At 41.2% G+C, this 144,179-nt stretch overlaps 7 protein-coding genes and 1 long non-coding RNA gene across 10 annotated transcripts; 5 read left to right on the top strand and 3 right to left on the bottom strand.

The window, feature by feature from the left end:
• Nucleotides 1-25,814: 25,814 nt before the first annotated feature.
• LOC126381525 (uncharacterized) lies at nucleotides 25,815-139,239 on the bottom strand. 3 transcript variants are annotated; one of them, XM_050031011.1, is made up of 4 exons: nucleotides 138,922-139,239; nucleotides 28,613-28,822; nucleotides 28,345-28,467; nucleotides 25,815-26,184 (listed from the first exon to the last, which is right to left on the bottom strand). In XM_050031011.1, coding segments are annotated over exons 2-4 (474 nt in total). In that variant the 5' UTR covers nucleotides 28,615-28,822; nucleotides 138,922-139,239; the 3' UTR covers nucleotides 25,815-25,835. The 3 variants fall into 3 exon arrangements, with proteins under 3 accessions (XP_049886968.1, XP_049886967.1, XP_049886966.1); XM_050031010.1 differs by lacking the exon at nucleotides 138,922-139,239 and adding an exon at nucleotides 138,432-138,717; XM_050031009.1 differs by lacking the exon at nucleotides 138,922-139,239 and adding an exon at nucleotides 29,296-29,913 and having other exon boundaries at nucleotides 28,613-28,943.
• Nucleotides 43,551-45,891, top strand: LOC126381526 (uncharacterized). Its single transcript, XM_050031012.1, has 2 exons — nucleotides 43,551-44,313; nucleotides 45,588-45,891. The coding sequence occupies exons 1-2, from the start codon at nucleotides 43,598-43,600 to the stop codon at nucleotides 45,652-45,654; spliced, it is 783 nt and encodes a 260-aa protein (XP_049886969.1). The 5' UTR covers nucleotides 43,551-43,597; the 3' UTR covers nucleotides 45,655-45,891.
• On the top strand, nucleotides 72,089-83,123 carry LOC126381527 (TRIO and F-actin-binding protein-like). Its single transcript, XM_050031013.1, has 2 exons — nucleotides 72,089-72,530; nucleotides 82,279-83,123. Exons 1-2 carry the CDS (start codon nucleotides 72,271-72,273, stop codon nucleotides 82,487-82,489), a joined length of 471 nt encoding a protein of 156 aa, XP_049886970.1. The 5' UTR covers nucleotides 72,089-72,270; the 3' UTR covers nucleotides 82,490-83,123.
• Nucleotides 76,080-78,961, top strand: LOC126381522 (piggyBac transposable element-derived protein 3-like). The gene is made up of 2 exons (XM_050031006.1): nucleotides 76,080-76,280; nucleotides 76,544-78,961. Exons 1-2 carry the CDS (start codon nucleotides 76,247-76,249, stop codon nucleotides 78,595-78,597), a joined length of 2,088 nt encoding a protein of 695 aa, XP_049886963.1. The 5' UTR covers nucleotides 76,080-76,246; the 3' UTR covers nucleotides 78,598-78,961.
• LOC126381520 (uncharacterized) lies at nucleotides 105,025-105,761 on the bottom strand. The gene is made up of 2 exons (XM_050031004.1): nucleotides 105,276-105,761; nucleotides 105,025-105,093 (listed from the first exon to the last, which is right to left on the bottom strand). The coding sequence occupies exons 1-2, from the start codon at nucleotides 105,759-105,761 to the stop codon at nucleotides 105,025-105,027; spliced, it is 555 nt and encodes a 184-aa protein (XP_049886961.1).
• LOC126381519 (uncharacterized) lies at nucleotides 124,215-126,597 on the top strand. Its single transcript, XM_050031003.1, has 3 exons — nucleotides 124,215-124,320; nucleotides 125,101-126,251; nucleotides 126,571-126,597. Exons 1-3 carry the CDS (start codon nucleotides 124,215-124,217, stop codon nucleotides 126,595-126,597), a joined length of 1,284 nt encoding a protein of 427 aa, XP_049886960.1.
• Nucleotides 127,616-137,094, bottom strand: LOC126381518 (uncharacterized). Its single transcript, XM_050031002.1, has 3 exons — nucleotides 136,514-137,094; nucleotides 136,247-136,369; nucleotides 127,616-127,964 (listed from the first exon to the last, which is right to left on the bottom strand). Coding segments are annotated over exons 1-3 (474 nt in total). The 5' UTR covers nucleotides 136,516-137,094.
• Nucleotides 137,427-138,001, top strand: LOC126381529 (uncharacterized). Its single transcript, XR_007568856.1, has 3 exons — nucleotides 137,427-137,498; nucleotides 137,590-137,672; nucleotides 137,764-138,001. It is a non-coding gene; the product is annotated as an uncharacterized LOC126381529 (long non-coding RNA).
• Nucleotides 139,240-144,179: the final 4,940 nt, after the last annotated feature.

Genomic DNA, 144,179 nt, shown 5'->3' with positions numbered 1-144,179 from the left:
AAAATAATACAAGAGCCACCGTGACAGTTGAAAATCCCGCCGATCTCTATTTTTTTCTTTTTGAGTATTTTTTTATTGGCAACTAGTGCTGCCAATGTCACAACCAAAATGCTAACAGCTCGGCCGTTCTGTCTATCACGAGTCCTCTCGTGGGTCAATAACAAAGTGATACAATGCTCAAATTTACATTAATAAAAAGTAACTTATATATAATTAACACATTTCAATTATTCTCATTAATAATTAATTAGCATAAAATTTGGCTTAAAACATATAGTTGCTATACAAATTCAACAGACAATTATTATTGTATTGAATATCAAAAAAAAAAAAAGAACTGTAACATTATAAAATAAAATATTACACATAAAATTTTAGAGAAGGTATATCTTATACTTCCCTCAAGAGAAAACAGTAATCTTGAAAAATAAAATAATAATTGTTGAAGGGATTCCAAGTGTAGTCGAAATAAAATACGAAGTTGTCACGAACTTGCAGTTTATATCGTTGGTAGAACAAAAACAGAATGAGCGCGAATAACCAAATGTCATGCCTTTTATAAACTTGATATAACCCAATTTAAGTGTTACCAGAGCAAAAGAAATAAATTACCCATCAATACAATTCGCATATTAGAAAATCAAATAAACAACTGAAATATAAAATAACTAAGTAACTAAATAGTATTCGTACATTAATTTATACTTAATTAGATTGAATTTAAATGTAATAACTATGGAAAATCAAAGATAAGTGGCGGTAGATGACGATGGCGCTAACACTCGGCCATCCTGCAACGGGCGCGGCCCACCGCGGCGCTCAGGGACTGTCGAGTAGCCCGCGTTGTTGGTGGACATTTTGGCAGCCGTCGTGTTCTGAAATAAGAAAAGACAGCACAGTATTTGTTTCATTTGTACCCACCCTGCCTGACCTATATTCTTATGTGATTCCTTGTGGGTGACTTTGTGCGCTCCAATACTACGACGTGACATTGTGTATTATGTATTAAGTTCACACAGGAAATGTTAAACTCTTCACACAGTGACTTTCTTTATGTTTATCACACAGTTCAGCTACCAATTTTGGCATTCCATCACACAGTTCACACAGTCATGTATTAATTTATCACACAGCAGATATGTCACACAGTATTTGCATCACACAGTATTTGCATCACACAGTATTTGCATCACACAGTATTTGCATCACACAGTATTAAAAATATCTAGCCTGTAATTCACGTAGTTAGATTGTTGTCACACAGTTATTGTTTGTAACACCTACAAGTTTGCAACTCAATAATAATAATTATGACACATAGTGTAGCTCACACAGTATGCACCAATTCAATAGGTATCTATTTTGTAGGCAGTGTAAAATCATATCACACCGTTACAATGTTCACACAGCTAATATTTTGTCAATTCGTTTTTATAATATATTATTATTATATAAATAAATATATATAGTGTAGTACTTCTGAGTGTTCGTTTGTAGGAAACATTTTCTTTATTTCCTCATTGTTATTATACACGTATTTATACGTAGATAGTTATAGAAAACACAGATCCAATTATTTGTTTAGCTATGTACGTTTTTTAGTTTAGACAAAATAATTAAGACGCAATTTGATATATACACAATTTGATTATAATTAGTGTTAATAATTTTACCTTGGACATTAATATTATCTAAGACATAATCCATAACAATACTTTATATAAATAGAACTTGTTTATAAACTTAACGAAATGAAATATTTAAGTATCCTCATGTCAAATGAAATAGTTAACTACTTTACTATAATCGCATAATCAAGAAATCGAAACCTAATACTAGATAGTTTGAAGACGATTGATTATTTACATATATTAGATACCTACATCCACGAATGTGTTGTACGAGTTTGTTTTTTCCTTTTTGAAGAGAACACAAAGTTTAAAACTGGTGTACTTAAACCTACAATTTTAACTTTCTAAAAGGTCTATAAGGTCATCCCTGTCTACTTCGCGGTCACTGCCGGAGCTACTATCATCAGTCAAAGTAGTTTTATATGGTCGAAGCACTTCGCTTTTAACTATCGCATGGAATCGTTTGTATCCTTTCATGCCCTTTATGCTAGATATTGTATATCGGTCTAAACAGTGTTCAGCTTTGACCACTCGGTATGGTCCTGTGTATATACCATCAAGTTTCCGTGTAACTTTAGCCCGAGGGTCTCTCGCAGAACCACCCTTCCAGAGAACAAGCTGACCAACAGAGTATTTCTTACAACGTTTATGTATCCGATCAAACCTGCTTTTCATCTCAGTCATATTTCGGTCTATTCGTATTTTTGCAGTTGTCCTACGCGAATCTAATTGTTGTCGCTGAAAAGGGGCATCCATAGCTGCCGGAGATGGATAGCCCGGAAGCCGTGAGTTATCGTGACCAAACATAAGACTGAATGGTGTATAACCTGTCGTGGAATTAGTCGTATTATTAATGCCCCATACAACGTCTGGTACTTTGAGGTCCCACGTACACTCACTTTCAGACATTGTATTAAGCCCATTAATTAGAGTGCGGTTGACTCGTTCTACCTGGCCGTTAGACCGTGGGCTAGCTATGGCATTTAATACGTGTTTAAATTGTCTTTCTTGAGCAAATTGTTTAAAATATCGGCTTGTGAAAGCCTTGCCACGATCGGTTATCACCTTTTGAGGATTTCCAAATTGATCAACAACTTCTTTGAAAAGCCTGATAGTCTCAATTGAGCTTGCGTTCTTTGCAGGCTTCGCGAAAACGAATTTCGTAAATGAATCTATAATTACAAGCAGGTAAGAATTACCACGCCGTGTCTTAACAAATGGGCCTAAATGGTCGGTGTGCAGCGTGTGCATAGGTACAGCTGGTTTTTCGATTGGGTGTAGTTCGCCTTCAACCCTGCCAAAATTACCTTTACCGTACGCGCACTGCAAACACGAACTCGTATATTTTCTAATAAATCGTGTCATGCCCTTGAACCAGAACTGAGCCTTGATGGCTTTCTCACACTTATCGAAACCGGGATGACCTATTTGGTCATGATACCTTTGCATTAATCCATACTCAGCATGTTTAGGAATAACGAATCGATCTCCTAAGAGTGTTTTTCTGTACAAACTACCTTCTTTTATTACATAGTTTGACGTAGTATCAGGGTTGTCGGTTCCACCACGCAACTGTGTTATAATATTTTGAAGGGTTTCGTCTTGCATTTGCAGGGTCAACAACCAGTCTGACCCCTCTATTATTTGCACTTCAGCCACGATGGGGTTCCTACTGAGTGCATCTACGTGCTTCATGTGATCTCCCGGACGATATTCTATAAAAATATCGAAGTCTTGAATAGTCAACCACCATCTGGCAATACGAGGAATCAGATCTTTTTTTTTCAAGGGTAGTGCGCAACGCATTACAATCGGTGACAACTTTAACTGGTAACCCGGTCAAGTAAACCCGAAACCGCTTCAAGGATTCTACCACCGCTAGCGTTTCGAGTTCATAACTGTGATAAAACCGTTCCTCTTTGCTAGTGACTCTGCTAAAATATGCAATAGGTTTAAGAGTACCGTCATGTTGATGTTGAAGTAGTATTCCGCCTAACCCTTTACTACTTGCGTCGGTATGAAGTTCTGTGTTAGCGTTCCTATCATAGATACCTAATACCGGTCGTTCGGTTAGTTTTCGCTTCAATGTTTGGAATGCTTTTCCTGCTCTGATCCCCAATACCATTCGACACCCTTTTTAGTCAGTTCTGTTAAGGGTCTAGCAATTTCAGCAAAGCTGTGGATAAATTTTCTAAAATACGACGTTAGGCCGATAAATTGTCGTATTTCGTGCACGTTACTTGGTCTTTTGTACTCGCTTACACAAGCCACTTTAGCCTGTCCCGGTTGTATGGTGCCTTCAGTAATTTCGTGACCTAAATAACTAACGCTGGATTTTAGAAATGAGCATTTTTGTAGGTTAAGTTTTAGGTTCGCATTCTTTAATGATTGTAAAACGCGTTCCAATAGATTTAGACCCTCTTCTACTTCATGGTCGGCAGCATGACGTCATCCAAATACAAAGCAATTTCGTTACCAATACCATGTAGTGCCATTTTAATCAATCGAGAAAACACTGCGGGTGCATTTGCCAAGCCAAACGGCATTTTCAGGAATTCGTACTGGCCGCATGGAGTAACGAAAGCAGTCTTATGAACTGACTCTTTATCTATGGGAACTTGCATGTAACCCTGTGCCAGATCTAAAGCAGTAAAATATGCTTTACCAGACAAACGAGTAAGTTGGTCTTCAATATTTGGCAAGGGAAATCTGTCTTTAACTGTGCGTGAGTTTAAAGCACGATAGTCCACGCATAACCTATAGTCTCCGTTCTTCTTTTTTACTAGGACCACAGGACTCGAATAGTCTGACACAGACTCCCTGACGATTCCGGCGTCTATCAACTCCTGAACCTTTGCGTTTACAATCTCATTCTCTTTGTGAGATAATCTATACGGTTTACGAAACACCGGCTCATCGTTATTAGTTTTGATTTGCATACTTATCAAATCAGTACAGCCTAAATCGTTAGTACCTCTCGAAAAACAAGACCTAAAACGGTTTAACAACCCTAGTAATTTATCTAAGTGTTCCTCATCGAGATCGCCGACATTTAAATCGCTTTGCTTTATATTGCATTCAGTTTGTTCGTCAATTTGTAAAATTGTAGAATTTTCACATTCATACACATTTATTAATTCTGCACGGGCCACTAGTTTATTTGCATGCCACAGAAGATCCTCGCCGACATTTATTACTTTTATGAAACAATTATATGAAGATAACACTGATTGCGGTATAAAATAACACAAACCTCCTAATTCAAAGTACACGGGGCGCATCAGAAATGTGTGTTCTATTTCGTTCGCATTACAGTCGATATATACTTTAACGAAACTGCAGCTTTGTTTCGGAACAACGGTATCATAGCTCAAAATATAGGGTACTTCGAAATAAAATCAGCTGGATGCAACTGTACGTCACTGAGAGTGTTACATAAGTCAGACGTAGGGTAGAATGTCACAGAGTTTGTTGTTGTTACCAAACTAACGTTTTCTTGATTAATCATCTTCTGTCCGATAATTAAGTCTATTGTAGACAAGTTGTAGTCGGTTAATTCCACACAGCCGCATAATATTACATTATCTACGTAAACTTTAACTTCTGCAGTGCCTAGTGAATGTGAATGTGCACCACCAAACCCTTTCATTACAATAGAAGAAGGTAAGACTGTCAATTCTAGATTTTTAGCTTGTTCGATTGTGAGGATATTTAGTTTACTACCGGTGTCAATGTAGGCTTTCATCGTATGCCCATTCACATGCACTTGTTTTACGTATAAATCTAAATAAATGTCATATGTGATATGTAGAACGCCACTGACCTGTGATGTTTGTTGTGGTTGTTGTCGCGAGCTCCCGGCCGCATACCAGCATGTGGCTGCTTGGTGACCGCTGCGCTGGCAGACATCGCAGTGCAGTGATGCTCGGCAATCCCGCGCTTCGTGACCAGGTCTTCGGCACGAGTAACAGATCTTCGGCAGCTGCTGAGTAGATGTTCCACGCCGCCACGTTGTCGTCATGGTCTTCTTCGCGGTGGCTACTGCTTCTACCCGTCGATAATTCTCCAGTGAAGATAAATACCCGTAGTATAGTTGTTCGGGTGTGTCGCATTGATAGGCTTTAGCATTTGCCCGTATCTCTAAAGGTAGTCCTTTGATTATGCATGAAATAGCATCTCCGTCGTAGATTTTGCACTTTTTCAATAAAGACAATTTTTCGTGGAAATATTTCGTCATCGTTTCAGCATCAGTTTTCGTTCTGGAAAGCATTTCTTCAAATTTGTCGACGAAATCCGTTGAACGAGGAAAAGCGTTCTGCAAAGCTTCCTTCCACTGGCTCCATGTAAGTTTATAATCGTCTAAATCGTCGTACCAATCACGTGCTGAGCCTCGAAGACGGATTTGCATGATAAATTGACGATCATGATTATTCCAGCCGTACACGTCCCCTAGCTGATCTATTTTGTGCAGCCAGCCTTTCACATTGCTATTTCTGTCTTCTGGTTGAAATTTTGGTATTACTTCTGCTTCTGTAGACGTAATACGACGTTGTTTTTCCGTTGAAGGTGCATCACAATCTTGATCCGAAGAAAAAAAATCCACGTTTTCATCGTCGTCAGAACAGCGTACCTCTCTAGTTTTCTTCCGCTTTCGACCTAATCCGTCGATGTAGGGGCCGGACATTTTGGATAATCCCACTTCTGAAGTGTTGAAGGGATTCCAAGTGTAGTCGAAATAAAATACGAAGTTGTCACGAACTTGCAGTTTATATCGTTGGTAGAACAAAAACAGAATGAGCGCGAATAACCAAATGTCATGCCTTTTATAAACTTGATATAACCCAATTTAAGTGTTACCAGAGCAAAAGAAATAAATTACCCATCAATACAATTCGCATATTAGAAAATCAAATAAACAACTGAAATATAAAATAACTAAGTAACTAAATAGTATTCGTACATTAATTTATACTTAATTAGATTGAATTTAAATGTAATAACTATGGAAAATCAAAGATAAGTGGCGGTAGATGACGATGGCGCTAACATAATATAAGTAAATACTTGAAACTGTGCAATAGTAAAAAAAAAACATTATCAATCATTACTGTATTTCATTTTGGACATCAATATAAAAAAATTAAATTTGAAATTAGAAGGAATACACGGAATTGTATTCAGTTAATCGATAAATATAATTAAAATTTCTAATTACTTAAACCATTAAACTTCCTCGGCCATCTACATGAAATTAGTCCTCTAATTGTTGTGAATGGATAGAAAATAACATAAACACATCTAATAGAAAATACATTAATTTAACTAAATCCATATCCTTTCATTTTCCCAAATAATGATCAGACAAATGTACTCCTGCATTTTGGCTTATTGGCCTCCTGTACATAGTCTGATTTTAAGCATAAACACACTCCAGTTCCATGTGGCTTATCGGCCTCCTGTGTGTTTATTATCTAAATTACAAGAAATCATAAAAAACTGACAATCATAAATCCAATTCGAGGTGTAACACACTCCCCATTTAGCTTATAGGCCTCCTGTGTGTGTCAACCTTGACATCTAGGTATCAAATAGAACAGAAAAAATCAACACATCCTCATTTGGCTTATCGGCCTCCTTTGTGTTGATTATTATATTCCATCCAACACCCTAAACTAAAATCATATTTTGTTTTTCATTCCTTTTTTGTATCTATATCTAAAACCACATCTTCATTACCATTTCTATCACATACTTCAGTATCACAATCCAAATCCGCATGTTCAAAATCACATGTATCGGTAATATTAAGTTCATCATCACTAGACGTTTCCTCATTCGAATCAGCCAAATAATCTTGTGTGTAAGTCAACCAGGGATGTATCTTATCTACCGCGATTACTGCCTCATATTTTCTATTCTGTTTCCGCGTCAAAGGTGTATCCTCTACAACATATCTATCTTTATCAAGAATTTTTGTAATCCTGTAAGGTCCCTGTACCTTGGGCAACAATTTTTTTGATTTGCCGTTATTATGCGAAATTTCTCTTTCAATCCTAACTAAGTCACCAACTTTATAATTTCTTGGCAGTTTCCTAGTTTTGTCAAATCTTTTCTTTTGTAGTAACTGCTCCGCTTCCATTTTTTCTGAAACTTGTTCTCTTATTTCTTGAAGTGTTTGACTACTTTCATGGTTGTCATTTTGGTCCAACAACGACGCTACTAAACCATCACCCTTTGTACGAACTCTCAAGCCGAATAATATCTCCGACGGAGATTTTCCAGTCCCTTTATTTATCGTTGTATTCAGGCCTAACTGTATATCTTCAAGATGATTGTCCCATTGATTTTCCTGAAAGTTGTGATTTTTAACGGCCAACGAAGCCAGTATTGTGCGGTTGTACCGCTCCACCTGTCCATTAGCCCGAGGAGTCGCAACTGCATTCAAAACATGGCGTATACCCAATTTACTAACAAAATCCTTAAAATTCTTGCTGGTAAAAGAAGTACCGCGGTCACTTATAATTCTACATGGCACCCCAAAAAGACTAAAGTAATTGTTAAGCACTTTAATCGTTGTTTTTGTTTTAGTATTTCTAACGCCATATAAATTTATATATTTGGAATAAGAATCAATCAAAATCAATATATATGTGTTCTTGGATTTACTTTTGACAAATGGTCCCAAGTGGTCCATATGCACTGTGTGAAACGGTTGGTCTACTTTATGAATTGGGTGAAGTAATCCTTGTCTTTTACCAGCAGGAGTTTTGTGGTAAGAACACTCCAAACATGACTGTACATATTTTGACACAAACTTCCTCATCTTGGGAAACCAATACATCGTTTTCAATTTATCCAAAGTCTTATCTACTCCGAAGTGTCCTAGATCATCATGATTTTTCCGTAAGAGTTGCCATCTAACACCTTTTGGCACTACCCACTTCAATTGAGAATCAACAACTCTGTACACTTTGCCATTTTTCAGTCGATAGTTTTTATGAATATCGACGATAGACGCAGTTTCAGGGTCTTCCAATACTTGCTTTATTTTTAAAATTTCGTCATCAACCTTTTGCATTGTAGACAACCAATCCTCAGATTCCACAGCAAGTACATCAAAAATAGGCTCAGGTTCATTATCCACTGGTATCGCATTTCTGCTAAGTGCATACACGTGATTCATACGGGAACCAGGCCTGTATTCAATATTGCAGTGATACTCTTGAAGCTGTAACCACCATCTACCAATTCTGGGAATCATATCACGTTTTGATAAAGTGGTCCTGAGCGCGTTACAATCAGTAACAATCGTAAAATCCAAACCCAACACATAAACTCGAAATCTATTCAATGATGCGATTACCGCCAAAGTTTCCAACTCAAAGGAATGATATTTCTGTTCTTCGGCTGTAGTCTGACGACTATAATAAGCTACGGCTCGCCATCTACCTAACTCATCCTCTTGCATCAATATCCCCGCAATACCCATTTTGCATGCATCAGTATGGATTTGAGTCTTAGCTTTGGGGTTGTATAAGGCCAGTATAGGCCTCTTGATTAATTCTGTCTTCAAACTCATAAATGACTGAATTTGCTCGTTTCCCCATTCCCACTTTTTATCTTTCTTAAGCAATTTGGTCAATGGATTAGCTATGATAGCAAAGTTTTTCACAAATTTTCTAAAAAAACTTGCCAAACCTATAAACTGACGTACTTCATGTTGATTACAAGGAACTTTGAATTTTTCCACAGCTTCAGTTTTTTTTACACCCGGCCTTACTCCATCTATAGATACTTCAAATCCTAAATAATCAATAGTAGTTAAGAAAAACTTACACTTGGAGACTTTTAATGTCAAACCTGCATCCTGAATTAATTTCAACACTGATTCCAATCGCTCCATCCCTTCCTCGATAGAATTTGCAGGAATGATTATGTCATCCATAAATGCAATTGCCTTATTTTTAGCGGTTTTCAACATTGTATTAATAGTCTTTTGAAATACCGAAGGAGCATTTGCTAAGCCAAAAGGCATTCTTGTAAACTGATACTGCCCGTCGGGCGTAACAAATGCCGTTTTGTCTTGGCAAGATGGTGCAATTGGTATCTGGTAATATCCAGATGCCAGATCTAACGTTATGAAGTACTTATGACCCCTTAACGCATCAATTTGATCATCTACTCGTGGTAGCGGGTAATGTTCTTTAACAGTTTTTGCATTCAATGCCCTGTAATCAACACTAAGACGCTGGTCTCCTGTTTTCTTTTGAACTAATAAAATTGGACTAGCATATGCCGATGTTGACTCTGTTATAATGCCACAATCTAACATGTCTTGTATCATCTCCTTAACTTTCTCTCTTTCTGAGTGTGCTAAACGATAAGGCCTGTATACAACAGGGGTACTATCTTTTAAGGTTATAGTCATTTCCGATAAATTTGTCAATCCTAAATCCGACAAACTAAACGAGAAGCAAGTATGATACTTGCTTAAAAGGTGTTCTAATTTTGATTTGTTTTCTGCGCTTAATTTGTCTTCTACATTTATCTGATCAACCCATGGTACAGTTTCTTCTACTTCTAACTTATTAACCTCTAGAGAACCCGCCTCTTCAAATATGTGTGCCCTAGTAACAAGTTGTCCTTCCATAAATTTAACACCACCAGATCCTAGATTAACTATCATCAAACAACCTTTCCCTTTTGTAATAGTGTACACACCAGGTAGTATATAGTATTTACTATCTTTTAAATTCCTTATGGAACCTCGTACGTAGATATTACAATTTATCTCATTTTCTATTGAAATCGGTATTGCTGACATTGAATCAACAATCGTGTCTGCAGTCGCTATTAAATTTATTTTGCTTACATTATCAATCGCAACCTCAGGATGTTTATGTAAAATCACACGTTCATCAGTTTTTATAATGATAATTCCGGCTTGTTCCGTAAAGGTATGACCCAAGAGTATAGGGTATTTTAACAATTCGTCAGGAACAACTAGTACCTCAACTCTCGCGGAGATACCTTGTACTTCTATGTCAACTTCTACCTTGCCTAATGGTTCTGTCATCGAATTACCAAATCCTTTCAATGAAGTACGAGTTACCCCACATTCAATTCCTAGTTCCCTAAAGTCACTGTATCTCATTAAAGTGCACTGACTTCCAAGATCAATGTAGCACGTCTTTGTCTGACCATTCACAATAATTGGTAAAATATATTTACTGTCTAAAGATCCTACCAAATTAACATCTGCCACTGACTTGTTCGTAGCATTTCTTTGTAGTCGCCTACAATTATCTGACTGGTGACCTAATCTTTTACAAATATTGCATGACACTAACGGCTTTGTGCATTTAAAACTAGAATGCCCAACTTCTCTGCAATTAAAACATGTTATTGTAGTATTACTTGACCCTGTTCGCGTATTGTCAGTTTGCCCCTCGTTACGCCTCTTAAAACCTATAGGTCGCCTATCTTTAACGTCTTCCGATTTTATAGTCTTAAAATATGTTAATAAATCTTCAGGCTGTGAATAGTTTGCAGCTTGTGCACCAAGACGCATCCCACGATCGTCTAGACCATTAATAAGACAATCTACCGCTTTTTTTTCAAATACCTCACATTGATTAAGTAAATTCATTTTATGATAATAGTACGTCTCTAGTGTCTCGTTAGGCTTTACTTTTCTATCCAACATTTCATGTATTAACTCAGCGTAATTCTGAATAGTAGGAAATGTTTTTATCAGCTTTTCTTTCCATTCCGGCCATGTAAAATTGACAGAGGGCAAACCTTGATACCAAACCTTTGCTACACCCGATAATTTAGGTAAAACATAGTGCAAAAGTTGAGTTTCCGTCCATTTATATAACGCAGAACATTCCTCTATTTTCTTTATCCATATGTCAACCGTTTGTTCTTTATTGGCTGGATCGAAATCAGGAACTGCATTTGTATTCATCGAAAAATGATTCTGGTTCTGTGGTACTGAAGTAGGCAATGATTTAATTATTTCAATTATATCATTAGCTGAAAATGTCACATCACTATTATTCGTACTTAATTTACGACTGCGTTTTACCTGATGTTCCATAGACGAGGTACTTGAGCTCGACTGTTGTCGCTTACTTCCTCTCAATCGCGAACTACGCTGCCTTGCTGCTGACCTATCTTCCTTATGACGCCAACCTTCATGCTCCCTTCTACTACGGCGCCTGCGATGCGATCGAAATCTACTTGATTTCTGTCTACGTTCGCCACTCAGGTCACCCGACTCGCTTGAACTCCGACGACGACGTGATAACTTTATTAAACGCGAACGCTCGGACAAGGATCGTGAGCGTCTCGAACTTCGATGAGATGATGAATGTTTATCGGAATATTTTCGAATTGACTCACGAGAACGACGCGCGGCCGGCGACTTAGTAGTGCGACGCCGCTTCCGCACGGAACTCCTTGTCGAACTTCTGTCTCTTGTCCTGGATTTCCTACCATCGCTATAGTCGGAATCATCACCACCACCTTCACTTGGCATTTTATAAATTCACGTTGACCACAACTCACAGTTTATTTTTATTTGATAACAACACTTTGTTGGTAGTACAGTTAGTAGGCGTAGGCTTTTCTTTTCGAATCCCACTTCTGAACTAAAAGTCTAGAAGGGGCGTTTAGAATAATAGAAGTATCTGTTTACTATTTTTAAACATGTATTTAGAGCTCTAAAAGCATTACACAATGTCAAACAAGATAGAAAATAATACAAGAGCCACCGTGACAGTTGAAAATCCCGCCGATCTCTATTTTTTTCTTTTTGAGTATTTTTTTATTGGCAACTAGTGCTGCCAATGTCACAACCAAAATGCTAACAATACAGTATTCCAACTCCATACAAACGGGCGAAACGCGAGTTATACCTACGAGTACGTGCTCGGATCTCAGCATGCGCTCGGCATGCAACCAGTCGCGAATGTCGCACAGTGACGAACGGACGGTGTGTTGTATTTTAAAAGATAACCGCGCGATTTTTTATTAAACTTAAAGTTAAAATAAGTACAAGTGCATATTTAATATGACGAGTAGGACATATTGTGCTGTATTTGGTTGCATGAACTCATCTATAACGCACCCAGAGATAACTTTTTTTAGATTACCTGGAAACTCCGAAAGGTACTTCTACTTACTAGTAGTAGTATGTAATTTACCTTTTTCTACTCCTCTACTTTAATCTGGCATTTAAATAACCAAAAAGTCTAATATAAGTACATACATAATTAAACTCTTTGAAAAAGTGTACGCTCTATGGCCTATAAAAGCATTGTTTACAAAGTGTAACTGTACTATAATGTCGCCAAAAAAGCATTGTTGTTTTTTTTTTTTTTGACCTGGAAACTGGCACCTTTACTTTGTTTGGTGCCATAGATATACTATAAAAAAAAGTATACATTTGCCGCCATTTTCCCGCGCGTTGGAAAATAAATTGGAAAATTTTTGTGTTTCGTTTCAAAACACTAAAAAGTATAAAATATAATATCAACACTGCAGTAAAACCTACCAATGTACCCAATATTACCATATCACACAATACCATTCAAAATTTACATCTTCATTTTTATAAATAAAATTTTTCTTTGTATAATTTTTGTTTCATTTAAAATTACGTCGTCGTAGAAAAAGTATTGTATGCAACGTTGTATAACTAGGTCAAAAAATGCTCGTGGCGTCTCTTATTGCGATGTTCGCCAAGGCTCACATCGCAACTCACGCCACTCGCATTTTTTGACCCTTCTTATACAACTGTTGCATAAAATACTATTTTAATAGATTAGTGTTTCTTTTTTTCTTCAAAAAAAAAAAAAATGCCTGGATTAATAAATAAAGTGAATAGAGTAAAGGAAAGGGATTGACACGATTGAACTAGGTATTAGGCGGTTGAATATGGTAGGTACGCTTGTGTTAAAACTTCGTATCGGGGCATGTGCATTCGACAGATGGCGCTGTCATGATAAAGTCTAGTCCGTATAAAAATAATTACAAAAATAGTAAATACTTTTAAAAAAGTCTAAAAAATGGCTTTAAAGTAATGAACATATTCCAATTACAAAGTGACAATGTTTGTGACTGTTTTCGTGTAGTGAAATAGAAGCTGTGAAAGTTTAAGGCTATTCATAGAAAAATGACTAAATAAACTGCGAATAATCTACGAAGTGCAATTCACCAGGTGTGTCAGTGGATGCGTGATAATTTTATGACTTCAAACTTAAATTTATAAACCAAAGTGTTGAATTATTGTACAAAATGTTGAACGTTAAATAATTCAAATTCCATAGATCATTGTGTTATTGACCTGTTTTATCGACATTATACAAACGCTCCAAAAGGTTATATGAGGCAGAAGAAATCAACACCTAGCGGCGAAAAGCGGAACCATTATCATCACTGCAGATAAGTGATCTGTTTTATCGACACCTAAATTTATCACAGTACACACTATCATTTTATAGAACTGTGCCATCTAACGGCGATATGCCTAAACTATACTGATAGTATTTCTACACCACAATAGAGGGCGCTAGAGACTAAAGTAGTCGGAGTAATCCTGCCTGTTTTACCGACGATTTTTAAGAAGTTATCACTACAAGCAAAGACATATTTCATCACTCGAAATAGACGCTGGCTGATCAAGGGGTCTAATTATCCGACTGCAAAGTGGAAAGTCTTGAGTTCGAGTCTCAGTTGAAGAAATTATTTTTAGTTCTTGTTTTTATTTTATTTTTTCATTTTGCTTTAATACACTATTTAAAAATGAATACAGTTTCTGACATAACGTGTGCTGTATGTAAAAAGAAAATAACACACCGAGAATATCTGAAGTGCACTAAGTGTAATAAATTTTACGAAATATCGTGTGCTAGAAATGTCAGTATTCAGCAGTTTAGACTATTGACAGCAAAAACAAAAGATACTTGGAAATGCACACCATGCACAAAAACAGCGCCAACCACTAAAGTTAAAGCTAAGAAGCAAAGTCATATAAAATCTACAGTATCTAGAGCATCAACTTCTGCTTGCCCCACGCTGTCAAAGAAAAATGCTGAAGCTGCAATTAGCATAAACTCAAGCGTCGTCGCGTCCCCTGCCGAAGAGAACAGGAGTTTATCTAATCAACAAAATATAAACTCACCTATACCGGATGAAAATACCCATACAGACTATCTAGAGTCAACGCCTAAAGATTTTTCTCCATCCGAGAACATTACGCAACGGCAAAAAATTATAATAAATGTATTGACGGAGAACAGTTTTTCTTCACTATCCACTGAAAGTGAAGAATTGGAAGCAGATACAGATTTTGTCCAGGAATCCAGCTTTGAAGCATTGTATAGACAGAGCGTAAATAGAAGCTACCCAGGTCAAACCTGCAAACAGGATCTAAATATGAGCTGTCCAGAGAAAATGGTCGAAGGGCATCTCTATGTCGAACATCTCAAAAAAACAATCAGAACTTTAGAAAGAAAAAATCAGTCCGCTGACCAACAGATAGAACTTCTTCTTGCTGAAAATTTTGCACTAAAAAAGAAGTTAGAATTGTATAAATCGAAAATGAGTAATTTGACAAATAAACGTAGTTTCGTGCATTCTCCGTCAAAAAATGCTACCCTCTCCAGCCCGTTGACAAACTCTAACAAAAAGCCTAGAGAAAATATGTTAACACCTGAGTCTGTATACTACTCACCTAGAACAACAGAATCCCAAGAAAAAATATCTAGCTCAGAACGACGAAATGACAAACACACGACACTTTCTAGTACACAAAAAGTGGAGCATTTACCACAACGGCAGGATAAAGATTACAACAGCTATAACCATGACGTAGTGAAAGTACCTTCATCAACGAAAATATGTCTGATAAGTAGTAATACTAACAAGTTGTTGCAGATTGCGGAAAATAAGTTTGGAAATACCGAGATGTGTCACTACCTTATTCCTCATGGTGGGATTCAACAATTATTGTTATATGGACTTGAGAACAAACTAAACAATTTTACACACAAAGACTTCTGCATAATATTTATGGGAGAAGGTGACTTTGAAGTTACTACGGATTACCAAAAATTAGTCCTACTTATACGACAAGAAATTCAAAAAGTGCAACACACAAATGTAATCATATGTTTGCCAACGTATATACTATCTAAAACATTATTTAATCGTAGAATTGAGCTCTTTACCAAATATTTATGTGCAGACAATAACTGTTACAAATATATGTATATAATGGATTCTAACTTACATTTGTCTTATAATTATGACATGTTCTCTTATAAATCAGGTAAAATAAATAAAAATGGACTTAGAATAATTTTTGACGATCTAAAAAAGTTTATTGACACTTTTTTTCGTAAATTATGACAGTTTTTGTAATGATTCCAATGTTAAACTTTTTCGACATCTAAATATATTATGCCAAAATGTATGTGGTATTACTAGAAAAAAAGATCAATACGAATTATACTTAGATAACTTCATAAATAAAATCCAAATTGTATGTTTATGTGAACACTTCCTTACTATTGAATCTGCACCTAATTTATTTTTTGAAAATTATGAAGTTGCCACTTTTTATGCTAGGAAGAATAAAGTATGGGGTGGATCGTTGATTTTGGTAGAAAAAGAAAGACGTGTAGAAAAAGTAGAATGTACATACGATTCAGTAATATGGAAAATTTTGAAGTTTGTGGAATTAAGGACCTAGAGACAGATGTTTATATTTTTAGTTGTTATCAGAATAATAGGAGGTTTAACATATTTTTGGAAAGATTAGAATTACTGTTGCAACACTTCTTCAAAAAGAAATGTATATTGTGAGGAGATTTTAACGTTGATATGCTTAGGGACTATGACAATAGAGCTGCCTTTTTAAGTGTCTTAAACAGCTATAACTTTACTCATCACGTAAACTCAAAAACTTTTGTGAGAAATGATGTAGAGTCATGTCTTGACAATTTTATAACTAACTTGCCGCATGATAGCCTACACGAAGTAACTGTAGATCACAACGGCTTGTCAGATGGTCATGCTGCAATCATTGCTAATATGAAACTGGAAACCAAATATAAGTCACATCATGAAAATTTTGTGTCTATTAACATACGTAAATTTAATAAAAAAAATAAAGACGTATTTAGAACAAGATTCCAGAGTGTCAAATGGGAGAGGCTAGGTATTAATGGCTTTATCAAACAATTTAATAAAACTTTTAAGATATCATTTAAAAAGGTCAAAATTAAAATAAATATCAAAAAGACCAATAACATCAAATGGGTTACGAGAGGTGTAAAAGTGTCCAGCAAAATGAAACGTATGCTGTGCACAGTCAATAAACAAAGCTGTCATAACTCTATCATTAAGTACAGAGACTCGTATATTGGTCTGTATAGAAAGGTACTAAGACGTGCAAGAGCGCTCACAGTGCAATCAGACATCAAAAACGTAGCCAACTCTTCTAAGGGTGTTTGGAAAGTTGTTAATAAGTTTACCAGTAAAACGGCTATGTCAATAAAAGATAGACTTACATTGAAAATAAATAACAGAGTCATGCAAAATCCCAAAGAAATCGCTGAAACTTTTAATGAAATTTTTGATTTTGGTAAAAATTTGTTGAAGTGTTTCTTGCAGTCAGGCTTGGCTACTCTGACGAAAAATACCAATCGAGTGCAGTCTAATCTCGCTTTTCGACCTACAAATCCGGTAGAGATAAAAAAGATTGTTAAAAATATGACCTCCAAAAAGTCATGCGGCTATGATGACATACCAATAACCATTATCAGAGACAATATTGACATTGTGGCTGACCCCTTAGCGCATCTGTATAATGAATGTCTTAGATTAGGTATATTCCCCGATCAATTTAAAATATCGAAAATTATTCCCATATACAAGAAGAATTCTAAATTCGATCCTAAAAATTACCGACCCATATCGCTTTTACCGGTACTGTCTAAAATATTGGAAAAAATTCTAAAAGACAGACTCATGTCACACCTGAACCGCAACTTAGTTCTGCATACGCGGCAATTCGGTTTTCAAGCAGGTATAGGAACTAGTGAAGCAATGCATGCTTTGATTGGTGACATAATGACTGAGATCAACGATAAAAAGAGAGTTGCTGGCTTATTCTTAGATTTAAGCTCCGCATTTGATATGGTGGATCACGAACTACTTTTAGCGAAATTAGAACATTATGGTGTGAGGAATCAATGTCTTGATATGTTTAGATCATATCTTACCAATCGCAAGCAATTTGTAGAGTTGAAAGATATTGACGAAGGTGTAGAGCATATAGCCACGTCAACGCTAACTAATATAACTCGAGGTGTCCCACAAGGATTTGTTTTGGGTCCAATATTTTTCATCATATACATTAACGACTTGCTATACTATATGCAAAACCATGTTCCTCAGATACACCTTATAAATTTTGCTGATGATACAAACGCTGTTCTCTCAGGAAATAATACTGCTGAATTAAATGTTCTGCTGCAGAAAACTATAAACGTATTTAAGTCATGGTTCACCTCTAATGGCATGATCATTAATAACACCAAAACTAACATTATGTTGTTCAAAACTACATCTAAAAATAATGACTCATTGACTGTAAATATAGATGGACATTCATTGGCTATGGTAAACGATGTAAAATTTCTGGGTATTAAAATTGATTCATTCTTAAATTGGAAACCAGAATTAAATGCTATCGAAAATGTACTTAGTTCCGCGTGCTATGCACTATGCTGTATAAGAGATGTTTTAACCACAAATCATCTAAAAATGGTCTATTACGCCCTGATCGAGTCAAAGTTTCGGTACAGTATCGCCTTCTGGGGACAAAGCTACAATTACAATTTTGAAAAGGCTTTTAAATTACAAAAAAGAGCAATACGCACTATTGTACGTATTCCTCCATGGGAATCTTGTAAGCAACATTTTATGACACTAGGAATTCTTACTCTCCCATGCCTATATATTCTTGTAACATTAACGGCTTTAGTAAAAAATAGGAGGCATTTTGAGACAGAAACAGAGATGGAAGCACGCTTGAAAACCCGGAGGAAAGACCTTCCATACATATTTAATCCACGTTTAACTATAGTTAAGCATTGTCCTCAGTATCAAGCAGTAAAGCTATACAATAAACTTCCTATATATCTAAAAAGCATAACTGATCTTAGAAAATTTAAAGTAGAACTTAAGTCATATCTTTTGAAGAAGTGTTATTACACAGTTGATGAATTTTATAATGACAATGAAAATTGATTATGAAATTAACATGACACTATTGTATTATTTTTTTTTTATATATATTTCTTTTTTATTAAACTTGACATCCTTAAATCTAAATACCTTTGAAATTTTGACATTATTGCTTAATTCAATTCAATTCATTGACATTGTTACTTTGTTTTTGCTATTTAAATTATTATTAATTGCTATAAATTTTATGTTATTAATTATTTTTGTATATGTAAAATTGTTATGTTCTTGTCATGAAATGTTTAAATATGTTAAATGGATTATTATTATTATATATAATGTCGAACACAATGTAAAAATTGTTAACGATTACATAAATAAATAAATGTGTGCGTGAGCTCTGGCCGCTCGTCGCGTACGCGGCAGGGCTTGCAACCGGTACGAAAAATACCCGGTAAAATAAAGGTTATTTTTTTGTTTTGGGCCGATTGCTTTCAAAATCGATATGTTATAGTACAAGTGATTTGCAACATAGAAGATTGTCAGATTGCAAAAAAGTAGCCGCCATCTTGAATATTTTTGTTTTTGGACCGATTGCTTTTAAAATTAAATATTTAAAATAAAAATGTGGTATTTTATTATTAATAACAGTTGTACTCTATGTATAAATAATACTAGAAAAAAATAATAATTTGACCGTCAGTCGATAACGATAGCTAGATAGTTGAAATTTTCTCAGATTATGTATTTCTGTTGCCGCTATAACAAAAATACTTCTAAAAACCGTGTTTTTCTCGGTATTCATAGTAATAAAGGATTTTTTTTCAGACGTCTTGAATGGTTGCAACTGATCCGTCGAGATGATTTGGAAAACAAAACTAACTTTACTTCCTACCGTGTTTGTGAAAAACATTTTAAAGTGGAAGATGTACTACAATCGTCAAATAGAAAACTTTTAAAAACGAGTGCCCTACCATTGTTGATGCTGCAAAGCTCAGCCAGTACCGTTCCAGGAGTCTCTCGAAAAGAAGACAAACAAACTCAAATTTTTCCGTTGGTAGGAAATGAAAATTGTACACAGACTGAAAATGCAACGAATGAAATCTTTGCTCAAACCACAACAAGTCTCTCTAGCAACACTCCAAGGAAAATAAAATTGAAAGCTGAACTCCTCCAATGCAGAAAAAAAATAAGATTACACGAAACTGAAAATGAAACTCAAAAAGCTGAAGAGAATACTTTCCATCGACTTTGCGATAAATTTTTGACCGACAAACTAGTTCTCCTGATAAAATCCCACAGTAAACTAAAACAACATGGAAAAGGAAATCGATACGATAAAGACTACATCATTTACTGCTTAAATTTATACTACATCAGCCCACAAGCATACCGGTTTTTGCAAAGTGCGTTATGTTTACCCTGTCCTTCAACATTGTACAATCATTCTTTCCCAATTACAACTGAAATCAATGAAAGAGCTATGTCTGTTCTTAAATTAAAAGTTGAACAAATGACAGAAGTAGAAAATTATTGTTCAGTTATGATTGATGCTATGTCATTAAAAGCAAATCTATTCTATGATATTAAGGAAGACAAAATTACAGGATTCCACGAAATTGAAGGATTGCAGTCTCCTGAACCCGCTAAAAATGCGTTAGTAATAATGGTTCGTGGTATATTAGTGAAGTGGAAACAGCCTATATCATACACATTAATATTAGAATGTCGAAACTATGATGAAGTAAATAAATGGATTGATAATGTACTACAAAAGTTATTCGAGATTGGTCTTTACGTCCGTGTTTTTGTGTCCGATCAAGGGTCTGATTTATGGAAGCTGCCAAACATAGATCAGTTTCAACTGAAAGACCTTATTTTTTTATAAATAATAGAAAAAATTATTATATTTTTGATGCTCCGCATCTAATAAAAAACGTACGAAATAACCTGATGCAATATGATTTTCACTTCGAAAATATTGTAAAGTTTTATAATCAGGATATAAAAAAAAGTTTAAGACTTGCACCTAAACTTAATAACAGCCATATCAAACCAACAAACTTCGAAAAAATGAAGGTTTGCTATGCGACACAACTTCTTAGCAAGTCCGTTGCAAATGGCATTCGTACGTATATAGATAACAATGAAATTGAAGAATCCGGCAGAGACACGGCTAACTTTTTAATGATGATGAATAATTTGTTCGATTCTTTGAATACATCTAATCTGAGAAATTGTTATGAATATAAAAGAGCGTATGAAGGCAATGAGTCACAAAAGGCATTTTTCATACAGATGATAAGCTTTTTCAAAGATTTAAAATTAAAAAATCCAAAGAATGGCCGTGACGTCACATCAAGTGTTAGATTTATTGACGGTTTCCAAATAACTATTACATCCATAATGCTCTTGTTCGATGACTTGCGGGTGGAAGGATATAATTTTCTCATGACACGAAGATGCAATCAAGACGCTCTTGAAAATTTTTTCGGACAAATACGAACGAAAAATGGCACGGCTCTAAATCCAACATGTAAACAGTTTGCTTCGGAGTTCAAAAACTTATTTTCCTGCAACATCATAAAACCTCCGAAAGGAGGAAATTGTGCAGATGATTTCGGAACTCTTCTTGTTCAAACGTCGAACGAAAAAGTTACTAGCGATGCATTACCAGTATCAACCAGCGGGATATCAAATACAGATCATGAAGAATTTTCCAGCATCCAAATTACTAGTTCTGATTATAATCAACTAGATATGCCAGAAAAAAATGCGCTATTTTATATTTGTGGGTATCTTCTTAAGCGTTGTTTGGAAAAACATGATGATTGTCAAGCTTTCAAATCGTATGTGAAGCCCGCTCAAAGAAGCCACAATTTCAGCTCAGATAGTCGGTATTTAAGGTACCTTTTTTTTTTTTTTTTTTTTTTTTTAACGTGAGTTATTGTAGATTTGCCGCAGATGGCATTAACTACTTGGCCGGACAAATGGGGAGCGCTGAAGGCTCTCACCCGGTTTTATTTAAGGTACCGGGACTGCAGTCAGAGTACTTCGCAATCTTTTTTAATTGTACCCAGCGATGATTTCGTGGAATGTATAGAAAAAATAGAAGATATATTCCGAACCTCATTTAAAACCCGACATATAAATTGTAAAGTAGCTGCAGGTATCTATAATCAAGTAAAAGATATTCCGTTGTCTCCTCCTTGTCCATGTTTCCCAAAACAATTTTTAATTAAGCTTTATATTCGAATGCGGATTTTTTATACTTTAAAATTTAATAATAAGGCATTTCGTACGTCTCAATCGAGGCGCAAATATTTTTCGGTCGCAAATTTATAAGACAAACATATATTTTTTAAATTAAACCTAAGAATAAAAATAACATGCATTTTTATTAAACACTTCCTATTCCAATTACAAAGTATTTTATTTGTTTAAATAAAAAATCATAATTTACAATCACAAAACTAGATAGAAACTCAAAGTAGGCAGATGTAATTAAAATTCTGTAGGTGGGCAGCCCTATCGCATGTTTACGTACCGCGCGGGTGTAGGCATTTATTTCAAGGACACGGCCGAGTTACAATACTGTATGATAGTATTACCGTGGCGTGACTTAATAGATATTATTAATTTATTCAAATCGACGGAGCCGGACGTAATTCCCGTCTTTGTTGCAAGACAGTTAGATAAGTTACCGCCGATATTATGGGATCACTTGGACTGTTCGAAGGTATTAAAAGACATTCTAATAATGAAGGATGAAATTGAAAATATAAAGTCGAAATATGCAATGCTCACAAACTTGAATGTGTTAAAAGACGAAGTTCTGTGGATAAAATGTGACCCACGACCACCGGCATCGGCTTTCACAGTTACCACGAAGCGAGGGGCCTGGACAGATAGTGGACCCATAGGGCTTTCACATACGAGAGAGGATTACATGAATATCTCGAACAATGTGTCAATTGCTGATAACATTAGTGAATCATCGCGTACGAATTCTCCGTTGATGCAATTCAGAGATCTGAGGGTAGCAGAAAGTAAACAAGCGGACTGCGTTCTCGATCGGCGGCAACGGTCGGTGGAACGTGAACAGGATAACGCGGGCGACGGAGGCGACGCGGGAGGAGTGCGGCAGTCCATGAGTCAGCCGGAGGCGAGTGCGCGGACCTGTTCTGCGGTGACGTCATACGCACCGAGCGCATATGCACAGGTGGCGCATCAGCTGACCGTCTCGACTGCCAATAGCGAGCGTAGTTACACAACAGACACAGCAAGACAGAACAAAACAAACGAAAATACTGGTCGTGGCGGATCAGATGTTATTAACCAGCCAGAGCGAGATTTACGAGTATCCGTGGTTGAAAATAATGACCGAGTTGGATGGCAAACTATTGTTAATCGTAAAAAGCAAACAAAGTATCGATTTCAAGGAAAAGCGGGCGTAGCCAGGGATATGGAGTGTAGTTTTCGCGCTGCAGATAAGAAAGTCCCTATGTTTATAACAAATGTTCACGTGTCTACGACTGAGAATGATATCATAAAATATATCTACAGCAAAACGCAGGAGAAGGTTATATTGGAGAAAATTAATATGAAATACGAAAGAGGTCATAAAGTATACAAATGACAATGGGCACTTTTGTATGAAACTTGGTCCAAGAACCTCCACTGATGAGACTTATATGTAATGAAAGCTTATGCTTTTCCTATGATTCTGGCAAAGTTCTATCAGATTCTGTCCCGGGGTTCTTTTTTACGGCCATGTTTGTCCTGGCTAAAAATGTGATAAAATGCAGTGGGAGCTAAAATCGACTCAAGATTTGTTGCTGGATAACTAAGTCTACATAAATAATTATGTATCATATTGTATATCATTTTAAAGAGGATCTTTTCCAGAATCCGAAACATAAAAAAAAAACAAAAAAAGTCTTTATGTAAGCGAATTATAGTCAATTTGCATCTGCAGCGCCATTGTTTCTCGGTAGCTAAGTTCAAGTTTCATGCCTTTTACCCCTTCCAAAAGTATCTTACCGATTTTTTTATATTGCTTCCGGAATTTGATCTGAGTGATAATAACAAGAAAAATAAATAGACACCTCTCCGATAGAGACCGCCTAAGCTATTGCCTATTGCAAGAAATCGTCATCATTAGCAAGTCATTACGGTATTGCATATTATAAGCTTATCAGCAACTTGGAACTTGGTCCAAGAACCTCCACTGGTGAGACTTGCATGTAATGATAGCTCATACTTGTCCTATGATTCTGGCAAAGTTCTATCAAACTCTGTCCTAGGGTTTTTTTACGGCCATGTTTGTCCTGAGTGTACAGTAGTGGACTGCAAAATCACCTCAGGATTTGTTGTCGAAAAACTATTTAACTAAGTCTATATACATAATTATATATCATAATGTATATCAATTTTAAAGGGGAAGGTTATCAGAATCAGAAACACAAATAAAAAAAATGCATTATGTAAACGACTTTTAGCCAACTCACGTCCGTAGCACCATTTTTCTCAGCAGCTACGTACGAGTTTCGCGCCTTCCAACCTTTCCAAAGGAGCCCATTCTTTTTTTCATTCTTCTGATATTGCATTCTTAACCTAACAAGTGACAACAAAGAAAAAAAAAAATAAGAAGAAATAAAATAGATACCATTCCGATAGAGGCCGCGTAAGCTATGGACCTATTGCAAGATAACGTACTCAAAGGCTAGTCATTATAATCCAACAGACGTAACATGATTAATATGCGGCGGGACGGAAATGTAGTACATCGCCTTATGCGAAAGAGACGAAATATGTGTCTCTTTAACACTAACAGTATACAGCTTAGTACGAGAGAAACAAGAAATAAGTCATTCTAATCAAGATGCAATACAATGACTCTATTGTATACAAAAGAAACACATTTATTAAACAAGTTCAGGCAATAACTGGTGCAAAAGGCGGCTTTATTGCCAAGGTAGCAATTACTACCAGGCAACCTTACGTTTACGATACGTTTGTTGTACCATTCGGCATTGTTTATAAGACAAGATATAAGCCTGGATTAATAAAACAAGATTGTGGTGAAAGAAAACATACTACATTTGCGTCCTCCCGCATTCTAATTATGTTACGTCTGTTGGATTATAATGAATAGCCTTTGAGTACGTCATCTTGCAATAGGTCCATAGCTTACGCGGCCTCTATCGGAATGGTATCTATTTTATTTCTTGTTGTTGTCACTTGTCAGGTTAAGAATGCAATATCAGAAGAAGGAAAAAATGATTGGGCTTCTTTGGAAAGGTTGGAAGGCGCGAAACTCGTACGTAGCTGCTGAGAAAAATGGTGCTACGGACAGTAGTATATTATTGGGCATTCTGCCCCACCTATCGTTCGCTCTGCTCACGACCGTTCGCTGCGCTCACTTAGGTGGGTGGAATGCCCAATAATATAAAATAACACATTAATTACCCATCACAAGACAACACCAAGAACAAAATCAAGAATAACAACAAAAATAAAATGTGAAAGAAGTAAGTTATTGAAAAATGTTTTAACAAGTTGAAACAAGGTTCAAGTCTCAACAAGTTTAAACAAGGTTCATGCTTTAATAATTCTATTTTGTATGTACTTACAATAGATGTTGTGAATACTGCCCACTGCAAGATGATGTTTAACACAATGTAAACATGATAAAAGTGTAAGTAATCGTGATAAACAGAATTTTAACTTCGCTAAATCTTTGAATAAGAATCGAATCTGCGTTTGTAATCAAAGTGATCAAAGTAACTAATCAAAGTGATTCAATGTTAATTTGAAGTAAGTATCAGAAAATTTTTATTTACGAGTTTTGGTAGGTACGAGTGTGTAAGTATTGATGTTAGGCGTAATTAAAGAAAATAAGGTAGGTAAGGAGTAATGCTTTTATTTGTTCAATCGTGTTCAATCTACATGTTTGTCAGAGTAAAATCGTGGTTCATCTTCAAAGTTTTTGTCAATTCGTGTAACTAGCTTCTGTAACAACTTCCACTCATCGCTGTCATCCGGAGTCTGCAGCTTGATTCGTAGAAGAGCCTTGCGCCAGACTTCTCTTGAATCAGTGTTGTTCACGTCGTTGGCATGGTATATCTTCAAGTCCACCACGTATTCGCCATCCAAGCTAGTTGTACGCCGCTCTGACCCGTTCGCCACCTTGTTCACGAAGTACGATACGATCCTCTTGTCGCTTCCTTCATTGCCGACCGTGCGCCCGTGACTTAGCCCGAAGATGTCGTGTGTCTTTGCTTTCTTCCTGTAATAAAAAGAAAATATATTTTAGAGTTACAAAGTAATAAAAACCAACTTGCTGTCATATCTATACTTATAATAAATCTGTAGAGAGGTCAATTCTGTACATTAAATATTTTTTCAAAATAACTATCAGGGGATGATAAGTGGTCGATACTGATGCCAAAAATGCAATCAGTAAAATTTTTGTCTGTCTGTCTGTCTGTCTGTCTGTCTGTCTGTCTGTCTGTCTGTATGTTCCTTATAGAAACAAAAACTACTGGACGGATTTTAATGAAACTTGGTACAATTATTCTTCACACTCTTGGACAGGTTATAGTATACTTTTCATCACGCTACAATCAATAGGAGCAGAGTAGTGAAGGGAAATCCTTTTGTATGAAAAATCTAAACCACTCAAGTTAGACGTTTGAAATTTGGCATGCAGGTACCTTAGATACCGTAGAGGTACACTAAGAAAGGAATTCCCGAAATTCCCACGGGAACGGGAATTAGCGGGAAAATACTTTTGTATGAAAAATGTAAACCACTCAAGTTAGACGTTTGAAATTTGTCATGCAGGTACCTTAGGTACCGAGGAGGTGCATTAAGACAGGAATTCCCGAAATTCCCACGAGAACGGGAATTAGCGGGAAAATCCTTTTGTATGAAAAATCTAAGCCACTCAAGTTAGACGTTTGAAATTTGTCATGCAGGTACCTTAGGTACCGTGGAGGTGCACTAAGAAAGGCATTCCCGAAATTCCCACGGGAACGGGAATTAACGGGAAAATCCTTTTGTATGAAAAATCTAAACCATTCAAGTTACATGTTTGAAATTTGGCTCGCAGGTACCTTAGATACCGTAGAGGTGCACTAAGAAAGGAATTCCCGAAATTCTCATGGGAACGGGAATTAGCGGGAAAATCCTTTTGTATGAAAAATCTAAACCACTCAAGTTAGACGTTTGAAATTTGGCATGCAGGTACTTTAGTAAACTTAAAGCTTAGTTGCAACAGGATATTACAAAATTCCCACGGGAACGGTAGTTAGCGGGAAAAAACATTTGTATGAAAAAAATCAAATCTAAATAAAAGGAGAAACTGACTGACTCAGTGACTGACATATCAACGCACAGCCTGAACGGCTAAACGTAGGCATTTGAAATTTGGAAGGGACATAGCTTAGGTACCGTAGAGGTACACTAAGAAAGGAATTCCCGGAATTCCCACGGGAACGGAAATTAGCGGGAAAATCCTTTTGTATGAAAAATCTAAACCGCTTAAGTTAGACGCTTGAAATTTGGCATGCAGGTACCTTAGTTAACTTAAAGCTTAGTTGCAACAGGTTATTGCAAAATTCCCACGGAAACGGGAGTTAACGGGAAAAAAACATTTGTATGAAAAAATCGAAACCGCGTAAGATAGATGTTTTCAATTCAATTAAATTATTTATTGCATTCCATGTAGTACAATGGGGTGTTACATAGGCATAGGAACTAAAACATGGACCCTGTAGGGCACAGCATAGTTGAAGGGAAGAGAGGAAGTGTGTATTAAAATTAAAACTCAATGAACAATCAATTAAAAAAAAAATCAATTCAATCAATTAATTCAATCTAGCATGCATGCATACCTTAGTAAATATAAAGTTTATTTTTGGCTGTAATATTTTGAAAAATGGGAGTTATTAGGAAAAAAATTGTATGAAAAAATCTAAACTGCATAAGTATGCACTCCCACACACACAAAGATCTCTCTCTTATATAACACGCCACGCGGACGAAGTCGCGGGCAAAAGCTAGTTTGATAATAAATATAAATAGTTAAAACATTGGTGAATGTATGGAATGTAGGGAATGTATACTTGTTCGAGAGATAACGATAACATAAATAAAAACAAAGTGATTCTTGTGATACGTCCCCACAGGGATTCGAACCTGGGGCCTCCGGATCGTGAGCCCAACGCTCAACCACTGGACCACGGAGGCCATAAACAGCAGGAACAGCAGGAGCCTTTAAACTGAGGGATACGGACCGTTCTCGAACGTAAAGTAATGAACCGGATCGTAAATTGACTCGACAGGGAATCGAACCCGTGACTTCTGTTGAAGAAATCAAGGTATCAAGCCAATGCACCACCTGCTGAAAAAAATATTAACATGTCACATGGTTAATTATACTCACTTTGTATTCTCCTGGTCAATCGACGAAATCGACGGAGGGGCTCGCGAACGCTTCATTTGGCGTGCAGCAGGAGTCTTCTTTGTAGATCCCTGCTTCGGAATAACTTCAAATTCTGAATCGGACCTGAAACAAAATAAATCAAATCAAATCAATGTAATGTACTGCACTGTAACTGTAGAAATTCTTTGGGTGATGTGTACTCCCCACACTAATAGGTGAAGCAGAACTTCTAAGTTAAACCTCCAAAATTATGTGATGGAGAACTTACATAGTGCTCAGAAGTGGAACTTGTTTTAGCTTGAAGTGTTCACTTGCACAGCGCCGGGGTCGACTCAGGGCTGGTAAGCGGTGGCTGGTGTCGCTCAGGGCTCAACTCTCTTCACTGAGGAGCGGGGTTACTCAACTCTTTTCGGCGAGGAGGTTCTTGATCTGCTTCTGATAATTTTTACCAAAGACTTCGCTGTTTTATACCCCAAAACTAAAATTAAGCAAAAATGTTACATCGTAATTTAAAAAGCCTTAAAGCCTATTTAATTCGTTGACATACGTCCTTTTCGAAAATATTTCATTTGGGATACCATGTTACAGCTCACGAAAACCTGCAACGTAAATTGAATAAAGCACTGAAAACCATTTAACATGAACTCTACCTATTATAAAAACTGCAAGCAAAAGCAACCTAATTCAATTACTGGTCGACCCACACGAGCGTTCGTGCTATACGTTAGCGTCGCGCCGCGTTTGCGTCAAATGTACGTTCGCGGAGTGCAAACGTTCACGAAACGCCCGTGTGAGGTTGACGTAATGATGAGCATTGACAAAAAATATTTAAAGTCATCTTTTTTCGATGAACAAATAGCTCACGGAATATTGCAACATCAATTCAAAAAAGCAATACCAGCATACCTACTTAATACGTAATACTTTTAATTACACGTGTCTAATACTTACTCAGAATTAGGTACCATACATATTTCGTCCGTTGAAGCCCTCGTACGTTTGAACCTCAAGATATATTTCAGAATTACTGTGATTTACCAAAAAGGTGAGTTTGAATTAAAATAAGTTTACCTAAGTACTGTAATTCAGTTATTTTTTTCATAAATCAATAATTATAAACTTATGAGCTAATAACTTTAAATTTCTTACAGCCTACTTATTAAAAATTAAGTAGAAGATCCACGATCTGCACCGATACACAGAGGAAGTTATTTCAACAACTTACAACAAAAAGTGAGTAAGAACAAAATTATACTTAAGTAAATACTTATTTAAACTATAAAAAAATGGTTAGTGAACTAATAAAATTACGAAATATTTACAGGTCAAAAAGGGAATCGCTCTCTTGCTGCGATTCATGAGTGAAAATTCAAGAAAGTACTATTAAAGTCAACGATCACTCTCGAGGTAAGAGTGCACAATATTTATTTTCATACGCACCTAATCTAGCTCAAAAAACCGGTAAACGATGAAGATATTGATTTAATTCTAACTTTCAGATACGAGGTGACTACCATTCTTTATCGACTTGAAGCTAGCCAGATGACGAGTTGATGTAGACCCTTAAATGGTAAGTCTGAATAGTTTCATAATTAAAGTTAGTTTAGGTTATCGACATTTGCCTATTTATTAATATATAAATGCATGTTTCACAGATTATACTCGGGTTGAACTTATAATCATCTTTAAGGACTCTCCACATCGACGCTACTCGCGCAGTCGAAGAGCTCCTGATTTCCTGCTTCAAATAATTGTATGTAACTACTTTTAATTTATCTCTCTCTCTGTCTGATTAAGAGAAAGCCTGTGCCCAGCAGTTTATGTTAAGTTATAATATTAATTAGTATTTAGATCGCCTTATAGTCTATAGGTTTTACTCAATTCGTCTCATAATTAAAACAATATCACAAAAGTGTCTTTATAGATTTTGGTAGGAAGGTTCTTTTTTTTTGAACCATTTTCGATTTTATTTAAAATGGGTTACTGCTCTGTGTGTAATGTTAATGTTAATGGAAGACAGTGGACTGGACATTTCCGTAGCAGTAAGCACAAAAATAATTGTACTGCTCCGCATCGCTCCGCTTGGGTAGACTTTTTTGTTATATTGTTTTCATCCTTCCACCTATTAACTAATTGGACATTCACTCTATTTTCGGTATTTTCTAACGTTTTTCCAAATGTACTATTATTAAATAATTTAAATAGGTCCTGCTCAAATACGCTTGTTGCTTTTTTGCGTAACTCGGTATTTAAATCAATATATTGTTTTAAGTATGCGCTCTGTCTAAAGGTAATAACTCGATGGATTTTACGTAATATTAAACCATGCTCTATACACTTTTTTAGGTGTACGTAATGAATCACATATTTGTATTTATTATATAAGTTTGGAACGAGTTTTTTAGTTTTACCACCAGGAGGAATGCACTTTTCTGCACAAAATGGAAGATCGTTGTGGTATTGATGTAAATGGTCAGGATATAACAGATCTACTTCAAGTATGTAACCCCAGGCATTGTTGTCGGGTATACTTGAAACGTTAAAATCATTTAATTCGCTTTCAAGCAAAAACCTGAAATTCGCGTATGGTAAATATTGACACATACTGAAACCATAAAGATTATTACAATCCACATAAACGATATAAGACTCGGGTTGTGATTCATCGTATGCATTAATATATTTATTGTTAGCTTTAGCATAGCGATGCGAACACATACATAATCCACCTCGAATTCCGTCTTGAATCATTCGGGTAATTTCTATGTCAGATATAAGTTCAAGTTTGATTCCTGTTATTAATAACATAGCGTCAAACGATAGGCTTGGCGCTGAGATGTAAAAGGCAGGGTCGAGAGTGTAATGTCGCTTACAGGTCTTACGGAAATTCTGAAATATATCAGTTAACAGAAGAACATCCGATTTGAGATACAAGTCAGTATACTCTCCTAAACTAGTCAAACTAAATCGCGACCATACAGACATCGCGTGATTGTAATCATCATCGGAAATTGGATCATTATTTAATGAATTAAAAAAACAAGACTTCGATGGCAGTGCGGTTTCTTCGTAATTATCCCAACTTGACATATAATCATACGGATACACTCCCTTACGAGTCAATAATTTGAATTTTTCCTCTTCAGGAAAATGACGCCGAAGATAAACAAAATCCTCAGTTTTCATTGTTTTGGTTAGTTTGTCTAAACTCGTTCCTAAGAAATTAAAAGAATCTACGAAACGTAAATGTATGTACTCTTTTTCGTTGATAGGAACAAATTTAGAAAACGAGGTGTACTTTTCCTTCGTTTTAGGTATTATTGTTATTTTTCCAGGAACCTCTCCTAACTGCTTAATAAATAAATGGCAATCGTAGCCAGATAAATTATGGAAAAAGATCGGGATACATTTAGGAACTTTAAATTGTAAATTACAATGACGATGGGCTGCTCCGCGATACTTTCCAGTAATATGACAATGATCTCTAACTTTTTTCCCCCATAAAAAATTATTACAAATGTGGCAATATAAAGATTTTTCGAAATCACGAGCATCACTTTCAGTAAATTTCATTCCTCGATTCGTATTCAATAAAGTATTAATTTCCTTAGCATCATCCAAAAGCATATTTATGAATTTATTAACACAATCTCTACCACGATAAATTCTAAATTGGTTAAAATTAGGATCAATGGAAGACACAATATTATACGCAAACGCCGCGGGCACGTGACATTGCAATTTTGTTGTGTTAGCAGTATCACCGTCATTGTCTTGAATAGGTCGCAGAATTGTTTCGAAATCGGCATAGATAACAAACGGAATGTCTTGTTTTCTGTTGTAATTTTTAAATGTAATAAATGAACCCTCTTCTGGTAAAACAGTAACAGTTCCTTCGCATAAATGACTATTGATGCGTTCAACTGAGTGGAAAAATAACAAACAGTTTTCACAGTAATAAACTTTTTCGTGATGTTTAGTAATTTGGTTTCTAACAAGACGAGTCAAGTCTTTGATTAGACAAAAATGAGACGATGTATCGTTTTCTAGGAACAAAAGATGTACAACTTTACGTTTATCGTTCTTTATGGTCGACTCTGATTTGTATAACGGACCTGTTATTTCTTTACCATTTTTTAATCCATAAACAAAAATACTCAAACTAGGGTTATTTTTTTCAAATATAGAAATATCTGAGAAAGTGATCGGAAAATTTAAGTCTTTAATGTTTAGTACTTGTTGAAAATGGGGATACGATGATACCCGCTCTGGGTGCTTTTTTGAAGGATACAGAGCAGCGGTTACACACCATAAGAAACAAAAGTCATCCTTGTTTTGTATATTGAGGCATGCTTTTTTGTTTCTTATATATTTAGGCAATGAGATAAAGCTGGAACCGCTTAAAGGCTGATATTTATTTATATTTATTTCAAGGTGTGAATTGCTTAAAAATGTCCAACCACTGTCTCTTTCTTCAAATTCCCCTACTTTATTCAACAGAAAAGAAACAACTTCGTTATAAAGATTATCAAAGTCAAAATTTAAGTGAATTGTAAAGTTCTTTGTAGCAAACGACTTTACTTCTTGTACGTCAGTTTTAGGCAAAAGAAAAGATAAAAAAAATTCGAAGTTAATTTTAACAGAAGTGTGGACTTGTAAGGCGTGATTTACAAGAGATCTAATTTGTTTACGAATGTTGTTTAAAAATAAAGAAGGTAAGTTTTTTGCTTCTTCATTAGATGCAATAATTCGATAACTTACTATACGTCCTTTAAAAGCGGATGTTATGATCTCTACGTTATCATAAAGCGGAGCAGTACAATTATTTTTGTGCTTACTGCTACGGAAATGTCCAGTCCACTGTCTTCCATTAACATTAACATTACACACAGAGCAGTAACCCATTTTAAATAAAATCGAAAATGGTTAAAAAAAAAAGAACCTTCCTACCAAAATCTATAAAGACACTTTTGTGATATTGTTTTAATTATGAGACGAATTGAGTAAAACCTATAGACTATAAGGCGATCTAAATACTAATTAATATTATAACTTAACATAAACTGCTGGGCACAGGCTTTCTCTTAATCAGACAGAGAGAGAGATAAATTAAAAGTAGTTACATACAATTATTTGAAGCAGGAAATCAGGAGCTCTTCGACTGCGCGAGTAGCGTCGATGTGGAGAGTCCTTAAAGATGATTATAAGTTCAACCCGAGTATAATCTGTGAAACATGCATTTATATATTAATAAATAGGCAAATGTCGATAACCTAAACTAACTTTAATTATGACACTATTCAGACTTACCATTTAAGGGTCTACATCAACTCGTCATCTGGCTAGCTTCAAGTCGATAAAGAATGGTAGTCACCTCGTATCTGAAAGTTAGAATTAAATCAATATCTTCATCGTTTACCGGTTTTTTGAGCTAGATTAGGTGCGTATGAAAATAAATATTGTGCACTCTTACCTCGAGAGTGATCGTTGACTTTAATAGTACTTTCTTGAATTTTCACTCATGAATCGCAGCAAGAGAGCGATTCCCTTTTTGACCTGTAAATATTTCGTAATTTTATTAGTTCACTAACCATTTTTTTATAGTTTAAATAAGTATTTACTTAAGTATAATTTTGTTCTTACTCACTTTTTGTTGTAAGTTGTTGAAATAACTTCCTCTGTGTATCGGTGCAGATCGTGGATCTTCTACTTAATTTTTAATAAGTAGGCTGTAAGAAATTTAAAGTTATTAGCTCATAAGTTTATAATTATTGATTTATGAAAAAAATAACTGAATTACAGTACTTAGGTAAACTTATTTTAATTCAAACTCACCTTTTTGGTAAATCACAGTAATTCTGAAATATATCTTGAGGTTCAAACGTACGAGGGCTTCAACGGACGAAATATGTATGGTACCTAATTCTGAGTAAGTATTAGACACGTGTAATTAAAAGTATTACGTATTAAGTAGGTATGCTGGTATTGCTTTTTTGAATTGATGTTGCAATATTCCGTGAGCTATTTGTTCATCGAAAAAAGATGACTTTAAATATTTTTTGTCAATGCTCATCATTACGTCAACCTCACACGGGCGTTTCGTGAACGTTTGCACTCCGCGAACGTACATTTGACGCAAACGCGGCGCGACGCTAACGTATAGCACGAACGCTCGTGTGGGTCGACCAGTAATTGAATTAGGTTGCTTTTGCTTGCAGTTTTTATAATAGGTAGAGTTCATGTTAAATGGTTTTCAGTGCTTTATTCAATTTACGTTGCAGGTTTTCGTGAGCTGTAACATGGTATCCCAAATGAAATATTTTCGAAAAGGACGTATGTCAACGAATTAAATAGGCTTTAAGGCTTTTTAAATTACGATGTAACATTTTTGCTTAATTTTAGTTTTGGGGTATAAAACAGCGAAGTCTTTGGTAAAAATTATCAGAAGCAGATCAAGAACCTCCTCGCCGAAAAGAGTTGAGTAACCCCGCTCCTCAGTGAAGAGAGTTGAGCCCTGAGCGACACCAGCCACCGCTTACCAGCCCTGAGTCGACCCCGGCGCTGTGCAAGTGAACACTTCAAGCTAAAACAAGTTCCACTTCTGAGCACTATGTAAGTTCTCCATCACATAATTTTGGAGGTTTAACTTAGAAGTTCTGCTTCACCTATTAGTGTGGGGAGTACACATCACCCAAAGAATTTCTACAGTTACAGTGCAGTACATTACATTGATTTGATTTGATTTATTTTGTTTCAGGTCCGATTCAGAATTTGAAGTTATTCCGAAGCAGGGATCTACAAAGAAGACTCCTGCTGCACGCCAAATGAAGCGTTCGCGAGCCCCTCCGTCGATTTCGTCGATTGACCAGGAGAATACAAAGTGAGTATAATTAACCATGTGACATGTTAATATTTTTTTCAGCAGGTGGTGCATTGGCTTGATACCTTGATTTCTTCAACAGAAGTCACGGGTTCGATTCCCTGTCGAGTCAATTTACGATCCGGTTCATTACTTTACGTTCGAGAACGGTCCGTATCCCTCAGTTTAAAGGCTCCTGCTGTTCCTGCTGTTTATGGCCTCCGTGGTCCAGTGGTTGAGCGTTGGGCTCACGATCCGGAGGCCCCGGGTTCGAATCCCTGTGGGGACGTATCACAAGAATCACTTTGTTTTTATTTATGTTATCGTTATCTCTCGAACAAGTATACATTCCCTACATTCCATACATTCACCAATGTTTTAACTATTTATATTTATTATCAAATATGACAGCAAGTTGGTTTTTATTACTTTGTAACTCTAAAATATATTTTCTTTTTATTACAGGAAGAAAGCAAAGACACACGACATCTTCGGGCTAAGTCACGGGCGCACGGTCGGCAATGAAGGAAGCGACAAGAGGATCGTATCCGTACTTCGTGAACAAGGTGGCGAACGGGTCAGAGCGGCGTACAACTAGCTTGGATGGCGAATACGTGGTGGACTTGAAGATATACCATGCCAACGACGTGAACAACACTGATTCAAGAGAAGTCTGGCGCAAGGCTCTTCTACGAATCAAGCTGCAGACTCCGGATGACAGCGATGAGTGGAAGTTGTTACAGAAGCTAGTTACACGAATTGACAAAAACTTTGAAGATGAACCACGATTTTACTCTGACAAACATGTAGATTGAACACGATTGAACAAATAAAAGCATTACTCCTTACCTACCTTATTTTCTTTAATTACGCCTAACATCAATACTTACACACTCGTACCTACCAAAACTCGTAAATAAAAATTTTCTGATACTTACTTCAAATTAACATTGAATCACTTTGATTAGTTACTTTGATCACTTTGATTACAAACGCAGATTCGATTCTTATTCAAAGATTTAGCGAAGTTAAAATTCTGTTTATCACGATTACTTACACTTTTATCATGTTTACATTGTGTTAAACATCATCTTGCAGTGGGCAGTATTCACAACATCTATTGTAAGTACATACAAAATAGAATTATTAAAGCATGAACCTTGTTTAAACTTGTTGAGACTTGAACCTTGTTTCAACTTGTTAAAACATTTTTCAATAACTTACTTCTTTCACATTTTATTTTTGTTGTTATTCTTGATTTTGTTCTTGGTGTTGTCTTGTGATGGGTAATTAATGTGTTATTTTATATTATTGGGCATTCCACCCACCTAAGTGAGCGCAGCGAACGGTCGTGAGCAGAGCGAACGATAGGTGGGGCAGAATGCCCAATAATATACTACTACGGACGTAAGTTGGCTAAAAGTCGTTTACATACTTAATGCATTTTTTTATTTGTGTTTCTGATTCTGATAACCTTCCCCTTTAAAATTGATATACATTATGATATATAATTATGTATATAGACTTAGTTAAATAGTTTTTCGACAACAAATCCTGAGGTGATTTTGCAGTCCACTACTGTACACTCAGGACAAACATGGCCGTAAAAAAACCCTAGGACAGAGTTTGATAGAACTTTGCCAGAATCATAGGACAAGTATGAGCTATCATTACATGCAAGTCTCACCAGTGGAGGTTCTTGGACCAAGTTCCAAGTTGCTGATAAGCTTATAATATGCAATACCGTAATGACTTGCTAATGATGACGATTTCTTGCAATAGGCAATAGCTTAGGCGGTCTCTATCGGAGAGGTGTCTATTTATTTTTCTTGTTATTATCACTCAGATCAAATTCCGGAAGCAATATAAAAAAATCGGTAAGATACTTTTGGAAGGGGTAAAAGGCATGAAACTTGAACTTAGCTACCGAGAAACAATGGCGCTGCAGATGCAAATTGACTATAATTCGCTTACATAAAGACTTTTTTTGTTTTTTTTTTATGTTTCGGATTCTGGAAAAGATCCTCTTTAAAATGATATACAATATGATACATAATTATTTATGTAGACTTAGTTATCCAGCAACAAATCTTGAGCCGATTTTAGCTCCCACTGTATTTTATCACATTTTTAGCCAGGACAAACATGGCCGTAAAAAAAGAACCCCGGGACAGAATCTGATAGAACTTTGCCAGATTCATAGAGAAAGCATAAGCTTTCATTACATATAAGTCTCATCAGTGGAGGTTCTTGGACCAGATTCGCCCATTCTCCTTTATGATATCAGGGGCCAACTTACACAAATATCTGGATGAGAAACTATGGCCAGCGGGTGTGATATTTCGCCGCTTTGTGCATTATAAAGAGAGGAATGTGAGCAGTTCAGCTACTGCAGGTGGCTCTAATCATCTCGGTAATGTGTAGTCGCGCATACTGCTTTGCAACCTTTAATTGTAAGGGCGTAAAACGGTCGATTGAGGATGTACGACGATTGTGTAATGAATGTGACATAGTGTGCCTGCAGGAGACTTGGCTTATGCCGTACGATATCCCAATTGTTGGTACGATTGACAGTAAGTTCGGCTATACGGCGACGTCAGCGGTGGACACTAGTGTAGGTATATTAAACGGCCGCCCGTACGGCGTGGTAGCGTTGCTATGGAGATATAGTGCGTTCGAACAGGTTACAGTAATACAGTGTGGTAATCCTCGCATCTGTGGAGTTAAAATTGCAGCTAGTGATAAATGTATTATTGTGTTATGCGTGTATTTACCGACGGACTGTCCTAAAAATTTAGAGGAGTTTGTTAATTGTCTGAGTGCAGTAAGTGCAATTATCGATGAGTACGAGAACGAGTCGGTGTTTGTATTGGGAGATCTGAACGCAAACCCGGGTGAGTCGTTTTACGGTGAACTTGTTAAAATTTGTAAAGAGCAACAATGGTCATGTGTGGACGTGGATATGCTAGGAATTAATTCTGGTACAATTACGTTTACACATGAGGTATTTGGAACGAACAGTTGGCTTGATCACTGTGTGGCGACTCGCTCGGCTAGTCAATCAGTGACTAATGTTTATGTAAAACATGACACTCGCTGGTCGGACCACTACCCGCTCTTTATTGAATGTAATTTGGCAGTGCTTGCACGTAAGATATCGCCTGATGTTATTATAAAGATGTTATATGGGGTGAAAGGAGTGATAAGCAGGTTTCTGTTTTCATCAGGGAGTGTCATAGCCGTTTAAAACTGATTGACTTTCCTTCAGATTGTTTAATGTGTGCAGATAAATATTGTAATGACCGTGGTCACAGGCGTGTTTTGGATCGGCTGTACGCCGATATTGTCGCTGCCCTTAGGGACGCGGCGCGGGTGAGTCGGGGGTCTGTAACTGGCGGCAGGAAGGGGTCTCGTGTCATGGGTTGGAATAAACACGTTCGTGACGCTCACAGGGTAGCCAGGGTTAAGTTCGCTGAGTGGTTGATGTGTGGAAGGCCAAGATTTGGTCTTGTTTATCGAGATATGTGCGATAGCCGCAGAGTGTTTAAGAGCAAACTAAAGTGGTGCCAAAATAATCAAGATCGTTTAAAAATGGACGCTCTTGCGGAAAAACATGGCAAGGGTGATTTTCGCGGGTTCTGGCGTGACACCGCTAAAATACATGTACGTCCTGGCTTACCTGCGAGTATTTCGGGTGTGAACGAACCGAGGGGCATAGCAAATATTTTCAAAGACCAGTTTACCGTGAAGTCACCGTTAGGACCTGCGTTGGGGGTACTCGACGCTAGCGTTGAGGGGCAAGTAGTAGGGACTATGTTCCGTGCTAAAGATGTAGCTAAATCCATTCGGAAGATTGCGAAAAGGAAGTCCCCTGGACACAACGGACTCAGCGTGGAGCATCTTCAACATGCGGGGCCGCATATTAGTAGGGTTCTGGCTATGTTCTACTCGCTATGCGTGAGCCATTCTTATCTACCAGCTGAATGTATGAGAACGGTAGTAGTGCCTGTGGTTAAGAACAAAACAGGTGATCATACTGATAAATATAACTACAGACCTATATCTTTAGCTACTGTAATAGCGAAGGTGTTCGACGGCTTGCTTGATGCGCAGTTAAATAAGTATGTCACGCTGCACGATAATCAGTTCGGGTTCCGTCCCCAACTGTCCACCGAAGGTGCTATACTGTCCCTTAAGCACACTGTCAGATACTATACTGATCGTAACACTCCCATCTATGCCTGTTTCTTGGACTTGACCAAGACTTTTGACCTGGTGTCATATGACCTGCTGTGGACTAAGTTGAAGGAAATTAATTTGCCCGAAGAACTCATTAGGATTTTCCAGTACTGGTATACGCACCAGGTCAACAGTGTCAGGTGGACGGGAGCCATGTCGGGTCCCTATCGGTTGGAATGCGGTGTCAGACAGGGTGGGATCACTTCTACAACCCTGTTTAACCTGTACATCAACGGGCTGATCGGTGCGCTCAGCAGTCAGCATGTTGGCTGCCACGTTGACGGAGTTTGTGTTAATAATTTAAGTTATGCTGATGACATGGTGCTGCTGAGTGCCTCGGTCTGTGGCTTGAGAAGGTTGATCAAACTTTGTGAGGATACGCGTGTGGCCATGGTCTGCAGTATTATTATTATTATTAGCCTATATGATCCCACTGCTGAGCAAAGGCCTCCCCCATATTCTTCCAAGTATCCCGGTTCTGTGCGAGCTCCATCCAGTCTTTTCGATAACCGTCGAGATCATCGCGCCATCGTTTCCGGGTCTGCAGTATAATGTAAGGAAAAGCCAATGGATGGTTTTTGGTGCGGGTGGAAAGTGAAACATTAGATTTTTTGCTACCTATAGGAAAGGCAGGTAAATGGAAAAGGTGTCATGAAAATACAGATATGTTTCAGAAATTTATAAAGTGGTTTTTACCTGAAGGGCACAGCTAGATGTTATAGACCGGTGAGCATGAGACAAAGAAAACTCCCTTTGAATTCGTACCATGTATAATTTAAAATATACAGATTTTATTATCCATAGATAGATAAAAACCCTATGGAGGGAGACAGGTCGCGCTTTGGTCCGTCAGGTTAATTGTCACTCCGTAACAACCATGGGATATCACTATGTTTAAAAACACTGTCCGTACACCTGTAGGCACCTCACTTACTTGAGGACCTCCGACTATCAGGCCTACCTGAGGCGTTCCGGTATACCGTACAGGTGATGCGTTGAGGCCGGCTCAGGCCAGGGCGTGCTGGACGATGGCGGCGCAGCGGGCCAACTGTTACGCAGCTGGCGGGCTGCACGTCCACCGGTCAACCTCGCAGTCCTTCACCGGGCCTTATCCGGAGTGTTGACAAAAGGAGAGGCGCGGCACATCCACATGCGCGCCGCACAAAGAAAAGCTTCGACGTGCAAACAACCAAGGCAAGCTCCGCCGTAAAGAAGCTTGAAATAACTTGCAAACGCAGAAGAAAACAGTAGCAATCTTCATTCACAAAATTTGTTGAAATAGTCTGATCCAATCATAAACTTCTTCTTAGACAATAGCATGTCACGACCATTGAAACTTCTTCATTCTTAAAATAGAACTTAAAAACGTTAGAAAATTAAACAAAAACTTTAAAAACGTTAAAATAATTAAACCCCATCTGCAACAAGGAATGGCAATGATTAGCATGTGGTTCAGCTGACAGCGTGGCAAGGCAACTCACGAGTGTAAAACAAAGAAAATAACTTACAGGTTCATCCGGGATAGTAGGGCATCGCTCGGATGAAACCTAAACCCACCCACTGGACCTTCGGCGATGGGATTTCAGTGATGTTGCTGAAAACAAGGACCTCGAGGTTATCACAAAGTTGGTGCAAAAATATGCACGAAGAATTGCGAGGACTCACCATCACGGTTAAGTTGTTTATTAAACTACTTGACCGTAATTCAAAGCTTTATATTGAGATAGCATTTCCGTTTCCCGTTCATATTTTACCAGTTTTCGTACTTTTTTCCCCTTCTTCTAGTTCCGGTTAGTGGCGTCACCTAGCGGTAGGGCTCAAAGTTTACGTAAAATCGGAGCCGCCATTTCCAACTCATTGGCGTTTAGTTTCCCGTCGTAACAACACGTGTCTGGTTTACGTGCCTGCACGTGGTTACAATTCGTTATTTTTACAAGTACCTACTGTTGTTTACGTGAAATTAAAAGTGGAAAAAACCGTAAGTACTAGTGTTTTCACATTGGAATACGGATTATATAACGATTTCAATATCTTTTTAAACGGTTTGTCCGTTCGATTACCATATTACCCTTTCGATTGAAACTTTGATACTGTGTTGATAATAATTTTAAATTGAAAGAGGTTTTCGTAGTTTTGCCAGTATCGTACTGTATGTAAGTATAATATTTTATCCCGTTTTAAACTTAGTTTTTACTTGTTATTGCTGAAATAGAAATAACTTAGTTCGTTTTTCAGTAAATAATGGATTCTGAAGGGAATGCTATGACCGCTGAAGGCCCGCAGGCAGGTCCAAGTGGACTTTCCCGTAAAAGAGCCCGAAGTAGAGCGAGTAGTACCAGCTCTTCGAGTAGTTCCAGTTCAAGTTCGTCATCCTCTTCTGGTTCAAAACGGAAGCGTTCGCGGCGCTACCGCCGCAAGAAAAGCAGGCGTTCGCACCGATACCGCCGCCTGGACAAATTATTCGAGGAAGTGGGTGAGCTCCGCAAACAAATTTCTAATAATAATGATTGTGTCCATAACACCGGCCAAGACGATGTGTCGATTTGTTCAGAGGTTAGTGGACGTCTGTATCATAGCCACAATGTAATTGAATGTGATGAAAATCAAGATTTGAATCCAAATTTCACTTTCGATATAGAAACAAAGCTTAAGGAACCATCTGTTCCTAAAACCCCTGACAATTATTTGAAGATGCTGACTGATGTGCAACGTTTAGGTAACGAGTCATGGTCGGAGGTTAGATATTCGGACACACAAAAACTTTATAATCGTGCGCCAGGTTTCATAGACCTGAATACAAACGATGAGGTAATAAATTATGACACCTTACGTCACCTCACCCACGCTGAAAGGTCATATGCAGCTTTGACTTACTGTGTCTTGAAGCAAAAGGAATCCCTACAAGAGGGTATACGTGACCTTCTTACCTGGGCTAGGAGTTCAAATATTGACTGTGACAGCTTAAGTGTCAAAATTGATGAATTATTCTTGAAGGGAGATTTTCACAAAATTTCCACAGATCTTTTACAGCTGATTTGCGGTCACAGAGCTGAGACTCTCGAGATGCGTAGAGAATCTATTACTAGTCAAGTGAAAGACCCACTAGTTAAAGCATGACTGAATAGAATACCTCCGTCGTTAAATCATATTTTTGACTCTGAGCTTTTTACGTCGACTCTAGAAAAAGCAGGGGGAGTTCGTAAGGCATTTTGGCCACCAAAAAGTGATAAATCCAGGTTTAACCCTTCTAATAGCCGCCCCTCGCGGGGGCAAGGCGCACGGAAAGCAGTTCCATCGCGTGGAGCTCAGTGCACTTTTCATGAACATGGTTTGCCATCACACGCACGCATGTGTACCAATCCACCACCCTCGCGGGGTGGTTACCACCAACATTCGCATAACTCCTCAAAGGGAAGATATTCAAGCACTCAGCTTGAAGGATACGATAATTACAACCCCAACGGACGTGGTTCCTTTCACAATCGAGGCTCGCGGCCTGAACGCGGCCACACTCGAGGTCGCACAAGTACATCGAAGTCCGCCAGAGGGAATCCTAAAAAATATAGACAATGACTCGAGGCTGTTCCAAGCAGGTCAACTGTCACATTATTACAAACGATGGAGGGAAATGGGTGCACCCAAAATTTTCCAAAAACTAATTCAAGGCTACCGCATACCCTTTTGTCAAAAGCCCCCCCTTGTATATCCTTGTAATTTAAAGAAAGGTCAGCTTCAAACACCCGTTTCGGAGGAGATGTCAGTCGTAATAGGCAAAATGAAAAAACAGGGAGTATTAACAATTGCCCAGCAGTCTCCAAGTTTTATCTCCCCATTATTTCTGGTACCGAAATCAGACGGGTCACCTCGTCCGATCTTCAATTTAAAGGCATTAAATGCCTATATTGTAGCCGAACCATTCCATTTAATAAACATGCATCGCACCCCCGATTTCCTTCAACCACTGGACTGGATGTGCACGGTCGATTTAACTCAGGCTTATTTCCACCTGAAGATAGTGGAGTCCCAAAGGCGGTTCCTTCGCCTCATTTACGATCAACAGCTATTAGAAATTACCTGCCTCCCATTTGGTCTGAGCACAGCTCCCAAAACCTTCTCGATCCTTACAAACTGGATAGCTCAATACCTTCGCGAGAAATGGAACATAAGAATTGTCGTTTACTTGGACGACTATTTAATTGTCCATCAAAATGCGGACACGTTACACGAACATGTTCAAAAGACAATTCAAACCCTACAATATCTAGGCTGGACAGTCAATCTAGGAAAATCTGTGCTTGTGCCACAGAAAAGCATTACTTACCTGGGAATACTGTGGAAAACCTGGAGCAGTCAGAAGTCTCTACCAGAAGAAAAGTCCAATTCGATCATAGAAAAGGTAAAGAAGTTTATTGTGGAAGGGAGGGCAACCTTAAAGGATACACAGAGGCTAGTAGGACTTCTGAATTTTGCGAGTTTTGTTGTTCCACGAGGGCGTCTCAACCATCGTCAGCTACTGATGTTTCTAAACTCGCTGCCAGATCCGTCAATAAAAGCTTATCCATTACCTCCAGAGGTTTACAACGAGCTCAAATGGTGGGCTCAAAATTGCCATCTGTCAACACCGCTGCATTATCCCCCACCAAAGTACTTCCTCGCAACAGATGCCTCAGACCAGGCCTGGGGAGCACAACTGAACAGCATAGCCCTTTCCGGAGCCTGGAAAATAGACGAACAAGGGTTACACAGCAACCAAAAAGAGATGCTGGCTATATTGCACGCTCTTCAGAATCACGCTCATCGCATGAGACGCAGTTCGCTACTAATACAGTGCGACAACAGGACAGCGGTCGCTCACCTACGAAAAGAAGGAGGTACGAAGTCATTAGCTCTAATGGAAATAACTTACCAAATCTTGAACTTGTTAGACCAATATCAAATCCACTTCAGCATACATCACCTCCCCGGCAAATACAACAACCAAGCCGACCACTTGTCACGCCATTGTCGGCCCCCAGAGTGGCACCTGTTACCTGTCTGTGTGGAGATGGTGTTTGCGAAGTGGGGCACACCAATAACAGATCTGTTTGCTTCGGAGAAAGCCCACGTGGTTCACAACTATGTCACTCGAGATTTGAGGGACTCTCAAGCCCTATTTCACGACGCGTTCAGTGTTCCATGGAACTACCCGCTAGCATGGGTGTTTCCACCCCCATTCCTTGTGCCCAAAGTCTTGAGACACCTAAACCAATCGACAGGAATATTTTTATTAGTAGTTCCCCGCTGGGACAAAGTGTTTTGGCGAGCAGACCTCAAAGCCCGGGCTCTCGCAGCCCCAATGACCTTGTGGAACCTTCGGAAACACCTGGTCGACACATGGACGGGTTACCCCCCGCCGAAAGTGGAAGACATTGTTCTAGAAGTATGGAGGTGTGGGGGTGGTCCACGGCGGTAGTGCAATGGAATACTGAACAATTAGCGTTACTAAAAAGCTCATGGCGAAAGTCTACTATTAAAACCTACGAAACAGCTTGGAAACGCTGGGTCTCTTGGGCTCGCAGTAAGAAGATAGATCCGAATAATCCAACAGGTGCAGAACTAGCTCAATTTTAAGCAGATTTATATTTAATATTTAAGTTATCATACAATACAATACTATTACACAAATCTGTCGTATCAACGTTATGTAACGCAGATAATTCTAGCTATCTCAGTTCGCATGCCCTTGTTAAACACGTTTTAAAATCAATCAGTTTAAAAAATCCGAAAATTTCCAAACCTCCCGTGTGGGACGTTAGTAAATTAATTTCATTTCTTACCAAATATACAGTAGATAGTACAAATATATTCCAAACGTCACGTCATACTGCAGTATTGTTACTCTTGTGCTCGGGTCGCCGAATACACGACCTTACGCTACTCAGAATAGACTCGGCACACTGTAAAAGGTCTGATGAACCCTCTAGTATAACACTTTGGCCTCAGTTTGGTTCAAAAACTGACAGTGATAACTATAGGCAGTCAGGTTGGAAATTATTAGCGAACACAAGTAATAACAAACTGGATCCTGTTTTTTGGATAGAAAAAACGATTAATCTATTAAATGACAGGCGTAATTCATCAAAATCTTCTAATTTATTTATTACAGTCAGAGGAGCTGCCAAACCTGCTTCACGTACGGTGATAGCTGGCTGGATAAAAACCCTATTCAATGAGTCTGGTATCGCCGACACTCCTGGAAGTGTTCGGTCAGCTGTGGCTTCGAAAAGCTGGCTTGACAATCATCCCCTCGACGAAATCTTAGCACGCGGAAATTGGCGATCGGCGGAAACATTTCAGCGTTTTTATAGACGAGAAGTGATATCATCTAATAATTCCGAAAATGTTACACAGTTCTTTAATCCGGTTGATTAAGATAATAATGTTAATGAATCTATATATTTTAAATTCATCGTAACTACTTGCCTTTATTTATTAGATCTGAGAATCAAGAAAATAATTGTATTATTTCATGTACTTAGCTTGTTAAATATAATTGTATACTTAATAACTATAATCGTATACTATTAATATTAGCTTCATGTACCAACTTAATAAAACATTAAGATAAATTCTTTCTTTTTAATTAATACAAGTCACATTGGCGTTTTACAAATTCTCTGTCACTTACTACACACATATCACAATACTTCACAAAGTGATAATATTTTTTCTTGTTCGTAACGTTCAGCTTTTACAATAGCCCTGTGTCTAATCCAAATATTAAAAAAGTTACTTCGGCGATTTATATTTTGAGTATGTGCGTGTGTGGGTGTACCCGAATTATAACATTATATGTTGTGGCATCACCAGGCGAAAACAAACATTTCTCAATATAAAGCTTTGAATTACGGTCAAGTAGTTTAATAGCAGCGTTTTACCTGAAATAAAACGCATATTAAAATACTTACCTAATTCAAAGCTTTCAGTTTAACTCTGCCTGGTATATTGAGCCAATGAGTTGGAAATGGCGGCTCCGATTTTACGTAAACTTTGAGCCCTACCGCTAGGTGACGCCACTAACCGGAACTAGAAGAAGGGGAAAAAAGTACGAAAACTGGTAAAATATGAACGGGAAACGGAAATGCTATCTCAATATAAAGCTTTGAATTAGGTAAGTATTTTAATATGCGTTTTATTTCAGGTAAAACGCTGCTATTTAAATTGAGACATCGGCTCTTGATGTCGCCGATAAATCGTGGCTTTTAATTTGCCCACATTATAGTTACGGCAGTGGAGTCTCCGGCGCTCTCGCGACGTCCCCACTTTCTAAAACCTGTCTCTCAGCTCAGCCAGCTGTCAGTCTGACACACGAACCAACAATGTTGCTGTAGCGGACGCCGCCGCTAGAGCGAGACGGCGCCGCTAAAAAGGGACAGCGAAGGAAGCGCCGCCCCTAGAACGAGACGGCGATACTGTTAGAGTAAGATAGCTATACGATCGACACGTGAACACCCACTAGTTGTGATATTGAGATTAGTACCTAAGGTGGTTGTTTATACGAAATAAATGAGTTAGTTTGAGTTCGAGTTCGAGTTTTACTTCGAAACCCAAGAAGATCCTGAACATACAGTCCACAACAGTTCCTGGTCCTTCGAGCCGGATTCAGATCGCCGAAGCACTTCATCGTGGGAACATCTGGTGCCATCGCGGAACGCGCTCAGTACCTCCCTGCCATTTCTACCGATCCGAAATGGTAGTGACCCGGAGTCAGAGCGACGCTGTGGAGCTGGAGGAACAACGCCGCGAGGAAGAGCAACGGCGCGAGACCGAACGTCTCGCCCTCCAACGAATCGAAGAGGAACGTCAGAGGCGGTTATCTCAAGCACCCCCCGCCTCACCGACCGTCGCGACGCGCTCAGTCCGCGAACAACCGACGACTAGCGCGACGATCGAACCCGCGCCCCTCACCGCGGGCGCCCCGCACCTCACCGCCGGTACCGCGCCCCTCACCGCCGGTACCGCGCCCCTCACCGCCGGCACCGCGCCCCTCACCGTCGGCACCGCGCCCCGCACCGCTGCCCCCGCTGCGGCACGACGCGATGCAGAAACACTGCGCGGATCGCTCGCGCCCTCCATACGTTCGACGAATGCTACTGCGAGACTGCGCTTGGCTGAATTAGAAGCCGCGGAACAACTAGCGAAGCTTGAACGACGCAAGATGGAATTAGAAGCCGATTTGATTCGGAAGCGTCTCGCCGTCGAACAAGAGAACATCCAAGAGGAAGAGAGCGCTCGTCTGCAGGAAGAGGACGTATGCCTGGGACCCAATGACCGGGTCGATGACTGGTTCATGCGCATGGACAAGACACGGGACGAAGAACAGAAGCAGACCTAGGGATGTGACTTGGTGCTTGAAAAATCGATTTTTAAATAATCGATTTTTTATTGCTGGCAAATAATCGATTTAAAATAAATCGATGTTTTTACTAAAAATAATCGATTATTTCATAAAAATCGATTTTTTAAGGGATAAAATTAAACAGCTTAAAAGTACGAAAAATCAACTTTATTTACAATAATAATAATAATGAATAACAATTCAGTTCAGTACCTACTGCTGCCACAAATCTGTGGGCAAACACTGAAGGAATAATAGTTTGGGCAATCTTTTCCCCAAGATGCGGTTTCTTGTTTTTCGGACAATATTTCCAGCCTTCGAAAAAAGGCGCTCTGCCGGAGCTGAAGAAGCACTTACCATAAGGTGCTTGCAAGCTAACTTTGCAAGCTTGGGATAGGCTCCTTCATAATTTTTCCACGTAGCCAGTGGGTCACTTTTTAAGTCAGACAAGGGGGCAGCAATATATAAATCCAATTCTGATGTCCCTGCTCTTTCGCTGCGCGAAGAATTTTCAGTCATTAGCTTTTGACGATGAGCTTGCCATATGTCATCTGGATCAACTTCATCAGACGCTGAAGCTTGGCTTACAACAGGAGCAGCACCCAAATCGTTGTCGTTGGTATCATTCAAATATCGCTTTATAAAGTTTATTGTTTTAGCCAAGGCTGTCCCATCGTGCAAATGAATCTTTTTAAAGCGAGGGTCTAAGAAAGTTGCCATCGAAAACAAATGGACCTTTTGTATATTGTCAAATCTCTTCTTTATTTCGTTTAAAAGCGTATTTCTCAACTGGACAGTCAGATCATTTGTTGGAGTAATGGTCTCTAAATATTCTCTTAAGCATTTTATCATTGGCTATGGCTCATTGGTTTGGTTTTTATTGGGTATGGCTTTACTCCCACTTACGTACTTCTCGCTACTCATTTCTTCAGTGACTTTTAGGAATGGCTTTAAGATTTTTACAATTTCCTTTAGTAAATCAGAAAGCAGAGAGCTACTTCAGAATGCAGACAGCTACATCAGAAAGCAGAGAGCTACTTCAGAATACTGATAGCCATTTCAGAATACAGATGGCCTTCACACAATGCCCATGACGAGGCCCTCACTCTTGGCTCCGGCAATAAAAAAATATAAAAAAAGCATTATAGCAGCGGTTTTATTTTTATATTTTATTGGCTGGCAAGTAATACGGACAGGAAGGTTGTCACTAGGTAAACACCAACCAGTCTTACAGGAAACAGAACTGGGATGGCTAATCTCAGGCTGTTTACCTATAGATGGTATCAGTCAACCAAACAAAAACAACACATGTTTTTTTGTTAGTCAGATTTCAGATCAGTTAACTCGCTTCTGGGAGTTAGAAAACATCACAGACACTTCAGAAACCTCATCACCAGATATTCAGACATGTGAAGACATATTCTCCACAACCACAACACGTGATGAGACAGGCAGGTTCACAGTGAACATTCCTTTTAAGCAGTCACCAGATTGCCTAGGGAATTCATATTATCAGGCCAAGCAGCGTTTTCTTAACATAGAAAAACGATTCAGCTCAGACCCACTATACAGACAGGAATATGTAGACTTCATGCAGGAGTACATTGATACAGGGCAAATGACTAAAAACATACAGACAGACAGACAAAAACCCTCCTATTACTTACCACATCATGGTGTAATACGTGAGGAAAGCACAACTACAAAATTCAGAGTAGTGTTTGATGGTTCCGCACGAACATCAAACAAAATATCACTTAATGATATTCAAATGATAGGTCCCGTAGTGCAAGATGATCTCACATCAATACTAATCAGGTTTAGACAACATAAATATATAGTATCAGCTGACATCGAAAAAATGTATCGACAGATACAAGTCAGACAGATACAACGGCCTTTACAACAAATTGTTTTTCGTTTTGACCCATCCCATCCACTTGACACGTATACACTAAACACGGTCACTTATGGTACAGCATCAGCACCTTTTCTCGCCACACGTTGCTTGAAACAGGTGGGGCTGGACTGTCAACAGGACAAGGAAATCTCAGAGGTGATAATGCGTGATTTCTACTGTGATGACCTACTCACTGGGTCTGATAATGAGACACGCCTTACACACATAATTCAAGAAGTAAATAATGCATTAAGTCAGCACAATTTCCTCTTCGAAAATGGCAGTCCAACCACCCTGACATATTACAAAAGGCACAGTTATCATCAGACTCTCCACATCACACAGTCAATTTAGGTAACAAGGAGGCATCTAAAACATTAGGTATTTATTGGAATCTTAAACATGACACTATAACGTACACTACGCAAATAAAAAACACAGACCATGATAAAATCACCAAACGTAAAATTCTCTCCACCATAGGACAGATATTCGACCCATTAGGTCTCATAAGTCCTTCAGTTTTAGAAGCTAAACTATTAATGCAAAATATGTGGTTACAGAATATTCAGTGGGATTCATACATCCCACATGACATTCAGAAACAGTGGAAGGCGTTCGTAGACTCCTTAGCAGCTTTAAAACAGCTTATAATACCAAGATATGTTTTTAGTTCACAGAACAATGCAAAACTACACATATTCTGTGATGCTTCACGGAGCGCTTACGGAGCATGCGTGTATGTGCGCACGCAGGACCCTAACGGCGCTGCGTGTGCACGACTATTCATAGCCAAGTGCAGAGTAGCTCCCTTAAAGAGCTTAACTATCCCACGCCTGGAGCTCTGTGCAGCACTCACAGCTGTTAGATTATACAAGAAGGTCATTGACTCTATTCGTAATCCACAGATTATTTCAAATTGCTATTTTTGGAGTGATTCAATGATCACCCTATCATGTATAAAGTCATCACCTCACAAGTTAAATGCATTTGTAAGTCATAGAGTCAATGAAATTCAAACCACAACAGGCCATCACACATGGCGATATGTACCCACGAAACAGAACCCCGCAGATCTCATATCTCGTGGTCTCACAGCGACTCAACTCATACATTCAGACATGTGGTTTTCAGGTCCCGAGTTTCTTAGGTATGATGAAAACAGCTGGCCCACATCACCCGGGCACCTCAGCGAGTCTGACCTACCAGAAACAAAAAACCACACAAACACAGAACATTGTTGCATGCAAGTAGATAAAAATTCATTTATTTACAACTATTCAGACTTCTCAAAATTAACACGCATTACAGCGTACATATTAAGATTCATTAACAATTGTAAACAAAAACTTCACAACAAACGCAACTATACAACATTAACAACATCAGAACTTAATCAGGCAAAATTTCAATTAGTGAAAGTTTCACAATTGCATTCTTTTCCAGATGAATATCAGTCTCTTCTGCATAATAAACTTCCAGTTAAACATAACTTTCACTCATTGCATCCTTTCATGGATGGTCGCGGTGTCATTCGCGTGGGCGGCAGACTCGCGAACTCGCGATTTTCATACGACAAAAAGTTTCCAATGTTATTACAATCTAATCATTACATTTGCAAACTAATTTTTAATTCTTATCACAGAGCACTTCTTCATGCAGGCCCTCAGCTTCTACTCGCCACCATACGCGAGACATACTGGCCTCTCGGTGGCCGCAATTTAGCTAGAAAAACAGTACATACATGTGTCACATGTAAAAGATATCAAGCAAAACCAGTTACACCTATCATGGGTAACTTACCAGAACCACGCATGCATTCAGACTTCGCATTCACACACGTCGGGGTAGACTACGCCGGGCCAATCATGATCAGTAACCGTAAGGGTCGCGGTAGTCAATTAATAAAATCATACATATGTGTATTTGTATGTTTTGCAGTGAAAGCCGTACATTTGGAGTTGGTTACCGACTTGACTAAGGAAGCCTATTTAGCTGCATTGAATAGGTTCATTAGTCGTCGTGGCAGGCCTTCTCACATTTATTCAGATAATGGTACCAACTTTGTAGGTGCTTCAAATGTCGTTGCAAAGTTCTTTACAGATAATCAGAATGCAATACACAGCAGTGCAGCAGAGCAAGGCATTACTTTTCATTTCATCCCTCCATACACTCCCCACTTCGGTGGACTGTGGGAGAGTACTGTGAAGTCCACAAAGCATCATTTAAAACGTGTCCTAGGCTTAGCCCATCTTACGTATGAAGAGATGTACACAGTACTAGTTCAGATTGAAGGCATTCTCAACTCTAGGCCCATGACGCCTCTCTCTTCCGATCCGTCAGATCTTACAGCCCTCACACCTTTTCATTTCTTAATTGGACGATCTCTAACTGTGATTCCTCACCCGCAGATCACTGGCTGCAACCAGTGATCTGCGTCACAAAGTCAATCTGACTGGTTGTTCTTCTGATGTCGCCGGTGATGCTTCATTTTGACGACGGCACTGGATGTTTCAACGCTGCTTGCTGGTCACGATGTTTCGCGATGTCGCGGGCGTTGAAACTGAATTCCAGTGGACTTCTCGACTGCCGCTTGCTTGATCTTCGCTGCGCTGTGTAGATGGTCTCGTCTTGATTTTCGTCTGGATTAGCGCCGTAATCCCGCGTCTCTTCAAAATGGCGGTTACGATGGGCGTCGTCGCCGTTGCCGGGTGAATTTAACGCGAAGCTCGAAGGACCAAAATGTTAAGTAGACTGTGTGTTGAAGTTAAATTAAACGACGCTAAATACAAGTATAAAAATGTATTTAATTACTTTAGATTTAGATTACAGCGAAATAATTATGTGACGAATTAAACAAGCGCGCGTGCGGCGGCGGCGGAGTCGGTCGAGAAGTGGGCGGGTCCCGCGCAGCGCGGCGCTCCTGTCATCTGGCTCTTTGTATCGCGCATGCGCGCGCGTGTTGGTGTTGCCAACATTCTGCCGGGGCCAAGAGTGAGGGCCTCGTCATGGGCATTGTGTGAAGGCCATCTGTATTCTGAAATGGCTATCAGTATTCTGAAGTAGCTCTCTGCTTTCTGATGTAGCTGTCTGCATTCTGAAGTAGCTCTCTGCTTTCTGATGTAGCTGTCTGCATTCTGAAGTAGCTCTCTGCTTTCTGATTTAGCTGTCTGCAAGTCATCTGTGTTATGAGCCGGGTCATTTGTGCCGGGGGCCAAGTGTGAGAGCCTCGGTCATGTAAGAGGGCATATTCGATTGAAGGCCCTTCTTATGGTGCCTGCTTGGGTTTTGATATCTGCAACTCTCGCGACGTCGTCTGCTCCAGGGTGAAGGTGTATTATTCTGCCCAGGGTCCAGCGGGCTGGCGGGGCGTCCTCCTCCTTGACGACGACCAGCATGCCCTCCTCCAGTTGTCCACGAGATTGCTGCCATTTGGACCGCGTTTGGAGCTGTGAAATGTATTCTTTGTAGTAGCGGTTCCAAAAGTGTTGACGTAGCTGTTCAACTCGCTGGTATCTCGGCAGACGCAGCGGGTTGCAGCCAGTGATCTGCGGGTGAGGAATCACAGTTAGAGATCGTCCAATTAAGAAATGAAAAGGTGTGAGGGCTGTAAGATCTGACGGATCGGAAGAGAGAGGCGTCATGGGCCTAGAGTTGAGAATGCCTTCAATCTGAACTAGTACTGTGTACATCTCTTCATACGTAAGATGGGCTAAGCCTAGGACACGTTTTAAATGATGCTTTGTGGACTTCACAGTACTCTCCCACAGTCCACCGAAGTGGGGAGTGTATGGAGGGATGAAATGAAAAGTAATGCCTTGCTCTGCTGCACTGCTGTGTATTGCATTCTGATTATCTGTAAAGAACTTTGCAACGACATTTGAAGCACCTACAAAGTTGGTACCATTATCTGAATAAATGTGAGAAGGCCTGCCACGACGACTAATGAACCTATTCAATGCAGCTAAATAGGCTTCCTTAGTCAAGTCGGTAACCAACTCCAAATGTACGGCTTTCACTGCAAAACATACAAATACACATATGTATGATTTTATTAATTGACTACCGCGACCCTTACGGTTACTGATCATGATTGGCCCGGCGTAGTCTACCCCGACGTGTGTGAATGCGAAGTCTGAATGCATGCGTGGTTCTGGTAAGTTACCCATGATAGGTGTAACTGGTTTTGCTTGATATCTTTTACATGTGACACATGTATGTACTGTTTTTCTAGCTAAATTGCGGCCACCGAGAGGCCAGTATGTCTCGCGTATGGTGGCGAGTAGAAGCTGAGGGCCTGCATGAAGAAGTGCTCTGTGATAAGAATTAAAAATTAGTTTGCAAATGTAATGATTAGATTGTAATAACATTGGAAACTTTTTGTCGTATGAAAATCGCGAGTTCGCGAGTCTGCCGCCCACGCGAATGACACCGCGACCATCCATGAAAGGATGCAATGAGTGAAAGTTATGTTTAACTGGAAGTTTATTATGCAGAAGAGACTGATATTCATCTGGAAAAGAATGCAATTGTGAAACTTTCACTAATTGAAATTTTGCCTGATTAAGTTCTGATGTTGTTAATGTTGTATAGTTGCGTTTGTTGTGAAGTTTTTGTTTACAATTGTTAATGAATCTTAATATGTACGCTGTAATGCGTGTTAATTTTGAGAAGTCTGAATAGTTGTAAATAAATGAATTTTTATCTACTTGCATGCAACAATGTTCTGTGTTTGTGTGGTTTTTTGTTTCTGGTAGGTCAGACTCGCTGAGGTGCCCGGGTGATGTGGGCCAGCTGTTTTCATCATACCTAAGAAACTCGGGACCTGAAAACCACATGTCTGAATGTATGAGTTGAGTCGCTGTGAGACCACGAGATATGAGATCTGCGGGGTTCTGTTTCGTGGGTACATATCGCCATGTGTGATGGCCTGTTGTGGTTTGAATTTCATTGACTCTATGACTTACAAATGCATTTAACTTGTGAGGTGATGACTTTATACATGATAGGGTGATCATTGAATCACTCCAAAAATAGCAATTTGAAATAATCTGTGGATTACGAATAGAGTCAATGACCTTCTTGTATAATCTAACAGCTGTGAGTGCTGCACAGAGCTCCAGGCGTGGGATAGTTAAGCTCTTTAAGGGAGCTACTCTGCACTTGGCTATGAATAGTCGTGCACACGCAGCGCCGTTAGGGTCCTGCGTGCGCACATACACGCATGCTCCGTAAGCGCTCCGTGAAGCATCACAGAATATGTGTAGTTTTGCATTGTTCTGTGAACTAAAAACATATCTTGGTATTATAAGCTGTTTTAAAGCTGCTAAGGAGTCTACGAACGCCTTCCACTGTTTCTGAATGTCATGTGGGATGTATGAATCCCACTGAATATTCTGTAACCACATATTTTGCATTAATAGTTTAGCTTCTAAAACTGAAGGACTTATGAGACCTAATGGGTCGAATATCTGTCCTATGGTGGAGAGAATTTTACGTTTGGTGATTTTATCATGGTCTGTGTTTTTTATTTGCGTAGTGTACGTTATAGTGTCATGTTTAAGATTCCAATAAATACCTAATGTTTTAGATGCCTCCTTGTTACCTAAATTGACTGTGTGATGTGGAGAGTCTGATGATAACTGTGCCTTTTGTAATATGTCAGGGTGGTTGGACTGCCATTTTCGAAGAGGAAATTGTGCTGACTTAATGCATTATTTACTTCTTGAATTATGTGTGTAAGGCGTGTCTCATTATCAGACCCAGTGAGTAGGTCATCACAGTAGAAATCACGCATTATCACCTCTGAGATTTCCTTGTCCTGTTGACAGTCCAGCCCCACCTGTTTCAAGCAACGTGTGGCGAGAAAAGGTGCTGATGCTGTACCATAAGTGACCGTGTTTAGTGTATACGTGTCAAGTGGATGGGATGGGTCAAAACGAAAAACAATTTGTTGTAAAGGCCGTTGTATCTGTCTGACTTGTATCTGTCGATACATTTTTTCGATGTCAGCTGATACTATATATTTATGTTGTCTAAACCTGATTAGTATTGATGTGAGATCATCTTGCACTACGGGACCTATCATTTGAATATCATTAAGTGATATTTTGTTTGATGTTCGTGCGGAACCATCAAACACTACTCTGAATTTTGTAGTTGTGCTTTCCTCACGTATTACACCATGATGTGGTAAGTAATAGGAGGGTTTTTGTCTGTCTGTCTGTATGTTTTTAGTCATTTGCCCTGTATCAATGTACTCCTGCATGAAGTCTACATATTCCTGTCTGTATAGTGGGTCTGAGCTGAATCGTTTTTCTATGTTAAGAAAACGCTGCTTGGCCTGATAATATGAATTCCCTAGGCAATCTGGTGACTGCTTAAAAGGAATGTTCACTGTGAACCTGCCTGTCTCATCACGTGTTGTGGTTGTGGAGAATATGTCTTCACATGTCTGAATATCTGGTGATGAGGTTTCTGAAGTGTCTGTGATGTTTTCTAACTCCCAGAAGCGAGTTAACTGATCTGAAATCTGACTAACAAAAAAACATGTGTTGTTTTTGTTTGGTTGACTGATACCATCTATAGGTAAACAGCCTGAGATTAGCCATCCCAGTTCTGTTTCCTGTAAGACTGGTTGGTGTTTACCTAGTGACAACCTTCCTGTCCGTATTACTTGCCAGCCAATAAAATATAAAAATAAAACCGCTGCTATAATGCTTTTTTTATATTTTTTTATTGCCGGAGCCAAGAGTGAGGGCCTCGTCATGGGCATTGTGTGAAGGCCATCTGTATTCTGAAATGGCTATCAGTATTCTGAAGTAGCTCTCTGCTTTCTGATGTAGCTGTCTGCATTCTGAAGTAGCTCTCTGCTTTCTGATTTACTAAAGGAAATTGTAAAAATCTTAAAGCCATTCCTAAAAGTCACTGAAGAAATGAGTAGCGAGAAGTACGTAAGTGGGAGTAAAGCCATACCCAATAAAAACCAAACCAATGAGCCATAGCCAATGATAAAATGCTTAAGAGAATATTTAGAGACCATTACTCCAACAAATGATCTGACTGTCCAGTTGAGAAATACGCTTTTAAACGAAATAAAGAAGAGATTTGACAATATACAAAAGGTCCATTTGTTTTCGATGGCAACTTTCTTAGACCCTCGCTTTAAAAAGATTCATTTGCACGATGGGACAGCCTTGGCTAAAACAATAAACTTTATAAAGCGATATTTGAATGATACCAACGACAACGATTTGGGTGCTGCTCCTGTTGTAAGCCAAGCTTCAGCGTCTGATGAAGTTGATCCAGATGACATATGGCAAGCTCATCGTCAAAAGCTAATGACTGAAAATTCTTCGCGCAGCGAAAGAGCAGGGACATCAGAATTGGATTTATATATTGCTGCCCCCTTGTCTGACTTAAAAAGTGACCCACTGGCTACGTGGAAAAATTATGAAGGAGCCTATCCCAAGCTTGCAAAGTTAGCTTGCAAGCACCTTATGGTAAGTGCTTCTTCAGCTCCGGCAGAGCGCCTTTTTTCGAAGGCTGGAAATATTGTCCGAAAAACAAGAAACCGCATCTTGGGGAAAAGATTGCCCAAACTATTATTCCTTCAGGCGTGACCTGTGACAGGGGTGATGATATTAGTGAATTATTTTCCTCTTACTTTTATACAACGTTCCTAAATAACGACTCTAATATAGATTCTTCAATGGTCACGTACCCGTCTGGTGTGCTTCCTGTATCTTCGTCTCATATAACTAAAGTAGAGATGCAATACGACTTGGTACTTACAATGTTGAAATCTATAGATCTTAACAAATCAGCGGGCCCGGATACCATTCCAGCACTATTTATTGTTTCTTGTGCTTCCGAACTTGCTCTCCCTGTGACCATTTTATTCAATAGGTCGCTTAATGAGGGTATTGTTCCTAACAAATGGAAGGAAGCATTTATCTCTCCTATACACAAGAAGGGACCCAAGGAACAAGTAGATAACTACAGACCGATATCTAAGTTGTGTCTGTTTGCAAAAATACTGGAAAAAATTGTATTTGACCAGGTTTATGGTGCCCTTCATCCGTACTTCAATCCTAATCAGCATGGTTTTCTTAAGGCGCGTTCTACTGTTTCAAACCTATTAGTGTTCAACGATTACCTCTCAGACCAAATGTGTAAAGGTAATCAAATTGATGTAATTTATACTGACTATACAAAAGCTTTCGATCGAATTGACCATACCATCCTATTGCATAAGTTAATGTCAGTAGGAATCGAAGGGATACTGTGGAATTGGTTTAGGTCCTATCTTTCCAACAGACATCAGGCTGTGGTCCTCAATGGCTATTGTTCTTCCTGGAAAGCTGTATCCTCCGGGGTCCCCCAGGGCTCTCTGTTGGGGCCCCTTTTATTTACAATCTTTATTAATGATATTGACAAGTGTTTTCTGAATTCGGAGTATCTCTTATTCGCTGACGACATGAAAATCTTCGCTGTTGCTAATAGTCTCTCTGACGCATTGCTCATTCAAGCTGATTTAAATAGACTAGATGGTTATTGCTCCATTAATAAACTCGATCTAAATGTAGCTAAGTGTTTTTATGTACATTTTACAAAAAAGAAAAATGTACTCAACTATTCTTATACGCTTAAAAGCCAACCTTTATGTACAGAAACCATCGCTAAAGATTTAGGCATTCTTCATGATAGCGAACTTAGCTTCATCCCACATATCGATCATATATCGAACAAGGCATCAAGGGCTCTTGGTTTTGTTGTTCGGTCGGCACATGCCTTTAATTCCATGAAAACAGTAAAAATCCTTTATTGCACATTTGTCCGAAGTCTACTAGAATATGGATCACAAATTTGGAACCCATATTATAATGAACATATTGACCGATTGGAGAGGATTCAAAGGAAGTTTACGAGATACCTTGGTTTTAAATTCAAAATTCCAAGGGTTGCCTATCCGGACCGTTGTGCACGATTTCATCTTCTTCCTTTAAAAAGTCGTCGTGACATCGCAGATGTAATCCTCTTGGTCAAGATTGTGAGAGGTCTCGCTGACTCCCCACTTCTCCTATCTAAAGTCGGGCTCAGCGCTCCGGGCAGACTACTTAAACCACGTCCAATTTTTACGATCCCCAGTGCTAGGACTGTTTACAGGAAAAATTCCTTCCTTGTGAGAGCAACTACTACATTCAATCGACTCTGCAGTGATGACAGCATTGATGTATTTAATTCTAGTTTATATACCATCAAAAAACATCTTATATCGAAATTTACCAAAAGCAACTAATTTTATATTGATAAACTCAGCAGCGAGTATTTAAATTCATTATTTAATTTTGTAAGTAGACCTAACTCTCTTTTGATTTAATTAAGTTCTATATGTGGAAGCTTATAATTGGCCTCATTCTGGCTTATGTTTGTACGTATTTATTTAAGATTCCGTGCTGTTAGCTTTCCTTAAGAAATAAATAAAAAAAAAAAAAAAAATAAAAGATTGTTCTAAGGGTTTGGTGCAGCAGTCGTGAGTCGTTCCAATTAATTACTCCCTGACACAAACTCATTTTCAGAAACTCAGTGTGTGTGTTCTTGTTTAGGTATCTCAATACCTACACAATATTTTTCAGACCTATTCAGACATTTTTCAGACCCATTTCAGATATTTTTCAGACCCATTTCAGACATTTTGCAGACCTTTTTTCAGACTTATTCAGACCTCAGATTGCTAAATAAATTTCATACTTCATACGTATAACCTATGTGCAACCCCATTAACACCTACTCAGCTTGGCTCTAATTTTTATTAAATTAACTCGCACCCAACATTCCACAGCACTGTGTTCGCTTTTGCTGTGGTGCTACTGCACGGCCCTGCCACGTCACCAGCCTGTCCCGGGCAGACACCCGCGCACCCACGCCACGCGCCCACGCCACGCGCCTGCGCCCCTGCGCCACGCGACCGCGCCCACGCCGCGCGCCAACAGCCCGCCATCTTGTTGCACTGCACTGCATTCGCCGCTCTCACCTTCATTTGTTAAGTATTGCATTTTTTTTTTGGTTATTCTGCTCAGAACATTTTGCAACAACATTTTCATGCACAAAACCTTAACCTTTTTTTTAATTTTATTATAGACTAGCTTTTGCCCGCGACTTCGTCCGCGTGGCGTGTTATATAAGAGAGAGATCTTTGTGTGTGTGGGAGTGCATACTTATGCAGTTTAGATTTTTTCATACAATTTTTTTCCTAATAACTCCCATTTTTCAAAATATTACAGCCAAAAATAAACTTTATATTTACTAAGGTATGCATGCATGCTAGATTGAATTAATTGATTGAATTGATTTTTTTTTTTAATTGATTGTTCATTGAGTTTTAATTTTAATACACACTTCCTCTCTTCCCTTCAACTATGCTGTGCCCTACAGGGTCCATGTTTTAGTTCCTATGCCTATGTAACACCCCATTGTACTACATGGAATGCAATAAATAATTTAATTGAATTGAAAACATCTATCTTACGCGGTTTCGATTTTTTCATACAAATGTTTTTTTCCCGTTAACTCCCGTTTCCGTGGGAATTTTGCAATAACCTGTTGCAACTAAGCTTTAAGTTAACTAAGGTACCTGCATGCCAAATTTCAAGCGTCTAACTTAAGCGGTTTAGATTTTTCATACAAAAGGATTTTCCCGCTAATTTCCGTTCCCGTGGGAATTCCGGGAATTCCTTTCTTAGTGTACCTCTACGGTACCTAAGCTATGTCCCTTCCAAATTTCAAATGCCTACGTTTAGCCGTTCAGGCTGTGCGTTGATATGTCAGTCACTGAGTCAGTCAGTTTCTCCTTTTATTTAGATTTGATTTTTTTCATACAAATGTTTTTTCCCGCTAACTACCGTTCCCGTGGGAATTTTGTAATATCCTGTTGCAACTAAGCTTTAAGTTTACTAAAGTACCTGCATGCCAAATTTCAAACGTCTAACTTGAGTGGTTTAGATTTTTCATACAAAAGGATTTTCCCGCTAATTCCCGTTCCCATGAGAATTTCGGGAATTCCTTTCTTAGTGCACCTCTACGGTATCTAAGGTACCTGCGAGCCAAATTTCAAACATGTAACTTGAATGGTTTAGATTTTTCATACAAAAGGATTTTCCCGTTAATTCCCGTTCCCGTGGGAATTTCGGGAATGCCTTTCTTAGTGCACCTCCACGGTACCTAAGGTACCTGCATGACAAATTTCAAACGTCTAACTTGAGTGGCTTAGATTTTTCATACAAAAGGATTTTCCCGCTAATTCCCGTTCTCGTGGGAATTTCGGGAATTCCTGTCTTAATGCACCTCCTCGGTACCTAAGGTACCTGCATGACAAATTTCAAACGTCTAACTTGAGTGGTTTACATTTTTCATACAAAAGTATTTTCCCGCTAATTCCCGTTCCCGTGGGAATTTCGGGAATTCCTTTCTTAGTGTACCTCTACGGTATCTAAGGTACCTGCATGCCAAATTTCAAACGTCTAACTTGAGTGGTTTAGATTTTTCATACAAAAGGATTTCCCTTCACTACTCTGCTCCTATTGATTGTAGCGTGATGAAAAGTATACTATAACCTGTCCAAGAGTGTGAAGAATAATTGTACCAAGTTTCATTAAAATCCGTCCAGTAGTTTTTGTTTCTATAAGGAACATACAGACAGACAGACAGACAGACAGACAGACAGACAAAAATTTTACTGATTGCATTTTTGGCATCAGTATCGACCACTTATCATCCCCTGATAGTTATTTTGAAAAAATATTTAATGTACAGAATTGACCTCTCTACAGATTTATTATAAGTATAGACAAGTGAGTAATACAGGTATTTTCAATAATTTTACAATAAAAAAATCAACATGTCGAAACAAAGTGCTAGTGATTTAATAAGAAAACGTAGTATACTTAAAGGAAAAGTGACCATTTTCAAAAATTATATTGATCTCATTGCCTCCTGTCAGTCATTAACAGATGTACAGCTTTTTGAATTAAAAAATAGACTAAGGTAAACGCTCCTATTACCGCCAGGTTAAGCTATGCTCTGATTACCGCTCAGAAATTAAGTACTTCTGTATTTGCTAGTGCAGCTTATTTATTTTATTTGTATTGTTATGACTGTCTTCTGCTAAATACATTAAGAATTTTTAATTTTGAGTGAATATTTTGGATAAAAAATAATTTTATGTCCGAAAACTCACTTTCCTCTATTACCGCCACATAAATTGCGGTTTCTTTCTATTACCGCCTTTGCTGCATCGAATACCGCCAACGAGATATCTAACCAACTATTCAGGTACAATAAAATACTTTATTTAAAAAAAAAAGTTGTTTTTACCACTGTTAATGTAGTTAATAGATACATAAATTGGGAAGGCACTGTCTCTTAAAATACAGGTTCACCTAGTTTGAAAGACAGCGCTCCAACAAAAACTGTAAACGAATTGTTTTCAATAATCATCATCATCAACAGCCGTATGACGCCCACTGCTGGGCATAGGCCTCCCCCAAGGATCTCCACAACGATCGGTCCTGCGCTGCCCGCATCCAGCGGCTTCCCGCCACCTTCACCAGATCGTCGGTCCACCTTGTAGCGGGCCTACCCACTGAGCGTCGTCCGACACGTGGTCGCCGCTCCAGAACCTTTCCGCCCCAGCGGCCATCGGTTCTCCTCGCTATGTGTCCTGCCCACTGCCACTTGAGTTTTGCAATTCTCCGAGCTATGTCGGTGACTTTAGTTCTCCTGCGGATGCGGAAGCAGGGAAATACCGAGCATAGCTCTCTCCATTGCCCGCTGAGCGACACCGAGCCTCCTCACGAGACCCATAGTATGCGGCCACGTCTCACTGCCGTAGGTCATCACTGGCAACACTGGCTGGTCAAAGACTTTCGTCTTGAGACACTGGTATTTTGGACGAGAAGATGTTCCGCAGCTTCCCGAACGCTGCCCATCCGAGTTGGATCCGACGAGAGATCTCTTTCTCGAAGTTGGACTTACCTAACTGGATTATTTGTCCTAGGTAAATGTACTGGTCTACAACCTCGAGTGTAACGTTCCCAACCTGAACTGGAGTGAGTGCGACATGGTCGTTGGACATAATTTTTGTTTTTGCCATGTTCATGCTAAGACCCACTCGTTGGGATGCGTTACTGAGATGCTCGAGCATGGTGTTCAGTTCTTCCAGGGTCTCAGCCATTAGGACTATATCATCGGAAAATCGAAGGTGCGTCGGGAACTCACCGTTGATGTTGTTGCCAAATCCTTTCCAGTCCAGAAGCTTAAAAATATCCTCCAATGCAGCAGTGAACAGTTTCGGAGAGATGACATCTCCCTGTCTCACTCCTTGCTGCAGTTGGATCGGATTAGAGCTCTGGTTCTGTACTCGAACTGACATAGTGGAATTTTGGTAGAGGTCCCTTAGCTTTTCGATATACCTATGGTCCACTTGCCACCTCTGAAGAGACTGCAACACCGCTCAGGTCTCGATCGAATCAAAGGCTTTCTCATAGTCCACAAACGCCAAGCAAAGTGGCAGATTATACTCTTCGGTCTTCTGTATAACCTGCCGCAGCGTATGGATGTGGTCTATGGTGCTAAAGCCTTTTCGGAAACCGGCTTGTTCGGGAAGTCGTCAAATCTGCAAGCGAGACGATTCGTAATGACCCTCGAAAACAACTTGTAGACATGGCTCAGAAGCGAGATAGGTCTGTAGTTCTTCAGTAGGGATTTATCACCTTTCTTGAAGAACAGGACCACCTCGCTTCCGCTCTATGCCCTCTGCGTTTTGCCCTGAAATATGACGGAATTGAAGAGCCTCTGGAGGGCTTTGAGTATTGGCGTTCCGCCCGCTCTCAGAAGTTCTGCTGTGATTCTGTCATCTCCTGCCGCTTTGTTGTTTTTGAGCTGTTTGAGGGCCATCCTAATCTCGTACAGGCTGACGTCCGGGATATCTTCAGTGTAGTGTCGGGTAAGCTTGGCTCGAGGGTCTCGAGCCATGCTTTCGCCTGATGTTTTCGTGGAATATAGCTGTCTATAGAAACTCCCAATCTCCCTCAGGATTTCGGGAGTCGACGAAATAATTCTGTATGAGGAGTTTTCAATAAACTTTATTATTTTTTTATTAAATGAATTATGACATAAACTACAGAAAAATCTTTTGGTTTCATAGATTTATATACATAATTGACGTCTGTCTCTGTCCATCCGTCTGTCTCTGTCCGTCCGTCTGTCCATCCGTCTGTCTCTGTCTATCCGTCTGTCTCTGTCCGTCCGTCTGTCCATCCGTCTGTCTCTGTCCGTCCGTCTGTCTCTGTCCGTCCGTCTGTCTCTGTCCGTCCGCCTGTCTCTGTCTGTCCTTCTGTCTCTGTCTATCCGTCTGTCTCTGTCCGTCCGTCTGTCTCTGCCTGTTCTTCTGTCTCTGTCTGTTCTTCTGTCTCTATCTGTCCGTCCGTTTCGGTCTGTCCGTCCGTCTGTCTCTATCTGACCGTCCGTTTCGGTCTGTCCGTCCGTCTCTGTCAGTCCGAAGAATAATGCATCACCCTGTCTATAAATCATAAGAGGGAATCTATGGTGGCGGTAATAGAAACATGTATGTAATTTCTGTGTTTCAATTTCCGCCACATAAAAATTTGCCTTAAGAAAACAAATAAATATTTAAAATGAGAGCTACGTATGTAATAACCAGTTTCAAAGCATATTTTAATAAATATCTAAAGTATTTAAATTAGAAATTCATAATTACTTCAACTACTTGTTCATACATTTCTTAAAAAAATACATTAACTTATATGCAGCACAGGATACTTGAATTCCACCAAATGTGTGGCGTTAATAGATTTTAATATAGTTCATGAACCATACTATAAAATAAGATGATAACATTATGAATGATTGGGCATGTTACCTTAAATAATAAAAAAATACAAATATCATACAAATATCGATCGCCGCCATAGGTGGCGGTAATAGTAACCAAACTGCAAATGTATGCTTCTATCACCGCCACATTTTAAAACTCAAATTAATCATTTAAAACTAACACAAATATCAAATATAGCATGCTTTCTCAGTTCTTAAACGTATTAACAAGTAGTTATAATTACTAAAATGAAGAAAAATTATGTTTCATCGGACACAAAACCTTAAGAAAAAAATGTTGTATGCTTATGCATTTCAGTAGTGGCTTGTATGGAGCGCGTTGCTTGCGCGGACACTGCACACTTACAGACCAATCACAAATTAGACTGTTGTTGCCCACGCTCAGGGGTATGTTCGTTTCATAGTCAATTAATACATGTATCTTTTGACATTTGAATCAATTTTCTATCTCGGACACAATTCAAAATATCCGCAATTTAAAAAAGGTGGCGGTAAACGATGTCGATTTTTGGGTGGCGTTAATAGGAGCGTTTACCTTATCAGTATTCAAACCAATATACAACACCTTTAACGAAACACAAACTTTAATAGAATCCCTTGTGGATATTTCAGAATGGAACGAAGACCTGCCAGACCCGGAACGTGAGAGGTTCGAGAATGTCTACCACCCTCTAGTAGCCCAAGCGACTGAATTAGTTTCCAGACATGACAAAGCGGTAACCAAATCTATGTCGGACACTGACAAATCAGGTGGGACCAAATCATTTATTAAATTGCCCACAATTGACTTACCACACTTCTCCGGAGACTTTCATGATTGGCTTGAGTATAGGGACACTTTTCAATCTCTTATTAACAAACACAGCACACTAGATAACATTCAGAAATATCATTACCTTCGTGCATCATTATCAGGCAGTGCCTCATTAGTCATCAAGTCATAGGAAATGACTGGTGAAAATTTTGAAGTGGCATGGGAACTTTTATGTGAGCGCTATGACAACAAACGTCAGCTTATAGGCAATCACATTCAGGCACTTTTTAGTATAGCTAACATTCGCCAAGAATCAGCAGAATTATTGAGAATGTTATTGGACACTATACAGAAAAACCTCAGAGCTTTAGCCACGCTTGGTGAACATACAGAGCATTGGGATACACTAATCATTTATTTAGCAGCAAGTAAATTAGATTCAACAACACTCAGACACTGGGAGGAACACAAAAATACACTAACAGATATGCCCAAACTTGATTTTTTTTATAAATTCTTAAAAAACCGCGCTGACTTATTGGAAACTTTACGGGACTCCAATATCTATACTTATAATAAATCTGTAGAGAGGTCAATTCTGTACATTAAATATTTTTTCAAAATAACTATCAGGGGATGATAAGTGGTCGATACTGATGCCAAAAATGCAATCAGTAAAATTTTTGTCTGTCTGTCTGTCTGTCTGTCTGTCTGTCTGTCTGTATGTTCCTTATAGAAACAAAAACTACTGGACGGATTTTAATGAAACTTGGTACAATTATTCTTCACACTCTTGGACAGGTTATAGTATACTTTTCATCACGCTACAATCAATAGGAGCAGAGTAGTGAAGGGAAATCCTTTTGTATGAAAAATCTAAACCACTCAAGTTAGACGTTTGAAATTTGGCATGCAGGTACCTTAGATACCGTAGAGGTACACTAAGAAAGGAATTCCCGAAATTCCCACGGGAACGGGAATTAGCGGGAAAATACTTTTGTATGAAAAATGTAAACCACTCAAGTTAGACGTTTGAAATTTGTCATGCAGGTACCTTAGGTACCGAGGAGGTGCATTAAGACAGGAATTCCCGAAATTCCCACGAGAACGGGAATTAGCGGGAAAATCCTTTTGTATGAAAAATCTAAGCCACTCAAGTTAGACGTTTGAAATTTGTCATGCAGGTACCTTAGGTACCGTGGAGGTGCACTAAGAAAGGCATTCCCGAAATTCCCACGGGAACGGGAATTAACGGGAAAATCCTTTTGTATGAAAAATCTAAACCATTCAAGTTACATGTTTGAAATTTGGCTCGCAGGTACCTTAGATACCGTAGAGGTGCACTAAGAAAGGAATTCCCGAAATTCTCATGGGAACGGGAATTAGCGGGAAAATCCTTTTGTATGAAAAATCTAAACCACTCAAGTTAGACGTTTGAAATTTGGCATGCAGGTACTTTAGTAAACTTAAAGCTTAGTTGCAACAGGATATTACAAAATTCCCACGGGAACGGTAGTTAGCGGGAAAAAACATTTGTATGAAAAAAATCAAATCTAAATAAAAGGAGAAACTGACTGACTCAGTGACTGACATATCAACGCACAGCCTGAACGGCTAAACGTAGGCATTTGAAATTTGGAAGGGACATAGCTTAGGTACCGTAGAGGTACACTAAGAAAGGAATTCCCGGAATTCCCACGGGAACGGAAATTAGCGGGAAAATCCTTTTGTATGAAAAATCTAAACCGCTTAAGTTAGACGCTTGAAATTTGGCATGCAGGTACCTTAGTTAACTTAAAGCTTAGTTGCAACAGGTTATTGCAAAATTCCCACGGAAACGGGAGTTAACGGGAAAAAAACATTTGTATGAAAAAATCGAAACCGCGTAAGATAGATGTTTTCAATTCAATTAAATTATTTATTGCATTCCATGTAGTACAATGGGGTGTTACATAGGCATAGGAACTAAAACATGGACCCTGTAGGGCACAGCATAGTTGAAGGGAAGAGAGGAAGTGTGTATTAAAATTAAAACTCAATGAACAATCAATTAAAAAAAAATCAATTCAATCAATTAATTCAATCTAGCATGCATGCATACCTTAGTAAATATAAAGTTTATTTTTGGCTGTAATATTTTGAAAAATGGGAGTTATTAGGAAAAAAATTGTATGAAAAAATCTAAACTGCATAAGTATGCACTCCCACACACACAAAGATCTCTCTCTTATATAACACGCCACGCGGACGAAGTCGCGGGCAAAAGCTAGTAAATAATAAAAACACTCCTCAATTAAATAAAAATGATACATTTGCCAAGCAGGGTAGTAGTAAAAATACTTACACAGTACAATTACCTACATGCTCCTTATGCAGACAAAAACATTTCTTATTTTCTTGTCAAACATTTAGAGACATGACAATTGAAGGCAGATTAAAAGAAGCAGAAAGGCAGAAAGTTTGTTACAATTGTTTACATCCAGGACATGATAGTAAACATTGCAAAGGAGGAGCATGCAAATATTGTAATCAGAAACACAACACACTCTTACATTTAGAACGAACAAAAAACACACCAGTCACACTTACAAGCACACAAAACAAATCAGTGTTACTGTCAACTGTACAAATTAATGTCTATGATAGAGATGGTGTGCCTCACCTTGCACGAGCCTTACTCGACACTGGTAGCACCTCTTGCTATATCACAAGACATCTGTGTTCAAAATTAAATTTACCTCTTCATAGCATTGAGACTACAGTGACAGGTATCACTAATCAGAGCATAAACATAAACAAAAGCACCACTATACAAATAAAGTCAGCACACAATTGTTACGAAACAGAAACAACATGTCTAGTAGTCAATCAGATATCAAATTCACTTCCTAGTGCATACATTGACAGGCAGATGATTAACATCCCACAACACATACACTTAGCAGACCCAGACTTCAATATTCCTGCTCCGATTGACATATTACTTGGCTCAGAAATATTCTGGCAAGTAATACGGACAGGAAGGTTGTCACTAGGTAAACACCAACCAGTCTTACAGGAAACAGAACTGGGATGGCTAATCTCAGGCTGTTTACCTATAGATGGTATCAGTCAACCTAACAAAAACAACACATGTTTTTTTGTTAGTCAGATTTCAGATCAGTTAACTCGCTTCTGGGAGTTAGAAAACATCACAGACACTTCAGAAACCTCATCACCAGATATTCAGACATGTGAAGACATATTCTCCACAACCACAACACGTGATGAGACAGGCAGGTTCACAGTGAACATTCCTTTTAAGCAGTCACCAGATTGCCTAGGGAATTCATATTATCAGGCCAAGCAGCGTTTTCTTAACATAGAAAAACGATTCAGCTCAGACCCACTATACAGACAGGAATATGTAGACTTCATGCAGGAGTACATTGATACAGGGCACATGACTAAAAACATACAGACAGACAGACAAAAACCCTCCTATTACTTACCACATCATGGTGTAATACGTGAGGAAAGCACAACTACAAAATTCAGAGTAGTGTTTGATGGTTCCGCACGAACATCAAACAAAATATCACTTAATGATATTCAAATGATAGGTCCCGTAGTGCAAGATGATCTCACATCAATACTAATCAGGTTTAGACAACATAAATATATAGTATCAGCTGACATCGAAAAAATGTATCGACAGATACAAGTCAGACAGATACAACGGCCTTTACAACAAATTGTTTTTCGTTTTGACCCATCCCATCCACTTGGCACGTATACACTAAACACGGTCACTTATGGTACAGCATCAGCACCTTTTCTCGCCACACGTTGCTTGAAACAGGTGGGGCTGGACTGTCAACAGGACAAGGAAATCTCAGAGGTGATAATGCGTGATTTCTACTGTGATGACCTACTCACTGGGTCTGATAATGAGACACGCCTTACACACATAATTCAAGAAGTAAATAATGCATTAAAGTCAGCACAATTTCCTCTTCGAAAATGGCAGTCCAACCACCCTGACATATTACAAAAGGCACAGTTATCATCAGACTCTCCACATCACACAGTCAATTTGGGTAACAAGGAGGCATCTAAAACATTAGGTATTTATTGGAATCTTAAACATGACACTATAACGTACACTACGCAAATAAAAAACACAGACCATGATAAAATCACCAAACGTAAAATTCTCTCCACCATAGGACAGATATTCGACCCATTAGGTCTCATAAGTCCTTCAGTTTTAGAAGCTAAACTATTAATGCAAAATATGTGGTTACAGAATATTCAGTGGGATTCATACATCCCACATGACATTCAGAAACAGTGGAAGGCGTTCGTAGACTCCTTAGCAGCTTTAAAACAGCTTATAATACCCAGATATGTTTTTAGTTCACAGAACAATGCAAAACTACACATATTCTGTGATGCTTCACGGAGCGCTTACGGAGCATGCGTGTATGTGCGCACGCAGGACCCTAACGGCGCTGCGTGTGCACGACTATTCATAGCCAAGTGCAGAGTAGCTCCCTTAAAGAGCTTAACTATCCCACGCCTGGAGCTCTGTGCAGCACTCACAGCTGTTAGATTATACAAGAAGGTCATTGACTCTATTCGTAATCCACAGATTATTTCAAATTGCTATTTTTGGAGTGATTCAATGATCACCCTATTCAAATTCAATTCAAATTCAAAAATATCTTTATTCAGTAGGTAACATAGTTACACTTTGAATCGTCAATTTTTACATAACGAACGTCTCATCCGCCTAAAACTACTGCAGCTTCTCACAACCTGTATAGCCGGGGAAAAGAAGCTGCAAGAAAAACCTCGGCACAGGGCCCTAGACGTTCTTTTAAAAAAAATAAAAATAAACATAAAATATTGATATACAATTGAGTAATTTAGCTGCCTAATATCAGTTCTCAGACAGTTAATCCCATGCATTCATATCTTCTAAATAATCACTAACTTTATAATAACCTTTTTTGTAAAGTTTTTGTTTAACTACTTTCTTAAAGCAGTTGAGCAGTATCATGGATAAAGTCATCACCTCACAAGTTAAATGCATTTGTAAGTCATAGAGTTAATGAAATTCAAACCACTGTAGTGTGTACCTCCACACCTATGTTATATACATATCTGTGTTATATATCATATCCAACAACAGACAATAAACGACCGTCTTAGAAGACACACGTCTCTTATTTAACTCCACAACTCCGGCGTCCCACAGTGCATGGCGACCCTGCCAGTGCTGCCTTACGGCGGCGCTGCGCACGAGTTAGAAATGAGTGAAATGTGAAAAGTGTGAAAAGCTATAAATAAACACTAATCATAAAATAGTAAACCTAAACATATAAAACAAATATGGGACCCACAAAGAACAATTAAACCATAAAGTGCACTTAAAATTAAGTTTTAATACATAAGAAAATATAGGATACTAATAATTTAGATTACTTAAAATAAAATAACATAGCTACTAATCAAGAAAAGAAATACCAAATAAATACAAGAAGATTTGGACATCTGGCAAAATTAAATAAATATAATAAGTAAAAATGTGGTGCGGTAATCAACTTATGGTGATGGAAGACGGAATTAAGGAAGATCAGAGAGCCATCCAGCGGAGTATTGTTCGAGTCGGAGATAAGAGGAGATAAGATGCAGGCAGCCGGGTGATGGTGTAGATGGTGTCTGATGAGGAGGCAGCCGGGAGTTGTGCGAAATCATCGGCTTGCGAGTTTGTCATTACGGAAAAGTGGTTAACAACATTTTATAAATTCGGTTCAGATGCGGCTACCACATTATTTTAAATTTTATCAAGAAGGAAGAAGAGGTATTTACGATTTATTTTAAAAATATATGAAAGTGACTCTTGGTTTGAAAATCACTACTATTATCGAACATTTTTTTTAACTCACTTAGTAAAATATGATGTAATGTTTGTTTAAGCTTGAAGTTAATCGAATTATTTTTAAGCATTTATAAAATTAATCTAAATAGGTGCGCACCTGACCCTATTAAGGGCATTTGAAGACTAATTTGCATATATTCATATATCATTTCTTATTTAAAATATAAGTCTAATACATACTATAAGCCTCCGTGCTTAGCGTCTATAATAACAATGCATAGTTTTAAATCATAACGTTTATGCTATTACTATCTAAGTATAAATCTATTTTTCGTTAATAATTGTACTAATGTTAGGTTTTCTGTAATTTTGTGCGAATTTGTGTTGCCTTCATATGGCAACACTAGGAGAAAGGGTATAAAAAGGCGTGTTTGTCTTTCATTGGGCTCTTTTTGATTCGAGCACGCATCGAAGGCAGACGTACCATTTTGAACACGTGTACACTTGTGTTTGAGCACGCGTGCGTTTTGGAAATTTAGAGTAAGTAACCAATATACTTATTATTTATTATTTCAATGGTTGTTTTATTTATAGAGCATGTACCTGAGGCAGCTTTATGTATATCCAGGTATCCGTATGTTAGTTAATGATCACGTTACCGTGGTCTTACTACATTTCAGAAGTGGGATCGTATCCATATGTGTTAATCAGGATACACCGTTTTTGAGATATTTTACTTTGGAAATATATCTGTATAAATATATACATATAGGGTTATCTGAAGAATATTTACATGTTCCAATGTTTTCGAGTTCCAGATTATGCCTCTTGAAGACGAGATCGTTCCACGAAGACGACTGACGAGCCGAGACGAGCCGAGACGAGCCGAGCCGAGCCGAGCCGAGCCGAGCCGAGCCGAGCCGAGCCGAGCCGAGCCGAGCCGAGACGAGCCGAGACGAGCCGAGACGAGCCGAGACGAGCCGAGCCGAGCCGAGACGAGCCGAGACGAGCCGAGATGAGCCGAGACGAGCCGAGACGAGCCGAGCCGAGCCGAGACGAGCCGAGACGAGCCGAAACGAGCCGAGACGAGCCGAGCCGAGCCGAGCCGAGCCGAGCCGAGCCGAGCCGAGCCGGGAGCGCAGCCGGAGAGAGAGCCGGGAGTGCAGCCGGAGAGAGACGTCGCTTCACGCGTCGGCACAACGAGCGACACAGCCAACGACGTCGCGGCGAAGGGCAGGAGGTGCGACGTTCGTCGGCAGCTAAGGGAATAGAAAGGTCAGATAGCCCTACATTTTCATCTAAAGATGTTCTTAATATTGTTGAATCATTAGTTAACTTAAGATCTTAACCTAATCCGACAGCAGTCGCCACATCACATCCTTCCAGTAGTATTATGAACCATGTTACCCGAATTTGGACCCTCATCGAAAAGTCAAAAGATTGATACTTGGTTAAAGAAAGTTAATGAGTGTGCCACTGTTTACGGATGGGATGAGAACAACCGTTATCCACTTCGCAATGCAGAAACTGCAGGAGTTGGCCAAAGTTTGGTATGAAAGCTTCAATTCTATTTTGTACAGCTGGGCAGAATGGCAGCAAAAGTGGTTAGACGCATTTTCTTTTGAACATGATTATGGCCAATCCCTGGAGGATACGCTTAGGCGAAAGAGTAGGTTTGGTGAACCGCTAGAGGTTTATTATTATGAAGAATTAGCCATCGTGAACCGGTGTGACATCGAAGGGAAACGAGCCGTGGACTGCATTATCCACGGATTAAGTGACAAGACAATTAGATCCAGCGATAAGCGTTACGATGTACGCAGCCTGATCAACTCCATTTTCTGATGAGTAATAAGGAGAACCAACCGCCGCCCGATCGCTTTCATTTTAATAAAACAAAGTAGTCGACTGAATCCACAGCGGGAAGTAATAATGACAATAGGGATAAATCAGTTAAGACTTCAAAAAAAAATTCAAGTTACAAATTATTTTGTTTTAACTGTAGGGAAAAAGGTTACCCGTATCTTAAATGCCCCAAACCTCTGGTCCAATGTACAGGATGTCGTAGGTTCGGTCATAAAATGGAAACTTGCAGAGTCCCTTTTTTTTGAAAACCGTGATAATCTAGGTAACATTCCTAAAATCATGCGCATACTTACCTCTAAGTCGGGCTCAAAATATTTCAATACAGTTAGGGTAAATGACACCTCTATGATATCGTTTATAGATTTCGGTAGCGAAGTTTCGCTCATAAAACAAACAACGACACTGATTTTGGGGTAGACTTGTGATCAACCCCCGACTCCATTAAAAGTTTTGGTAGTAATTTTATTTTGTCCATGGGCAGGACACAGGTTAATTTATGCATCGACGGTGTTAGTGCGGATGTTTTGTGTCACGTGGTTGACAGTAATCTGCTCAATTGTCCGATATTAGTAGGACAGTCCTTCACCGAACAGAAGCAGGTGCTGGTATTCAAGAATGCCAACGAATTGAGGTTTTATTATGATGATGAATTCCCTTTTGCTAACGGTGGTAGTGGTGATACTGCGAGTGTAAAGGTCGTCTCCGCTTCATGCGCAAGATTGAGTGGAGAGGCGATTATCAGAGCTCGTACTGATGTTGTGATTAATTGATATGTTAGGCTTAGCGGAAGAGTCGTGGGGAAGCCAAACCGAGAATTCACGATAGCCGGCGGGTTATACAAAGTAGAGGAAGGTCAGCTCTTTGTTCATATTACCCCATTGTCAGCTTTTGTTATATTGATGAAGGTGATATTATAGGTAGATGAAATAGAGTTCAGATTGTCAATCATATTTGTACATCACCCACAGACCTCGTTGGCGAGCATTTAGGTATAGAGCCTAAAGATGTTAACTTTAGCAAAAACGCTTGAAGAGCCACATAAACGATGTCTATTTTAACATTTTGAACGAATACAAGCATTGCTTCGCGCAATCATTAGAGGAGTTGGGATGTACAAATATGACTGAAATGAAAATTGAATTGAATATTGAGCGTCCTGTGGTTTACCGGCCTTACATATTGTCGCACAAGGAACGACAACAAGTAAGAGAAATGGTTGGTGAGATGATGAATGCGGGGATTGTACGAGAAATTGTATCGGAATATGCGAGTCCAATTATGTTGGTTCGTAAGAAGGACGGTAAACAAAGGCTCTGTGTTGATTATAGGTTTCTGAATTCAATGACAGTTAAGATAAGGTACCTGATGGCAGTGATTGAAGACGAGATTGCTCGATTAGTGGGGCAGGCCTACTTTATAACTTTGGATCTGGCATCTGGATACTACCAGGTGCCTATTGCAGAAGAATCGAAACCCTTAACTTCCTTTATCACCCCAGACGACCAATATGAATTTAATCGTATGCCGTTTGGGTTGGCTAACGAACCAGCTGTATTTCAAAGGCTGATGAATAAGGTATTGGTTTCCGCTAGGTTCTCAGAAGCTACTGCTTACATCGATGACGTATTAACTTACGAAAAGGATGTAGAAAAGTGTTTGGATAGGTAAGAAAGGGGCTTTACAGTTGATAGAAAAGGCAAGCCTAACTCTGAATTTGGCAAAATGTAATTTCTTACAGCAGAATTATTAACTATTTGGGTTATGATATTAGCGCTGCTGGGGTGCGGCCGGCTGACAAAAAGACACAGTCAGTGTTTGATGTTCCTCGTCCCACCAGTCCACATTCCGTCCGCCAATTTCTGGGACTAGTAGGATATTTTCGGAAAATTTATAAGGAGTTACGCGTCTTTATCACATCCGTTGAATAAGTTGCTCAAGAAGGATGTGGAATGGTGTTGGACTGAGGAACAAGAAGCCGCATTTGTTGATCTCAAGAGTAGTCTGATAGATAGGCCAATCTTAGCCATTTACGACCCGACCGCCGAAACACAGTTGCACACTGACGCCAGTGAAGTGGGCGTCAGTGGAATATTGATGCAGCGACGTAATGGAAACGACACCTACCATCCCGTAGCGTACTATAGTCGCCAGACATCTCCAGAAGAGAAAAGGTTTATAAACTTGAGACTCTTGCTGTAGGTAGTAAGTTCGCTCAAAAGTTTCGGGTTTATCTTCTGGGTCAGAATTTCAAAATCATGACCGATTGTAGTGCGTTACGCTCCATGCTTTCCAAACGCGATTTGGTTAGACGTATTGCCCGCTGGTGGCTGTTTTTGCTTTTTGAATATCGTGCTGGCACGAAAATGTCGCACGTGGACCTTCTATTTCGGAACCCAATTGAGGATCTTAGTTCAATGGAAATTGACGCTGGTCTTTACCCGACGGTTATGTCAATCAATGAGGGGGACAGGTTGTAGACTCTTCAATTAGGTGATAGTGAACTGGGTCGCATTCGGGAATTTCTTACCACTGATATTGATGCAGATGGGTTAAAGTACATAACAGAAAACTAATTCAAATGAGGGCCTATTCCACGTAAACGAAAAGTCGAGGTGCCTTTTCACACCCTGTACATCAATCACCTTGGACCTTTTTGTGCGATCAAAGAGAGGAAAACTCTTACCTATTGGTAGTCGTAGATGCCTTTACGAAATTTAAATTTATCAGGCCAGTCAGAAATACCAAAAACAGTTACAACAACGCGAGAATTAGAAGATATTTTCTATACGTTCAGAAACCCAGATCGAATTATTAGCGACCGCGGTACTTTCTTCACATCGTACGTGTTCAAACGTTTTGCTCGGATAAAGGTATTAGACACGTGTTGAACGCAGTTGCAAGTCCTAGGTCCAATGGACAAGTAGAGCAGTGTAATCGCACGATGTTAGCCCTTTCACGACGCTACTACACGATCGTGCGTTCAACTTTAAAAAAAAATTTTCGCGCGCTCAATCAACTTTAGGGGACCAGGACGGTACCACACGATGGTGCGTCTAGCGCAGAACGAACATAGCCACGAATTTTAGACCTGAGTGAAATTGTTGCGGATCACGACACATTCCAAGATGGCGGTGCACGTGGTCGACGCGCGTGGGAAAAGTAAGTAATGATTAACAATATGTTTAACAGTGAATGACTAGATTGTTTGTGTGATTTTAAAAGGTGATTAGGTTAAGTTAATTAGACAACTATAGCTGAGTCCATACTTTCATCGGACACGAAGATATCGGAATGTCAAATCAAACATGCACGATAGTGCGAGTTCGGCTTTATCGCATCTATCAATTTTTTTTGCTCAATGAGAATGAAATCATTTTTTTTATGTTTTAAATTGCTATAAATCCTTTTATTTTTTTTTGCAGAAAAAAAATTAACCTCAGAGTACTTACTTGAGTTGATAGGAGATGGGAACGAGTCTGAGATAGAAGATCTAGGAGATGAAGAAACTCATGAAGAGGAAAGCATTGATGCTGTACCAGATCGGGTGGCGGGCCTGTCGTATTCTGATGACGAAAGTTCTAACAGCGAGCAAGAAGATGAAACTATCAACATTCAGGGACCTGAAAGAATACCTTCTAGGCCGAATGCAGTATGTGCTGGATCTCAACGTGGTCGCAAAGTTTCACAAAGTGCTCGAGGGGTTTCGCAACGAAAGCGTGGTGTTTCTCAACGTGGCCGCACTGTAATTCGCGGACATCATCTATCTGACCGTTCTTCAAGCGCATCGAGCACATCTCGTGACACTTCTCAGTACAGCAAGAGGCAACGCACTAGTAGAAATAATCAGCTGCCTGACTCAGCTGATAATCCGCCACGCAGTGATCTCGCTCAGTCCGAGGTTGCTCAACGTGACAGGGATCCGTCTAGGCGAAGGCTATGGAAATGTATTCCGTTTGAACAAAAAGAACACACTTTTCCGTCACGAGAACAACAGACCATCAGAACGCCTTTAGAGTACTTTCAGGACTATTTTGACGATGCATTTTATGAAAAAGCTGCTTTCTGTACGAATAACTATCATTTAAGGAAAACAGGGAGGCTTTTACATACCAGTGCTGTAGAAATGAAGAAGTTCCTCGGTGTACATTTTATAATGGGTTGTATACCTTACCCACGGATCCATATGTATTGGAGGAAAGAAATGAGACTGGCTTTAGTAGCAGATGTTATTCCAAGAGATCGACTAAAGCTGTTGCGCACAAGTTTTCATGTAGTGGAAGAGGAAGTCGCCCCGGTGGGTAACAAAAACAGTCTATGGAAAGTACAACCGGTATTGAATCAGGTAAAAAACGCATGTAACAAAATAGAACGGCAACCAGGTTACTATTCCATAGATGAGCAGATGATCCCTTTCTGCGGCGTGTGCCCAAAAGGTTTACGCCAAGTCATAAAGTCGAAGCCTCGACCCACCGGATTGAAAGCCTTTGTTGCCACAACGAACGATGGTCTAATGCTTGACTTTGAAGTCTATCAAGGAGCTCAATCTACATTTACTGATAAATCGCTGGGTGTGGGTGCATCAGTTATCTTACATCTTTCTAAATCCATTCCCCCAGGAAGTTGCATTTACTTCGATCGGTATTTCACGTCCATACCTCTCTTGGAAAATTTGTCTCAAAACGGCTTACACGGCACAGGAACGGTGATGATGAATAGAATACCTGACAGAAAACACATAACTTTTAAAAAGGATCGTGAAATGAACCGAGGAGATTCAGAACAGTTCGTAAATAATGGGTTGGTAGTTGTGCACTGGATGGACAATAAATCAGTTTTAGCGGCGTCCAATTGCACCTCGGCTGACAACCATGTATTCGTGAAACGATGGGACAAAAAGAGGAATGCATTTATAGACGTCAAGCAACCCCTTATCATTGCTAATTATAACCGGAACATGGGAGGAGTTGACGTCCTCGACCAATCAATCGAATATTATCGAACCTTCATGAAGACCCGGAAGTGGACGTTGAAGGTCATCTTACATTTTTTTGATCTCGCAGTCGCAAATGCTTGGCGTTTACATAAAATACACTCTGAGACGGCTCGCATACATAGAGGTCAAGTCTTTGACTTGCTTCAATTCAAATTGCAAGTAGCTGATGGCCTTACAAACACACCTGATCGTCCGAGACCAGAACAAGATGCTGACGAAAACATGGAAGGGATAGAGGTCCAAGCTCCAGAAAATGACGACCCAAATATTCTAGCGAAGAGATACCGTCCATCGAATGTACCTTCAGAGGCGAAACGTCATGACGGTTACGAACATTTTCCGGTTTTTGACGAGATCGAAAACCCTCGTTCCTGTAGAATGGAAGGTTGTTCAAGCCGATCCAAGATAAGATGTGAAAAATGCAACGTGTACCTTTGTCTTAACAGAAAAGGCAACTGTTTCACGTTATTTCATAAGCAATAAATAGAAGATAAGTTTTCTAAGATTTTATTACAAAGTGATTAAACCAAAATGTTTATAAAATTATTGATCTCAAGAAGAAATGTTTAAAAATTATGTTGATTTATTAAAATATAATTTAATTACAGAAACTAATAAATAATTACGACTAAACAAGTCTTTTTAATTCCTTTAAAATTACAAAATTACAGATAGCAAATGTATACCTAGAAAAATTGAGGTAGACAAAGTAAAGCCGATATCGCACTATCGTGACATGGGGTTTTCTCAGGGGGGGGAGAGGGGGGAATTTTATTTTTATTTTTCTAGGACCACTTTATACTCAGATACTTAGAATCTATCATCAAAACCAGCTGCACAGATATTTTTTTTTCTCGGCCTGAAAGGGTTAGGGTCGTTAACTGCGCAAAATCTTAATTTTGACAAGAACGTCTGGGATGACAAGATAGGTAGAGTCCAATGGGGCATGAACAACACCCGTCGGAAGACAACGGGACGGACTGAGGTAATGTTTGGACTTCAGATGGATGCGGAAATTAATCCTATGTTGAACGAAATAGTATGCGAAACGCAAAATTATACTTTATTGTCAGTTCGGGAATCCCTTAAAGATGTAAAAATTGACGATTCAAAGTGTAACAATGTTACCTACTGAATAAACATATTTTTGAGTTTGAATTTGTTGGGATTGATGACTACTTCATTTAACAAATCGAATGTCACCCTGGATTCACGTTAATGATGATAAAGAAAGTAGTGATGAAGATGACTGATTGTGTCATTATTATATACAATCAAAAGAAAGTAAGTAGAGGTACTGTTTGTTGGATGAAACTGTAAGATGTGTATTTAGTAATAGCTTGAGAAGGAGGGCTCATAGCTATTTAGTTAAGGTGACTTTCAATTTTGTGAGGAGGGTTCACAATTATTTTAATTATCGTATATAAGAAGGAAGGGTTTGTATACGATAGTTACAAGTGTGAGAAAGAAGGTTCACACTCAATTGCTTTGCAATAGTTCGTGAGAAAGAAGGGTTTGCGAACTATTGCCAACTTGAATAGCTTTATAATGTTATGATTATTTTAATTATCGTATATAAGAAGGAAGGGTTTGTATACGATAGTTACAAGTGTGAGAAAGAAGGTTCACACTCAATTGCTTTGCAATAGTTCGTGAGAAAGAAGGGTTTGCGAACTATTGCCAACTTGAATAGCTTTGTAATATTATGATTATTTTAATTATCGTATATAAGAAGGAAAGGTTTGTATACGATAGTTACAAGTGTGAGAAAGAAGGTTCACACTCAATTGCTTTGCAATAGTTCGTGAGAAGGAAGGGTTTGCGAACTATTGACAACTTGAGTAGCTTTATATTATGATTATTTTAATTATCGTATATAAGAAGGAAGGTTTGTATACGATAATTACAAGTGTGAGAAAGAAGGTTCACACTCAATTGCTTTGCAATAGTTCGTGAGAAGGAAGGGTTTGCGAACTATTGACAACTTGAATAGCTTTATATTATGATTAGAAAGAAGAGCTGATGTTTCACCCCGTAAATGTGATTATATGTCGTTGTACTTTTAGATTTTAAGTGAAGCTTTGTAACTGTTCTCGATGAGTGTGGAATCACTTGGCCCGCCGAATGTTAGGTTTGAACATTAGACGTTTTGTCTACGTGCATGAGGACATGCACGACGTCAGGATGGTCGAATGTTAGGTTTTCTGTAATTTTGTGCGAATTTGTGTTGCCTTCATATGGCAACACTAGGAGAAAGGGTATAAAAAGGCGTGTTTGTCTTTCATTGGGCTCTTTTTGATTCGAGCACGCATCGAAGGCAGACGTACCATTTTGAACACGTGTACACTTGTGTTTGAGCACGCGTGCGTTTTGGAAATTTAGAGTAAGTAACCAATATACTTATTATTTATTATTTCAATGGTTGTTTTATTTATAGAGCATGTACCTGAGGCAGCTTTATGTATATCCAGGTATCCGTATGTTAGTTAATGATCACGTTACCGTGGTCTTACTACACTTATATGTATTTTCAGTGTCTTAACTCATTTTATTTTCAGATAGTAGAAACTCAATTCGAATATGTACTTTACGATTTGACGATTTATTTTCTTTTGTAGGCGGTTTAAAAACGGTAAAATTGTTTACAGAATTAACAATCCTCAAACGATAATAAATACATACACGTAGTACGGAATTACTTTCAAAACGTAAACTACAGAATTGAACATTTTAACTTAATTATTCAACATTAACAACAACAACAACAACAACAACAACAACAGGCCATCACACATGGCGATATGTACCCACGAAACAGAACCCCGCAGATCTCATATCTCGTGGTCTCACAGCGACTCAACTCATACATTCAGACATGTGGTTTTCAGGTCCCGAGTTTCTTAGGTATGATGAAAACAGCTGGCCCACATCACCCGGGCACCTCAGCGAGTCTGACCTACCAGAAACAAAAAACCACACAAACACAGAACATTGTTGCATGCAAGTAGATAAAAATTCATTTATTTACAACTATTCAGACTTCTCAAAATTAACACGCATTACAGCGTAATATTAAGATTCATTAACAATTGTAAACAAAAACTTCACAACAAACGCAACTATACAACATTAACAACATCAGAACTTAATCAGGCAAAATTTCAATTAGTGAAAGTTTCACAATTGCATTCTTTTCCAGATGAATATCAGTCTCTTCTGCATAATAAACTTCCAGTTAAACATAACTTTCACTCATTGCATCCTTTCATGGATGGTCGCGGTGTCATTCGCGTGGGCGGCAGACTCGCGAACTCGCGATTTTCATACGACAAAAAGTTTCCAATGTTATTACAATCTAATCATTACATTTGCAAACTAATTTTTAATTCTTATCACAGAGCACTTCTTCATGCAGGCCCTCAGCTTCTACTCGCCACCATACGCGAGACATACTGGCCTCTCGGTGGCCGCAATTTAGCTAGAAAAACAGTACATACATGTGTCACATGTAAAAGATATCAAGCAAAACCAGTTACACCTATCATGGGTAACTTACCAGAACCACGCATGCATTCAGACTTCGCATTCACACACGTCGGGGTAGACTACGCCGGGCCAATCATGATCAGTAACCGTAAGGGTCGCGGTAGTCAATTAATAAAATCATACATATGTGAATTTGTATGTTTTGCAGTGAAAGCCGTACATTTGGAGTTGGTTACCGACTTGACTAAGGAAGCCTATTTAGCTGCATTGAATAGGTTCATTAGTCGTCGTGGCAGGCCTTCTCACATTTATTCAGATAATGGTACCAACTTTGTAGGTGCTTCAAATGTCGTTGCAAAGTTCTTTACAGATAATCAGAATGCAATACACAGCAGTGCAGCAGAGCAAGGCATTACTTTTCATTTCATCCCTCCATACACTCCCCACTTCGGTGGACTGTGGGAGAGTACTGTGAAGTCCACAAAGCATCATTTAAAACGTGTCCTAGGCTTAGCCCATCTTACGTATGAAGAGATGTACACAGTACTAGTTCAGATTGAAGGCATTCTCAACTCTAGGCCCATGACGCCTCTCTCTTCCGATCCGTCAGATCTTACAGCCCTCACACCTTTTCATTTCTTAATTGGACGATCTCTAACTGTGATTCCTCACCCGCAGATCACTGGCTGCAACCCGCTGCGTCTGCCGAGATACCAGCGAGTTGAACAGCTACGTCAACACTTTTGGAACCGCTACTACAAAGAATACATTTCACAGCTCCAAACGCGGTCCAAATGGCAGCAATCTCGTGGACAACTGGAGGAGGGCATGCTGGTCGTCGTCAAGGAGGAGGACGCCCCGCCAGCCCGCTGGACCCTGGGCAGAATAATACACCTTCACCCTGGAGCAGACGACGTCGCGAGAGTTGCAGATATCAAAACCCAAGCAGGCACCATAAGAAGGGCCTTCAATCGAATATGCCCTCTTACATGACCGAGGCTCTCACACTTGGCCCCCGGCACAAATGACCCGGCTCATAACACAGATGACTTGCAGACAGCTAAATCAGAAAGCAGAGAGCTACTTCAGAATGCAGACAGCTACATCAGAAAGCAGAGAGCTACTTCAGAATGCAGACAGCTACATCAGAAAGCAGAGAGCTACTTCAGAATCATCATCATCATCAGCCCATTAACGTCCCCACTGCTGGGGCACGGGCCTTCCCTATGGATGGATAGGGAGAGATACTTCAGAATACTGATAGCCATTTCAGAATACAGATGGCCTTCACACAATGCCCATGACGAGGCCCTCACTCTTGGCCCCGGCAGAATGTTGGCAACACCAACACGCGCGCGCATGCGCGATACAAAGAGCCAGATGACAGGAGCGCCGCGCTGCGCGGGACCCGCCCACTTCTCGACCGACTCCGCCGCCGCCGCACGCGCGCTTGTTTAATTCGTCACATAATTATTTCGCTGTAATCTAAATCTAAAGTAATTAAATACATTTTTATACTTGTATTTAGCGTCGTTTAATTTAACTTCAACACACAGTCTACTTAACAATCATAATGTCGCTGGCTTGGACCATAGGTGGGGCATTCTCGTGATTAATTAAAATTGAACCAATAACGCTGCTCATTAAAATGAATCTTTCGATCATAAATAGCTGCGAGTTCCAGCGAGTGCAAATGTCTCCAATCAAACCTTTTATTTTACCATCGGGTACATTTTGGGCTTTTCTTAATTCATCAGAGCCAACGCCACCCTGATGAAACCACGTAACGATTCTTCTAACTTTTTCCAGGAAGTTTTTCATTGCTGGTTCAGTGACCGCATTATCAACAGCTAAATTTAACGTATGCGCCATGCAGCGAATATGTTTTGCTCGTCCAAAAACTATTTCTACGGCCTTCACAATGTTTGGCGCATTGTCAGTCGTGACAGAAACTACTTTTTCGTCAGGTATTTGCCATTCTTTGCAAATATTTTTTATGATAATTGATAGATATTCACCAGTGTGTCTTTCTGAGAGTGGATCACAAGAAATATTGAAAGAAGTTATTTCAAAGTTTTCAATATAATGGACTGTCACACCCATACTCGTATAGCTCTTCATTTGTAAATCTTTCCATTCATCAATAGTAAGGCACAGGTTGTTTATGGATCCTAACTTCTTTATAATAAGGGCTTTTTTCTCTTCATATTTACTGTCAATTAAGTTTGTAATAGTTTTTCTGCATGGAACTTTGTATAATGGCGCAACTAGTTTCATGAGCTTTTTGAAACCTTCACCTTCAACCAATTTAAAAGGAAAACTATCACGACACACCATTTCTGCAATCGCTTGAGTGATTTGATTATTTTTCGTACCACCAGAGCTATATTCTAAGATTTTTGCAAAAGAAGCTTCTATTCCGGATTTAGAGCGTTTCGGCGTCGAAGTTATGGGTTGTTCTTTTGCAAAACTTGTAGATGTAGATTGTCCTTCTAAGTCCATCGCTGTGGCTGGTTCTTCCAAGTTCAGTTCCGATTCCGATTCAATTCTTTCCTATGGCAACAAAAAGTGACAATTTAGTCAACAATATTTTACAAACTTAAAATGTTTCAATATTATTCGAAAAGTAGGTACGGTGGTGTCCCATCTCTAGCCTAGCTTGCAAATGTTCCGCACAGCGAAACACACATGAAAAGATTTAAAAGTGCCGCATTGTGTACTGAAAAGGTGAAGAAAACACTTTGGAATGAAAAAAAAGAAGATATCATTTCAAAAAGAAATCGTAATCTAAGTACTTAACGTAACCGTCATATACTTAACTAATTACACCAAGTTTATAATAGTGGTTTTTGTTATTTCTTACCTTATTTGCAATTATTATGGCAGAATGCTTTCGTTCCATGTGCTGTTTTAAATTAGTAGTATTGCTGCACGTCTTTAATTCTTTGGGACAGTATTTACACTTAGCAGTTGTACCATTGTTTTTCATGAGCAAATATGACCTCCAACTACTTTTTGGTCTTTTACTCGACATTGTAATACACCAACACCAACAACACCACACTAAAAGTACAACTTCAGACACTAATCAGCGATAATTAAGTAATTCAAAGTTTTAAGTCGATGAGTTAGTTATATTTTTACAACAACAAAGTTTCAAAATCACCCTCAAGTCTCAACTCGATTCAAAATATTATTAGGCTGTTTTACCGACTAGGACTGTTTTACCGACTCCGACTAGGACTGTTTTACCGACCCAACGTACCCCGCGACATGGCCCCGCGATGAATAGATAGCAAAACCGACTTGATAATTTTCTCGCTAGATACTAGATGGCGCTATTTCACACAGCCGTCGCCAGCGGCCATCACACCGACTGACTTGATGATTTTCTCGCTACATACTAGATGGCGCTATTTCACACAGCCGTCGCCAGCGGCCATCACACAGATATTCTTCAGTTCAGACTGTGTTACCAGTTACCTTAAATAGGTACTCTTAAAAAATCGAAAGTATGTTAAGAAATTGCTAAAAAAAAAATCGATTTTTCAAAAATCGATTATTAGTGATCCATAAATCGATTAATAAAAATCGATTATTTTTTTGAAATAAAAGTCTCTCGCCGACACCTCAACGCGCACCGCGTCATCTCTCACCGTCGCCTGAACGAGTGCGACGCCCCCGACAGTCGCGGGAACGTGTGCGACACCTCTCACCGTCGCCTGAACGAGTGCGACGCCCCCGACAGTCGCCGGAACGTGTGCGACACCTCTCACCGTCGCCTGAACGAGTGCGACGCCCCCGACAGTCGCCGGAACGTGTGCGACACCTCTCACCGTCGCCTAAACGAGAGCGACACCCACTACGGTCGCCGGAACGAGACCGACACCCGTCAGCGGAACGAAGACGCCGAACCTCGAACGCGAAGCAAGGCATCGAGCAATTGGCAGAAGCACTCGAGCGGATGGCACGACCACGCATCCGGAACGTCAAGCTACCCATCTTCAGCGGCAACCCGAACGAATGGCTGCCGTTTAAAGCAACAATGAGAGATTCAACACGTCTCTACAACTTGAGCGCCGCCGAGAACCTACAGCGACTACGGATGTAGTGTAGTAAGTATAGCTATTAAGTATGACTAATAATCTATGTAATGATCTTTCAATATAATCAGTATTAATCATGCATTCGCTGGTTTTACTTGCCTCCTCGACGTCCGTCCCTATATGGCGACCGCTTGCCAGTTTAGGGCTTCGCGCGTGCGGAGTTCTTATTTTTATTAAGTTGGTGTACTAATTATCGGGACTGAGAGCTATTATAAGAACTTTATGCAGTGAAAGTTTTTAGGTTCTTTAAAATAACCTTTTCGAAAATACAAATCTAAAAGTATGAGAACTTTGTGCAGTTAAAGTTTATAATTTCAAAAAAAAAAAAAAGCTTTTGCGGAAAAATCAACATCAATAATTACGAGCAGATAACAACGGTTACAAAATGGGTAACCCAGCAAGCAAACCCAAAGACGAAACCCATGATGCTGTGAAAGTATTGACGCAAATCGGATATAATAACCAAGTAACGAACAACAACATGGAAATGCATATAGGAGTGATGTCGTGGGCCATGGCTGGCCTCCTAGCGCTGGTAGTGACAGTTGCTATCGTCTTCATGATCCGCTACTGTTTCAAGTGCTTCAACAAGCGCGTAGAACGTGGTGTTGACGCCGGTATTCTGCGACTACAGAGAGTATAGGATGCCACCGCGAGAACCTTAACGACATGCAGATATAGAAGATACCAAGCTACGATAGAATCAACGAACCATATGGAAATTGACGGAAAATGGACTAGGACGTCGGAACGTGGATTTTAGAGAACGGATTAGGAGTGACATCTTCGCATCGTGGTTTCGTAAATATCAATGGAAATCGTTCAAAGACACTGCAAGATGGACATAAAATAGTGCAACACGAACAGTGATATATAACGTGTTAAAATGTGCGCGGTAGTGCGGTTTTCGAAATAATTATTAATATACACTTCTCATCAAAAAAATCGAAACACTTCCGTTTTCATTGTTTCTGTCCGAATTTAACACAAAAAAGAATTCATACGATGAAAAAAAATACATAAATGTATAGCTGGCAGTTTGGCCATTACAGTAATAAGCGAAAATTCTAAATTCAAAATTAGAATTTCATTTGTTTATCTTATAAACGAAATGAATCACTGTTTTGAGACAAATGTGTGTTTAGGGTTGGAGTACATTTAGCGTTTAAAAACTAAAAATTGGCGCCTATCCTTAAACTTTTTGTTTTTTATTTCAATACTGTGACTTTGGGACGTCTGAAAAAAGGTTTTTTTTCTAAAACGTATGGATACTTCGCCCACAGAAGCCGCCCAAGTTGTGGCATTGCTGGATTCTGGCCTTAGTCAGCGTGTTGTGGCTGCAAGACTGCATCTAAGCCTGTCATCTGTTCATAGAGTCTATAAACGTTATCGGGAGACTGGTTTGTTCACGCGCCGTTCAGGATCTGGCAGGAATCGGGTCACTTCTGAGCGAGATGATCGATTTATTGTAACAACTTCTTTAAGAAATCGACGCCTTAACGCTTTTCAACTGCAGCAGCGGCTTCGTGTTGTACGAAGGGTGGCTGTAAGTGACTCTACAATTAGAAAAAGGTTGAAGGATCGTGGACTGGTACCGCATAAGCCAGCAAATGGGCCGAAATTAACTGCAGACCATCGAAGAGCGCGCCTTAACTTTGCACGTGAGCACCTAAATTGGTCACACCTACAGTGGAGCAAAGTTCTCTTTTCTGATGAGTGTAAAATTATGCTGTATGGTAACGACGGAAGGAACAAGGTCTACAGAAGAGACGGAGAATGCTATGCACAATGCTGCATTGAAGAAAAGGTCAGCTATGGTGGCGGTTCGTGGACGGTTTGGGGAGGAATCAGCGCCGACGGTAAGACAGAGCTTGCTTTCGTGTCTGGGCCACGTCTGCCTGCACTAAACTGTCATCGGTACGTCGAAGAGTGTCTCGAGCCTCATGTGATGCCCTATGCACATTTTATTGGCAACGGCTTCATATTCATGCACGACAATGCTAGGGCTCACACCGCGGGCGTCGTACGAGATTATCTTAACGAAGTCGATATCTCTATTATGGAATGGCCAGCAAGAAGCCCGGACATGAATCCCATTGAACATCTGTGGGATGAATTAAAGAGACGAATTCGAGCAAGATATCCTGCCCCAGAAACACTTAGCCAGCTGCAAGATGCAATCCAAGAGGAATGGGACAATATACCACAGCATGTGATCGTGACTCTCATCCGATCGATGAAGAACCGTATGGAAACAGTAATTAGAGCTCGGGGAGGGAATACAAGTTATTAAATAAACGTTTTTTGGCTTTTTTTTTCATTTACGTGTGTTGTTTTATCCATTTCCTTTATACTCCATACGGAATAAAAATGACTCATTTAACAAAATACGAAACCTATGAAAAATTCATTTAAATTTAGAACATTAACACTAAGATTTGATAAGCTCATATTACTCACTATTAAACGACATTTAACATTTATTCCTAAATGTACACATTTTTCTGATAATCCTGACAAAACGTAAACTTGCAAGGCGTTTCGATTTTTTTGATGAGAAGTGTATTTAGTGCGCGGTAGTGGTTATCGTATAATTAATATGAATATTTTTCAGGGACAATTCTAGTTAAGAATTTGGTAATGTATATTTATAACTTTTATTAAAACTAAAGCTAATTATTATTATTATAAGTTAAATATGATTTAAAAAATAATACTGACAGAATAAAACCAATAATTTAGTTTTGTGCGATTTTATGGCTCAGTATATAGAAGAGTTATACAAGAATTTATTTAGTATTAGAGAGTATCTTATTAAAATTGGACAAAAACGTAGAAAAGGAAAAATCCTACACAAAAAGCTAAATGAAGCTAAGGAGGTTTTGATCCAATATAACTCGTATATAGAAAAGTTAAATAACGTATTACCGTTTAAGGATGAGACAGAAAAATCATTAATTCTTGAATGTTGTTCTCGCTTTAAGAGGTTATACCAGGAGGTGACAACATTGAGCACCCCGCCCCCTGCTGCTGCTGCTGAGGAAACGACACAAGGTAGCTCTACAGAGGAAGAAGAAACTAAGGTAAGTGATAGAAGTAGTGATAGTGAACTGGAAATGAGTAACGAGATGGCGAAATTTGACCTAAAGGTGGCTTTGAGTCTTCTACCACTGATGAACGACAAGGATGATACTACTAAAGAACTAATAGATGGTATTGAATATTATAGCTCCACTATCGACGAAACCGCACATAAGCAATTAATTACATTTATTCTCAAAACACGGTTATCTCAGTCAGCGAAGTTAAAATTATCAACTAAATATGATACCATCGCTAACCTTTTACTTGACATGCGTAAACAGCTGTTACCCCGCAAAGCTGCAACGGTCATACAGACCAAACTGCAAACAACGAGGCAAAACGAGAGGTCTGTAGCTGATTACGGTAAGGAAATCACGGAATTATTCGTAGATTTGACAATTTCGCAGGCTGACGGGAATTCAGCCCATTACGAAGTGCTCCGGCCACTAAATGAAAAATTGGCAATTAAGAGATTCGCCGACGGCCTACGAAATAGTCGCCTGAGTACAATAATTGCAGCTCGTAATTTTAGCACTCTGAAGGACGCGATCCAGGCTGCACAAGAAGAGGACATGGCGTCAACTTCAACGGCTCAGGTAACCAGCATGACGCGCAGGAATGGAAACTATCGCAGAGCCGCAACACCGTACAGAGGACAACTCAGTCAGACGTACAGAGGTCAATGGAATCGGTACCAGCAACCCAGACACCAGTCGCAACTTTCCAGAAACTACACGGGTTCATCCGTGGATCGTGGTGCACGTGGTAGATCATCGAGAGGTAGGTACCGCAGGTCAATGCGCTCGCAACGGAACGTGTATGCAATAAACTCGCAATCGCAACATGATCCGTCACAGCAACAACGTGATGAGTCGATACAGCCTGATTTTGAGTCATTGAACCACTTTTTTCGTGACTAATTATGCATTGGTATGTAACAGCTTAAACAATGTATCAATTAAATTGGGAGAAATTGATTACAAATGGTTAATTGATACGGGGGCAACGATCTCCGTTATTAAGCGTGAAGTCATCCAATGTTTAGATTTGCCTATCCATAACGGGCAACTGCGTATCAATGGAGTTGGAGGTAGCGTTTATGCTTATGGATATGTATGTTTGAATCTTAAAATAGATGACAACATATTCAAACACAGGTTTTATGTTTTTGACAATTTACCGTGTAAAACTGAAGGCATTATAGGCCAAGATTTTCTCAAAAAGTACAAATCTTTTATCAATTATGAACTAGACCATCTCACATTAAAATCACCACAAGGCAACTCAGTAACGCTTGATCTAAATTATTCTAATTCAGAAAGTTCTTCATTTTTGATAGCACCCGCTCGTAGTGAAAAGTTCTACTACATTGATACACAGTTGCAGGAAGATTGCGTAATATGCTCGCAGGAATTATGTAATGGAGTTTTTATTGCTAACATGATATCTAAGCCAATTAACGGGAAAATTGCAATCAAAATCATGAACACGAGAGATGAAAATGTAACTTTAAATCATTTTAAACCGCAAACTACTAAATTGTCAGAATATTATGTTTGTGAGTTCAATAAGTCTACTATGAATTCGGATAGAGTCAAAACTTTATTTTCTTCATTGAAATTAAATAATCTGAATGTGGAAGAACAAAAGGCGATTGCGAAGATCTGCGCTAAATTCCCAGATGTGTTTCATCTACCTGGCGACAAACTGACAACTACTTCTTTGTATAAACAAACCATAGAACTGGAACCCAACAGCACTCCAGTATATGTCAAACCGTACAGGTTGCCTCATTCGCAAAAAGCAGAAATAGACAAACAAATACAAGGTATGCTAGATGATGGGATAATTGAGGAAACTAGAATTGCTTGGTCTAGCCCACTATTACTAGTACCGAAAAAACTAGATTCAACCGGTATTAAAAAATGGCGAGTAGTAATTGATTATCGCAAATTAAATAACAAAATTAAAGATGACAAGTTTCCTTTGCCAAATATAACGGACATTTTAGATTCGCTATCTGGAGCTATGTACTTTACGACTCTTGATCTCTACCAAGGTTTCTATCAGATAAATTTAGATAAAAATAGTCGACCATATACGGCATTTACAACCGGAAAAAACCAATATCAGATGACGCGATTACCAATGGGTTTGCGAACATCACCTACCTAGTGCTTTTTCCAGAATGATAACCGTGGCCATGTCAGGATTAAATTACGAGCAGTGTTTGGTATATCTCGATGACTTGTGTGTTTTTGGCAGAAATTTAGAAGACCATAATAAAAATCTGATGAATGTTTTCACCCGACTGAGAAAGGTAAACTTAAAACTCATTCCTGCCAAATGTAAATTTTTACAGAAAGAAATCCTTTACCTTGGTCACGTAGTATCAGAAAATGGGATTTCCCCCGACCCAGCTAAAACTAAAGTCATGGAAAATTACCCCCAACCTAAAAATACCGATGAAATTAAACGTTTTGTGGCATTCGCAAACTACTATCGAAAATTCATTCCCGATTTTGCAAAGAAAGCTTGTTAATAGATTATGTGGCAAAAATGTACCTTTTATCTGGGATAAGGACTGTGAAACATCATTTCAATGCCTAAAAAATGCTCTCACGCAGGCCCCAGTCCTCCAGTACCCAAATTTTTCAGAAAATAATCAATTTTTACTACAGACCGATGCATCTGGTACTGCCATTGGTGCAGTATTATGTAATAGTGACGGCAGACCTATAAGCTACGCTAGCCGAGGTCTAAACAAAGCCGAAAAGAACTACCCCACTATAGAAAAAGAGCTTTTGGCTATAGTGTGGGCGGTGAATTATTTCAGACCTTACTTATACGGCCGTAAGTTTAAAATTCAAACGGATCACAGACCACTAGTATATCTTTTTGGAATGCGTGATCCCTCAAGCAGATTGTTAAAGTTTCGACTACAACTAGAAGAATATACTTATATCATAGAATATATCAAAGGTTCTAAAAATTCGGCCGCAGATGCACTTTCAAGGATAACAATAACTAGTGACGAATTAAAGCAGTTGAATGAGCAAATTGTGAACGTAATGACTAGAGCACAAGTACGAAGAATGCAAGAGAATTTAGACAAGGGAAAGCAGGATAAATCAAAGTTGTCGGCTGCTAATGACCTCCAAAATCCAAGGCCTGATCAACCAAGGATTGTGGAGATTATTAAAAAACCGAAAAATTTGGTTGAGTTAGCATTAATAAATAGACAAAAATTGAATAAATTACAAGCAGAAGGCTCTATTACAGAAATGTCTAAATATTATATACAGGGTGTCCCGTAAAGAGCACGACAGACTGAAATGTAAGGAAGATTGAGGTGTGCCCTACTCGATAAAAAAAAATGACCTCAGTAAAAGTGTCACCGTTTTCGAGATATTCCCGACTTTTTATTTTTTTCGACAAATTCCGCTTTTGGTCAGTTTTTTTGTTGCTGTGTGTACAAAAAAGCAGATAACTCTGTAATTTATTTTTGTAAATATTCTAGAATAGTAGATCTACCATATTTAAATACTATTTTGCTAAATATCATTAAGTATCTTTGAAAAAAAAAAAAAACATTATTCTTATTATTTTTTTGTACAAAAATTATTTACCTCAACTTTGGCATTCGGTGGTGAAAAAAAAATGTACTGGACTGTCACTGCACATTTTACAGATAAATTACTTATTTAATAAGGATTTCAGAAAGGTATAATATCGGCCATATTTTTGAAGAAAAAAAAGAGATTGCCAGTTTTATGCCAAAGGGGCTGATTGTTATTAAATCCGATTTATTAATTTAAGTTTAAATTACACATTTTTACCCATCCCTGGCCATGCTAAATTGATGATAACAATAACATGAAACGACCACGTTCACACTCAGGTCTACAGTTAGCTTGACCGGGTAGTACCTGCTCTGGCCTTTTTTTATGATACCGACCGGTTTTCTATTGTCATATCTACAGCCGTTGCTATTGTGCTTATCTATCCTGTTTGCTATCTCGCTCTTACGATAGCAAAAGGATGCGTCTGTCTTTGTCACTTTCCTGCCCCTTCCTCTGCCTGCCAGCCGCCAGCCAGGGCAGCCAGTACGATCCTTAACGCTCTCCTGCGCACACGTCGTCGCTCTGTTACCGCTGTTGTTTTGCTATCGTACTACGTTTTTTGCTTGGAACTCGGACTCTGATTTGCCTAACGATTTGGACTTAGTTATCTGTGAACTTTGTGTTGTGAATTGAACTGTGACTGGCTGTGCTAGTTCGCTTGAACTTTAAATAATGGCGGCGGCGGCGTCCACGTACACGTCGCATGAGTATGCAGATATGCATCTTATTTATGGCGAAGTTCGCTGTAACGCCAGAGCTGCTGCGAAACTTTATGCTGAGCGATACCCTAACCGCCGGCATCCAGGTCATGAGGTTTTTACGCGAACCCATAGAGCCATTTCTGACGGGCGTGTACCTGGGCAGCGTACGAGCGAAGGACGACCACAAACGGCAGAGGAAGATATTGTATTGGACGAAGTTGAAGAAGACCCTTCAACTTCAGTGCGGATGATCGAACGACGTACCGGGGTTCCAAAATCTACGGCTCACAGAATTTTGCAACGTCTTCGTATCACCCATACCACATTCAACGAGTCCAAAGTTTGCAGCCACGGGATTACCCGGCACGAGTTAACTTTTGCCGAGAAATGCTGAGACGACATCAATCGGATCCCAATTTTTTTAATAAAATCTTGTGGAGCGATGAGTCATCATGCAAGCGCGATGGCTATTTTAATTTACACAATCTGCATAGCTGGCAGATATCCAATCCACATGAGATGCGGGAAGATCGATCTCAATACCAATACAAAATAAATTTGTGGACCGGTATCTACAATGGCCAAATACTAGGACCGGTCGAACTGCCACCCACTCTCAATGCCAATAACTACTTGGAGTTTCTTCAAAATCAGATGCCGATTTTACTTGAGGATATTCCACTGGCGGAGCGGCGTGCAATGTGGCTGCAACACGACGGGTGCCCCGCGCACTACGGCCGTCAAGTAAGGGACCATTTAAACTCTACATTCCCTCGTCGATGGATCGGACGAGGAGGCACAATCAATTGGCCTGCTCGATCCCCCGATCTAAATCCATTGGATTTCTTTTATTGGGGCTGCATGAAGGACAAGGTGTATAAAGAAGCTATTCAGAGTGAAGAACACCTGCGACAACAAATTAATACAGCAGCCCAAGAAATATCAGAATTAAGCTTAAGACGGTTAAAAAGGGCTTTCATTAAGAGGTGCCGCGCGTGTATCGCACAAGAAGGCCGGCAATTCGAGCACATACTAGATGTATTCATTGTCTAAATATTAAAAAATGATTTTTTTACTCAAACATGTGTATTTTATTTATTATTCAAATTTAATATGAATTAGCCCCTTTTGCAGAATACTGGCAATTTCTTTTCTTTTTCTACAAAAATATGGCCAGTATTATACCTTTCTGAAATCCTTATTAAATAAGTAATTTATTTGTAAAATGTGCAGTGACAGTCCAGTACATTTTTTTTTCACCACCGAATGCCAAAGTTGAGGTAAATAATTTTTGTACAAAAAAATAATAAGAGTAATGTTTTTTTTTTTTTCAAAGATACTTAATGATATTTAGCAAAATAGTATTTAAATATGGTAGATCTACTATTCTAGAATATTTACAAAAATAAATTACAGAGTTATCTGCTTTTTTGTACACACAGCAACAAAAAAACTGACCAAAAGCGGAATTTGTCGAAAAAAATAAAAAGTCGGGAATATCTCGAAAACGGTGACACTTTTACTGAGGTCATTTTTTTTTATCGAGTAGGGCACACCTCAATCTTCCTTACATTTCAGTCTGTCGTGCTCTTTACGGGACACCCTGTATATGTAAAAAGCAAGTCTATAATTTACCTAAACGGATTCTCTCGATCATCAATCTCGCGAGTCGAATTGGTGAGGGACTTATCTAAGTTTTGTGAACAATTAAACATAGACGAGATATGCGTCATACGAGACTCCAATAACGAAGATTATATAGCTAATTTATTAAATGAAATAAAGTCTCAATCAAAATGGTCCGGACCACGAGTTTGTGTACTAAAAGGAGTCCAAAGAATAAGTAACATAGACGACAGACGCGTCATAATCAATGACTTTCACCTATTACCCACGAGTGGCCACGCGGGCATTAGGAGAATGACGAATAATATTAAGAAGTTTTACTATTGGCCTAGCATGCATAGGGACATAGTAGAATTCGTTAACAAGTGTAAAAAGTGTCAGACACAAAAACATTCTGTTAAAATTAAACAACCAATGCAAATAACGACTACGTGTAATAGCGCGCTCGATGAAATATACCTCGATATAGTAGGTCCTTTGCCTAAAGACGAACGAGGCTATTGCTACGCGCTCACGTTGTAGTGCGAGCTCTCTAAGTTTATAGAAGCGTATCCATTACACGCAAAGGATGCGTCATCTGTCGCTAAAGCATTTGTAGATAATTTCATATTGCGTTATGGTGTTCCCTACGAAATTGCAACCGACCGAGGGTCCGAATTTATATCGAACACCATGAAGCAAGTATGCGAATTATTACAAATCAAACAGCTTACTTCCACAGCCTATCACCACGAGTCGATTGGTGCACTGGAAAATACGCATAAGTCTATGGGTGCGTATTTAAGGACATATTGCGAAAATCGTCCAGACACATGGAGCAGTTGGCTGCCCTACTGGTGTTTTGCATTTAATAACACAGTGCACACTGAGACCCAGTATACGCCACACGAGTTGGTCTTCGGGAAAACATGTAAGCTTCCCAACAATTTTGATACAGGTAATGTAAAAGGCACGCATTCACACTCCGCCCTGTTAACTGCGGTATTGACTCCGATGAATTTCTTTGCGCTTATGTGACCAACGGTACTCTATCTTTGCTGTTTTGCGTGGTATATATCGCGCCTTCAGCCCCTGAAAGGAGCTATTATTCACTTTTCGATTGTATCGAAAATCTAACAAATTCTTCCAATACACCTATTATGATCGTGGGAGACTTCAATCTGTATTCCACCACTGTCCGTGTGCGTCGCGATTTTGAGGCTTTTTTGTCTGCCTGTGATCTAACACAAAATAATACTATTAAAAACAGAAAGGATCGCTTGCTAGATTTGGTTCTGACCAGTCCTGAATTGTCGCAAATCGAGATCACGAAGATCCAAAGTGGGCTTGTTTCGAGCGAAGTTCACCACGAACCCTTGGAGATCACCGTTTGTCTCCAGACCTCTCGGGGCGAGTTCCGCTCTGATAATAGTCTAGGTAAGCCTTTTCATAACTATCGCAAGGCCAACTTCCCCCTTCTTTACAGCAAACTTTTGCACACTGACTGGTCACCGTTATACACCGTCACTGACCCTGAGGTAGCTGCAGATCTTCTTTATAATATTGTGAACAAAGCTATCGGAGAGACTGTCCCGCTAAAAACTAAAACCGGGGACAGTGCCCGGTACCCACCTTCGTTCACTCCTGAAATAATCAATCTCAACGAGCTTAAAAACTGGTATCATAAGCTGTTCAAAGAACGGGATTGCCAGCTCTCTTATGCCTTGTTTTCATACTACAGAAAACAAGTTTCGCATAAGATTGAAGATGAATATCGGAGGCATCTTAATAGAATTCAGACCCATATTATTGCTGATCCTGCAAGATTCTGGTCGTTTGTGAGGGGAAACAGGCGGTCTGCTGCTCCGGCCACTTTCGGTGATATGAGCGTACCAGAAATCGCAGAAGCCTTCGCTGAATTTTTCAAAAGTGTGTTTCTACCATCCTCCCCTTGTCTTAGCGTACCCGATGCATGTCTGGCTGCAGCCCGTCATCCTCATCCAAACCAGAACCATATTACTATGAATCGGATCAGCGAGGACGATGTGCGTCGCGCCATCAAAAAACTCAAGCCAAAACTTACTAAGGGCCCCGATGCAGTGCCACAACTTATAGTTAGAGACTGTTGCGAGATTTTTATCAGACCCTTGCAGCACATCTTTAATATCGCACTCAAGGAAGGTGTATTTCCTGCCAAATGGAAATCCTCCAAAGTCGTCCCTATACACAAGACTGGCTCGAAGTCTGATATAAAGAACTACCGGCCTATTGCTGTTTTGCCGGTATTCGGGAAATTATTCGAGACGGCTTTGTATAACGGTATCTACCACCAGCTTGGAGGATGGTTCTGCCCGGAGCAGCACGGTTTCTTGCCCAAGCGCTCCACCTCTTCTAATCTTGTCTGTGTTACCACGCTAGTGTCACACCATCTTGACCATGCCGGCCAGGTCGATATAGCCTACTTCGACTATAAAAAGGCTTTTGACCGAGTCAACAACGACACCTTGTTGGAGAAGTTGGCTGTCGCCGGATTCTCGACGGACCTATTGTATTTCTTTTCAAATTATCTCTCGGGCCGAATGCAATCTGTACTATATGATAACTACAACTCGGCACCCTATCCAGTGACTTCCGGCATTGGTCAGGGTAGTTCGCTTGGTCCGCTACTGTTTCTGATTCTCATCAATGACCTTCCCTCCTCTGTTCAACACGCAACATGTCTAATGTATGCGGACGACATAAAATTGGCTTTGCCCATTGAAGGCGCCTCTAGCGCTGCTCTCCTACAATCAGATATTGACGGCGTCGTGGAGTGGAGCAACCGCAACAACCTCGAACTTAATCTCGCTAAATGCGCTCTGATGACTTTCACTCGAAAACGCTGTCCTGTACATGCCCAATATAAAATTGGCAGCGAGGTATTGGGGAGAGTGAACCTAATGCGGGATCTGGGAACTTCGTTCGATCCAGAGCTAACATTCGCTCCACACGTTGACGAACTCTGTAAAGCGGCTAGAAGAAGTCTGGGCTTTATTATGCGGCAATGCAAGCATTTTACTAAGCGGCAAGCGATCTGCGCATTATATAACGCCTATGTGCGCAGCAAACTTGAGACGAACTGCATTGTATGGAATCCGCAATATGCTGATCGCGCCCTGACTGTGGAGCGAATACAAAAATCGTTTTTGCGTTTTCTGTATAAGAAAATGTATCACTATTACCCGCACCTATTTCCTACCTCGTTCATACTCGGCATGGTGGAGTACAAATCCCTAGCAGTAAGACGTGATCTCTTTCTATTGAAATTCTTTTTTCAACTTCTACGGGGTGTAATATGTCTTCCCAGTCAACTAAAACTGTTTGGTCTTAGTGTTCCTACCATTTCTCATCAACGACTGCGGCCCCGTAAAAATTCACTGTTTGTTCTGCCTAGAACGCGAACAGAAGCGCAGGGACATTCACCACTATACCGAGCGGTCACCCTCTTGAACATTCTCGGTCAGGACCACTCAGTGGACGTGTTCTTTGACACAGAGTCGCATTTCCTGGCAGTTGCTAGCCGTTACTTGGAGTCTAAGGCGCTCCCTAGTTCTGCTCCTGTTTAAGGGCGCATAACATCTTTTGACCATTATATAAATTAGCATATTTTTAAATTAAGCATCTTAATGAAGTTGAAATTGTTTGCATGTTTGGTATATACTGTAAGTGTAAGCATTGACTGATAAATAAATAAATAAATAAATAAATAAATAAATAAATAAATGTAGATCCCTTATATAATTTTAGTAGTTACCCTCTAGAATTTAAGTTTAGATTGCAGACAGCACAACGAGATGCCAAAAGAAATTTGGAGTTGAGCAAGGCCAGAAGGAAACAGGTATATGATGGTAAAATTAACGAGGTTCAGTATATTAAAGGTAATTATTTACTACTAAAAAATGAAACAGGAGATAAAATTGATACAATTTATTTGGGTCCATATTTAATAATCGATGACTTAGGCCCTAACGTAAAAATTCTTAAAAATGGTAAGGAGAAAATCGTCCACAAAAATCGCACAAAACCCTTCAGAATTTGATTATGTATTGTAATAATGTAATTCAACATGACATGTGTGTAACTAAATTCCATATTAACATACTTACTTAAAATATAACAATTATTTTAAGATGTAATTTTTATTTTTTTTGGTCTTTTATTTCAAACGTAATTATTTTAAGATGAAATATGGAGAAAAACAATGTTTATAAATAATGTAAGATATTAACTTTAAAGTAATTATCAGTATGATTTGAAAAATTAAATTTGAAACATATTAAGATGCATATTATAAAATAAAATAAACATGTAATTTTATTTTATTTTTTCCCTCCGGGGAAGGTGTAGTGTAGTAAGTATAGCTATTAAGTATGACTAATAATCTATGTAATGATCTTTCAATATAATCAGTATTAATCATGCATTCGCTGGTTTTACTTGCCTCCTCGACGTCCGTCCCTATACGGACGTGCCTACGGGGGGAGGCACGCGAAGCCGTGGCGGCACTGCTGTACACCGCAACCGATCCGAGCGTCATAATGAAGACACTGGACCAATGCTTCGGGCGCCCTGAGGTGCTGATCGACCGGGCGCTAGAAGAAATCAGACGACTACCGAGGTTGGGACCATCTGCGATAGACCTCAATAACTTCGCGATCAAGCTGCGCAATCAAGTGTGCATATTGGAGTCCATCGACAAGCGGGGCTTCATCCACAACCCACTGCTGGCTCGAGAAGTACTTGGCAAGCTCAGCCCGCATCATCGGTCACGCTGGTGTGACTACGCATCCCTTCATGAAGAGGACAACGTTCCCGAGATCGTCATGATGTCCCGATTCCTGACACACGAGGCGAACCTAGCGATCTCCTTCATGTACGCCCCGAGTGCCAGCACCGTCGCCGCTGCTACTGCTCCCGCTGCGAACAGAAGCAAAGAATTAAAGGCCAGCACGAGTGGAAGATCATCATTGGGAAGAAAACCAGAAGCCATCTACAACACGAGCGAGCGAGCCGTCCAGTGCCCCAGCTGCGGAGAAGATCACAAGTTGCCGCAGTGCCAATCCTACAAGGCACTAACAGTCAACCAGCGATGGGACTTCGTGAAGGAGAGAGGTCTCTGCTTCAAATGTGTCGCCTCGAAACATCGACGCATAGCTTGCAAGGCGCGGGTGTGCGGCGTGAACCAATGTCGCCGTCCACATCATGCTACGCTACACGAGGACCCGCCCGCCGCTGCAGCCGAACCGCAACCATCGACGAGTGGCCCGGAGACAGTCATGTCGGTGGCCACTACCGCCACTGGCCCGAGGACTGTCTTGCTGAAGGTCTGCCCAGTGGTCGTGAGCGGACCACGGGGGGAGGTCTCCACCTACGCCTTACTAGATGAAGGCGCCACCGTCACTCTTATTGACAACGAGCTGGCGGAGAGCATCGGCGCGAGCGGACCCACACGGCCATTGAACCTGCGCGGTGTGAACATGGAGCAACAAGAAGAGGAGAGCAGATCAGTCGCGGTGCAACTCCGAGGCAAGAATGAACACGCACCGTACGGAATAAGGGCACGCACTGTGAAGAACCTTATTCTACACCAGCAGACCACCCCTAAGTCGCTACTGAGAAAATACAAGCACCTACGCCTGGACAAGAACGAGATGTGCTACGAGCTAGCACGCCCTAGAGTCCTAGTGGGAACAGACCACTGGGAGTTGATCGTGTCCCGTGAACTACGAGTTGGCGGCCCGAACGAACCCGCCGCATCAAGAACGCAGCTTGGATGGGTGGTACACGGATCTGTACCACGCAACACCATCATTCAACAAGGGAGCGTGCTGCATGTCTACGATGTAGAACGACACGGGGACACAACCGACCAGTACGACCGACGTCTCGAGCAACTCGTCGAGGCGCACTTCAAGATTGACGCACTGGGTGTCAGTCACAAACCGCTCGTGGGCGTTGCCAATCAGCGCGCTCGGAACATCGTGCAGAAGACGATGAAGAAGATCGACGGGGCCTACGAAGTTGGATTTCCATGGCGTCGTGACGACGTGACCATGCCTCCAAGCTACGATGCAGCCTTCCGACGTCTGAGAAGCATCGAGAGGAAGATGGACGCTTCACCCGACTTCGCCAAGCAGTACACGGCCCAAATGGAAAACCTGCTGAACAAGGGCTACGCAGCACCATGTGACGGTTGTAGGATCTGCGTGTATATTGACTTGAGTGTGTAAAGGAGGAAAAATAGACTGTTTAGGACTGACGATCGATCAAAACTGATTTATTAAATAATAAATATAATTAACTTATTGCTTGCGCTAACGCAGGTCGTTGACTTGACCTAGTTACATACGCTGAGTACGTGTATACCTACATAGTTCCCCTCTTTTGTAAAAAAATTAAAACAAATATACAACTGATTTAAAATACAAAATTAAAAGTAAAAGTAAAATCCTACAAGTATAATATAAATTATATAATTAATAATGTATAACGAATTAGAACGAATAGATTTGTATAAGTTGATATAATATTTGATTGTAAATTGAAACTTGAGAATGAAATCATCAAAAACATTAATAAAGAAAATAAAGTTTCGCCTTAAACTGGAGAATTCCCATGGTGTTGACATCGTGCTGCTACCGTCGGTATTGGGAGTGGCTGCGATGTGGCTAGGACTCTCTCGTCAACGTGCTTGAAAATGACGTCGTAGAATCTCTTCTTGCATTTCCTTGCGCAATAAATGAAACAACAAAACACTACCAGCGCGCATATGATGAAGAAAGTTCCTCCTGTTGCCATCTGCATTATGCCAATGTTTGATCCCCCAGAGCTCCCGGCTGTTTGCGCCACAACTATTTTTTCCTTTGTTGGGTAGCTTCCCATATTGCGTTTTCCACTTAAGATAGGAATGATGACTGCTTATGACGTTGCCGTGACGCTAGCGATGTCGTCTCGACGTTGTTGTAATTAGATATGGGCGTTTATTATTGATGCGTTATTTTATAATGCAAAAATTTCTTGCGAAATTATTTATAACGCAAAACGGACTACCGGACGTATTATTCTGCCACTTCGTGTAGTCATCTTTTTTTCTATTGCTGTATCATCAATTTGAGTTGGATGCTCCAGTTCTGTTTGGTTGTTATTGATTGTTTTGTCACTTTTATTGCTCGCTAAACGGTCGTTCACCTCTTCTTTATTTATTTTAAACGCAGGTTTGATTCTGTCCAGCGAAATTGTTTTTATTTTGTTCGGCAACTGAATTTTATAGAATTTGTCCTGTTTCTCTATAACTTTGTACGGGCCTTCATAGGGTGGTGTTAGGGGTTTCTTTACTGCATCCGTTCGTATAAAAACATAATCGCAGTTTTTCAATTCTGGATGTATGTAATGTTGATGTTTAGCGTGATGGTTATTTTTTAAAGGGCTTAGTTGCGACATTGCTTGCTGTAGGTCATTTGTAAATGAGACCGGAGTGATATTTGGCTTTTTCTGCTCTAATAATACTCCTGGCAATCGTATGTTGGTTCCATAAAGCATTTGTGCTGGGCTGACGTCATCATCTCCGCGTAGCGCTGCTCTTAACCCTAGTAGGACTAAAGGTATTTCCTTGCTCCATTGTATGGTATTCCCTCGTGCAATGAGAGCGGTTTTCATTGTTCTGTGCCAACGCTCAACTATGCCATTGGACTGAGGATGGTAGCTTGTTGTTCTTGTCTTCTTTATGCCCAATATCCTTGTTAATGATATGAATAGGTCCGACTCAAATTGTCTTCCCTGGTCTGTTGTTACTATTGCAGGACATCCGAAACGTGCTATCCAGGTGTTTACGAAAGTGTTTGCCACTGTTTCTGCGCTAATTTGGGATACTGGTACAGCTTCCGGCCATCTTGTTGCTCTATCGATCATAGTGATAATATATTTCTTGCCGTCTGATTCCGGAAGTGGTCCTACTATGTCGATGTGCACGTGGTCCAAACGTGACGACTGCGCAATCGTGCCTATTGGTGTTTTATTATGACGGTGTATTTTGCTTTGTTGACACGATAGACATGACTTTGCCCATAAACCGATATCTTTATTCATTTTGGGCCAAAAGTAATATTGTGTAATCATTTTTCTTGATGATTTTATCCCTGGATGCGTTAAATTGTGCATTATGTCAAATACTTGTTTGCGAAGTTTATTTGGCACATAAGGGCGTAAATTATTTGTTGTTTTTTCGCAGTAAAGTTGTCCTTTATTATTAAGTGTTATTATTTCCCAGCTTTGGTTTTTTTTATTTTGTAGTTGGTTGAGTTCGCTGTCGTCGCGTTGCAAATCTGCTATCTCACTCCAATCTATAGGCAACGGGCAATTTATTTGCGCTATCCTTGACAAAGCGCCGGCTACCGGGTTCAGGTTACCGGCGAGGTGTCTTATGTCCGTTGTAAATTGGGCTATGTAATCGAGGTAGCGTACTCTCCTTGGGGAAGCCCTTTTGCATGACGTAGTTTGTTTATTTGTAAATGCATGACATAATGGTTTGTGATCCGTGTACACGATCAATTCTCGACCATCTATATATGGCTGGAAGTGTGTTATTGCCATGTATATAGCTAGTAATTCGCGATCGTATGTGCTATAATCCGATTGCGTTTTACTTAGTGCCTTGGAGAAAAATGATAATGGCTTCCAGTTGTTATTTTCATGCTGTTGAAGGACGGCTCCGACGCATGTTTGTGAGGCGTCGGTCATAAGAGCTAAAGGAGCGTTGTTTGTCGGGGTAGTTAGTGTCACGGCGTTACTTAAACATTCTTTGCATTTTTCAAATGCTTCGTTAGCGTCTTGTGTCCATTCGATTCCGGTTTTGTCGTTTTTGTTTGTGCTGTTTCTTAGGTACTGATTTAGCGAACTTTGATATTTTGCTGCTAGTGGTATGTTCTTGCGGTAGAAGTTCATCATGCCTAAGAATCTTCTTAGCTCTTGAATGGTTTTTGGTTTTGGATATTTTGTTATCGCTGCGACTTTCTCTGGTAGCGGTTTGACTCCTTCCGGTGTTATTAAATATCCTAGGAATTCGATTTGTTCTCGCCCGAATTCGCATTTTGTTTGATTTATTGCTATGCCGTGTTCATTTAGTCGTTTTAGTACTTCGTTCAAGTGACATTTGTGTTCTTCTTTGGTTTTAGATGCAATTAGAATGTCGTCGATGTATGTAAAAATGTAATCTAATCCGGTTAGCACGGAATTTAGAAATCTGACGAAGGTTTGACCGGCGTTTCGCAATCCGAATGGCATTCGGGGAAATTCGAATAAACCAAACGGGGTTATAATTGCGGTTTTCTCTACATCTTGTACCGGTATTTGATGGTAAGCTCGTTGGAGATCGATTCTGGAGTATATCGTCGTTCCTGGTAGTAGGTAGGTAAAATCCAATATCCGTGGTATTGGATATCTATCTGGGATAGTAATTGCATTAAGTCTTCTATAGTCGCCGCATAATCTTAGCTCTCCATTTTTCTTTGTTGTCACGTGTAACGGACTAGCCCACGGGCTTTTTGATGGTCGACAAATGCCTGCCTGCAACATGAGCTCGATCTCTTTTTTCACTCGTTGATATTTGTCTGCTGGCAGTGGGCGACTTTTGGAGTAAACTGGGTGTCCTTCGGTGATTATTTGATGTTTGACGTCGTGTTTAGGCTCTGTGTCGGCGTTTATTGGCTTCGTTAGATTTGGATATTTCAATAAGATGTCTGTAAATGGGCCTGTAAGCTTTATAGTGCGTAGTGTTGATATTTTTGAATTTATAAGTTTTCCTGTAGTTAGAAGTCCGGTTGTTCCGTCGATTAATTTCTTATTACGGACATCAACTAAAATGTTATGATGTTCTAAAAAATCGGCTCCGAGAATTGGTTGCGTAATGTCTGCGATAATAAAGGTCCATTGGTACGGACGTCGCAAGTTCAAATCTAATGTGAGTGTTTTGTCTCCATATGTTTTTATTGATGTTCCGTTGGCGGCGCACAATTGGTAGGTAGTATCTCGTACTCGGTGAATACTCTTTTTTGGAATAACAGATATATTTGCGCCTGTGTCAACCAGAAAACGATACCCACTTTTTCGGTCGGTAACGCATAAGCGGTTTGACGGAAGTATAGCGCTGACGACCGCCTCCGTCAACGCTGAATTTAGTTTCCCGACGCTGTCTTCCAGTTGCACGGTTGTTCGCAATTTCTAGCTCTGCCGCGATAGCGCAGGTGATACCTACAAAGCCATTTCGGGTTGTCAGGAGTTATTCTTGGCGTACGTGATCTGGATCTTGACCTCGATCGACTGCGTGACAAGCTTCGCCGTCTGTTGGTGTTAACTTGCGTCTTAAGGGCGGCTACTTCCAGCGTTAATTTATGGATTTGAGCCAATAACTCAGTCATGACATGCGGTTGCGAATTTGCTATTTCATTTACTTCTCCTCTTTGACCTTCCATGATTTTATCTGCGATGGCGGCCAAGTTTTCTAATTTTTGGTCTTGACTTACTGTCAAAACGGCTCGCACGTGAACAGGTAATCGGGAAGTCCATAAATTGAGTAGCGTCTGGTTCGCTACTTTAGTATTTTGCGCCAGTTCTTGCATACGACGCAGTAGGCTTGATGGTTTCTGGTCACCGAGCTCCATTTCGCTAACTAACTTCTGAAATTGTCTCTCCTCCGACTCTTCATATACGGATAGGAGACGTTCTTTCAAAGCGGTGTATTTATTTGCTGTCGGCGGGGAAATTAAAATATCTGTTACTTGACGTACAGCATCTTTGCCCAATTTCGAGACAACCATGCTGAATTTAGCGTCATCTCCTTGCTTTTGCGGTGCCATAATGGTGTCAAATTGTGCAAACCAAACTCTGGGCATCTCTGTCCAAAATTCTGGGATTTTAGATGATACGCTAATTAACGCTAGCTCGCCGCTGTTAGCGGATCCGCCGCAGCTGGTGTTGTCGTTTCCTCCATTGCAGCCTTGTTGTGTCATTGTTCAGTGACTATGTGCCTCTTGAAAGTAAATTTTGGTGGAATCCGCTTGTGGAAAGCCAAAAAAACTGTGCAGTGCAGTCACCGAAACTTTGAAGTCTATTCTGAGTTTCGATCACGTCGGGGTCACCAATTGTAGGATCTGCGTGTATATTGACTTGAGTGTGTAAAGGAGGAAAAATAGAAACAACTGTTTAGGACTGACGATCGATCAAAACTGATTTATTAAATAATAAATATAATTAACTTATTGCTTGCGCTAACGCAGGTCGTTGACTTGACCTAGTTACATACGCTGAGTACGTGTATACCTACACGGTCATGAACGAGCGAGCACCGTCAGTTGGTTCCTGCCACACTTTGCCGTGCAGAACCCCAATGTGAGATTAGTTTCATATTTTTTAGTTCGTAGTAAATCTCGATAGATGTCGCTGTACAAAATTAGATCGCGCTATTAAGGTTGCCACGGGAAAATGTTAGGGTCGATGTTTTGTTGGTATTATAATTGGCACACTCGTTCGGCTTCGTTCGTGGAAGTGGCGGGCATCTCCCCCCTTCCGAATTCCCTCGACAAAGATCGAGGTTAGGGGCTTAGGGCTCGCTAGGTCCGGCCCGACCCCCCGACCCGCGACAGGTGGTCGCGACTAGGTACCGGTGAGCTCCCGGAACCCCACACTTCGGCACTGGTCTGCCGGGTGTGGTTAGGCCGGGAGGGAAGCCGGTGGGAGCGATCGCCTGGCACGGGTAAGATCGGGTGTCGGTCGGCTTCCGAGAGGTCGGGAGGTCTTTGCCCAGCGGGCTGGGGACGCCTGGTGCGCCAGGTGTCCCCCGGTTGTTCCCCCGGCGGGAAAGGAGTTTTGACTCCGCCGCCGGGTGAATCGTCAATTGGGGTGGTGGGGGGTCATGCCGCCCCCCTCCCTCTCCAAACGGCGCCCTAAGCGCCCCAGGGTCTTCCGCAGGAGCGCGGCGGCTTCCCTACTTGGTCGGAAAGTCTTCTCACGCGCCCTCTTGTGGGCACGGGGGATCTTCCGGGCTCTTGGAGCCCCTGTAGAGGATGCAGTCGCGACTGGTTACGACCAGCCGGTGTTGGGGTGCCTCGCTGGCGCGGCTAGGTGCACCGTCATGGTGCTAGGTGGCCGTTCTGCGGCTTTGGTGCTGCGATGGCCTTTCTGCGGCGTTGAGGTAGGAACCTCACTGTACGAGCTCTCTAGGTAGGGCTCGTCCACGTCTGTCCGGGGGGCGCGCGTGAAGCGGCGCAAAGCCCTGGAGAAACGGATGGCTGGAGTTGTCTGCGCGGTCGAACATCACCCGCGCGAGACGACATATAAAGGCGTCTAGGCCCTCCCATCTGAGGTCTTTCGCTATCGTCCGGTTGCTGACGAAGCGAGGGGCTGCTAGAATCGTTCTCAACGATAAGTTTTCCTGCGCACGGAGCTTTTCTCTCTGTAATTCGGATACAAGAGCGTACCATGCGGGCGCCGCGTAAGTTAGGCGGGACCGCACGTACGTCTTGTATATCCCTAGCTTGGTGCGCAGGGGCAGGCGGGAATCGAGTATAGGGCGGAGGTTGTACCGCGCCTGCTTCGCCTTTTGAAGCACGGTGGACACGTGCTTAGCCATCTTGAGGTTCCTGTCAATGGTAACCCCCAGGTATTTCACCGAGGGCTGCCATGGGATGTCCTGTCCCAGCAGTTTGAGGGTAGTAGGCTGCTGATTTCTCCCCGTAATCAGCGCCTGGGTCTTCGCGACGTTGACCTTCAGTCGCCATCTGTCCAGCCAGTCGGGAAGGGCGTCGAGTGTGGGCTGCATTTTTCTGACGGCGTGCTCGGCTTTAAATGACGACACGAAGAAGGCCGCGTCGTCCGCGAAGAGGCCTAGCTGGGCCTGGCCCTCCACCGGGATGTCGTCCGTGTAGAGGGCGTAGAGTGCTGGGGACAGGCACGATCCCTGAGGGACACCGGCTCTTATGGGCCGCTCTGTTGAGGTGGCGTCTTCCACCGCCACCACAAATTTCCTCCCCTCGAGGAAGGCCGCGATGACTTTTACAAGTCTCCTCGGTGCTGGTGACCTCGACAGCTTGTACAGCAGTCCCTCGTGCCATACTCTGTCGAAGGCTTTTTCCATATCTAAGAGTACTGCGACGGTGAACTCCCTCTTGTTCATGTTACTCGCCATGTAGTGCAGTACTCTTGTAAGCTGCAATGTCGTGGAGTGGCCAGCTCTGAACCCGAACTGTTCATCCCGCGGTGTGATGTGTGGCTGCAGGTGCGTTAGTAGAAGCCTCTCAAAAGTCTTCGACAACGTGCTGAGGAGAGTGATTGGACGGTAACTCTCCGGCTTCTTAGGGTCCTTCCCGGACTTCGGGAGCATAATCACCCGGCCGAGCTTCCATTCCGTGGGAAAGTGTCCCGAGCGCATGATCCCATTGAACAGGCGTGTCACCGCCACTATGACTCGCGGGGGAAGTGTCCGCAGTGCCATGTTTGGGATCATGTCAGCGCCCGGGGCCTTCTTGGGCTTAGCTTTCTGGAGAGCTCTCTTCACCTGGCCGGGTGAGAAGAAGACGGGGTCCTCTTCCGGTCCAATCGGCGTTGCAAAGTACTCTTTTTTTTTTTTTTTTTTAATTAAGATGGGTTTGCTCTTGACTTCGTTCTTCTACAAGAAGAAGAGATCGACGTTGGAACGAGCTTACCCAGAAAATGCCTATTCACCCGTGATTTAAAGGACCCCAGGTTATAAGAGTCAGGGAACACCGACGCCGGCAGCCCATTCCATTCCTTGGCTGTGCGCATTATGAAGGATGAAGCGAAGCGCTTGGTGCGGATTAGTGGTATGTCAACCAAGTAAGGATGGTAACCCGCCGTACGTCTGGATGTCCTCAGATGGAATGGACTTGGTGGAATGAGCCGATGGAGCTCCTGTGCACACTCCCCGAAGTACAATCTGTAAAAAACCGACAGACAGGCGACTTTACGGCGGTGGTCTAGGCTATGCAGTTTGGCTTCCACCAGCTTCCTGTCGCCGATCAACCTCTTAGCACGTCGCTCAACAGAATCCAACGCAGCAAGTTGGTACTTAGCTGAGCCATCCCAAAGGTGAGAACAGTACTCCATGCAAGAACGGACTTGTGCTTTATATAAGGTCAAAAGTTGTCCAGGTGAGAAGTACCGCTTAACCCTATTTAGGATGCCCAGTTTTTTGGCTGCAGTCTGAGCTTTGGATTCAATGGTGGTTCCAAAGTTGAGGCGAGACGTCAGCTCCATTCCAAGAAGCTCAAGACGGTCGGTGATCGGTACAGATGCACCTCGGAAAGTAGGAGTCCTGTTGAACGGACTCTTCTTAGCGGTGAACAGACACGCCTGTGTTTTTGAAGAGTTGAACGTTACCAGATTTTTGTCTCCCCATTGGGACACATGCTTCAGAATCTCATCCGTTCGTTCTACCAAATCCTCTCGAAGAGATCGAACTACTTCCGCGGTAGCTGCAGCACCGGACACATACCTCTCTAAGACAGTACTGTCATCAGCGTACCCAACAATGCCTGACATAAGCAAGTCATTGATGTGCAACAGGAAGAGAGTCGCAGAGAGGACAGACCCCTGAGGAACCCCGGCATCAATAGCGATAAGGTCAGAAGAGCCGCCGTCAATGACTACTCTTATCGATCGCTCACTCAGGAAGTCTGATATCCAGGTGCTGAAGCCAGCGGGAATGCCGTATGCTGGAAGCTTACTTAACAAGCCAGCGTGCCATACCCGGTCGAAGGCCTTTGAGATGTCCAAGGACACAGCGAGGGCCTCGCCGTGTTTCTCGATGGCCTCGCCCCAGTAGTGCGTGACGTACACTAGAAGATCACCGGTTGAACGACCTCTGCGAAAACCGTATTGGTGATCACAAAGCAGATCGTTTGTCTCTAGGTACGTCAGCAGTTTACTGTTTAGAACTCTCTCCATCACTTTGCAAATGATGGAAGTAATGGCGATCGGTCTATAGTTGGCCGGGTCGGCACGGCTACCCTTCTTAGGCACCGGTTGTACGTTAGCAAGCTTCCAGGATTTAGGCACAGTTCTTTGTTCGAGAGAAAGGCGATACAGGCGTGTCAGGACAGGAGACAACTCAGGCGCACAAAGCCTAAGTACCCTAGCAGGAATACCATCTGGTCCACTGGCCTTATTCACATCGAGACTGCAGAGTGCCTTGCGTACCTCTCTCAAGTGAATTGTGACCTCCGGCATGGAAGAGTCACATCGAGGTAACGTAGGGGGAGGGAGGTACTCTTCCAGTTGTTGATGGACTGCAGCCACATGGGGTGTGTTCACAGTCGGGTTCGGGGTGAATTGCTGTTCGAGGCACTCGGCGAAGATCTCCGCCCTATCTTGGGCCTTGTACCTCGGCTGGCCATTCTCGTCATGCAGCGGGCGTACTGCTTCCTTCTTCATGCCAAGATTTTTACATAGACGATGTACTGAGGGCAAGTCGTCATCTATCGAGGCGATATAATTGTCCCACGACAAGGCAGCATGGGTCACCAGCTCCGCCTTCACTCTGGCTGTGAGGCGGTTTAGCTCTGACTTCAGTGTAGGGCAGCCAGAGTGTTGCCACTGCCGTCGCACTCGGCGCTTGTCCTCGAGGAGTGCTTTTAACCGCGGCGGGAGGGAGAGCCTCCTCTCGCCTCTCGGGACGGTGTGTGAGGCGGTTGTTAGAGCGCTATCGATGTCGGCGGTCAGTAGCTTGGCGGCTCTTTCTACGTCGTCGGCCGATGAGACTGGGCCGGTGTGGGATTTCTCCTCCAGCTCCGTGATGAAAGTCTCCCAGTCGATGACGGTGCGGCTTCGGGGTGCTTGTACCCTGGTGGGGAGTTCGTTCAGGGTAAGCAGGACCGGACGGTGGTCGGAGGGGAGGTCTGGAAGGACCTCCTGATATGGCGGCGTGCGTAGACCTCTGCTGACCACTATATCCAGTACATCGCATGTGCCCCAGGTGTTATAATGCGTGGGCTGGGTGGGTCCGGCGACGTCGAAGTCTTCGTCTTGTGCTAGCCTCGCGAGTTTCCTCCCCGCCTCGTTCCGGGCACGCGAGTTCCAGGCCGGATGTTTTGCGTTGAGGTCCCCCGCGAGGATAGTGGGCATCGGTCCGTTTAGGAGGTCTTTGAAGAAGGTGGTGTCGAACAGGTCGTAGGGCGGCCTATAGACCGCGAAGATGCGGAGGTCACTGCCGTTCACTTGCACGTCGATCCCGAGAGCATAGTGATCTTGGTACTGCCCGGAATCGACGGGCTGGTGGACAATGGTCCTCCGCACCAACACGGCCAAGCCTCTGTATGGCTTGCCATCGGGGGCCACCTCGTCCCTTCTGTACGCGATGTACCCGGGCGCCTTGAGGACCGTCGAGCTGCGCAGGTGGGTCTCACTGACTAAGAGAATGTCGACGCTTTGCTCTTTTAAAAAGTTTCTCAGCAGGAGCATTTTCCCCGTCAATGAGTGGGCGTTCCAATGGACTATCCTCAGTGGCTTATGCATTGCGAAGTCCTTGCGTGGCTGCGCTGAGAATAGTCGTCGATGTCCCTGGAGTGGCCAGAAGCGCCTGCCTCAAAAGTGCGAGCAAAGCGTCGATCTCCGGGGCCGGCGTAATGTTGGCTGAGGTTGGGGGGGGCGCCGTCGGTCCGTGAGGGCCGGTTTTCCCTGCTTTCTTCGTCTTTTTTTTCTTTCCCTTCCCTCCGCGCGGCCGCGGCGGTAGGTTGGGAGCGGGCTGACGCGCTGAGGCCGGTCTGGCTGGGGCCATCAAAGAGTCAGTCGCGGTCTCTGTAACTGTTGCTTTTGCAACAGGCGCTTGCGGATTGTAGGTCTTCTTTGTTGGGGCGGTGGGTGCTGCGGTCCGGGTGCGAGCCACCGTGGACGCCCTCTTGTTCCTGGCCTCCCTCAGGAACACGGGGCAGCTCGTGTGGTTGGCCGGGTGCGGCCCCTTACAATTTACGCAAGTGGGCAAGTCTTCCTTAGGGCGTGGGCAGTCACTGGCCGCGTGTCCCTCACCGCAACGGACACAGGCGATGGGGCGGTGGCAGTTGTGTGAAGAGTGGCGGAAGCCCTGGCAGCGGTGGCACTGCGCTGGGCCCCGCTTACCCCTCCAAGCTTCGATTTTTATACCCGGCATACATAGTAGCTCCGTAACATTATAAATGCCGGGGGTGGGCTCTGGAGAGCGCGACAGCTGCGCGAAGTAGATGCACCCGGGGCGCCCCTCCCTGGCGCGGATACTTTTTACGTACTCGCATGAGTACCCTTTCTCCTCTATGGCTTGCCGGATCTCCTCCGTGTCCGTCTCCGCTGGGAGGCCCCTTATCGCGACCTTCAGCTTTTTCTCCTCCGGGAGGGCGTATGAGAACCAGGAGATATTTGATATGGTTTCTAGTTGCGTAAGGTACTTCTGAATACAACGGTATTCGCCCTCGTCCGTGGGGGAGAAGCGCACCCCGTTTCCGAAAGGGCGCGCGTTCGGGGGCCTTCCCAGTGATTGGGCTATGGCCTTAAAGTGCTTTGCCCAGTCCGGGAGGTGTTCCACTACTAGTGGTGGATATCTGGGCTGTTTGGTGGCGGCGGTTTGTGAGGGTTGAGTGTTAGTCGGCGGGGCAGCAGATGTTGGGGGGGTAGGTTGTTGCCGTACCGCAGCGGCAAATGATGGAGCCCTCCCCTGTGTTGGCGGCGGTGGTTGGGGTGCGGCCGTGGTAGGCCTAACTGTTATTTGGGCCGCAGTAAGCGGACGAGCAGCCGTGCGGCCGGTCGTGCTGGGCGGCGGCGACGTCGGTGGGGTGCGGAACTGGTCCGACGACGGTACTTGAGGGTTTGTTGGTTTGGGGGTAGGCATTAAAAGATGCTTACCCTTAATCCTGGGGTCCCTTGGTGGCTGAGATGTTGTCGGTGTCTGTGTGGGGGCCGTCGGCTGCGGGCGCGGCTTCGCTACCGGGGTAGGCAGCGGGCGCGGTGGTTGCTCCTGAGGTGCGGACGGGGGCGTAGCGGCGCGCGGCGGCGGGCGCGGAGTGCTTCCTGCGCTCAGTGAGCGCCGGTGCGCCTCATCGGGCGGCGTCGCGATCGGTCGCGATGAGCGGCAGATGCGGAGGAGCTCCGCGCAGTGCCTCTTGTGGGCGTTGGTGGCGTCTTCATCATCGCCGCTAGGGCGTCTTTTCCTGCGCGCGATCGGCACAGGCGGCAGTGAGTAGGGGAGCTGGGCCTGCAGCTCGAGCGCTGCCAGGTCGCACGGGGCCAGCTCGTCGGTGTCGCCCAAGTCATACTCCATGAGCCGCACGTAGGTCGCCATCCAGCGGAGCATCCCGACGGACAACAGGGAAGTCCTCTGTAATCTAGCCAAGATCACGAGGTCCTTCTCGTACTGTTCGCGGGGTGTCTCCGCCGCATGACGATACGGCGACCCTGGCGGGGCGGTTGAACCCGACGACGAAGTCGGGGGCGGGTGCGGGGGAGCGGAGCGCGGCGTAGGCGGCGGCATTCGCTCACGGGACGATGACCTGCTTGCGGTAGCAGGTGTCGCGGCGGTAGCAGGTGTCGCGGCGGTAGCAGGTGTCGCGGCACGCGCGGGGGTGGGGGGGGTCGGTCCCTCCATGGCAGGTCGGGCGAAATTGCCTTGACGCGACAGCTCTGGCGGGTTGACAGACTGCCTGTCGCCGTGTATCCTTGCCCGGGGCTTGCCGCTGGTGGCAGACCGGGTTCGGACACACGGAGGGGCGAGTCAACCGCGCCGGCCTAGTGTGAAAAGGCAATCCCCGCTAGTGGGTAGACCGAAAAAGATCGGCTACCCACTAGGTCGAACTCGCGGAGAATGGTTGCTCAGCAACCACCCGCGAATTCTCGCGTATAAAATTTTTAACAAAAAAAAACCGACTTCAAACGCAAAACTAAAAAGCAATAAATAAATTTACTTCGCACAAAGTAATTAGTACGTATTTTCAATTAGTTAATTAATTTATAATTCTGAAGTCGGTGCCAAGGAAATGCTACAACGAAGTACCGATTCATATATTTTTCAATACTGATTGTTTTGTAATTTTTTGTTTGACATTGTTTTGTAATTGCTTTGATATAGGTATTAAACAATATTGTGTGTACATAGTAATTTGATATTGTAGTAGGGTTGTTGTAGCATTTACTTGGCACCGACTTCAGAATTATAAATTAATTAACTAATTGAAAATACGTACTAATTACTTTGTGCGAAGTAAATTTATTTATTGCTTTTTAGTTTTGCGTTTGAAGTCGGTTTTTTTTTGTTAAAAATTTTATTTTATTTTACGATTTTAAGTGATGGTTAGACCGAGCAAGGATGCAGACAGACAGATTTTCTGATTTATATTCATATATAATAATATAATATATTATTAGTAGTGATCACAATTATTATTGACTAGCTTTTGCCCGCGACTTCGTCCGCGTGGCGTGTTATATAAGAGAGAGATCTTCGTGTGTGTGGGAGTGCATATCAAATTTCAAGCATCTAACTTATGCAGTTTAGATTTTTTCATACATTTTTTTTCCCAATAACTCCCATTTTTCAAAATACAGCCAAAAATAAACTTTATATTTACTAAGGTATGCATGCATGCTAGATTGAATCAATTGATTGAATTGATTTTTTTTTAATTGATTGTTCATTGAGTTTTAATTTTAATACACACTTCCTCTCTTCCCTTCAACGTTGCTGTGCCCTACAGGGTCCATGTTTTAGTTCCTATGCCTATGTAACACCCCATTGTACTACATGGAATGCAATAAATAATTTAATTGAATTGAATTGAAAACATCTATCTTACGCGGTTTCGATTTTTTCATACAAATGTTTTTTTCCCGCTAACTCCCGTTTCCGTGGGAATTTTGCAATATCCTGTTGCAACTAAGGTTTAAGTTAACTAAAGTACCTGCATGCCAAATTTCAAGCGTCTAACTTAAGCGGTTTAGATTTTTCATACAAAAGGATTTTCCCGCTAATTTCCGTTCCCGTGGGAATTCCGGGAATTCCTTTCTTAGTGCACCTCTACGGTACCTAAGCTATGTCCCTTCCAAATTTCAAATGCCTACATTTAGCCGTTCAGGCTATGCGTTGATATGTCAGTCACTGAGTCAGTCAGTTTCTCCTTTTATTTAGATTTGATTTTTTCATACAAATGTTTTTTCCCGTTAACTACCGTTCCCGTGGGAATTTTGTAATATCCTGTTGCAACTAATCTTTAAGTTTACTAAAGTACCTGCATGCCAAATTTCAAACGTCTAACTTGAGTGGTTTAGATTTTTCATACAAAAGGATTTTCCCGCTAATTCCCGTTCCCGTGGGAATCGGGAATTCCTTTCTTAGTACACCTCTACGGTGTCTAAGGTACCTGCGTGCCAAATTTTAAACATCTTACTTGAATGGTTTAGATTTTTCATACAAAAGGATTTTCCCGTTAATTCCCGTTCCCGTGGGAATTTCGGGAATTCCTTTCTTAGTGCACCTCCACGGTACCTAAGGTACCTGCATGACAAATTTCAAACGTCTAACTTGAATGGTTTAGATTTTTCATACAAAAGGATTTTCCCGCTAATTCCCGTTCTCGTGAGAATTTCGGGAATTCCTTTCTTAGTGCACCTCCACGGTACCTAAGGTATCTGCATGCTAAATTTCAAATGTCTAACTTGAGTGGTTTAGATTTTTCATACAAAAGGTATTTCCCGCTAATTCCCGTTCCCGTGAGAATTTTGGGAATTCCTTTCTTAGTGCACCTCTACGGTACCTATGGTACCTGCATGCCAAATTTCAAACGTCTAACTTGAGTGGTTTAGATTTTTCATACAAAAGGATTTTCCCGCTAATTCCCGTTCCCGTGGGAATTTCGGGAATTCCTTTCTTAGTACACCTCTACGGTATCTAAGGTACCTGCATGACAAATTTCAAACATCTAACTTGAATGGTTTAGATTTTTCATACAAAAATATTTTTCCGCTAATTCCCGTTCCCGTGGGAATTTCGGGAATTCCTTTCTTAGTGCACCTCTACGTTATCTAAGGTACCTGCATGCCAAATTTCAAAAGTCTTACTTGAGTGGTTTAGATTTTTCATACAAAAGGATTTTCCCGCTAATTCCCATTCCCGTAGGAATTTCGGGAATTCCTTTCTTAGTGCACCTCTACGGTATCTAAGGTACCTGCATGCCAAATTTCAAACGTCTAACTTGAGTGGTTTAGATTTTTCATACAAAAGGATTTCCCTTCACTACTCTGCTCCTATTGATTGTAGCGTGATGAAAAGTATACTATGACCTGTCCAGGAGTGTGAAGAATAATTGTACCAAGTTTCATTAAAATCCGTCCAGTAGTTTTTGTTTCTATAAGGAACATACAGACAGACAGACAGACAGACAGACAGACAGACAGACAAAAATTTTACTGATTGCATTTTTGGCATCAGTATCGATCACTTATCACCCCCTGATAGTTATTTTGAAAAAATATTTAATGTACAGAATTGACCTCTCTACAGATTTATTATAAGTATAGATGAACATGTTTACACACACACACTCACACACGCGCTAACGCACACGAGCACACGCGCACGTACACACGCACACACGCACACACACAGACACACGCACACACACACACACATGTGTATGTGTACATACACACATGTGGTTGTCAGTGGAAGCTGCTATCATACACACTCACGCATACATATAGATACAGTAGATTTCGCGTGGTTCGCTCGCTGCTAAAGCAGCTCGCGTGTCCTGTTTATTCGAAACTGTCCCTCTTCGTATGGCGGCTATCTTGTTTTTCCGCCATTTTGTTTTTTTTCACCGGCGACAGAATTTGACCAAGATTTAAATGGGTGTCGTGGAAACAAACAAAATCCAGGTGCAATAGGTTTGCCAGACCGTAGGATGTCTCCCTGATTGGGAGCAGTTTTCAAAGATGACGTTCCGATCACACCCCTATACATCATTTTTACCCCCAAGACATTTTCTGGAAAAACAAAATTTTGTATGGCGGCCATCTTGTTTTTTCGCCATTTTGTATTTTTTTCACCGGCCATTAAATTCGACCAAGATTTAAATAGGTTTCGTGAAAGAAAAATTGGTTCAGGTGTGATAGTTTCGCCAGGCCGTAGGGTGTCACCCTGATGCGGAGCAGTTTTCGAAAATCGGGAAGTATTTCCATACTTAACATGACGATCCGATCACAACCCCGATATATATTTTATATCCCGAGACATTTTCTGAAAAAACAAAATTGTGTATGGCGGCCATCTTGTTTTTCCGCCATTTTGTTTTTTTTTTACGCGCTATGAAATTTGACCAAGATTTAAATAAGTGCTCTGAAAGAAATATTGGTTCACGTGCGATAGTTTTGCCAGGCCGTAGAGTATCTCTCTGATGCGGAGCAGTTTTTGGTGACCAGAAAGTATTTCCGTACTCTACATGACGTTTTGAGTAAGCGCCCCATACATTATTTTTACCCAAACGGGCTTCTTCCAAAATCGACAAAATTTTGTATGGCGGCCATTTTTTTTTCCGCCATTTTGTTTTTTTGCACCGGCGATTGAATTTGATCAAGATTTAAATACGTTTCGTGAAAGAAAAATTGCTCCAGGTTGTATAGTTTTGCCAGGCCATAGGGTATCTCCCTGATGCTGACCAGATTTCGAAGGTCGGGAAGTTTTCCCGAAGCCTAAAGATCGATCCAATCAATATGACTTTACAAACGCACTAGTCGCTCCTACGATTTTTGAAAATTCCCCTCGATTTCTCTGGTCTTCCATCATCAGATCCTGACTTCCTTGACATGGGACCCCCTTGGGTATATCTCCTTTCAAACAAAAAAAGAATTATCAAAATCGGTTCATATACGACGAAGATATGCCCGAACAAACATAAAAAAAAAAAAAAAAAAAAAAAAAAAAAAAAAAAAAAAAAAAAAATATACGGTCGAATTGAGAACCTCCTCCTTTTTTGAAGTCGGTAAAAAACTAATGCTGTCCGAGCGTAAAGGTCGAGAGAAATGGCGTACGGCGCATCCAACTCATACACAGTAGCAAGGCAAGGCAGTCCTTCCCTACTTGGGATTCCGCACCTGCGGGAGACCCTGGCGTCACTGCGCCAACCCGCGCGTGACGCAGTGCGTACCTCCCCCCCTTCCACGCCGGGGGCAGGGGAGACGTACTTTGATGCGCCCCTCGCCCCCGCGGGCGAGGGCCCCCCGTCACCGGGGCCTCGGCGGTCGCCTCCCCTCTCCATGCCGGAGCTAGGGCCGCCGTCGCCGCCGCCGCGCCGGACAGCGCCGCCGCTGCACTTAGCAGCAGCCCCGCTGCCGCAGCGCCCCTCTCGCGCGAGCCGCTCCCCGGCCCGCTCGACGTCCCCGCCGCCGGCCAAGGTGCTCGCCGCCCAGTCTTCGGGAGAGGGCAGGCATGCCCTTCGACTGCCGGTGCGCGGAGCCGTATCTCCCCCCCCGTTCCGAGGAGGGCTGAAACAGGTCGCGCCCACGCCGGCGCCACGCCAGTCGCCGGAGGCGATGGATACGCAGCCGTCGTACGCGGCTGTGACCTCGACACCTCCCGCGACTCCTCCACGGTTAATACCGCAGCGGGACGTACATTCCCCGCTCCAGGCCAAGCCCGCGTCGCAGCCTGCTCCGCCGAAGCGAGAGCGCTACCCCCCCTTTGGTGGTGGAGGTACTCCCGGACTGGGCTCGGCACTTCCGAGCCCTCCGGGAGAAGCTCGGACACCCCCCTAACGCCCGTCCATACGGGCGGGGGGTACGCTTTATACCGCGCACAGGGGAGGAGTACAGGACCATTCAGTCCTACCTGATGGCCCTGGAAAAGGAGACCACGATATCGTGGTTCTCCTACTCCCTTCCGGCGGAGCGCAACCTCAAGGTCAGTGTTGCCGATCTGTGGGGAATTCCCCAAACTGCGGGGAAAGCAAAGCTGATTGGGGAATGTATGGGGAGAGCTTCAATTCGGGGAAAATGCGGGGATTTTAAGTATGAACACAAATACGCGATATTTAACATCAAATTTCTGCTAGTCTTGATTGATTTCCCTGATAGCCTTTTATTCCGTAAGTTGAACTTCTCAGAATTCGACTTGAACGTGAATGATACTGCCGATATTTACTGGAGCAAAGTATTTAAATTAAAAAATAGTGCCGGTAAGTCTACTGCTTGTATTACCGTTCTCTAACGCATCTGTAGAGCGCAAGTTTAGTGTTTTAAAAAATCTAAAGACAGAAAATAGAAACAGACTTAACACCGACACAGTGGTAGCTTTGATGGCTACTCGAGAGGGAATAAAGAGAGAAGGGGGCAGTTTAAAATTTAATCCGAGTTCTAAAATTGTGCACAAAAAAGTTTGGCGCGAAAAAAATGTGTAGTTTTTTTTAAATTTTTGTCATGTTTTAATAAATAAAAAATAAACTTAAAAGAACGGCCGCCGAGAAAATGCATTTCTGACTGGTTGATTCAATAAACAATATAACTTTGGATGCATGTATTTGTATTTGCCGATGGTATTTGCTCTTCAACGGAACGAAAAATATAATTAGAAAATATAGATATTAAAAAGAACTTTACAGTGAATGTGACACTAGTGATATCTGACATACGTCAGAAATGCATTCTCACAGAGACCGAACTTTACCTACATTTTTGGTTGTTTTATTTCTGTGGGGAATATGTGGGGAATTATCATTTATCTTTCCCCAAACGTGGGTAATTTCGACAATGCGTTTGGGGATTTTAGCAAATTACTGTCGGCAACACTGCTCAAGGTTGCCATCCGAGGGCTGCCGGTCGACACCGACCCAGCCCTCATTGAGGCCGAGTTACGCCGACTGGGGTACACCCCTGAGTTCGTGCGCGCCATCCAGGCGCGTTTCGGACGACCCGGGTGTATATACCATGCCCAGCTCGAGCGTAACTCTGCGACCATCCCGGGCATTTATGGAGTCACGGAACTCCTTAACATGCCCGGGGTGAAGATAGAGGCCTGGCGGGGCAAAAAGGGACCGGCGCAGTGCCACCGGTGCCAGCAGTTCCGCCACTCCTCGCACAAGTGCCACCGCAAGATTGCGTGTGTGCGGTGCGGGGAGGAACACGCGGTCAGGGACTGCCCCAGACCAATGGAGCAACCGGCGACCTGCGCCAACTGTGGTGAGCCACATCCCGCCAACCATGTGGCCTGCCCGGCCTTCGTGCGCGAGGCGCGCAACAAGAAGGCCGGAACCACAGCCCGCACCTCCTCGGGGCAAGCGACCAAGAAGGTCTTGGTCGCGCCCACAGGCGAGTCGAACGCCCAGGGGTCGCTCATGGCGGCGGCCAACGGCCCGAAGAGTGGCCCCACGAGAGGAGGCGCGGCAGGGGAGGAAAAGGTCCCTCCTTGCCCCAAATCCCGCCGCGACAGCAGCCTAAGGAGCCGGCGACATCGTCTGCTCCTAAGACAACCCCCTCCATCCGACCCCCCGCCCCAAGCCAGGGGAAGGGGAAGTCGGCCGGAACTTGCGATCCAGCCGCCGCCAAGAAGGCGGCACTACTGGTCGCCATGGGGGTACTCCAAGATGTCCTGAAGGCACTGGAGCAGGATCTCGATCCTGTTACAGTGCTTTTGGACGGGATGAAGAGGTTGTTAGCGGCATAAAATTTATGTCGTTAAGAATCCTTCATTGGAACGCCGAAGACCTGTCTAAAAAGATAGGTCTTCTACGTGTTCTCTTGAGGGAGCAGAACATTGATGTCGCCCTGATCTCAGAGACCAAGCTGAGAGGCGCAGACCGACTGAAGATCCCCAACTTCTTCGTATACCGGAAGGACGAGCTCAGTGACCTCGGTCAGGCCTATAGAGGCCTAGCCGTCCTGGTAAGAAGAAGGTTGGTGCACCAGCCTCTGCCACCTATCGCTGGTCTTCAGTCGATCTACGCCCTGGGAGTGGAGATCGCTCTCGGAGACGTCCCAACACGTGTGTTTGCGGTTTATAAGCCGCCGGCGGCGCGCCTTGTCCTCGCGGACGTTCAGAAAATTCTGGACAGCCCGGGGCCAACGATCGCGGCCGGTGACTGGAACTGCAAGCACGTTGGTTGGAATTCCACGTGGACCTGTCCAAATGGACGACGTCTGTTCGATGACGCCAACGGGGGCGGGTATGTGGTTCTGGGGCCGGAGACCCCGACCCACTACCCGCACAACCCCGCTCATCTCCCAGACGTGATAGACCTCGCGGTGGTCAAGGGGCTCCGGCCCGATCCCACCGTTGAGACGTTAGACTATCACACAGGCTCCGACCATCAACCAGTCCTGATGGTCATTTCTAACCATCCTACCAGGACGAGGCTGCTGCCGCCGCGGCGGAAGTACTCCTGGGATAAATTCGGCCAGTACATGGTAGAGAACACTCCCATGCGACCAGTCTCGACCCCCACGGATGTCGACGAGTTGGCAACCGAGTTCGCCTCTACAGTCCAGCGGGCACTGCAACATGCCACGCTCGAAGCTCCCAAACCGGGAGCCGCTCCTCCCACGCCGAAGCATATTGCGAATATGCTCGCGGAAAAGAGGCGACTCCGCAAGCAGTGGAATACCACGCGTTGCCCCACCATGAAGTCCCGGCTGAACGCGCTGGCCGAGAAGATCTCGGCCGCGCTCGATAGTGTCTCCGCCGACTCTTGGCAACACACTATCGACTCAGCCGGCGAGGATTGGACCGGCATCCATAGACTGTGTCGACAGCTCTCCGGGAAGCCGACACCAGTGCGACCTCTCCTCGCTCAGGACGGGACACCCCGTTTTAGAGCTGAGGATCGAGCGGAAATCTTCGCTGAGTGTCTGGAGAGCCAATTTCGGCCGAACCCAGGCGCCGACCACGACGAAGAAGAAGTCTCCCGAAATCTAGCGGGCTATTTCGGTCAGCCGATAGCCCCTGATGAGGATCCCGTCGTCTTTGCGCCCGGACAGGTGCTCCGGGCGCTAAGACGGACTCCGCTCCGGAAGGCCCCCGGCCCGGATGGCATTACCAACGAAATGCTGCGTCACCTTCCACCGCGTTCAGTCGCAGCGGTGACGCGCATTTTTAATGGCATCACGCGGACGGGGCACTTTCCGGATTGCTGGAAGCTTGGGCGAGTTATCATGCTCCCTAAGCCCGGGAAGAATATCCTGAAGCCTGAGAGCTATCGGCCAATCACCTTGCTACCGAACATTAGCAAGGTGTTTGAGAGACTTCTTCTGCGTCACATGATCCCACACATCATGCCACGCGAGGAACAATTCGGCTTTCGAGCCGAGCATTCCACGACCCTTCAACTGACAAGGGTACTGCACGATATGACGGCGGCCCTCAACAAGAGGGAGACCACCGTAGCGGTATTCTTGGATATGGAGAAGGCGTTCGATCGCGTATGGCACCCGGGCTTGGTATATAAGCTGTCCACGTCTACGACTCCACGTCGAGTCGTTAAGACTGTGGCCACCTTTTTAGAGAATAGGCGCTTCCAGGTGGCAGTGGAAGGCGCCCTCTCCCAAGTCCGAAGGATCGCTGCGGGAGTTCCCCAGGGTAGCTGCCTATCTCCGGTTTGCTACGCCAGGTACACGGATGACATCCCCGTGGAGGGAGGGTCCAAGCTGGCGCTTTACGCCGATGACGCTGCCTCCTTCGCGACGTCCTTGAACGCCAAGCACGCCGCGAAGAAGATGCAGCGAACCTTGGATGCCCTCCCTGCCTGGCTGGCAAAGTGGAGATTGACGGTGAACGTGGGGAAAACCCAAGCGATCACTGTGGGACGTGGTCGGCTACACCCTCCGAATCTGACGCTGCATGGTGAGGAGATCGGGTGGTCCTCGCAGGCTAAATACCTGGGTGTGACCATAGACCGCCACCTCACCATGGCCCAGCATGCGAGGAATGTGATCGGACAGGCAGGTGCTGCCACTGCTCTGCTCCGCCCCATTCTTTGCTCGAGTCTCACGTTGCGCATGAAGCTCGGCGTGTATAAGGCGTACATTAGGACACGGCTTACCTATGCCGCCCCCGCGTGGTACGCATTGGTCTCTGAGACCCATCGCCAAAGACTGCGGGCACAGCAGTCCAAGGCATTGCGCACCATCGCGGACGTGCCGAGATTCGTCCGCAACGAAGTAATTCGGAGGGACCTAAAAGTCGAGACCTTGGATGAGTTTATCTCCAGGCTCTCGACTGGGATGTTCGCGCGCGCGGACGAGTCAGATTTCGTGCACCTACGAAATCTGGCTCCATACCACGCGCGGCCCCCGGACTGGAAGCCGTATCCTCGCGAGCTGGCTGATGTGGAGGAGCTCGACGAGGATACCTACCCAGCAACGGACTGACCCAAGCCGCCGGTTTGAGGGCAACCGTCATTGTTGACGGTTTCGACCTTGCCGGCGGACTCATCGGACTGACCTCACCGGACTGACCCCGCCGGCTCGAGCTGACCTGGAAACTTCGGGTCAAGCTCGCCGGCCACCTACTATGACGAGACACGTACCGCCTGGCTGGAGTCGCTCACTGGGCCTCCCTCAACAGGGTCTCACCCGGTGGGCTGACTCGCCGGCGGTACCACCCCGGACAAGAGATTGGGCCTTCGGAGGCGCGAAACTCGCCCGCCGTGGCCCGCCCCCGTGCCCCGCCCGTTTTAGCGGGCGGCGAGAACTACCGCACCAAAGGGGCTAAGCCCCGAGGAGACAACAACTGTTTTTATTATAATTGGAGTTAGTAAATTAAATGCATGAATCTCGTATAGGAGTTTTATTCCTGGGATTCTTTTTGGGCTTATTGGGACCACGCCGACGCTCTCAACATTGGTCCCTCGAGCCGGATTCCGGAAAAGTACGTCGTGGAGTGTATCGTGCGTGGTGAACAGTGTCGTGTAGTGCAGTATTGTGTGTGTCGAAAAGTGAGTGACGTAAATGGATTTTAGTGACATAATGGATTGCTACGGACTTAAGAATTGGTAAGCATAGTGTTGTGGACTTTGAAAAAATAGTGTAACATTGGACATAAAATAAATAGTGTAAAAAGACTTAGAAAAATTGTGGTAGTTTCGGACTTAGAAAAATTGTGATATTTACAAACTTAGAAGAAATACGTGATAATAAGAACTTAGAAAATTATTGACAATACACTTATTGAAATTTAAAATTCTAACATCATGGAGGATACATTAAAACAACAAGATGAATACATAAAACAATTACAAAAATCTTCAACTAATTTCAAGAAAACACCAAAAGTCAGATTGAATAAGAATTACGTCCAAGTTAAAATAAATCTACTTGAAGAAATATGGACAAACTTTACAAAGAACCATATGGATTTAATTAATGAAGAAGATCTAGAAGAAGAAACTTACACAAAGGAAGATTATTATACGAAGGCAGAAGATCTGTATACACAAGCAAAGTGTGAAATGCTAGAAGCATTAGAGAAGTTATCGACATCCACAATTCCAGTAGTCCAGAGTTCCGTGCAGCCGGAAATAAAATTACCGCGAATTAATTTACCAGCCTTCTCCGGTAAATACTCAGAATGGACTTCGTTCCATGATCTGTTCTTAACTCTTATACATCGTAATGTCTCACTCACATCGGTGCAAAAGCTGCACTATTTGAAGTCAAGTTTGAGCGGCGAGGCAGAGGCTTTGTTACGTCACATACAAATCACAGAAAAGAACTATGATGATGCGTGGGCAACCCTAAAGAAACGCTACAACAATAAAAGATTTATTGTGAATTCACTACTGAAGAGGCTTATGTCGCAACGGACGGTTTCCAACGAATCTGCAAACGCTATTAAGAATCTATTAGACACAACTAATGAATGTCTTAGTGCTCTGAAGAACGTGGGTATCTCAGCCTATGATTGGGATCCGATGTTGGTGTACGTTGTCGTGACAAAGTTAGATGTGGAATCTGTTAGACTTTGGGAGCAACACATAAGTACTAAAGAAGACAGTGGAGATGAATTACCTACATACAAACAACTTTGTGCGTTTCTAGAGTCACGATTTAGAACACTGGAAGTTTTGGAGTCCACAAAAGCGACTTCTAGAACCAACACAAGACAAGCTTCTTTTCACACTGCGCTGAATACAAATTGTAAATTTTGCAACGGAACTCATTTTATTCACAACTGCAAGGATTATGCACGACTAAGTTACATTGAACGAAGACAATTTGCGGAAAGGAATGGATTGTGCTTCAACTGTTTGGTTCCTAATCACACTGTATTTAAATGCAGACAGAGAACAGCATGCCGAAGATGTGGTAGAAAGCACCATTCTTTATTACACCCAGAGAATAAACTCAACGATCAAGCTCCAGAGAGCTCTGAAACTTCACATATACGAGATATATCACAACCTAGAGTAGCTTACACACCAGCCGACAACAATGTAACAACCCATCATGCGGAGAGAGAACAAACCAATGATGTGCTGCTGGCCACAGCCATGGTTAAGGTTCAATCATACAATGGGACTACATATTACTTGAGAGCATTGATAGATCAGGGATCCCAAGGTTCATTTGTAACTGAGTCCGCTGCACAGTTCCTTGGGTTGAAGAAAATTCCAATCAATTGCAAGATTAACGGACTGGGCGATGATGGAAGAAGTCTAAACTCCAATAACATGGTTCTTTTTAACGCACATTCGAGATACAATCCAGATTTTGAGACCCCAGTGAAGGCATATGTACTCAAAACTCTCACTCGAATGTTACCTGCAAGAGAAGTGCAGCACGAGAACTGGCCACATCTGCACCAGTTGCCACTTGCCGATCCAACCTACAACAAACCAGGGAAGGTTGATTTGCTCCTGGGTGCAGAAGTATACAGTGAGATAATCACAGATGGGTTGAAGAAGGGCCCCCGAGGATCTCCAACAGCGCAGAATACACACCTCGGGTGGATATTGTCTGGCCAGTTACACAACCATGAGACTACACAGAGCTACACCATCACAATCAGCATGCACACTTACATTGAAGACAATTTATTACTTCAAAGATTCTGGGAGATAGAATCCGATGATGCATGTAAACCTATTTTGACGGAGGAGGAGAAACGCTGTGAACAGTTCTTTGCTGAAACGCATAGACGAGATAAGGAACGACGTTATATAGTATGTCTTCCATTCAAACACGAGAATCCATCATGTCAATATGGCTCGTCGAGAGAGATAGCAAAGAAAAGACTGTTACAACTAGAGAGAAGACTTGGAAGGGATGAAGACCTGAAAAAAGAATATAGTAAAGTTATACACGAATATTTGGACTTAGAACACATGGAAGAGATTAAAGACGAAAAAGAAGGACGCAAAGAAACTGCCGTGTATCTGCCTCATCACGCGGTGGTTAGAACCGATAAAACAACGACGAAAGTTCGAGTTGTTCATGATGCCTCCTGCAAGTACAAGAACTCAGTGTCACTGAATGACAACCTTATGGTCTGTCCTCGTTTACAACAGGACTTAAGACACATAATCATGCGATGGCGACAGCACAAGGTCGGGGTGGTTGCGGATATAGTAAAAATGTATCGCCAAATCAAGGTAAACGAACCTGACTTCCAGCGCATATTATGGCGAGATGATCCTGGAGAAGACGTAAAAGATTACCGAATTACACGAGTGACATTTGGGACAGCAAGTGCACCATACTTAGCTACAAAAGTACTGCAACAATTAGCAATTGACGAATCGGATAGATATCCAGTCGCGTCTCAAATCACTATGACTGACTTTTATATGGATGATCTTTTGACAGGTGGTGACAGTTTTGACGATGGAGTGATCATTTACAAACAGATGACGAAGTTATTGGAATCAGGGAAGTTTGAGTTACAAAAGTGGAACAGTAATGATACTAACCTTTTAAGACACATGCGGGTTGAAGAAACTGAAAACGCTGGAAAAGAACTTAACCTAGATATGACGATTAAAACATTGGGTATAGCCTGGAATAATAGTAAAGATCAATTCCAATATTCGATCAACTTACCTGCAAAAGACGCTCCTGTCACGAAAAGATCCATAGCTAGTGATGTCTCTAAACTCTTCGATCCGATGGGATGGCTCGCTCCAACGATCATCATTGGAAAGGTTTTCCTGCAAAGATTATGGCTCGCTGGTGTTACCTGGGATCAGGAAGTGTCTCAGGAATTAAGGGATGATTGGCTGAGATTTCGTGCAGACTTACCTAGTCTTTCCAACATCTCTGTCGATCGATGGTTGCAAGTAGTATATTATTGGGCATTCTGCCCCACCTATCGTTCGCTCTGCTCACGACCGTTCGCTGCGCTCACTTAGGTGGGTGGAATGCCCAATAATATAAAATAACACATTAATTACCCATCACAAGACAACACCAAGAACAAAATCAAGAATAACAACAAAAATAAAATGTGAAAGAAGTAAGTTATTGAAAAATGTTTTAACAAGTTTAAACAAGGTTCATGCTTTAATAATTCTATTTTGTATGTACTTACAATAGATGTTGTGAATACTGCCCACTGCAAGAGTATGTTTAACACAATGTAAACATGATAAAAATGTAATCATGATAAAAGTGTAAGTAATCGCGATAAACAGAATTTTAACTTCGCTAAATCTTTGAATAAGAATCGAATCTGCGTTTGTAATCAAAGTGATCAAAGTAACTAATCAAAGTGATTCAATGTTAATTTGAAGTAAGTATCAGAAAATTTTTATTTACGAGTTTTGGTAGGTACGAGTGTGTAAGTATTGATGTTAGGCGTAATTAAAGAAAATAAGGTAGGTAAGGAGTAATGCTTTTATTTGTTCAATCGTGTTCAATCTACATGTTTGTCACAGTAAAATCGTGGTTCATCTTCAAAGTTTTTGTCAATTCGTGTAACTAGCTTCTGTAACAACTTCCACTCATCGCTGTCATCCGGAGTCTGCAGCTTGATTCGTAGAAGAGCCTTGCGCCAGACTTCTCTTGAATCAGTGTTGTTCACGTCGTTGGCATGGTATATCTTCAAGTCCACCACGTATTCGCCATCCAAGCTAGTTGTACGCCGCTCTGACCCGTTCGCCACCTTGTTCACGAAGTACGATACGATCCTCTTGTCGCTTCCTTCATTGCCGACCGTGCGCCCGTGACTTAGCCCGAAGATGTCGTGTGTCTTTGATTTCTTCCTGTAATAAAAAGAAAATATATTTTAGAGTTACAAAGTAATAAAAACCAACTTGCTGTCATATTTGATAATAAATATAAATAGTTAAAACATTGTTTTTTTTTTTTTTTGACGTGACTTATTGTAGATTTGCCGCAGATGGCATTAACTACTTGGCCGGACAAATGGGGAGCGCTGAAGGCTCTCACCCGGTACAACGTTTAAGACAACAGGCCTGAGGGTGCCCAGTTGGGCGCGAACCTCGGCTCAGGGCGTCGTCTGAGAGGAAAAATATTTGAAAGAATTAATCTACCCTAGTGGGTCGATAGCGATAAGCGCTGAATGAGGGAAATCGTCGACCACGCCGGCGGGGTCGGTATCGGGGTCCTGAAGTGTTTGGTGTCGCGAGCTGATTGGCTGCCTCTATGGCTAGAGTAATCGGGTCGTCGGGATCGTATATTACGTCCTTCGGACGCCGATACTTTTCAGTACCGTCCCTAAGCGGGATGTATTCGGAAGCCGCAACTACCAGGGGATTTGGGTGGTGCGGAGCAGAATCGAAAAAACGTTCGGAAGCTAATTTGAGCCATTGGGCAATGGTTGGCAGACCTAGGTCAATGTGCAGATTTTCATTGCGAAGGAACCACGGAGCTCCCGTGGCTTTCCGCATGAAACGATTTTGTATTACCTGTAGACGGTGGATTTGAGAGGGACTCGCATGAGCGAAAACTACCCCTGCATAGGTCATGATCGGACGGATGCAAGTCGTGTAGATTTTCACCTTATTCCTAAGGGACAATTTACTTCGCTTGTTAAGGAGACAATGGAGACGGCCCATTACAAACGCGGCGCGATCGCGCACACGTTTGATATGGGCCTTGAAAGTAAGACGTCTATCTAAGACTACGCCGAGATATTTGACTTGCTCCTCCCAAGGGATCGGCTTGCCAAACATCTTAATGATTTTAAGTTGACGGCGTGACCGTGGCGTGTTATAATAGCCCTTTGAAAAGTACACCGCTGCACTTTTCTCCGGGTTTACCTCGATTCTCCATTTGCGAAACCACTTGCCCAAGGCATTGGCCGCGCGTTGGAGGATTCCGGTCATCATAACTCGACCACGGCACGAAGAATAGATGGCTGTATCATCCGCAAATAAAGCTAATTCGGTATTAGGGGATTTGGGAATGTCACTAGTATACAATGAAAATAGTAAAGGGGAGAGGACGGAGCCTTGTGGGACTCCGGCATGTATCGGGTGCGGTGACGAGAGCGTCCCTTCTACGCGGTAGCGAAAGGTTCGATTTGAGAGGAAGTCTCGTATGATGTGCACGAGACGGTCTGGCACTCCCAGTGAATAAAGCTTGTAGATCAAGCCGTTGTGCCAGACTTTGTCGAACGCTTTCGCCACATCGAAGAAGAGCGCTCCCGTAGCGACAGGTTTTTTTAAGTTTAATCTACTGGAGATATGTTCAACAATACGGTGCACTTGTTGAACGCAGGAGTGTTTGGTTCTAAAACCAAACTGCTCTGGTGGAATAAGACTATTGGATTCGGCGTAGTCCCGTAATCTAGCAAATATGAGCCGCTCATAAATCTTCCCCATGGTATTGAGGAGACTTATAGGGCGGTAACTGGAAGGTTCGTTTTTAGGTTTCCCAGGCTTTGGTATACCAATTACAATTGCTTCTTTCCACTGCTGTGGAAAGACGCAGTTGCTCATGGCGACGTTGAATATTGCCGCTAGTGTTAGCATTTATTGTATATTTTAAAATTAATTGTGTCTTTTGTTATGTTATTTGTATGTTATAACTAAATTATTAAATATTGTGAATGATTTAAAAGTATGCCTGTTGATCGTTCGTCATTCGTCGCTCGCCATTCGCCGTTCCCTTCCATTTCGCCGACGACAGGGGTAGAGTGGTGGGGATGGAATAAAACTGTTTGCCTGTTAGAATAAGTCTCAGTTGTTCTGTTGCAAAAGTCGTGTTAAGTGAATATTGGTCAATATATTGATATCCAAGGAAGTATTGTGTCTTATTCACAAATCACCACGCTGGGAAAAAGTAAAATCTTCTACATGTCAGAAGTGGGATATAGAACCCCTCCATTGCCTGATGATGAGGCAGAAGGCAGGCTCTACCGGCATCGATTAACGACGCCCTCGCCGCCGCATGGCCGTGAGCGGAGGAGTCGTGGTCGGGAGAGAAGCTGCGATTACCGTCGCGGTAGCAGAGCTAGTTCCGGTCGGCAGCGGAAAAGGAAAAGCAGTGCTGATCGCCGGGAGGGGCATCCGAAGCGTTGCAGAGCGGAAGCTCGCAGTCCTGACGGCGGTAGCAGCGTGGTTAGGCAGAGCAGAAGTAAGTCCCGTTCCTATGATTACCGCCGCCGCAGGTCTAGACGTAGCCCGACAAAAACGCCAAGGGCAAGCCGTAGTAGGTCTCGCAGTTCAAGAGTACATAGGCGCTCTTCGAAGCATAACTATACCAGATCTAGCAGTTCAGAGAGTGACAAGAGAAGGAATACTAGGAGTAAGAACACTTCTTATGATGTAATGTTATCATTTTTTGAGAAAATTTTTAATAGCAATAATAATAATGCAAGGGAACGGTATGGAAATGTTAATGTTGTGCCAGAATTTGATCCATCATCCAAAAACCAAAACATAAATACGTGGATATCGAAAGTAGATGAAATTTCTAATATGTATAATTGGACTGATAAGCAGGTCGTGATCTTTGCCTTATCTAAATTAGTGGGAAATGCAAAACGTTGGTATGAGGGATTAACTACGGTGAACTTCTCGTGGCCCGAGTGGCAGAACAAATTAAGATCTGCATTTCCTGCTGATGAAAATTACGGCCAGATGTTAAGTGACATGTTAGGAGAGAAGGCTAGGTTTGGGGATTCACTCGAAGACTATTTTTATGAGAAAACCGCGTTACTTAATCGGTGTGAAATACACGGGAAAAGGGCTGTAGACTGTATTATTTTTGGAATCGAAGACAGGGCTGTGAGACTAGGTGCCGAAGCTGCTCAGTTCAGTGAGCCTGACAAGTTGTTAGCGTACCTTCGTAATATAAAGAGTCGAAAACCGGAACAGAGCAAATTCGTACCTAAAAAGTTTAATTCGAATAGGGATAAGCCGGCGATTACTCAAAACGCTAGTACGAGTAGAGGTCCTGTTAGGTGTTACAATTGCAAAGAGGAAGGCCATACCATTGCTAAGTGCACTAAAGCAGTAAAGAGATGTTCCAATTGCTCTCTCGTGGGGCACGAAACTGCCGATTGTTATCGTAAAGTAGCAGAACAGGCTAAAACGGTCTTAAAAATATCTAAAACGGGGGGTAATCATGACAATAAGTATGTACAGCCTGTTAAAATTAATGGTCATGATAGATGTTGTTTTATTGATTTAGGAAGTGATTGTTCATTAATAAGAGAATCTGATGCAAGACAAATCATAGGTAACTGGGATAAGAGCAGGTGCACAGCTATGGCTGGTTTTGGTGGGGCAGTTGTCCAATCTTTAGGGTGCGCGATAGTTGAGCTTGAAATTCAAGGTGTAAAAGCTTCAGTTAATATTCAAGTCGTTCCTGATGTTTATTTGAAATACCCAATTTTGATAGGGCAAACGTTCACAGAATTACCTAATGTGAATATTATGAAAACCGACGATACGCTAACCATAACAGAGTGTTCTGAAGATGAAACCCATATTAAACTGTTTGTCACGGAGAACTGCTCAATCAAGCCAGGTTGTGATTGCGTACTCGTGTACTCTACTACTGAGTATACTGGGCCAATACTTTTGAACGGATGTTTTAGAACCAAACCTAAAGAGTATAATTTAGAGGAAGGGGTTTTTATGCTAGAAAATGGAAAGGGACTTTTGCTAGTAGATAATATAGGAGATGAAAAGGTAGCGTTTCATAAAGATAGTTTATTGGCTAGGGCTCGGAAAATAAAAATATTTACTGTTGATAGACCGGTTATTAATAAGATCGATTCATCTGAAGGGGATATGCAAAGTTTTTCGCTCGCGGACTTGAATGTAGGCGGTAATATAACAAAGAACCAAAAACTTATATTGTTGGACACAATAAATCAATATAGGGCTTGTTTTGCTACAAATTTAAAAGAACTCGGGCGGACTAATGTTGAGAAAATGAACATAGACTTAAGTGATTCACAACCTGTGGTATATAGACCATACCGTTTGTCTCACTCAGAACGCGAAGAAGTGCGTAAAATGGTGGGGGAATTGTTGCAATATGGAATTGTAAGAGAGTCTTGTTCACCTTTTGCGAGCCCCATAATCCTTGTGCGCAAAAAGACAGGTGAGCAGCGGCTCTGTGTTGATTACAGGGCTCTTAATAGAAAAACTGTAAAGCAACATTACCCGTTACCAAGAATAGAGGATCAAATGGATAGGCTATCAGGTCATAACTTGTACACTACTCTGGATTTAGCGTCCGGGTATTACCAAATCGAATTGGAAGAGGATGCAAAAGCAAAGACAGCGTTCGTCACTCCCGATGGTCAATTTGAGTTCAATAGGATGCCTTTCGGGTTAACAAATGCCCCCGCAGTTTTCCAACGTACAATAAATAAAGTATTGGATACATTGCGCTTTAACTCCGTAGTGGTGTACATGGATGACGTCCTTTTGCCATCAACTACATTTGAGGATGGTTTACAAAAGTTGAATGAAGTGTTAGAGAGGATAAAAACGGCAGGTTTAACTTTGAAGTTATCAAAATGCAAGTTTTTCTTTGATGAAATAGATTTCTTAGGGTTCGAAGTATCGGGTCGCGGTATCAGACCGGGACGAAACAAAATAGATGCAGTCGAGAGATTTCCTTCACCACAAAATGTTCATAACGTTCGCCAATTTTTAGGCTTAGCGAGTTTTTTCAGACGATTTATTAGGAGTTTTGCACTTATAGCCAGGCCGTTATCTAGGTTATTGAAAAAAAATACGCAGTGGACTTGGGGTGCGGAGCAAGAACAAGCTTTTCGGGAACTTAAGAAAAACCTCGTTTCACGTCCCATTTTGGCCCTTTATGATCCGAAAGCAATTACTGAGCTGCATACAGATGCTAGCAAGTCCGGAGTAGGTGGCATTTTAATGCAAAAGCAGGCAGATAACAGTATGAGGCCAGTAGCCTATTACAGTAGGCAGACGTCACCAGACGAACAACATTTTTCGTCCTATGAGTTAGAGACATTGGCAGTGGTTAGCCCTCTCATCAAATTTAGACCCTATTTGATCGGAATTAAATTCACTATAATAACCGACTGCAACTCGTTACGAGCGACTCTAACAAAAAGAGACATGATACCACGTGTTGCCCGCTGGTGGAGTCTTATACAAGAATTTGATTTTAATATGTTGTACAAACCTGGAACAGCCATGAACCATGTCGACGCGCTTAGTCGCAATCCCGTCAATGGCAATGGACTCATTGACGACAAGTTGGATAATTCTCTCGTTATGCACATTACGACAGACTGGCTCACGACTGTTCAAATGACGGATGACGAGTCTCAGAGGATAAAAAGGATTTTGGAGGATAAGGAATCTGATAAGGTAGTATAAGTAAAAGAAAACTATTGCTTGAAGCGGGGTTTAATATACAGAATAACTAATGATGGACACAGATGGTTAGTTCCGCGGGGAGTGAGGTGGCAAATTTTACGGGCGTGTCATGATCAAATTGGTCATTTCTCTTACGAGAAGACCCTTGACAAGGTAAAGGCCGACTATTGGTTCCCAAAAATGAACAAGTTTATTAAAAAATACTGTCAGTCATGTATAGAATGCGCTCATGGTAAGGCACCGAGTGGTAAAAGGTCTGGATTTTTACATCCCATAGAGAAAGTCCCAAGGCCTTTTCACACCTTGCACGCTGACCATTTGGGTCCATTTAATGACAGTAAGAAGAAAAATAAATACATATTGGCCATAATAGATGCTTTCACGAAATTCATTGTTCTAAAAGCCGTTAAAAATACTAAAAGTAGCTCAACGATAAATGCATTCAGGGAATATTTTGCACTTTTTGGCGTACCAAATAGAGTTATTACAGATAGAGGGAGTGCGTTCACTAGTTCTAATTTTAAAGATTTTTTATCTGGGAAAAGTGTCACACATGTGTTAAATTCTGTAGCCACACCACGGGCAAACGGTCAAGTAGAGCGGTACAACCGTACCGTGCTTGACGCCTTAACGACAATGACACACGGGAAAGATGAGAAATTATGGGACGAGGCTCTAGTAGAAGTGCAGTGGGGTCTAAACAATACAATTAATAAATCTACGGGAAAAACGCCTGCAGAGTTGTTGTTTGGTCTTAGGCTCACGGGGGTTTCTGAAAGTGAAATAAAGCTATCTGTAAGTGTTGACGAGGGTGATATTACGGAACTAGAGCAGATAAGGTCTGAGGCCATGGAAAACGTTACTAGGTCCCAAGAAAATCAAAAGAAACGTTTTGATAGTAGACGTTGTCCTCCACGACAGTTTGAAATAGGACAGTTGGTTAGAGTAGAGAGGGATGTTGCTCATAAGGGAAGTAAAAAACTAGTACCCAAGTGTTTTGGACCTTATAGGATTGTGAAGGTTCTGCCTAACGACAGGTATGAAGTCGAAGATACACCAGTTACTCGTCGAAAAGGCAAAGCTAGTTATAAAGGGGTATATTCAGTGGACAAAATTCACCCGTGGCTCACTTTTCGAGCGCTAGAGTCTCAGTCTGATTCCGAATCGGGGTCAGAGTCCACGTCTAGCGATAATATGGATGATCGATCAAATATGGGTACTGAACAATAAAACCTAGAAAAATATATACTATGTGGTATAAATTATACATACTTATATTTAATATTGAATTTAAAAGGAAAAGTTGTTAAGAAAGATAATTATAAAAAGGAACTTTAATTCATTTGATGAGAGCAAAATTGTTTATTTTGTTAAAAATATTTATATAATTTATTATTGCGTTACGATGACCTTATAAAGTATTGGTATTATTTATATACAAGAACACATTAATATGATTTATTGTATTGGATTTATGGTCAGTATGGTTAGTATGGTCAGTATGGTTAGTATGGTCAGTATGGCTAGTATGGTTAGTATGGTTAGTATGGCTAGTATGGTTAGTATGGTTAGTATGGCTAGTATGGTTAGTATGGCTAGTATTGTTAGTATGGCTAGTATTGTTAGTATGGTTAATATGGTTAATATGGGTTGCATTGTATAATAATAATAAGTAAAGTAAAAGAAAAGTGTAAAGAAAAGAATATAAAGTACATGTATGACTTAAGTGATAAAGTGACAGTAGGTAAAATAAATAAATATTGAATGGTATAAACTGTGTAACAATAAAATAAAACGATGATAAATAATATAATGTGTTAGCGCGAGGACGCGATTACAATGGTCAGGATGGGCGAATGTTAGCATTTATTGTATATTTTAAAATTAATTGTGTCTTTTGTTATGTTATTTGTATGTTATAACTAAATTATTAAATATTGTGAATGATTTAAAAGTATGCCTGTTGATCGTTCGTCATTCGTCGCTCGCCATTCGCCGTTCCCTTCCATTTCGCCGACGACAGGGGTAGAGTGGTGGGGATGGAATAAAACTGTTTGCCTGTTAGAATAAGTCTCAGTTGTTCTGTTGCAAAAGTCGTGTTAAGTGAATATTGGTCAATATATTGATATCCAAGGAAGTATTGTGTCTTATTCACAAATCACCACGCTGGGAAAAAGTAAAATCTTCTACACTAGTAAGCAGATGAGGGGAGCACCGAAGTTTTTAAGGACACGATTCGTGATACCGTCTGAGCCAGGGGCTTTTCGGGTATGAAATCTTTTGATGATACCTAGTACCTCTTCCTCAGTAACCTGTGGAAGAGGAGGATCGGTGGCAGGTAGTTAAAACATTGGTGAATGTATGGAATGTAGGGAATGTATACTTGTTCGAGAGATAACGATAACATAAATAAAAACAAAGTGATTCTTGTGATACGTCCCCACCGGGATTCGAACCCGGGGCCTCCGGATCGTGAGCCCAACGCTCAACCACTGGACCACGGAGGCCATAAATAGCAGGAACAGCAGGAGCCTTTAAACTGAGGGATACGGACCGTTCTCGAACGTAAAGTAATGAACCAGATCGTAAATTGACTCGACAGGGAATCGAACCCGTGACTTCTGTTGAAGAAATCAAGGTATCAAGCCAATGCACCACATGCTGAAAAAATATTAACATGTCACATGGTTAATTATACTCACTTTGTATTCTCCTGGTCAATCGACGAAATCGACGGAGGGGCTCGCGAACGCTTCATTTGGCGTGCAGCAGGAGTCTTCTTTGTAGATCCCTGCTTCGGAATAACTTCAAATTCTGAATCGGACCTGAACAAAATAAATCAAATCAAATCAATGTAATGTACTGCACTGTAACTGTAGAAATTCTTTGGGTGATGTGTACTCCACACACTAATAGGTGAAGCAGAACTTCTAAGTTAAACCTCCAAAATTATGTGATGGAGAACTTACATAGTGCTCAGAAGTGGAACTTGTTTTAGCTTGAAGTGTTCACTTGCACAGCGCCGGGGTCGCCTCAGGGTTGGTAAGCGGTGGCTGGTGTCGCTCAGGGCTCAACTCTCTTCACTGAGGAGCGGGGGTTACTCAACTCTTTTCGGCGAGGAGGTTCTTGATCTGCTTCTGATAATTTTTACCAAAGACTTCGCTGTTTTATACCCCAAAACTAAAATTAAGCAAAAATGTTACATCGTAATTTAAAAAGCCTTAAAGCCTATTTAATTCGTTGACATACGTCCTTTTCGAAAATATTTCATTTGGGATACCATGTTACAGCTCACGAAAACCTGCAACGTAAATTGAATAAAGCCCTGAAAACCATTTAACATGAACTCTACCTATTATAAAAACTGCAAGCAAAAGCAACCTAATTCAATTACTGGTCGACCCACACGAGCGTTCGTGTTATACGTTAGAAAAACGATATGGTTCGCGGTCTGAGCGCCGCGTTTGCGTCAAATGTACGTTCGCGGAGTGCAAACGTTCACGAAACGCCCGTGTGAGGTTGACTTAATGATGAGCATTGACAAAAAATATTTAAAGTCATCTTTTTTCGATGAACAAATAGCTCACGGAATATTGCAACATCAATTCAAAAAAGCAATACCCGCATACCTACTTAATACGTAATACTTTTAATTACACGTGTCTAATACTTACTCAGAATTACCATACATATTTCGTCCGTTGAAGCCCTCGTACGTTTGAACCTCAAGATATATTTCAGAATTACTGTGATTATACCAAAAAGGTGAGTTTGAATTAAAATAAGTTTACCTAAGTACTGTAATTCAGTTAATTTTTTTCATAAATCAATAATTATGAACTTATGAGCTAATAACTTTAAATTTCTTACAGCCTACTTATTAAAAATTAAGTAGAAGATCCACGATCTGCACCGATACACAGAGGAAGGTATTTCAACAACTTACAACAAAAAGTGAGTAAGAACAAAATTATACTTAAGTAAATACTTATTTAAACTATAAAAAAATGGTTAGTGAACTAATAAAATTACGAAATATTTACAGGTCAAAAAGGGAATCGCTCTCTTGCTGCGATTCATGAGTGAAAATTCAAGAAAGTACTATTAAAGTCAACGATCACTCTCGAGGTAAGAGTGCACAATATTTATTTTCATACGCACCTAATCTAGCTCAAAACCCGGTAAACGATGAAGATATTGATTTAATTCTAACTTTCAGATACGAGGTGACTACCATTCTTTATCGACTTGAAGCTAGCCAGATGACGAGTTGATGTAGACCCTTAAATGGTAAGTCTGAATAGTGTCATAATTAAAGTTAGTTTAGGTTATCGACATTTGCCTATTTATTAATATATAAATGCATGTTTCACAGATTATACTCGGGTTGAACTTATAATCATCTTTAAGGACTCTCCACATCGACGCTACTCGTGCAGTCGAAGAGCTCCTGATTTCCTGCTTCAAATAATTGTATGTAATTACTTTTAATTTATCTCTCTCTCTCTGTCTGATTAAGAGAAAGCCTGTGCCCAGCAGTTTATGTTAAGTTATAATATTAATTAGTATTTAGATCGCCTTATAGTCTATAGGTTTTACTCAATTCGTCTCATAATTAAAACAATATCACAAAAGTGTCTTTATAGATTTTGGTAGGAAGGTTCTTTTTTTTTGAACCATTTTCGATTTTATTTAAAATGGGTTACTGCTCTGTGTGTAATGTTAATGTTAATGGAAGACAGTGGACTGGACATTTCCGTAGCAGTAAGCACAAAAATAATTGTACTGCTCCGCTTTATGATAATGTAGAGATCATAACATCCGCTTTTAAAGGACGTATAGTAAGTTATCGAATTATTGCATCTAATGAAGAAGCAAAAAACTTACCTTCTTTATTTTTAAACAACATTCGTAAACAAATTAGATCTCTTGTAAATCACGCCTTACAAGTCCACACTTCTGTTAAAATTAACTTCGAATTTTTTTTATCTTTTCTTTTGCCTAAAACTGACGTACAAGAAGTAAAGTCGTTTGCTACAAAGAACTTTACAATTCACTTAAATTTTGACTTTGATAATCTTTATAACATAGTTGTGCGAGTGCGCTCACGATCGGACGTGCTTAGAGTGACGAATGTCAAGGACAATGACCTCTAACGTAGTAAAATGCAAGACGTGTAATATTGTCATCTGTGAAGTGTTAGCCTTTATTCAAAATAAAGTGGATGTGATGGACGAGGAGAGCTTAGTAAGTTTGTGCACTTCTGGGTTCAAAAGAGAAGACATAGAAGAAGCCAAAAATCTGCTTTATGATTCGATATCTACACAACAAAAAAAGATATCGCGAAAAGGAAGTGGAAAATCTCAGCGGGACTTACATGATGTTATATCTGTTTTCAAGCAAACTGATCCGGAGAATGTTCCTATTTTTGTGGCCAAAGATTTGCACAGGTTACCACCTGTAACGTTTGATCACATAGATGCGACGAGGTTGTTAAAAGACATCTTAATTCTTCAGAATGAGCTTAGGAAGATTCAGGCAAACTATGTGACAGACCAGCAACTAAACGATGTTAAAAATGAGATACATAATTTGAAGCATGCATCTCTAGTTAATAATTATGAATTTGTAAATGCAAAACGAGGAGGTGGTGGAATAATAGATAGTTATCACTACGATAGCGGACCGACGGGCCTACCGCCCTTTTTAGAAAAATCCATTGAGAACGACGGTCAAGGTCAACAGTTGAGGACGCATTTTCAAAACATTGCAATACCCGATACCAGCGCGATTCTATTGCCTTCTCCCTCACCTCAATCTGATCTACAGCGGCAACAACAACCTGAACTCGGAGTGTCGCCCTTACACTTACATAGTGGTGCAAGCGGAGAGAAAGAGACGGCAACATTGAACAAGGCTCGCGTTGAAGGAATTGAGAAACAAGTTAATAGCGTATGGTCTAAGCGAAAGACGCTTGCGAGTGTGGTCAATGGCGGAAATGCAGAGGGCGATTTGAAAAGGATCCAACAGGAACCTAATCAGGGATGGACGTTAGTACAAAAGAAACGACTAAGAAATCGATTGATTGGAAATAAGGGGAAAGCGGTAACGTGTCCGGAAAATAGATTTCGGGCGGCAGAAATTCATGTTCCGCTTTATATCAACCATGTTAACAAGGACACAAATGAGAAAGATATCATGGACTATATGCAGAAAAAACAAACGTCTCGGTATCACTAAAGAAAATAAATATGAAACAGAATAAACGCTATGATGCTTACAAAATTTTTGTACCACACGCAAAATTACCGCTGTTTCTTGACGATTGTCTTTGGCCAGAAGGTATACATTTCCGGCGATTTGTGTATTTGAATCGAAGTACGTATGACACCCACAAAGATAAGCTAGCATTGTATGACAAGTCTAACAATAATAACATTAATGGATCATAACAATCGGAACATGAATTCGCTTACAAAATTAGTAAGTTATAACTGTAAATCGATTACACGCTCGATCGATTGTGTGCGAGAAATATGTCGAACAGCAGATATAGTTGCTCTACAGGAGACATGGTTGTTACCGGAGAACGTACCACTGCTTGGAACTATTGATACTGAGTTCGAGTACACGGGCAAGTCAGCTGTTGATACCGGGGTCGGTATCTTGGTCGGGCGACCGTATGGAGGCGTCGCGCTGCTGTGGCGAAAAAGTATGTTTAAGAATGTATCTATAGTGAAGTGCAATAGTATACGTATGACTGCGATAAAAATAGTGACTTCGCAGCGTTCTCTGTTAGTGTTTTCGTTGTATATGCCGACAGATTCGCCGGAGAACCTTACGGAATTTACGGAGTGTATGGCAGAAATTTCCACTATAGTCGATGATTGTGATATAGACTCTGTATTTATTTTGGGAGACTTTAATGCTAAACCTGGTGCGCGATTTGGAAATGAACTCGTGAGTTTCTGTATGGAACAGAGTTGGCGGTGTGCTGATTATGAAATACTTGGTCATTTATCGGACACGTATACTTTCGTAAGTGACATCAATGGTGCCCAAAGTTGGCTAGATCATTGCCTAGTGACAGAAAGCGCGTGGAAATCTATAGTAGATGTTAAAGTACGCCACGACGTGTATTGGTCTGACCATTTCCCATTAGAAATATTGTGCAATTTGAATGTTCTGCGAACGAGAGTCACATGTAAACAAACGGAACGTAGTAAAGTTACATGGGGTGAGCGTGGTGATAGTCAAATTGAAGTCTATCATCAATATTGTAACAAGTTGTTGAGAAATATTGATTTTCCAAGCGAATTGTCTTACTGTAGTGATAAAATGTGTAATGATTTATCACATAGATTTATTATAGATAATATGTACCAAAGAGTTATTAATATTTTAAGCGAGGCGGCTACTGAGAGTTGCGAGCATGTAACCTCAAACAGGAGGCGAAAGATTGTTATTGGCTGTAATAAGCATGTAAGGCAAGCACACTTGGATGCACGGCTTAGCTATCAGAACTGGCACATGTATAATAAACCCAGTGTAGGGCCAGTTTATGATAAGATGCAAATGACGAAGAAATTTTTTAAGCAAAAATTAAAAATGGTGTCAGGATCATGCCGAACAAATAAAAATGGATATATTGGCTACACACCATCAGAACAAACATTTTGGAAAGTTTTGGAAGCAGACCAGTAAATTGAACGCTGGGCCGAGCATACCTGTCAGTGTGGAGGGGGTTAGTGAGCCTGAAGACATCGCTGCTCTTTTTAAAAACCATTTCAAAGTGTCATTGCCGCTGGCACCGAGTAAAGATTTGCACGGTGGTTCAGTGTCTCATGCATCTTCCAGGACACTAGAATCGGATCGGCACATAAGATTCTCGGCGAAGGAGGTGGCAGCGGTAGTGAGAGGCATGACGCGAGGAAAGTCACCTGGGCATGACAATCTCAGTATCGAACACTTGCAGTATGCGGGTGTTCATCTACCCAGAGTACTTGCAATGCTTTTCACTTTCTGTGTTAGCCACTCATACCTGCCAGATGAACTTATGAAGACGGTTGTGGTACCGATATTGAAGAATAAAACTGGAGACGTATCGGATATCAATAACTATCGGCCCATATCGCTAGCAACAATTATATCTAAGGTGTTGGATGGTGTGCTTGACAAACAACTGAACAAACATATTATTTTGCATGATGCACAATTTGGATTTAGGTCGGGACTTTCAACTGAGACCGCAGTTCTTTGTTTAAAGCACATTGTTCGATACTACACTGACAGGAAAACACCTGTGTATGCGTGTTTCCTCGACTTGTCAAAGGCCTTCGATTTGGTCTCATACGACTTGTTGTGGGAGAAGATGTACAAGGAGACACAAACACCTGGTGAGATAGTAGAAATGTTTCGATACTGGTATGGAAACCAGAGAAATGTAGTTAGATGGGCGGGCTCACTATCCGACTCATATAGGCTGGAATGTGGGGTAAGACAGGGGGGTTTAACATCGCCTAAATTGTTCAGCTTATATGTGAATGGACTGATTGGTGGACTCAGCAGTGCCATGGTTGGCTGTTCTATTGACGGTAAATGTATCAACAACATTAGTTACGCCGACGACATGGTATTGCTGGGCCCCTCAATCAGTGCCATAAGAAAGTTGATTGCTATCTGTGAGCGGTATGCGATGGCCCATGGTTTAAGGTACAATGCACGTAAAAGTGAAATTCTAGTGTTTCGAGCAGGTTCTAAATATTATCAATCCATTCCGCCGGTTACGATCGGAGGCGTTCCACTTAAAGTAGTGAAGGAATTTAAGTACCTGGGACATTGGGTTACTGAGACGCAAAAAGATGAGATTGATATTGAACGCGAGCGTAGGGCGCTGGCGGTGAGGAGTAATATGTTGATCCGTAGGTTTGCAAAGTGCACTAAAGAAGTCAAGTGTGTGTTATTTAGAGCATTTTGCCAAACATTCTATACTTGCAGCCTGTGGATTGACTATACTCAGAGGGCCTACAGCGCGCTACGTGTTCAGTATAACAATGCTTTTAGAGCCTTGTTGGGATTGCCACGTTACTGCAGCGCGTCGGGAATGTTTGCAGAAGCAAAAATAGATGACTTTTACGCCATCATGCGTAAGCGAGCAGCATCCTTGATGGCGCGGGTGCGGGGCAGCTCCAACAGTCTGTTGGCGGCAGTGGCGGGGAGTGTGGATAATCCTGTCTTACGCCACTGGACAAAAATGCATGGGGCAACATATGCTGTAAATTGTAAATAGAATAGATAGTAAGTTTCCTGCTAACATAGTTTTTAAGTTTTTTTGTCACTAACACGATATGGATTTTGGTCTGAAATAAAAGTTATTATTTATTTATTTATTTATTTATTTATGGATCACTTACAGCTATGCACATTATAACATTTAGTTAGAACATAATTAAACAAAGTAAAACAGTACTTATGTGTAAGCCTATTACAAGTGAACACAACATTCACCATAAAAAGAAAACAACATCTAGTCTGTTGAGACTAACTTCTCAACAGCTAAAATCTCACTATTAATAACACTAATATATGATATTATTGCACTAGATGGTACAAAAAACAAATAAACTATACTAATTTAACAAATTTTGATGGAGATAGTGTCTTGTCAGTTTGCTCTTCAGAGCTCGCTGTGAATCAGAAAATATATCTAGTTGAAGAGATTTCGCGTTCAAATCGTTATAGGATGCACATGCTCTGGATAAGGGTTGATGTAATCCTAAGTTAGTTCTACATCGTGGTAATGTGAACGTTTTTGTAACGGGATGTCGGGGATATCTATAGGGGACAGTTATGTTGATAGCGTTAACAAGTTCAGTACATTTTAATTTATTATTTAAAATTTTGTGTAAAAATATAAGGTCTGCAATTGTGCGGCGATTTTTTAAGGTGGTGATTTTAAATAAATTTAGTCTTTGATAATATGTTAGATTATTTGGTATGTTAGGCGATACGTAGGCTAAATGTCTTGTAAAAGCACGCTGGATTGTCTCAATTCTTTGAGATGGATCACTGTAAACGGGATTCCAAGCTACAGAGGCAAATTCTAGCTGACAGCGCACTAAACTATTATATAAAATCAACCGCGTTTGAAATTTTCTGAACCCACGTGAATTCCGTTTTATAAAACCTAACATACGTGCGGCTTTTTTGACTATCGTATCAATATGATTGGTAAATTTAAGTTTCCTATCCAAAGTAACTCCCAGGTCTTTCATTTCATTCACTTCGGTTAGCACGGTGTCATTCAATAAGTAGCTAGATATAATAGGCAAGTATTTCTTGGTGAAACTTATATGAAAACATTTTTGCGCGTTTAGTCTCATACCATTAGTATCGCACCAGACTTTGATATTATTCAGGTCAGATTGTAAAAGTTGAATATCATCTAAATTATTTATCGTTTTATAAATTTTGAGGTCGTCGGCAAACAGAGAGACTTTGCTATGGTGTATTACGTTAATTATGTCATTTATAAAAATTAAAAAGAGAACAGGTCCCAGATGAGAACCCTGTGGCACTCCAGATTGAGCTAAGTAGGTTCGTGATTCATAGCCAGCAACTGCAACTACCTGTGGC

The sequence above is a fragment of the Pectinophora gossypiella genome, unplaced genomic scaffold (genome assembly GCF_024362695.1).
Source record: "Pectinophora gossypiella unplaced genomic scaffold, ilPecGoss1.1 Pgos_59, whole genome shotgun sequence".
In the NCBI taxonomy this organism is placed as follows: Eukaryota; Metazoa; Arthropoda; class Insecta; order Lepidoptera; family Gelechiidae; genus Pectinophora; species Pectinophora gossypiella.
This window is presented reverse-complemented; position numbering and strand designations above follow the sequence as displayed.

Bases quoted from the DNA above. Each gene is read 5' to 3' on its own strand.
- LOC126381519 (XM_050031003.1), top strand. From the start codon at position 124,215: ATGCTAGAAGCATTAGAGAAGTTATCGACATCCACAATTCCAGTAGTC. The intron at 124,321-125,100 runs GTAAATACTCAG...TATTACACCCAG, and splicing joins TAATTTACCAGCCTTCTCCG to AGAATAAACTCAACGATCAA. The intron at 126,252-126,570 runs GTCTGTCCTCGT...ATCTTTTGACAG, and splicing joins CACTGAATGACAACCTTATG to GTGGTGACAGTTTTGACGAT.
- LOC126381520 (XM_050031004.1), bottom strand. From the start codon at position 105,761: ATGACACAACAAGGCTGCAATGGAGGAAACGACAACACCAGCTGCGGC. The intron at 105,094-105,275 runs GTAAGTCAAGAC...TAACACCAACAG, and splicing joins ACGTGCGAGCCGTTTTGACA to ACGGCGAAGCTTGTCACGCA.
- LOC126381527 (XM_050031013.1), top strand. From the start codon at position 72,271: ATGAGCCGAGACGAGCCGAGACGAGCCGAGCCGAGCCGAGACGAGCCG. The intron at 72,531-82,278 runs GTCAGATAGCCC...CCTCACCCGCAG, and splicing joins GCAGCTAAGGGAATAGAAAG to ATCACTGGCTGCAACCCGCT.
- LOC126381526 (XM_050031012.1), top strand. From the start codon at position 43,598: ATGGAACATAAGAATTGTCGTTTACTTGGACGACTATTTAATTGTCCA. The intron at 44,314-45,587 runs GTACGAAGTCAT...TATTTATTACAG, and splicing joins TCACCTACGAAAAGAAGGAG to TCAGAGGAGCTGCCAAACCT.
- LOC126381522 (XM_050031006.1), top strand. From the start codon at position 76,247: ATGGCGGTGCACGTGGTCGACGCGCGTGGGAAAA. The intron at 76,281-76,543 runs GTAAGTAATGAT...TTTTTTTTGCAG, and splicing joins GGTCGACGCGCGTGGGAAAA to AAAAAAAATTAACCTCAGAG.
- LOC126381518 (XM_050031002.1), bottom strand. The intron at 127,965-136,246 runs GTGAGTATAATT...TTTTTATTACAG, and splicing joins ATTGACCAGGAGAATACAAA to GAAGAAATCAAAGACACACG.
- LOC126381525 (XM_050031011.1), bottom strand. The intron at 26,185-28,344 runs GTGAGTATAATT...TTTTTATTACAG, and splicing joins ATTGACCAGGAGAATACAAA to GAAGAAAGCAAAGACACACG.